This window comes from Dendropsophus ebraccatus, chromosome 4 (genome assembly GCF_027789765.1).
Source record: "Dendropsophus ebraccatus isolate aDenEbr1 chromosome 4, aDenEbr1.pat, whole genome shotgun sequence".
Lineage (NCBI taxonomy): Eukaryota > Metazoa > Chordata > Amphibia > Anura > Hylidae > Dendropsophus > Dendropsophus ebraccatus.
The window spans coordinates 33,798,982-33,915,373 of NC_091457.1; the positions used below are offsets into that span (position 1 = coordinate 33,798,982).

Here is a 116,392-nt window from a genome sequence, read left to right on the forward strand (position 1 = left end):
TTTCCCCAACCCCATTTGAGTATCTTGCGTCATTTTTTTTTTCATTGTTCTACTCTATTGATGGAGCAGAAAACAGGAAAGACCCCATCAACTCTCCTGTGGATAGGGGGTATGCTTCTAGTGGCTGGAGTACCCCTTTAAAGCCAAACCACCATAGCCACATTTTGTGGACAAATGTACATGTAATATACAATATTCAGCGCAGTTGTCATACCTATAGAGTGGGGTACCTACACTAGAGATGATGTGATATCACACAATCCATATTAAAGTGAACATCCTTGTCCAGTTATTTGCTACTATACGTCATTGTAAAGAATTGACTTAAAGAATACCCAAAAGGTTAAAAGAACGTTTAAAACGTCATAGCAGCATGTCAGCAGTTTTGATCAATGTGAGAGATCAATTGGGGGGGGGGCCTCAGCACCTGGACCCCCACTAAAGCTAACATCGCCCTTTAATTTGCCACTGCTTCAGTGTTCTAGAAGTGCTACATATATGTTGCATACATTATGCATGTGATGCTGTGATTATGTGCCGCACATCTAGAAAATGATTGATGGCCAGTGATTGACTGCGGCATTATGTGCACAATGTTTGTGACATTACACACTTTCTAAGGGGGTGACAATGAAGTGAGTGGTAAATGATTCTCTCACACTTTTTGATGAGTTCAATTTAAGTATCAGATAACACCTTTTTTTTTTTATTTCAAAAACGAAAGTGAGAATTACATCTCTAAATACCTTGGCAAGTATTTGGTGAAGGGGCTTACCTTTTAGGCTATGTTCAGAACATGACAGTCCTATTGAATCAAGGGCAGGGTTTTCCAAAGGGGTGGTTATGTAGCATATCAAAGACGACCAGGATTGTCTCTGAAATCAATTGCCACAATCAGTTCCTTATCTGTTCAAACGTTATTAACATCGAAAGATGCTTTATTTTCAGCTTCAGCTCTGTGTTCAGCACCATTGACAACACATTGAACATCACAGGGATTGTTACTGGTTGCAGTTTACTCTGTGTAGGATTAGGTTGGGTTCATGCTGTCTTAGCTTTAAATAGGCATTCCGACATCTAGTAAAAATGAATAGAAAGTAAATGCTGCATATAACATTGTTATCCGAGCTACCCCAGTTCTGAAACCACCAAAAATCCATTTGTTTTGTGGGTCTATAGTCCTTCCTACTACCATGTCTACAACACTACTCTAATATTCTCAGTTTTAAAGGTGTTTGACCTAATGAAAGATGCTCTGTAATATCCCAGTATAATGGATTAGTGCTCATGCAGTAGGTTCCACTTAGTAGTAAGAGTGTTTCTGGTGTGGACCTATCTATAGTACCTCTATGCTGCAATGCAGTCAGCTCATGCTTCCAGCCGGTGTGTTTTCCTTGAATCCCACTTCAGTTCACATCAACCAATAATATCTAAGCTAGTAGACTTTTTAATGTTTTTAACTTTTCAAACTTTTTAAATATTTCAAAATTAACACTAAAGTTATTTTTCTACCATGTTTTTCCCAATAACTCAAGCCCCTGCTGACTTTTTTTTTTATTAGGCATAATATCAATGTAGTTCTGTACTCCACTATGTATATTCTATGTAATAAGGAATAATACTCGGATAACAACCCTCTTACAAGCTTAGGCTACAGTCCTCAGGAAAGATCCAGACATCTGGGAATTACATATTCCACACGCACACTGCTGACCCGATGTAAGACGACAGCGACTTTCTCCACAATGCACAGCAAAGTAAATGATGTGAAAGGACAATGTTTTCTAAATGCCGAGATCTGTGGACCTTGACCTTTATTCATACAAATAGTAGAAGTCTTGGACTTTTACATCCTTGTACGGAGCAATAGGCCATGTTCACAAACAGAAAATCCATTACATGGATACCTGTCACTGGCAGAGAAAAAGCAGGGTGAACCTACACTATGCCCATTCCCCCCCCCCCCCCCCCCCTCTTCCCAAATCTCCATTGATGTCTGTTGGCCACTTAAAATAGCAATCCAACCTGTCAGCTGTTGTTTTCCCTGGTTACTTGCCATTGGAAGGCCTTGTGTGTGTGTGTGTGTGTGTGTGTGTGTGTGTATAAAAGTTTTGAACCCAGCACATTGAATGGGATTCACCAGGACTATCTATTAGGTACGTAAATTTGTACCTATGTTTGGGGCCACTTAACTACCAGTGCAGTAAATGTTATTCTCTCAAAGCAGCCCATTCTTGTTTATCTGGTATTTATTTTAGAGAATTTGTTTTGTTTTTTGTTTTTTTTTGCGCATTGTTCCAAAAGAGGACAGTACAGATTGCCTTATTACTTATGTGTGGTAAAGCAGTGCGTACCACCTGTGGTTTCATCAGCACCATGCACATACACCCAAAGCTGCTGGAAGTGGATCCTGGATTGAACTTTTTTTAATGTAAATTTTAAGAAGTGTAAATGCCCTATTAGACGGGATCAACCATGTAAATGAAAGTATTACATGGCTCAATTTTCATTTAGCAAGGGCTGCATGGTCATCGTTAGTGATATCTGTGCAGCCCTTGTCCTAAACTATTCATACATTCCCTCTCCATGCTCCCATTCTTCTCCTGTCCTCTGCTTCCCGACACCATGTGCTGCAGCTTCTCTGAGCTGACAGGTCGCTCAGCCAATCACTGGCCACAGCGGTCTCGGGCAGCGATTGGCTGAGCAGCCTGTTAGCTCAGAGAAGGTGCAGTATGCGGTGTCGGGAAGCAAGCTGGAGGTTTCATCACACAAAAACACAGAAAGTTTGCAACTTCAGCCATAGCAATGTGCTCCTGCCTAGTGTGAATGGTGTTTTAGGAGAGCTGACCAAATTTGTCGTTTTTTTTTTTCCCCCTGTGTTCTAGAGGTTTCATCGGCTGATCATTGTTTCTATTACACAGTGATAATGAGCCGATTCGGTGGTTTAATGCCCTGTGTAATAGGGCCCTGAGGACATTAAAACAGGCACAATTAAATTGACTCTGTACCACAATCTGACAACACCCCTAAACCGCTTGTACCTATGGATAGCTGCTTTTAATCCAAGATCTGTCCTGGGGTCCGTTGGGCAGGTGACGCATTTATTGTCCTAAACAACTTTTAAACTTGCAGCCCTGTGTCAAACGGATGGGTGTTGCAATCCTAGGGCATAGACACTCTAGGCCATGCCAGTGCTGCAAGTTTAAAAGTCACAGACACAGGGCTGCAAGTTTAAAAGTTCTTTTTTAGGACAATAACTGCATCACCTGCCGAACAGACCCCAGGACAGATCTTGCATTAAAAGCAGCTATCCAAAGCTACAAGCGGTTTGGGGGGGCAGATTGTGGGTACAGAGTCGCTTTAAAATGATTACCACCAATCCACAGGACACTGGATAACTGATTGTTTGGGGTTTGACTGCTGGGTTTATATCAGTCTCCCATAATTATTACTTTACTTTTACTTTGTACACAGAACGGATCTGCTGCAGGAAATCTGCAAGACAAGTACAAACTAAATTCTGCAGCTTGGGTTTGGATATTTCTGCAGATTAGACAAAAAAATAAATCTTCTCTGTCAGTTTTCTGCAGTGTGTGGATGGGATTATTTTTAAAGGTGTCATACACCCACTTATTTATATCTGTTGAAGAGGCCAGGCTGAGAATCAAAATGTTTCCTGCAATCCTTTGCCCCTGCCATTCTGATGGTGTCTATTCCCCACTGCTCACCACTTCCTGCTCTCCTCCAATGATTGCCTTAGCAGTTCTGTGTCGAGATAAAAGCAAGAAGTAGGAAGCAGTGGGGATGAGGCACAGGGACATCTCTGCAGGTGGGTACTGGTTTTGTTTTTTATTTATTTACTATAGCCAATAACTGTGTGGCACTGTCCCTTCTCAGTTAGGGATTGGCTGAGTGGGCTGTCATTGCCGAGACAAGCTAGTCTTGGAAGTGGAGGAGGGATCGCTTAACAGGGGGCCCAGAAATACCGTAGGAGAACACCAGGGGAGCGTAGAGAGGTAAGAATAGAATTTTTGTTACGTTCTCTGTCAGGGAAGCAACATATTAACAGTTTTACTAGGCCGGGGTACCCCTTTAAGGGGTTAAAGAACTAGTTTGTTGTATGTGGATAGATATATATATTTTATGTACATCATTTTCTGTCCCTAATACACTATATGACAGATGAAAAATGATGAGTTTCTTAATATAATGTCCTTTTTTTTTAAATATGCATTTATCTGTTATTGCAGGAGGATGATGATGCCTTTCAGTCCTAAAGAATCTTGAGACCCAACACCATCTGTAAGGACATGTCTCCAGATGCAGGTGAGCCACTGACTAACGCACATTGCGCTACTACATAAATGCCACTGTGCGTGTGACAGCGGCTAACCAGCCTCTTGGAAAGACTCCACCAGTCCTGGTCGTTGATGTGCAGCTCACACTTACAATGGCGAAGGAGGAAAACAGATCAGCTGGCCCGCAATATAGTTTGCTACAGAAAGTGTGCTTGGGGTTTAAAATGTACTGTATATGTTCGATGTGATGCTTTACCTTTTGTTATCATGTTAGAGAATACATTAGTGAATGGCTTAAGTACAATTTGCTTATGTAATGTTGCCGTCAGGACCACACCCTTTAGAGATGAGGCCATTTTAATAATACACATTCACAAGGAATATTGAATGCCACCCAGTCTTTTGACAGGTAAGGCTGAAAAGGGCAATCTGCAAGATAGTGATGGGAGCTGGAAATTCTGTCTCCACTGATTCTTGAGATTGTTCTTGAGGAGAAAAGGGGTATTGTGCATTTCACAGAGATTTATCTGACAGGTATTTTTTAAGCCAAAGCCAGGAACAGACTAAACAGGGAACAGGTCATAAAGGAAAGACTGAGATTTCTCCTCTTCTCAAATCCATTCCTGGCTTTGACTTCCAAAATCTGTGAGATAAATCTCTCTGTGTAAACGCACTCTAAAGGCCCTATTACACGGAACGATTATCGGCCGTTACGGCCAATAATCGTCCTGTGTAATAGAACACAACGATCATGAACGATGTCAGCTGATCATTGTAGTTGTTTGTCTTTCAACATGTTGAAGGACAAACTACTCTCATAGCAGCTATCTGCTGCCGTAACTCTGTGTAAGAGTAGCGGTGGCAGCAGACCGCTGCTGTATAGGGATGGTCCGAAACTGCAGAGGTTCGGGTTAGTATGAACCTGAACGCTCGGCATCAGATTCCCGCTGTCTGCCCGCTTTGTGTAGATGGATGTAGCGGGAAGACCGCTTGGAAAACTGGGATACAGCCTATGGTTATGGCTGTATCCCAGTTTTCCAGGCGGTCCTCCTGCTGTATCCACCCTCTCCACGGAGCGGGCAGACAGCGGGAATCATTGCCGAAAGATCGGGTTTGTACGAACCCGCACCGAACTCTGTTCGGACCATCCCTACTGCTGTATGCTATGGGCTGCCTGGATGATCTAGCGATCACCTAGGCAGCCACGCCCCTGTCCCCGGCTCTCACCCGCCCTATTACACGCGTTTATTACGGGAATGTGGAGCAAACAAGTGCTCGTTTGCTCCTCACAGTTGCCCTGTGTAATAGGGGCTTAAGAGGGAACAATCCTAGCTATGTCCTCCTCTTTCAGCAGTGCCACAAGTCCTCTGCATCCATCAGGATAACCTTTTTGATTCTGCTCTGTCCAATCCCTTACCAGCACCTCCTGCTGCCCCCACCACAAACTTTTTGGGGGATCTACTCAACAAAAAATACTTGTGCTTGTTCTAACCTTCTCATGGACTACTCCAAACTAACACTTTTGCATCCCCCCTAATCCATTATCAGCCCTGCTGCCTGGATAATCCATCTCTCATCTCCCTGTCCCATTGCCCAGTGAATTTATTTTAAAATATTAAAATAGTCACACAGTGATGTCTGCAACTTGTCCCCTCCATACTTGCCCTAATCTTACAAAACCTCCTCAATACCCTTATGCATTGGCCCCTCATCCACCACCCAGTAAAAGTAACCCCAAATGGCTGAACATAGCCTTATTGTACGATTTCCTTATATATATATATTTGTCTTGTGTTATGCACTTGCCATTTTTATATCAAATTTACTTTCTTAATACTTTCATTCTCTGGTGTGATAAGTTAAAATGAATAAATAATATATACTCACCTGCCCCGATTACCTGCAGCCACCACACAGGCACTCCCAGTCCTATTTCCTGGTAACATGTCTGTCCTCCAGGCAGTGTCCAGCCTCTTGCAGTTTTGGGATGAGAGTGGCAATTCCTGTTAGGATGGTCGGTCATCCGCAACCAGGAAGTAGCCAAAGGACTGGGCATATTGTGCGGGGGATCAGGGTAGGTGTCTTAGATTATATATATAATATATATATATATATATATATATACACACATACACTCTGGTAATTTATATATTTTTAATGTTTTTAGAGAAACAGAATTTTCTTTCCCTCATATAATGGCTATGTTCACACACAGTATTTCACTTTTCAGTATTTTTCGTTTTCAACCAAAGCCAGAAACTGTGCACATCTTTCCATTGTAATTTTTCTCTGTCGGTTCCATGCTTTATTTTGGCTGCAAATACTGGTAAAAACACTGACCAAAATGCTATGTGTGAACATAGCCAATAAATGTTATAAGAATATGAAATATGCCTATTGTTTGTATCTTGGAACAAAATAAATCATATTGAACACATATTTGTTTGACTTTTTATTATTTTTTGTAATAAACTAAGTTAAAAACACTAATTATATATATATATATATTATGTATATATATAACATATTGTGTGTTTTTAGACCCATAGAACAGCCACCTTAGCAACCTGTAAATTGTGGCTTACAAGCTCTTTTAAATGGACTTTCTTTTTTTCTAATTTTACCAGCAGATGGCGCAGTTCTATTAGAAACTACATATATACAATAAACAGCTGCACCATGAGGAGAATCTCATTGACATACTGAATGATGTATGTATATGTGTAGACTGGGTTGACACACTACAGTTTTCATGCACTTTATTACCTAGAGATACAAACTGCATTAAAATAAAATCAAAAATATTTTTACCACAAATCATAATTTTTAACAGGTGTGCATTTAAAAAATGGGATTAGTCTCCAGTGTATTTCACCTATTAAAACCACCATGTTAAAAATTGCATTGCAGGACCACAGATGTGCAGAATTTATTTAAGGCCAGCATTTTACATGCCAAAACTACAAGTATATTCTCACAGCATTATGCAGAAAATGTACTATTGGTTACATGGGGCAAAAAGAATAACCTGACACAAGAGACTAAGGATTATCGTTCGCACAATCGTTAATGATAAACGATCTAAATGACCGATATTGCGAGAGACCTGAAATCGTTCACCCATTTACATGAAACGACAATTGTTACTTATGATCGTTCTTGCGGTCATCTTGTCGTCGCTATTGCGTTCGTCACTACTGCGAACGACGTCTAATTCAATGCGAATGATTTGCGAACTAGGTCCAGGTCTTATTAAAAGATCAACAATTTCTTGTTTGGTCGTTAATTGTTAACTGCTGTTCAACCGTACAATTATCGTTTAGATTCGAACAACTTAACAATAATCTGAACGATAATTGTCCAGTGGAATAGGGCCCTAAGAATCATTTCTGTTTTTCTTAATTGTCAGCTATTGGGTTAGTACTAGAGATGAGCGAACCCGAACTTTTGGCAATTGATTAGCGGTGGCTGCTGAAGTTGGATAAAGCCCTAAGGCTATGTGGAAAACATGGATATAGTCATTGGCTGTATCCATGTTTTCCAGACAACCTTAGAGCTGTATCCAAGTTCAGCAGCCGCCACTAATCAATTGCCAAAAGTTCGGGTTCGGATGGATTCGAACCCGAACCCAGTTTGCTCATCTCTAGTTAGTACCTATACAAATCCGGCATTTCATCAGGCTGAAGATACTGCATTTTGATGAAACCTAAATGTGTGCAGCATACCTCTGGTTAGTTATTAGGTAACTGGTGTACTGTGTGGACAGGAAATGAACGCTCGGCATAGAAGGTTGGCCTTGGGTGTGTTGGGAATAATAATCCCCATTACCTTACACTAACTGGAGCACAGTTTCCTAAAAGGATTTGAGACCAAGCAGCTTCACCAGATGTGTCATTGTCCCCTCAGCACTTCTTCAATGCCAACAAGTATTGGTGACTGCTGAATACCAATCTATGGAGAGATGCCAGGACTCTATACCAATGTATCAAACTCTTAGGGTATGTGCACACTATGAAATGCCGATGGAACATTCACCGTGGATTCCGCAGCTTTAACCCGCTTGCGGAGGCTGGAGGCTGCGCACATCTCCGCTGCTCCCATAGACTTCATTGTATGGTTTGCAGAGCATTGTGGTATGGAAGCAGAGATGTGTGCAGCTGCCAGAGTCCGCGAGCGGGTGCGAGCTGCGGAATCCGCGACTGGTGTGCACATACCCTTATAACTGATTTCTTGTGTTTCTGTGGCAATGAGTGACACATGTCCATCAAGTTCATTCAAGTAGGAGATGGATGATGGGTAGGTTGTGTACACATTCATTTGTTATTTTGGTATAAGATCTTGGCTAGAGATGAGCGAACCTCGAGCATGCTCGAGTCGATCCGAACCCGAACTTTCGGCATTTGATTAGCGGTGGCTTCTGAACTTGGATAAAGCCCTAAGGCTATGTGGAAATCATGGATATAGTCATTGGCTGTATCCATGTTTTCCAGACTAGCTTAGAGCTTTATCCAAGTTCAGCAGCCCCAGCTAATCAAATGCCGAACGTTCGGGTTCGGATGGACTCGTACCCGAACCCGATTCGCTCATCTCTAATCTTAGCCTGTTGTGAAGCCTCTACTGTTTTTGCTGTGACCAGATCCTGGTGTAGACTGTTCCACAGATTCACAGTTCTCATGGTAAAGGCAGTTTGTCGCCTCTGGAGATTGGCAGTGTCCCCTTGTCCTTTTGCGGGGGTTTTACCTGGAACATCTTTTCCCTATATTTCTTGTAGGGGCCATTTATATATTTAAAGGGGTTGTCCGGCGATAAAAAATTATTCACAGAATAACACACATTACAAAGTTATACAACTTTGTAATGTATGTTATGTCTGTGAATGGCCCCCTTCCCCGTGTCCCACCACCCCCACCCGTGTACCCGGAAGTGTGGTGCGCTATACATTACCTGTCACGTGCCGACCACGCTCTCCGATCCTCAGCAGTGACGTCTTCTTCGGGAGGCCACGGATCTTCCCGAGTGCCAGCCGCCCTCTGCAGCGTCATCCGAAGCTCAGCCGCGATTGGCTGAGCATAACTGTGCTCAGCCAATCGCGGCTGAGCAGCTGATGACGTGGCCGCGTCATCAGCCGCTCAGCCGCGATTGGCTGAGCACAGTTATGCTCAGCCAATCGCGGCTGAGCTTCGGATGACGCTGCAGAGGGTTGCCGGCACTCGGGAAGATCCGCCGGCCTCCCGAAGAAGGCGTCACTGCTGACGATCGGAGACAGTGGACGACACGAGATGCGGTGAGTATAATGCACCACACTTCCGGGTCTAGCGTGGGTGGGGGGAAACACGGGGAAGGGGGCCATTCACAGACATAACATACATTACAAAGTTGTATAACTTTGTAATGTGTGTTATTCTGTGAATAATTTTTTATCGCCGGACAACCCCTTTAAGTAAATTAAGGCCCTATTACACTAAGCCATTATCATTGTAATAGGAGATAGCAGCCCGCCTGCGCTCAATGTCGGTGCGTGTAATAGCACCGGAAGCGAGTGGGGAACAAGGAGGGAGCGAGTGCTGACCTGATAGGTCAGCGCTGACCTTTCTCCCTCTGATCCCCCTGTGTAACAGGGGCTTTAATCATATCTCCCCTTAAACGTCTCTTCTGAAGACTAAACAAATGTAATTCTTATAATCTCTCCTCATAACTAAGATGCTCCATTCCCCTTATTAGTTTAGTAGTTGCCCGTCTTTGTACCCTCTCCAGCTCTAGAACATCCTTTTTATGTGGTGGGTTCCAAAACTGGACGGCATACTCCAGATGAGGCCGCACCAAAGCTTTATAAAGCGGTAATAGCATGTATGTAAATGTAACCTCTGTATTGTGTATTTTAAAAGTGCTGCGGAATCTGTTGGCACTATACAAATATATATTATTATAATTATTATATGTGGGACTGTATACAGCAGGGGTACACACAGCGCTTGATACGCCCCAGGATAGCGCCAGGAGCGCTCCCCACCAGACCATACCACAGCGACGTTGAAAAAGGTCCTGGATAGGATCGAAACGTCCACAGTCGCTATAAACCATAAACCATTAATTGTCTTGCTATAAAAGAGAGCATTGTTATTTTCCTGGCCTTACCCTTTGCACGCTATTAATAAACTTATGAACACTTTTTGCATATGAAAAATGAGTGCTTCGGATTTTTTCTATTGTATTATGTTTGGATAAAATATCCGTCCGAAAATAGCACCGAATATTCCTGCTGTGCACCCCTATCGCTTCTAAACTACAGCAGGGGTATAAGCACACTAAAAAAAGTAAAAGCCTGGTATTAGAGTTAACCACAATAGTCCCAAATAAATGGTTAACCAAATATACATGATGCACCCACCACAGGTATATACAGTTGGGCAATCGCCATGGACTAGATTATATAATACACACAGATACACTGTGCGTCTATTAAATGTACAAGTGCCAAAAATCAACGGTTCCTATACCTAGACATAACATCCAGGCCGGGTTTGACAGGTTAACAGATAATCTACATAACCCTGTCGGCCTAATAACTGTGTCCTGCTATTATATACATATGATATAGTCAGAGATATGTGCATGGTATGCACTCTGATCCCCATGCACCGATACACTAAGCAAAAAGCCATCTAACAGTAACTGTATACAACAATACAGGTACGATATCTACGCTGACTGTCAGCACAGTGGCTGTCCACGGTGCTGTGCTGGCAGCAGCGTTCCATCCCACGGTCCATACTGTACTTCCTGGTGCTAGGTGATGTGGAGGTAGCGTCATATACGCCGAATGGGTTGGATTTTCTAATTTTGGTGTCCTTTTTCTTTTTAACTAATATACCTTTATATGTTTGCCTGTTATTTATGTGCACTTAGGGTACAGTAGAGAATGTCAAAGTGGTTGGGGCCATTCTATTGTATCTACATCCCCTACCCACATCCAAGTACACTACCATATGTGCGGCTTTATATAGTCACACTTAGGTGTAATTTTGGTGGGTATTGTTCTACATATTCTGTTTATTACACATTATGCAGTTTTTATTGATAAAATAATATGTTATAGCTTATATAGAACTGAGAGAGTCCTCGAAGAAAAAACATACTATGACCAAAATTTGCTACTGATGAGGAAAAGAGTTTTTTCCGAAACACGTACAGCAGTATAAGACAGAAGCTACTACTACACCTATCATCAACTACATCCCAACAACTACAATCCATCACCTCCGCATACAGACCTCTTCTATCTCCGGACTCTGCTACCATCTGCTGCTGATCGCACGTGCTGTGGCCATAGTACTCTGCTAACAAACTTGCTATTCAGAAACTACATTGTGTCCACACCCAGGAGAGACACCTTGTAGCTGCCAGTATCTGACTGCAGTGAATAACCCTGGATTATAAACTGTTTGCTACTCTGCCTATGTATGAATTCACACCAGACTGGTAAGCCATCATCAAGTAGCTGTTGCGTGAGCATCTTTTTCAGTTGCATATGGATTTGTTATAGACTTTTATTATTCTCATGAACTTTTAACATGGACTCCGTGATGACCTTATTGACGTTTTACTTTTGCCAATTATACACATTATGTTCTACATTTGCAAGTTTTATATATAATTTATTATAAAATTTTGGTCATAGTATGTTATTTCCTTGAGGACTCTCTTAGCTCTATATATTTTTCACTTTGCACCCAGTGTGAACAGGGTCACACATTTGAGAGTTGCTCAGTTTTAACAATAGTAATAATAGTGGTGGGACGCACCAGTCTCTTTCAAGTTATATCTTATACCTTTTTAGGTGATTTTTGTTGAATTTCAGGTAACAAAAGCACTTTGCCCATTAGACTTTGAGAAACTTTATTACTAGAGATGAGCGAACCTTGAGCATGCTCGAGTCGATCCGAACCTGAATTTTCGGCATTTGATTAGCGGTGGCTGCTGAAGTTGGATAAAGCCCTAAGGCTATGTGGAAATCATGGATATAGTCATTGGCTCTATCCATGTTTTCCAGACAACGTTAGAGCTTTATCCAAGTTCAGCAGACACTGCTAATCAAATACCGAACGTTCGGGTTCGCTTATCTCTCTTTATTACTCTTCAAATCCAAGGTACAGAGGAAATTAGGGCAAACAATAGCTTGCTGATACAGCGTTTCGGTGGCGGATAGCAGACATACTTGTACACACATTTTCAGAGTCAGTAAGTGAGTGGTAGAGGTTTCCTCCTCAAGAATAAAAGTGACTTATGGTGCATTTACACAGAGAGATTTATCTGACAGATTTTGGAAGCCAAAGCCAGGAATGGATTTGAGAAGAGAAGCAATCTCAGTCTTTCTTTTATAATCTGTTCTCTGTTTATAGTCTGGTCGTGGTTTTGGCTTCAAAAATCTGTCAGATAAATCTCTCCATGTAAACGCACCATTAGTTGGATATATATTTAAAAGGAACATGACTAATACGCACCCCTGTCCATAATATGTAAGCAAGAGGTAAAAGGGTGCCATTAGCTAGGATGTGAGTAAGGGCCCTATTACACAAGATGATTATCGTGTGGAAAATTGTTACATCATTTTAATTGAAACTATAATCGTTCTGTGTGTATGCAGGCAATGATCAAAAAAAGTGTGTGTCGTTCATCTTTGATTTAAGGCCCTATTCCACGGAATAATTATTGGCTGATTTAATCCGTTACACCCGATAGTCGTCCCGTGGAATAGAAGGCAACGATCAGCCGACATCGTTTATGTCGGCTGATCGTTGCGTTGTTTGTCTTTCAAACATGTTGAAAGACAAACGACTCACCCACTCGCTGCTGCCACGTGGAATAGCGGAGAACGAGGTTCCTGTCAGTCGGCCCGTGGAATAGGGGCTTTAGAGCTGACCCTAAAATCATTGGTAATCGTTAGCTAAGTGTACTGTGTAAGGGTCCATTTACACAGAAAGATTATCCGACAGATTACCTGCCAAAGATTTGAAGCCAAAGCCAGGAATGGTTTAAAAAGAGGAGAAATCTCAGTCTTTCCTTTATGACCTGATCTTTCTTTATGGCTTTGGCTTCAAATCTTTGACAGATAATCTGTCAGATAATCTTTCTGTGTTAGTGGACCCTAATTCCACAGTGTTCATTCTTTTACCGGGATCAGATGGAGTAAGCGATCATAACTAACAGCTATGGTTCTGTGTTATGGTGAACAATCTTAGGTTAATGATAAACCTCATTTGCGATTGTTAATAATTGCTTCATCTAATTGGACCCTAAATCGGAGATGACATGTCTTACTATAGACAAGAGAAGAAGCTGATAAGCCCCCTGGCTCATAGGCAGGATGATCAGTGATGGGGAGTAAAACCAGTGGGCCACCTGACCTAGACATATGAAGACTAAAGTGTGACACGTGGAAAACCTAGAATAAGGCCACATTCACACGTCAGTATATTTTCCTGGATGAAAATCTGGATCCTCTATTTTTAATCCACAAAAAATCATCCATTTTGCATCCATATTGTGTTCCGTATTTTTATCCGTTTTTTGCAGATCCGCAAAAAAAGGTGTCATGAAGAAAAGGAGGGGATGGCAAAGATGATGTCATTAGCTGTCCCAAACCCCCAAAAAGGTCACATGGTCATCTAAGGGCAATTTTACAGTCCTTTCTATCAGGCAGGATATTTCTGACAGGAGGAGCTTGGTGAGGTCATAAAAACGGATCCGTGATACGGATGGTTATGCGGATTGCAATGCACTCGCCGCAAATTTTGGGGTGTCCATTCGGTAATTACGGACCGTATAACAATGGGTTGTAATGGATTCCGTATTTCTTGGTCCGGGAAAACGGATGAAAAATACTGATGTGTGAATGTAGCCTAAGAATTGTGAATAAATGGGGTCCAAGCAGGCCTGTATTTAGAGCTCATGCTGCCCTAGGCACCTTGCATGCTGAGGCGCCCCAGCACTCCCCCCCCCACGGGTCGGACTGGGGTACCTGGGGCCCGCCAATATAGAACCAGTAAGACACGACATGCTGACCTGCTCCTTTCCTGAATTCATCTGTATCTGTGACAAATCTCAGAACACCCTCCATTTATACAGTTCTCAGGGTATGCTGGGAGTTGTAGTCTCTGAGAGGACAACCCTGTAGTAAATCACTGTGTGCAGAGGCTCCTGGTGGCTGCAATCTGTGGGTGACAACCATCAGCCCTGAAGGTCCAGCAACACATCTGTATACAGCGGCAGCTATCAGAGGATTGTACTACTGTACTACAACTCCCAGCATATCCTGAGAGCTGCAGACTGCAGTAAATGCTGGAAGTTGTAGTGCCTGCAGCTGTTGAAGTTTGGTCCTATACACTGGATGCTTTGTGGCATATAGGAATACATAGATCTGTGGGGGCTCAGGGGTCAGGCGGAGCAGTAGGGGGGGGGGGGCAGGAGAGGTTGGGGAGAGGTTTAGTTGAAGCATCTTCTAATACTCCTCCATGCTCCTCTTATTCTGCCACGAATGTTGGAGAGGATCCGATGTCGGGGTCTCCTCTGGACTTCCTCCATGTGGGTCTCAATCATATTTTGTGGCTCTTCCTCCTCCTCTTCACTTGTGCTGACTATCTCCTCCTCCTCAAACTCCACATCAGCAAAGTCTTCTGGATGGGGAAACCTGGTGTTTCTTATGTTTTCCGCCATTCGAAACATCTGGGCGCTGCTTGCTAAGAGGACGTTCATAGTTTTCTCCAGAGTATTGTCCTCTGCACCCATGTATCTTGCCAGATTTTGCAGGCTAAGATACATATCCAGCAGCAGCTCACCGTTCTCCCGTGGGCCATGTTTAGAGATGAAAAGCAGCTTCTTTTTCATCCTGGCCACTTTGGCCTCATATGATGCTGCCATGTCTGGCAGAATCAAACAGCAAATAATACTGCACAAATGCAATCAAAGAGCACTGGTCTTTTCCTGATAGGGGGTGATCCAGCAATGACTGTGGAGTAGGCAACATCCACGGGTCTAGGGTCTACAGCTGGTATGTCACAGAGCGTCATTATGACATCATACCCGTGATACACATAGGGAATAACACAGTATATTCCTATTGTCACTTTAATTGTTAAACCTCTATTGTTATTGTTGGCATCTTGATATCCTATAGTTTATATATTTGCATATAATCAGTCGTATGGGGTATACAAGGACGTCTAATAGAGTGAGTTTTCTAGAATTTATAAGGTTTAACCCTTTGAGGATCAGGCCCAAAATGACCCAGTGGACCGCGCAAATTTTGATCTTTGCGCTTTCGTTTTTCCCTCCTCCCCTTCTAAGAGCTCTAGCACTCTCAGTTTTCTATCTACAGGGCCATGTAAGTGCTTGTTTGTTACAGGAATAGTTGTACTTTGTAATGGCGTCATTCATTTTACCATAACATGTATGACGGAATCCCAAATATATTATTTATGAAGATAAAAAAGAATGCAATATGGTAACCTTTGGGGGGTTCCTGTGTCTACGTAATGCACTATATGGTAACAGCGACATGATACAATTATTCTATAGGTCAATCCGAACACAACCATATGCAGGTTTACACAGATTCTCTAATGTTATATATATTTTTTTAATGAAATCCTCTTTTTTGGCAATTAAATATTAATAAAATGGGCCTATTGTGACGCTTATAACAGTTTTATTTTTTCACCTACGGGGCTGTATGGGGTGTCATTTTTTTCCCGTCATGATCTCTAGTTTGGACTGCGGGGGTCCAGATCGGTAAGTGACAGGGGAGTCCTCCTGTCACTTACACTTAAACGATGCGGAGCTTAAGGAGTTAATGTCACGCTGCAGCGCGATCGCTGTAGCGTGTCATTAACGATGAGGTGCTGGCTGCTGATTGCTCCGGAGCGCGCTTCATAGCTCAGGACGTACCGGTGCGTCCAGGGTCGTCTGGGGACAGACTTCCAGGACGTACCGGTACGTCCTAGGTCGCCTAGGGGTTAAAAGATCCTAAACAAATAAAGATTACTTTGTTTTTTGTTTGTTTGTTTATTTATTTAAATCTATACATTTTCCCTTCCTGCCCAGCATTTCCTTGGTTATGTGTCCCTGGGAAAGCTGGGTGACAACCAATATGGATTGTTTTACATGGTTGTTGTGTTTGGGGCAAAAGTTATATTGCTGCATTCTTGCAGCAACAAGCTACAACTACAACACTGCCATCTAGTGGCCATAAAGTACCTAACATGTAAAGATTAGATTATACTAGACACATTTTTCTCAACCTGGGGTTGAGGGAATTCATGTTCCAAACTGCAGACACTGTTCTATATCTGTCCCATAATAACTAAGGGCCCTATTCCACGGGACGATTATCGTTCAGATTATCGTTAAATCGTTCGAATCTGAACGATAATCGTTCGGTTGAAATGCAGTTAACGATTAACGACCGAACGAGAAATCGTTGATCTTTTAATAAGACCTGGACCTATTTTTATCGTTGCTCGTTCGCAAATCGTTCGCATTGAATAAGACATCGTTCGGTCGTTCTCAATAGATACGAACGCAATAGCGAATAAATAGCGAAGAGAAACGATCGCAATTACGATCATAAGTAACGATTATCGTTTCATGGAAATGAGTGAACGTTTTCAGGTCTTTCGCAATAGCGGTCGTTTGAGATCGTTAATCGTTAACGATTATCCAAACGATAATCGTCCCGTGGAATAGGGCCCTTAGATTGTCCCCACAGACTGAGCCCAGATTGTCCATATATTGACTGAGCATATAATGAAGTTCATACATGGATGTTGTTTATAATCTACAAGCTTATAACTCATATGCTCAGTCTATGGGATATGGTTTCTATAGTGTTCAGTACAGAATCTTTCAGGATTTGTGTCTATGGCATCCAGGCCCCTAAAATCTCATCTCCTTAAGATCACATTACATGTTGTATTAACCCTTTGAGGACCAGGCCCAAAATGACCCAGTGGACAGCGCAAATTTTGATCTTAGTGTTTCCGTTTTTCCCTCCTCCCCTTCTAAGAGCTCTAGCACTCTCAGTTTTCTATCTACAAGCCATGTAAGTGCTTGTTTGTTACAGGAATAGTTGTACTTTGTAATGGCGTCATTCATTTTACCATAACATGTATGATGGAATTCCAAATATATTATTTATGAAGATATAAATAGGTGAAATCGTAAAAAAGAATGCAATATGGTAACGTTTAGGGGGTTCCTGTGTCTACGTAATACACTATATGGTAACAGCGACATGATAATATTACTCTATAGGTCAGCCCGAACACAACCATATGCAGGTTACACAGATTCTCTAATGTTATACATGTATTTGTTTAATGAAATCCTTTTTTTTGGCAATTAAATATTAATAAAATGGGCCTATTGTGATGCTTATAACGGTTTTATTTTTTCACCTACGGGGCTGTATGGGGTGTAATTTTTTCCGCCATGATCTCTAGTTTTTATTAATACCATATTTGTGAAGATCGGACGTTTTGATCAGTTTTTATAGATTTTTTTTATATATAATGTAACATAAAATTGGTAATCCGCGCACTTTTTTCCCTCTTTTCGTGTACGCGGTTCACCGATCACAATGACGCTTGTTATATTTTAATAGATCGGACAATTATGCACGCTACGGTATATTATATGTTTATCTATTTATTTATTTTTATATGTTTTATTTATATAATGGGAAAGGGGGGTGATTTAGACTTTTATCGGGGGAGGGGTTTTGGGGTAGTGTAATAGTGTTTTGAACTTTGTTTTTTTTTTTTTTTTTTTTTTACACATTTGAAGTCCCTTTGGGGGACTTTTACATACACTAGTTTGATTTCTACACTGACCATTGCTATGCCATAGGCATAGCATTGATCAGTGTTATCGGCGATCTGCTCATCGGCGATCTGCTCATCACTAGCAGATCGCCGATCGGACCGCACAGAGGCAGGTGAGAGACCTCCGGCGGTCCGTTTTACCGATCGGTAAGTGATAGGGGACTCTCCCTGTCACTTACACTTAAACGCCGCGGTCGCGTTTAAGTGGTTAATGACACGCGGCAGTGCGATCGCTGCAGCGTGTCATTACTGGTGAGGTCCCGGCTGCTCACTGCAGCCGGCCCCCACCTCCTATGAAGCGCGCTCCGCTCCGGAGCGCGCTTCATAGCGGGAGAAACACCCAGGACGTACAGTTACGTCATGGGTTGTCTGGGGACAGACTTCCATGACGTAACCCTACGTCCAGGGTCGTCTAGGGGTTAATAAATGGGAGCCCGTGTGTAGGAAAATGCAGTAGAAACAATAACAGAAGGAATAAACCCACGGACAGTAGTTGCCACTGGATAGCACTCTAGAGCAGTGTTTCTCAACCTTTTTAAGCCAAGTACCCCCATGTGATGAGACGCTTCAGCCGAGTATCCCCAAGGATACGATCGATTGGAAACGTTGCCTTAAAGGGGTACTCTGGGCAAAATGTATTTTAAAATGTTATTACATAAAGAAAGTTATACAAATATCTAATATACACTAATTATGGGAAATGCACATATAGTGCTATTTCCCTCAATTCAGTAGATCAGGCAGGCTTTACTTCCTCAAAACAAATGTGACGTCACGTCTCAAGTGTAGCTTCCGGAAGGGGGCGCATGTAGAAGTATAGAAAGGGAATAGACATCTATTCTCCCTCCCTGTGCTGGTCCCCCCTCCCTCTGTCCCACCCCCCTGCCTGGTCCTATTACACTTGCTAAAGTGGGGTGAGCGCTCCTTATCTGACGCTCACCCCAACTAGCCGCCCGTCTCCCCCCATCCCGGTCCCGTGCAGGAGCGCTCACCCTCCGCCCAGTCCCGGCAGGGTGAGTGCTGCTGCACTGCCCCTGATGGAAGCCGGCCGCCCGGTCCTGTGCACAAGCGCTCACCTGCCGCCCCGTCCCGGCGGGGTGAGCGCTCAGGCACCTGCTCCAAATCTGCCCCCCCTTCATCAGAGCCCGCGGGTGAGCGCTCGAGCACAGGACCAGTGCTCATGAATCTTCTGACTTGCCGCTCTTGAAGTAAGCCGGCTGCTTCGTCCTGTGCATGAGCGCTCACCCGCTGCCCTGTCCCGGCGGGGTGAGCGCTCGTGCATCTTCTCCTGAGCAGCTGCACCTTCTGCCAAGCAGCTTGCTTCATCTGAGCCGCCGCCCGTTCCCGTGCACGATGTAGCAAGCTGCTTGACAGAAGGTGCAGCTGCTTAGGAGAAGGACCCCCCCCAGCGTCTCCCCTGACCTGCAGCCTTCCCCCCTGACCTGCAGCCTTTACCCCTGACCCCAGCCTTTCCCCCTGCCCCCCAGCGTCTCCTCTGCCCCCCAGCCTCTCCCCCTGCCCCCCAGCGTCTCCCCTGCCCCCAGCCTTTCCCCCTGCCGGTCACTACAGTACACTAGCGCAAACTTTTAAACTAGAACCCAACTACAAGAGCTGCAGGCACTACAACTCCCAGCATATCCTGAGGGCTGCAGACTGTCAGTACATGCTGGGAGTTGTAGTGCCTGCAGCTGTTGTAGTTGGGTCCTAGGTGCATTTTACACTGGATGCTTTGTGGCATATAAGAATACATAGATCTGTGGGGGCTCAGTGTAGGGAAGTGACCCCAGAACAGCACTAATAGGGGATAGAAAAAAACATCAACCCCTATTAGTGCTGTTCTGGGGTCACTTCCCTGCACTGAGCCCCCACAGATCTATGTATTCTGATATCCCACAACGACCTCCAGGACCCAACTACAACAGCTGCAGGCACTACAACTCCCAGAACAGTCTGCAGCCCTCAGGATATGTTGGGAGTTGTAGTGCCCGCAGCTGTTGTAGTTGGGTCCTAGCATGAACTCTAAAGACACGGCCTGAATACGGCCCTGAGTCCAGGGTAGGTGAGGTCTTTGACTTTACAGTATAGAAGTGTGCATGATTTAACAGTGGCTCAGGCTGTATGAAAATCTGGCACATCTAGTGCACACATTATATCCCTCATAGTATTTTTTTTGTATGACAAACTGTAAAAGTATGCAATGTTGTATCTCCTTCTGCGGGATACCATGTATTACTCATAACATGCAAGACTCAGGGTTTGTTGTTGAGAAGTGACTTCCCGTGCCTAGAAAGTCAAGCTAAAGTATTTTAGCAATCGCAGTCATCTGCCCCGTCTATGTGTAGCAGATAGGCCATTGTTATATAACGTAGTATGAGGTAATACCATAAGATAAGCTAATCTAAATATTAGTCAGCCATTTTCTGAATGTAACACGTGTATAGTTATCAGTACATAGTGATGTCCTCATTCCAGTATTACTGGAATTACTATCTTATGCATGTTCCTGGAACTTGATAAGTATTGCTGACTAGTTATTTATATTTGAGGTTACAGTACAGTACATAGTGTTCATCCTAACTGACCTATCCCATGGAGGTAATCATTCGCTCAAACATAACTTTTCATATGTTGCTGCCAATGGTGAGACAAGCATTCCATACTTGTTATCTATTCAGTTTCCTTACCCTAGTTCTGAGCTGCTGCTCAGTTAGGTTCTCTTTAAAAGGGGTATTTCACTCAAACATAAGTCTATTTATAAAGATACAGACTGTATCTAATACTTCACCTAATCATTGCGTTCCAGCGCTGGTACGCTGTGACCACACCTGACTGTACAGCCCAGGGACGGAGAATTAGGTGAAGTATCAGACAGTCTGTATCTTTATAAATAGACTTGGGGACACAGATAGGGACAGTTAGCAATACACAGCAATGTCAGACTGGATAGCGCAAGATTATTGAGCATGGTCAGAGTGGCAGGAAAAAGATCATGAGATCCCATCCCACTGCTCTGCATGCTGGGAAGTTCCAAGCTCACACCGACGAGAGCTGGTGCAAGCCCATGAAGAAACATGAAAATAAATAATAATCGCAGCCGCGAAAAAAATTATATTTGGACAATAACTAGGTAGCAATTACCTGGTTCTCTTTAAGGTTCCCATACACCTTATACTTTTCTTGATATAAGGTGTATTAGGCTCTCCCAACCGACAGGTGGGGTCAGGCATGATGTAAAATCTCTGCCCGACCCATTTGTTCTGGGAGAAATAAGAGGCAGACAGCGGTTTGGCTGCGGCTTAAAGGAGAAGGCAGCAATTTTTTTTCACATGGCAGAGCACAGGGGCAGGGGGAACATAAACTCACCTCCAGCAGAGCTGACATAAAGATCCGGCTGATGGAATGGCCGCTCAGCCAGTCAGCGACTGTGGCAGAGTGCTGCTGTGATCACTGATTGGCTGAGTACAGGGAGAGGCAAGCAATCCTTCATTGTTATTTGTCTGCTACCAGGTCTCAGAATTTTGCTATGGCTGGACTTCTTCTTTAACCCAGAGAAAACAGGACGCTGTGTATGAGCTGGACAGGAGAGATAACTGATAGTTTAATGGATTGTTCAGCCATTGGTTATTGAAGATGCATGGCCACCTTTACAAGGGCAATTCTGGCTGCAGTAATGCTGCTTGTACTTGTGGCTTAAAGGAGTTTTCCATGAAAAATCGATGGCCTAACCACAGGATAGGCTATCAATTGCTGATTGGCAGAGTGCACACAACTGGCACCACTAGCTGTTCTGCACATGGCATGGCACCCAGATATAAAATAGTGTATGGAGCCAGAAACTTTGACTATGTACATAGTATAGTGGTTGCATCAGGTTACTGCAGATTGATCAGTGGGTGTGCTGGCACCTCACCACTCAGCTATAGAGGGCTTATCCTGTAGAAAGGCCATCAAATTTTTTTTTTTTCTTTAGAAAACCCCATTCAAGCAGCTTGACCCAACACACTAAATAGCCTTATTCCCCAGCACACAACTTTTGGGAAGCGTGCCAGCACATTACACTTTTCTTCCGATTTGCAATAGGTTTGTTGGGGCATTGGAGCTGGTCTTATGTAACCAGTGAGTGAAAGCACACCCACATACAGTAGCACAATGTTGCCACAGTGTTGGCTCACTAACCAGAAGTTTAGCGCCAGGGAGTGAGGCTATTGTATGTTGGAAAGTTACAACCCCTTAAACCACATCAAGTCCAGCAGTTAGGGCTAAATTCCAAGTGTAATCTGCAGGGTGGGTCATGTAGGAGCTTCATTTTATCACATTTATTTTCCAGCTTCCCTCTTCATAGGCTTCCACAGGCAGAGGGGTATTTCACCCAAGAGCTTTACACTGTAAACAAAATATCTATTTACATAGATAGATGAGAAAGAGATGGACCAAGTGTGTTTCCTTTCCCCTATACTGCTCAGGAGGCTGTCACTGTTATGTTGTTTCCCCAGCCCTTGGCCAGCTTCTCACTGATTGGTGGGATGTCAGTGGTAGGCAGGGTTACAGATGAGGTTTCACAGCTTGCCTGGCAATAGAAGCGACAGAGATCGCGTGACTTCGGTCTCAGAATTCATTGGTCAAAATATTCCATATTTGTAAAATACAGTACTTTTATTTGACACAAGAACACAACAAGATTAAACTGTTCTTTTTATTACTGAAATAATTCACAGAAATGTGAAAAGTTACACAGTATTAATAAAACGTGGCAAACTTAGTTTTTTCCTTTTATTTTCACATTTTTAATATTCAAACTTTTTTCCCACCTTCTCTATTACATGTAATATATTTCATATCAAACAGTGAGGGATATCTCTTTATACACATCTGTATCAAAAGAAATGTGTAATACAAAATTATATAAACAATTAGATATATACATATAATATATAGATATATTTTTTTGACATAGGAATGTAAGCTCATATATAGATAAAATATTCAAAGTGGCGCAATCCTGATAGTTACTTGATGATATCCTTCAAGTCCATGAGGTATCCAATGATGGTAAAACTGTAAAAGATGTACAAGCAGAAAATTACTAGGGGAAAAACCACATGTGACTTGTTACCTGTCAAATACAAACAGATGTCTTTCGGGAATTTAGAACAGTCATGAATTCTTCTTGGAAATTCACAGAGATACATGCAAGTGTGTATACCCTTTGTTCTAATCCAACGTTAGAGTTATGCTGCCGTATGACGGTCCTCAACACCAATTTGCATTGTCAGCAATTGTATCCGCTGAGTTTGAAGATGCTGTCGAGCCTTAGAAAATGGACTATTCACAGGATAGTTGTAGCAGTGTATGATGCTGCAGCATTGTCCCATTCGCTGAAGTTCCTTGCACTGCCACTATAATTGTACTGTATATACGAGCCAATGTACATATTTAAGTTGCAGCCCTTTATACAACTTATCAGAGATTGGCAGAAGACACAGCCTCACCAATCTAATATTGATGGCCTATTCTGAGGATAGACCAACAATCATTTAAACATTGCATTAAATGTCCCACTCTGCGCTATGAGCCCCTAGGTCACCACTTATTTTTAGAGCCTTTTACTAGGTTTGATGACCAGGTCGGCATGAAGAATCGCTATTCCAACCTGTCAAAAAATAAATAAAATTGGCTGTCAGCCTCACTTCACCCCTTGTAATAGTGGATGTGCAGCTGACGGCCAATTACTTTTCGACAGGTCAAAATTAAGCAGTCAGCCAACGAAAAAGCGCTTGCTATCTTTCTGGCAGGTCACTGTCCCTATTGCACAGGGTGATATCGGCCTGATATGGCAATAATTGGCCCTTGTAATTTGGCCTTAAAATGTTATATTGGTCACACACTATCAGTCAGAAAAGCAGCACCAAATGGTTGGCTTTTTTTTTTTTTTTTTTTACAAAAGACAGACAATTATCTGTTTCGTTGCGGTAGATATTTTTTGCAGAAGTGACAAAAGGAAGTGCAGTCATACTGGTTACCTGTGAATTAGCTTTCCTAAAGCTCTTTGTTGACTAAGCAATAAAATTGGCCATACATGTTGGATAGTTTGATAGCCAGCCTAGCATTTGTTTGGCCAATATATACATACATGTATTCTAATTGAGGAAAGAGGAGAAAACTCCTGGCAGTGGCTTATGTTCCTGAGAACAAAAGAGGCAGGCATGTTAAAATACGACAGCCCATTTCTTCTGTTCCCCAACATTTGCCATCAGCGGAGAGTCGGGAGGCCCCAACATACATTAGACAGTTGACCAATCCTTCAAGGCCAACTTATCACCAGCTTCTTAGTAATTCATAAAAAATTGACTACCAGTATCATCTACTTCCTGTCACTTTTGCTGCACTAAAATGTAAAAAAAAAATATAATATATTTATTTATAACTAGCAATAGAGATGAGCGAACCGGGTTCGGGTTCGAGTCGATCCGAACCCGATCGTTCGGCATTTGATTAGCGGCGGCTGCTGAACTTGGATAAAGCTCTAAGGTTGTCTGGAAAACATGGATACAGCCAATGACTATATCCATGTTTTCCACATAGCTTAGGGCTTTATCCAACTTCAGCAGCCACCGCTAATCAAATGCCGAACGTTCGGGTTCGGATCGACTCAAACCCGAACCCAGTTCGCTCATCTCTAACTAGCAACTATTTGCTGCTGCTTTAACTGGCCTATATGAACTCTGAGCTATTCCCTATGTGCCTACTGATTTCTTTAGTTTTTTTTTTTTTTTTTTTAAGTATAAATAATGTAAAGCCACAAGGAAATGGAGGTGATTACAGTGACTGCAGCTGCTTATGGAGAAAAGTAATGATTCTGAAGTCAAATAAACAGAAATCACATTGATCACCAGGCGGCTTTGATATAAAAAGGGGTACTGAAGAGAATTTAGTTTTTTGCTAATACATTGCATTAATAAAAGGTATATTACTTTGTAATATAAATTTTAAAAAGTATAGTTTTTAATGTACATACGATATATGTCAGTTGACTGGCAGCAGTAAGGGGTGACTTGGCCCCCTCTGCTGCCACAGTCATGCACTTCCTGCTCCCAATTTGCTCAAGCGGTGCCGAACAGAGTTATATAGAAAAGGGTCCCGTTCCGTCCATGTACTGTATATGCGTCTAGTTTCTAGTATAGCGATCACTGCTCACTGTGCAGAGACTGCCAAACACCTTGATTGTGTTCTTGGTACTGTATGTGAGTATATACAGCACATTGGGGGAGGGGCTGCTCTGCATAGCGCTTCTCGAGTAGAGCTAGGATTCCTGCCTGCAGTTCCTGACACAAACGTTGGTGGCAGCAGAGGGAGCCTGTGACCCCCCCCCCCCCCTTACTGCTGCCAGTCAACAGAAGTATATATGTATATGAAAAACAATATATAGAGCAATGTAGCAAACATTAATCTTCAGTATCCGGAGCACCCCTTTAAGCAATACATGCAGATATGATCATAAGCTTTTTGTGAAGAAGTTGGTGAAAAAAAAACCCAAACAAAAACATTAAAAGGGAATCTGTCAGCTCTATATGATTCAAAGTGCTGCACACATAGCTGCTAGAGAGAAAACAAATTATATATGTCTCTTAGCTGATGGCTATATGTGAAGTTGTAAAATCATGATTTCCTTTCAATCTCAAGTGTCAAAGAGGCCATGCTGAGCTGCAGCATGCACACATCCTCCCTCACAGGATTGCTGTACAAGGCCCATTGCCAAATCTGGTACATCAATCATAGCAGGGAGAAGGCGTGCATGCTGCAGCTCAGCACGGCCTCTTCGACATTTGAGCTTGAAAGGAAAACATGATTTTACAACTTTGCATCCAGCCATCAGCTAACAGACAGGTATCATTTGTTTTATCTACTTATCAGATATTTGCAGCTTTGACCGATTTCCCTTAAAGGGTTTGTCCAGGATTAGAAAAACATGGCAGATTATCTTTCGATAAAGAGCACCACACCTGTCCATTTTTAGTATTACAGCTCAGATGGTGCTGAGGTGTAATTCACAAACCTTGAAATTACCAAACAAAAAACAAACAGATTGAAGAATTATCAGCACACACAGCCTCAGGATGATCGATTTATAACCATATTACAGATCTATTCTACCTGCACCGGTTACAGTCCAACAATAGGCCGTACTAAATAGATGCCACATGTGGCAAGTGACAGCTCTAGATGGTGGGTACTGTGAAGATGCTGCCATATTATATTACTTACACGAATAGTAAATGACTGGTATTACATCATCAACACCACCCTGCTGGATGCCATGAACTGATCAATATAAAGATTTTAATTTTTTTAATGAATTTTTTTTAGCTAATTAAAATAAAATTAAAATCATCCTGAAGCTGCGGGGGAAGAAAAAAAAATTAACATGCAGAAGCACCCACCACCAAGAGAGGAAGAATCAGTGTGCGGAAGGCGAGGGGGTCACACATACACACCCTCAGGGTTCCGGGTAGAGAGAAGAGGGTTCTGCAAGTTACGTGGATGGCCTGTTAGATGATTAGGAGCGGGTCGTGGGAGAGAATCTGCTGAACCTAGGGAAGAAGCAAGATGTGATTTTATTCTATGTATACTATAGATAAAACCTTCACTAAGAGACAGCAATACATGTGTGTTCAAACGGCCATTTAGAATGGGCTACATACAGGAAATCATATAATAGACTTATAATGTGAATATTCACATAAAGCACATTACTACCACCACAGAATTCTTAACAGATGGATATGCATTCATACCTGTACTTCTGTGCTGTCCTTCCCATTGTTGGCCATTTTGATCAGAAAACTCATCTTCTAGTCGTCCTTGGCCATTTGTGACAATGGAGCCAGTCTGTAGGATGAACTGCTGGAGGTTACACTGTCTGAGGTCTTTGTTGAGCTCCTCCAGATCCTGATTTCTTGACTGGAGAGAGGATTAACATGAAATACTATTTAAGTGTGATATAAATCATATATAAAGAATAAACTATATATTGCATGACTATGATAACATTTTTAAATGGGGCCGCTAAGCACAGGTGATCCCAGCAGCATCAGCACACTACTAAAAACCTGTGTTGTATAGCTTAGGCCTTACTAGAGAACCACCAACCATCCCTTTTGTAGCAAACTAGGTTAAGGCTCTATTATATGGGCCGATTTGGAGGAGCAAGTGAGCACCGATCTGTCATATCTGTCAGATCAGCGCTCGCTTGCTCATCGTTCCCCACTTGCTGCCAGTGCTATTACACCGTGCCGACACCGAGCTGGGAAGCCCATAGGAGATAGTGGCGGTCTGCTGACACCGCTCCCATTACTAGTTTTTTCAATATGTTGAAAGACAAGGATCAGCCAACATCGTGCATATCGGCTGATTGTTGCCTTTTATGGTGCGTTTACACAGACAGATTTATCTGACGGATCTTTGAAGCCAAAACCAGGAGCAGACTATAAACAGGGATCAGGTCATAAAGGAAAGACTGGGATCTATCCTCTTTTTAAATCCATTCCTGGCTTTGGCTTCCAAAATCTGTCAGATAAATCTTTCTGTGTAAACGCACCCTTAACAGGAGCTATTACACCAAGGCCTTCAGTCTTTCACAAGACAATGGAAAAGGTCACGTAAACATCCTAACAGTGTTATTTGAGACTTAAGCCCCTATTCCACGGGCCGTCTAGAGGAGCAAACAAGCACTCGTTTGCTCCTTATTCCCCGCTCGCTGCCCCCGCTATTCAACGTGGCTGCAGCGAGTGGGTGAGTGCGGGAGGGGCGGCGGGGAGCTGCCCGGGTGATCGCTGATCGTCCGGGCAGCCCATAGGATATAGTGGCGGTCTGCTGCCGATGCTCCTATTCAACGGAGCGACGGCAGCAGATCGCTGCTATATCAGTCGCTTGTTGTTCCCTGCTCATGAGCGGGTGAGTACAGGGGAGGTGCGGGGGAGGTCTGCTCGGGTGATCGCTAGATCATCTGGGCATCCCAAAGGGGATAGCAGTGGTTTGCTGCCGCCACTCCTATTCCACAGAGCGACGGCAGCAGATCGTTGCTGTACGAGTCGTTTGTCTTTCAACATGTTGTAAGACAAACGACTGCAACGATCAGCCGACATCATTCATGTTGGCTGATCGCTGCCTTCTATTACACGGAACGATTATCGGCCGATAATCGTTCCGTGTAATAGGGCCTTAAGTCTCAGATAGATAAGCCCTTTAAAAAGGTCTCTCAATGATTGGAACATTTTAAATTTTTCCAACAGCATTGTAAAATCAGACAATTATATTATGCTTGCATCATTAGATCCCAGTCTTTCTGGCGCAGGTTGGTGGTTTTCCAGCTGGGCAGTTCATCCAGTGTATCAGACATGCAAACAAATGGCACAGATACGTACAAAAAAAAAAATACTAAATAGCCAAAGAGTTTGTGGATATCCCTCCTATACTGGACTTTGGCCTTTACAGAAGCTTAAAACAAAACACACAACATGCAAATTCCGAAGACAGACCTCAGCATCTGCACACAAGTCAGAGGTTGTCCATAATGATGGCGTCTACATTTCCATTAGACTAGGAAAAAACTCTTTAAGTAAAGATTCACAAGTCACATTCTGGCAGCCCAATGACGAATGTACAGCAAGTTTAGCTGAATTTTTAGGCCCGCAAATGCTTACCACTCCATAACACAGCACCAACTTTAGAAATCGGTTTGTGACAGTGTGCCCTAATGACCAATCTCTAGGAATCTCCAGAGACAATTACAGACCATGAATTATACTTCTTACAAGTATATTCAGATTGTCTAATTTAGAATGTCCATTTTAAATACCCTTAAGCTGCGTTCCCACATGCAAAGCAATATCACATGACTATTGGTGAGGAAACAAGGGCATGGTTTGGCAACATGCGCTCCTCTGCGTGTGGGAACGCAGCCTAAGGACCTTTATCTTTTGGCCATCTAAAAAGGCCCAGATAAGACACAGGCCAGTTTCAGACAAGTGTAATATCTATAATGGTCACAAATTGCTGTGTATTGACCTTGAGACTGTCAAGTTTTTAGAGACAAATGAGGTTATATAAAAGGCGCTTTTAGACAGGATGACGGCTGCACAATAACTTCACAGCACAATAACTGCTCGACTTCACCTGCAGGTCGGGTCATGTGAACAATTGCTAGATTGTTCATCCAATGACATATGTACTCTTTAGGGCCATGCAATGCTCTTTAAAAAAAATAAAAAAAATAACAGCTCTCTTCTACAAAATGATTGCTCTCTAGTGACACTTTCTGTAGTTTCCCTGCAAGTCAATTCTTAACCCCTTTAAGGGACCCCCCCAAGCCAGCACCCTGTTCTGTACTGGTGAGGAGCAAGAATCCCAAAACAGATGGGTCCTCCTCCGTTTTAAAGAGGTTATCCTGAATTTGAAATCAAAATCAGCTATTTTCAGCAAAAAACAGCACCACCCCAGGTTGTGTGTGGTATTACAATTTAGCTTCATGCACTTCACTGGAACATAGCTGCAACACCACAACCAAACTGAGGACAAGGGTGGCACTGTTTCTGGAAGAAAGTACCCATGTTTTTCCAAGCCTGTATAACCCCTTTAAAGCAGGACTACTGGCTGTCAGAAAAAAGGAACTTCAAGAAAAAATAGCCCCTCCTATCAATGTAAATGGGCTGTTAAAGGGCATAATGTACAGCAGACTATCCATGCTTATCACAAAAGCAGACAGTGTTTTGTTCACCATATCAGAGGTGATGCTCCTTCAAAGAATCTAGCTGTTGTGTCCTATAACTGGGTTCAGACGTAGACTGTGCAGGTGTCTGAACACTTTTTAAAATATCCTCCAGAGGGAGCAATTGAGTTAATATTGCATGTGGTTTTTAAAACCATAAAGTGTCCTTCAATGTTTTCATATCTTGCCAGCCTCTATTACAAAGGGCAGATACTACTGAGTTTATTTACCTGTAAAAGGAAGGCTTTTTACTAAAAGGAAGGGGTACCCTGGAGACTAAAATATAATTTTCTAACACTAATACTTTCTAAAAATAAACGTATATTTTTTTTTTTTACATATGCATTACATATATCTTGTATATGACATTTTTTGTGCAGATTTCTGCTCTGCAAGCTAAGGCTATGTTCACACACTAAAAAAAAAAAAGCAAAATGCGACAGTAAAATTGGTATAAAACATAGCACAAATCTGCAGAAAAAATGCCATATACAAGATATATAATGGCCTGATATAGTGCTGCCCCTCATGTACACACATGGAAGGTTATCCTGAAGTGTCACCTGAAATGACAGCCTAGATAATTTCCAGTTCTCCCAGAGGTGGTCGGCAGAGCCTAATGTCTATGGTGTCTGCACACACAGAGGAGGAGATCCTTTGTGTACAGTTTAAAATTAGCAGCAGCATGGAAGACATAATAAAGCTGAAGTGAGCAGTCTAAACTGTGTAAAAAAGCCTGGGTTGGCATTTATTACTTACAGAACTGTCTCTGAGCCATCCATCTCTCTCTCTGCCTGTTAACCCAGGCTCTCCCCTTCCCATCCCCCCTCCACAGAGTTCCCTTGCTTGTAGCTAGATACAGGAGGTTACTGAGCTGATTTTCAGAGTGGATGACAGTTTAGCAGTGAGAGAGGGAGTATGAGAAAAGATGCTTAACAGAACAAGAATTTTTGTCTGATAAGATATATTACAAAGCATCATCTACTTGCTTGTACTATTGATTTATGTAAAGTTTGTTGAAATGACAGTGAATAGAACACAGAGACAGAACACAGTGAAAAAAGTATTGTGAAATCTGATAAACGTTAAGTATACTTTTATTTGAGGAACAAACACTCAATATTTAGTAATGTCAGGGAGACACTGGCAAAAATATCAGGTTGCACCCTATGATGCATATCTAATGTAAACCGTGCTGGGTCAGAGAGCGCATTATGTTGGAGAGAGGGGAAAAAAACAAACAAAACAAAAACTTTTTGCCCGTGATGTAAAAATATGAAATAAATGTCAGCCACCACGCATTGAAGTGACTTACGGAAAGTGATTTACAGAAGTGCTATCAACTATCTACAATGTTCTACAGACAGAATCACAATAGGGGGTTGATTAATCTCATACAATACAGAAATGGTTGGTGTTGCACGGCTCACTTTACATTCACCTAGAGGTGCCCAAGGTTTTCACCATTGAGGAAAATAAAATATTCTTTATTCTACAGTCTCATTCTATATCAATAAAAATGCCTTCAATCTTCCATCCTAAGCGATCTCAAAGCACATGCTCCGATGTGCATTGCTGTAGCATAGGTTGAGCAGTCATCCTCAGCCAAAATATGCAGATACAGAAGGTCCATATAAAAAGGAATAGCCTTGCAGCAAGCACATGTAGCCATTTTACATGCATAAGCCAAGCCTTGTTTTACTACAGGTGAGCAGTAAGCCTACCTCTAGGTTCCTTCTGGCCTCCTCACAGGCTCTTTCCACATTAGACAGATTACTTTCCAGTTCTTGGCTCTGTACAATCTTGGCCTCCAATTCCTTTCTCATTTTTTCCACCATTTCATCAATATCAGCCGGACTGGGTTCCCCTGAAAGTCTTTTTGAGGTCTCCTTCTGGATTTCGTTCTCTAAGGCCTCAGTCCTTTCAGTCAACTCTTTAATCTTGAGGGTGTAATCCTCCATTGTGGTTCTTAGTTGTCGCATTTTGTCTTGTCTTTTTTGCTCATCTACCCTTTCTCTTTCCAGCTCATCCAACCAAAACATCTCCTCTGCCAGCTCAGCATCATTTCGGCGGATAAGTCGTTCTAGGTAAGCAATCTCATCGTCCACCTCATGAGGTCCACCAGCCCTGCCCCTTTCCCACGTTTGTAAGTCCTTGCCTATAGAGTTGTTTTGCATCTCCAGTGCTTTGAGTTGCTCTTGTTGTTGGAGCACCAGCTTAAATATATCCTCTTTGGTAGGTTGTCGATGGGCAGTGTCCTTACCAACTGTGCCATTCTGATGCTTTTGTCTGTGCTTAAGCAACATATCGTTTGAACTCATAGGTCCCAGATTAAAAGTCAAAGATTTTTTAGGCTCTTTTGACCTTGTAACGTCTGTACCATGTGCCCGAGGATTAAGAGGCAAGCTCGACCTGGGAAAAGTTCTTTCTGGAGGAGGAGGGGGAGGAACACTGTCTGAAGAGGGGCGCTCAGCTAAGCTGGGTCCTGTACGTTTTAATAGAAAATGGACATCATTGGCATACTGTCCACTCTTGGCCAAGAACTCCAAAGGTCTCTCGTGAGGCAGAAGCTGCCTTTCTTTATCCCGCAGAGTCTGGATAAGCACGTACCGTCCTGTCTGACCTGTAAGTTAACATACATAAAGTTACAATATAATTGTGGACAAATTGGGAATCTCTCAATTTAAATTCTATACAAAGCTTATTTTCAGTATACATTATAGTGTAGAAAGCGGTCCTCTCCATCCACTGGGCAGCTTCTGTTGCCATAGAAGTCATTGGAGAGCTGCGCCTTCTCCATTCTAGTCTATTGGCGTTACTGTTGGAAACGTGCAACAATTATTAAAGGGTTTTTATCCAGCCTCATTAAAGTGATGGCCTATCCTCAGAGCAGGCCATCTATATTAGATCAACGGGGGCCAGGCACCCAACACCTCTGTCACTCAGCTGTTTAAAGGGGCTGCAGTGCTTGTATGGCTACAACAGCCTCTTTAGTATTTACCAGCACTTTCACTATACTATTCATAGCACTGATGCAAGGTAATGAAGCATTGTCTTATTCACTTGAATGGAACAAAGCTGCAGTACCTTGCACCATCACAACCACAAGTATGAAGGTACGAGAGCTAGCAAATACTATAGAGGCTGTGGTGCTCACCTGAGCCCCTTCAAAACAGGTAATCTAATATTAATGGTCTATTCTCCTACTATGCCATGAAAGGATTACCCTTTTAAATACTGAGAGAAAATAGGCTGTTGTCATGGTAGATCCTGTTCACATTATGTTTGGAGCCTACATTTAGTATACATCTCCTGTTGCGCATGCGAAATGTATCCACAGAGCTACAGTAAAAAAAAAAAAAAAAAAAAACTGCCTGTTTTTACACAACAATGATAGATCCGGGGCGAAATCTCATTCTTTCCTTGATGAACTGTTCTCTGTTTATAGTTTGTTCCTGGCTTTGGCTTTAAAAATCTGTCAGATAAATCTCGGTGTAAAAAGGTACCCCCTAGCCTACCACTTTTCTTTTTTGAAATACACAAAGATCATTCAATAATGGTAGACTAATGTCTGCCAAAAATTGGCCATCTGTGATTAGCTGAGAAAAAAAACCAAAAATTAAATTGAAAGGGCCGTACTTGGACAATTATTTGTCATTTTAAGCAACCTTACCATACCTGACTAAACTCCCATGTGGATGGCTAGCTTTGCAATAAAATTAAGTCTTTTGATCATAGACACCTATCTATGACCATAAACCAATAAAACTCTTGAATAGTAAAACCAACACTTACCTATGGCCTGGGCCAGGGCGATGACCACTTCCTGGCAAGACGTCTTCTCTGTTACCCCACAGACAACTCTCTGGACCCCATCTACCCAGACTTTTAATTCCATGGTGAAGACAAACGATATGAATGATATGGGGAAGAAGGCCGGGCTAACGATGGTCACTTTAGTTTCTCATCACAGGTCACAAGATGTAAACCTAAGGAAAAGATGATAAAAAGGTTACACAGAGCTTAATACACATTTACAGCATGGTATATACAAATTGTGAGATCACTAAGGATCATCCAAGGCTAGGACAAGAGGCAGCAGAGTAAGAATCGTGCATAGGGGGGCACCATTTCTCTTAATGCAAATCATTATGTAATGACTAAAGTTGATCAATTAGATTCTCATAGTGTAATAAGGAGGACAAAGTGACAGGAAGCAGTTATCCATTGGTTAATTTAATCAGGGAATTGCCAATTTAAGATATGTTCTGATACCGAGAGGGGTGGAAGCCGAATAGGAAATTTAGGACCCCTTAGAAGCATCTTGTCCCACTCTAGGGTCCTTCACATTCAATCTACCATAATGTGTATGTGGTCCCTAGCACGGATAACAGGAAGTTAACCAGTGCGACCCAGAAGACAAGAACATGTGAGTACGCCACTGGAGGAAGAAGCCTTGCTGATAATATGAGAGTAGGAATCAGTCAAGAGTCACTAGTCGGGCTGACAAAGGAATGTGTTTATAAGCACAGAAGTCTTGGAGAAGGTGGGAAAAAAGATGGGCGCAACTCCGCAAAACGGGAGGAGAGGCAGTGAGTCACCATAGAAAAATTCTGAGCCATGACATGCATATCAAATACAGGTATATTTATATCCATACATGTACACCGCACCATAGCATCGAGACAGTACAGAGAAGGAAGTCACTCTGTGACCACCAAAGGCTGCAGAACAAGTTCTGTCACGAGGCAGAACACAAAGGTGACACTACAGTCAGGTGTCCCACTAGGAAGATGGGAACAGTATTCTGTGTCAAAAACATGTGTGAACTGGACCTTAAGCACTACACCATGCACTAAAACCTATCCTGTATATCCCCAATGAAGAGTCCGCAACCCTGCTGGATTTCACAGTGGCATTCGGAAAAGACTTTCCAGGTACTGAATAGGTTAAAATGTTTAGCAACACAAACAATGTATTAATGGCATCATTAGCATTTAGAAATGCAAAAACAATCTGAAGAATGCAGACACAGCAAATTATAAGACTATGGATCGTATGAGGTCATCGCAGGCAAAAACTGCAATAGCAGGAACCAAACCCTTAGGAAACATAATTGATATGATGCAATTGACATGATAATCGGCTCCAAACACAAGTCATGATATATTTATTGCCTATATATATATATATATTATATATATATATATAAACATAATCTTCCTATAAAGTTGTGATACTACACTGCTTTATGTGCCGATCCTGAGGTACAGCTCTTATAGTAGTCCTTAACTGCAATAACTGTTTTCTAGGACACTAATAGAAACAATTGTGTCGACAGACATTTATAACGGCTTAGTTGAGCTACTATAATGTAGTGGAACAGTAGTCTATGTTCACACAGGTTGTTGTTTTAGTCGTAAAATGGCCATGTTCCAGGTTAAAAAACAAACAATGAATTTTACTACCGAAAAAAAAAAAACTGAGAGGACCTTTTTGCCATAATGTACGACTGAAAATACAGCCGTATTGGACAGTAAATGGGCCAAAATACTTTCTAAAGGCTAAAAGCTGTGAAGTGAAGACTGAGTGAGTATAGCCTAAAGCTGGACATACACATAAAAAGGACATATAAAAAGGAAACTGTCAGCTAGAAAAGACGTCCCAAACTTCTTACATGGCTATTTAACCATGAGACTACCATACCATTATTCTAGTTGTCGCAGGCTGCAGTCACCTAAAACATGCTTTAATGCCCCGACCTCACCTCTATGACACCTCTATGAAAAGCTTTTTTTTTTTTTTTTTTTTTTTTTTTTTTTTTTTAGGTTATGGCATCCTCAAATAACTACAATAAAGGTAAGGATAGCCTCACTGCTTATATAGCCATGTAACCATGTAAGCAGTTAAGGATATTTTTTTTCTAGTTGACAGTTTCCCTTTAATATTGGGCCAAACTAAAGGTAGCCTTTAGCTACCGTGTATAGTGGCCTCCCGACTATCCTCCCCTTATGGTAGATGCAAGGGGAGAATAGGGTCAGGCATGTTGGATTTATACACATCCAATCATACCTGGAATAAGGACAACAGCGACCAGAATGCAAATCATTAGCCAGCAGTGTGCAGGAAGTCTACGATCTTTCAGCTCTGACGTTTGCCGAATTCTGAAGTGGCTGTAACTTAGGATCAGTGAAGTAAGACTGGTTTCACCTGGCAGGACTTGGCTCAGTATTTAGTATCAGTATTTGTAAGCCAAAACCAGAAATGGGTCCAAAACACAGAAAAGGAACAAATCTTTCCATTATATTTTTTTCTCCGCAGGCTCCACTTCTGATTTTAGCCTACAAATACTAATGCAAAACACGGCCATGTCAAACCAGCCTTAAAAGGGTTACTAGGCTTTCAAAACTGATGGCTTATCCTCTGGATTGCATATTACATTTGTGGAGGCTCAACACTAGGGAACCCAACCCCCCAAGAAAAAAAACTAAACAAACACCATTGATACCTCCCATTGTCGCACATCATACTTTTTTTGTAGTGGCCGTGTGAGGTATGGAAGCTATGTACCCCTGGAGGAGTAAGAGTAGTATGCAGATTTAAAAAAAAAAAAAATGCATTATCAGTTTTGGATTGGGCATCTTTAAAAGGTATACTTTGCGATAACTAGGGTTCTAAGTGTACATCTGGCCACAAGTGAATACAACAATGTCCTTTCAATCTAGACTTTTACAAACCAAGTGCTTTCTTTATACTGTGGTAGCATTAGCGGCATGATTTCCATGGCTTGTGGACTACCAGAAGCTGTAACCCAAGTCATATACAACAGTTATAATGGTATAATCCTTAAACGTTACTGGAATTGGGTAACGCTAACTCATTTTGTCTTTTCAAGAACTGGATCCTTCAAACATACTTTTTTGATAAAAAAAAAAACAAAAAAAAAAAAACTTGCTGTCCAGGATTAGAGTAACATTGCTGTTTTCTTCTAAGAACGAGTGCCTCACCACTCCATCTTTAGTAATGCATGTCAGCTCCATTAAAGTCATTAAATGGGATTGAGCTGCAGTACTACACCCAGCCTGTTGACAGGTGTGGCGCCGTTTTGTAAGAAAAACACTTATGTTATACTAATACTAATCCTGGACAAGAGACAAATAACTATGAATAATAAGAACCTCATTTTGTCTAAAAGTGGCCAGAAAAACAGGCCTATTATAATACCGAGTAATCTACGCATCATCCACTGTAGAAATACTTTTGTTAAATGAGACTAAAGTTAATAATTATACAGGAAGCAATTACTTTACAATTGGTTACTGAAAACTCCCATTACAGCAGCATACTTAGACTATACATACCTCCATGAGTAGAGATTCCAAAGATATTTCTTATGGGTGCGTCACCTGCTTTACGAGACGTGTCCAGTGACAAGTAGCGCCGTAGATCTCCAGAAAATGTACGATTTTTAACATAGCTTTTCTATAAGCAAGCGCACATTATAGCTCTTTGTACCAAGGATTTATCTTGCTCCATCGCTATCCATAGAAGCTACTAGTTAGATAATAGCTGCTACTGTCTTGCCTGTAAATAGATCTCAATGTCCCCTTGAAAAGCCGGATTTTTATTAAGCCCCCTCCCCTTTGCTCTTCCCCCTCCCCAGTTTCACAGTAAACGGGAGTGGCTGCTGGACTTGAAGAACCAGCCTGCTTCTAAACAAAGAGGACATAGTAGCCAACATAGTAAAGCTATTAGTATCGTTGTGCTACTAGTGGACAGGTAAAATTGGCTTTATGTCAAGAGGGATTTGCAGTGATTGATAGGATCACCATTATATACCAACCATCTCTGGGAATTCAGGAGGAGGATTTTATTACAATGGTCAGATCAACGTCAGTGAGTGGGAATACTTTGGCAATTTTTTTTTTTACCATGACGGAGCAGTCACACAATTAAAACAAATATACATGCTAAACAAAAACATTGGAAAAAATTTTCAGTTGTTTCACCCATATAATGTCTACAAGCCCTGGTCTGACTTGACCATAATACAAATGCAAAAATGTATCTGTAATATTTTAGCGTGAAAACACCCTTACACACGTGAATCAGATGGGTGCTTCACCATACTGCCATGTAAAACACAACATAAAAGACCATAGACGCTTATCACTCCCTATTGGAAGTAACCATATGTAATTAATAGCCTCCTTAAGTACATTTTTTTTTTTATAGTTATGTACACAGGGTCGGTTCCCAAGCTTTGTTTTATTATGCAATTATAATAGCTACCTGGGATGGACTGTTTCAATGCTAATGGAGGTTGGATGACACATTGGAAAAGTGACAGACCAGGTCAAAGATGTCCGTCCTCCTTCCACAACGTTTGTTCACAATGGACACCTTGACTATGGGGATGCATCGCTATTGCCAACTTTAACAGATCAAGGAGAAGAAAGAAACTTGCTAGACTATGTATATGAATAAACAGGTGTCTAACCAAGGACAATGTAAACATCACTAAGCTAACCTCCTCCCCGGTATTCACTACCTCCTATACATAATAATAGAGAATGAAGCCTCTCAAGTATCATTCTGCAGGTGCATCTCCCAAGACAGTATCACTCTATAGAATGGTTTCACGTAGAACAATAGATGTATTATATCTTCACATAAATTAACTTATGTGTTCTTTAGCTTTCTTGGTCTGGGTGTGATTTGAGATATCATTAAGTAACATGAACAATGCAGATTTACAATGGGTGTTCATGTACTCCACTGGACCACTGCCTCAATACAACATTGGAAGCACAGCGAAGATACTGAACTCCTCATGTACCACATCAGGAATGTTTAAATACCGTAATATAACTGAATTTGGTTCCATCAGTTGATAATGAAAGAAGCCACATGTGCCCAGCCCTAAAGCTAGTTGGTATACAGTCAAATTTCTGTTATCTCTCCAAAAATAAGGCGGACACCATCTTCATTGCTGGAACCCCAAAGATAAGATCAGGGATAATGTAATGATATGAAGCCATCAATATGACCCCATTCTATGGGCATAAGTCAGATCTATCATGCTCTCAGTCTGGAGTATAGATGGGTATTACAGTTATAGTAGGGTTCCAAGTTAGGGGGCATTTACGTGTTATGCAAATAGAATCTGTGCGCACAAGATGTGCTACAGACCGGAATCACTGACCTCCTGGCATCATGTATTATGAAACAGTTTAAATGTTTACACTACTGTACCGATACAGCAGCATGGTTGTATCAGTACAGTAGCGTGAACATTTGAAGTGTTTCGGAGCACCTGGCATCCTAATGCCAGAAGGTCTGTGAATCCAGGCTGTAGCCCATCTTCCGTGAACGGACCATCTTCATGGAACGTGTAAATGCCCCCTTACACACAAAATCCTCATTTAGCCCAATAAACCATGGATGATTTCAGAGAGAGTAAACCAAGTAGAACACAATGACTCGTGGTCCTTAGCACAGAAACAAAATGCATTGAAATGGAGTTATTTACTAGATAAACTATTTACTGAGCAAATACGGACAAAGGCCTAAGTTTATCAAAGAAAGATAGTTAATGTGGAGCTGTTTGCTGAGCTTAGGGATGCATCCCATAAAGTAGCCACTTTCCTGAGAGATGGGATCTCGCACAACAATGCCATGTACTATATCATTGTCTTCATATCCAGCTTATCATCAGCTCCCTAAATGAAAGTAAATACCAAAGGCACAATCCCATTTCCTCTCTATTATGGGCCTTTAATTACTAGAATTAGGTCTCATTTGCCTCAATGTCACTTGCTCAGGACATGGCTTCTTTGTCTCTCCTATTAATAAAAATGAGGTCACATCTGTGAGTTATTCCTCACTCAGCAAATACCATGTGGGAAATTGTTTGTCCAAAAATGTGATGGGGGAATGGTGGGCCTCACACGGAAAATGTGGTGCAGATAAAGAGGAGGAACACTGACCATGACATCCACTGCATGCAACCTTATGTTATGTGTGTGCACGTTGTTATCCAGGATGAGAGAAGACACAGCTACGATCTTGCAAAAACAGCAGCACCCCTGTCCTCAGGTTGTTTGTGGTATTACAATTCCCTCAATGGAACCGAGCTGCAAAGCCACACAAACTGAGGACAGGAGAGATGCCGTTTTTGGAAGAAAGTTTGCATAACTATAACCCTTACCATGAACTGTCTGCAAGATATGATGGGGTTGTATCTGCAACCTGGAACAGAAGGCAAGTGCTTACCTACCTGCACTCCCTTGTCACGCTCCTGCTTCAGTCTCCTGGTCCCGGCACACTGACGGCCCGCTCAGCCAATCACTGTCTCTGGCGGGACAGCACACAGTTTGGCTGAGCGGACCGAGGCAGCAAGGGCAGGTAAGCATTTGCAGTTTGTTTTTTTTTTTTTACCAGCCCATCAGCTAATTCAATATGGCTGCCACTACATTCTCGCAGCGGAATGAAAATCCACAGTGAGAATGCAGGGCCATAGACAGTAATTGTAGAATATTGCAGTGGTTTTCACTGCAAAAATCACATCATGATATCTGCTGCGAATGCGGTACGCGAGAATGTGCCCTCAGACTATGTTTTCACTATGTATAAAAGAGCCGTTTTTTGGCACTTGATTGTTTTGAGTATCAAACAACGGACATTGTTTTAAATGAAAAACTGCACTGAAGTCTACGGACAACGGCTGGAAATAAATGACATGATTATTTAAACGGCTATAGTCAAACAACGGCCATTGTTCGCATTGACTTCAGTGCAAATCATTACAAGACTGTTTTAATTTTAAAAAAACGTCCGTTCTTTTGAAAAAAGTTCAGTGTGTGAACTTAGCCTTAAACTGTTTTTTAGCTCCCAGTATGATACTAAATCATGATGCCGGGAGTCCAGATCCGTAACATATCTTTGTGGACAGACTGTAATCACGGAATGTGTGAATGCCCCCTTACTCTGGACACTCCAAGAGTTTCCCACTGGCTTGGTGATCTACAAGGTTCAATATAGGGTCAGTGAAGGCCCTGGGCCAATGTACTGGACCTCGCCATACTTGTCTGACCACAGATAACCTGGGATTGACTGGACTAAAACACAATCTTGTGTCACCAAGACCACCAGACACATCAGGGCTTCCGGCAGTTAGACTACAATTTATCTAGGGAAAATGCTAACACTCGAGAGTTCACCCGAGGTAATCCTTATACTTATTTGTGACAGGCCTGGACATTCGCCATGATAAAAACACAGAATTTTGGCACTTACTGACTATAGCCAATCAAATGCATCTCAGCACACAGTCTGTATCCAGGAGAAAAACAATGCCATCACAGGTCGACTTAACTTGACTATGTTTGGTTGGCACAGATGCAAAGATTCCTTTTCAGGTTGGATTACAATGTTGAAAATCCATGTTTGGCATTACTCTTGGATATCTTACAGATAAATGGCCTAAATATAAAGGGACAAGAGGGAAATTTACATAAACTGCAAAAAAGCCTAAAGAAGATTCCGTCATATGGAATAGAAGGAGCACCACACCTGGTAATGGGCTATGTCTGGCATTGCAGCTCTCAGTCCATGGGTAGGCATGGCTCCGTTTATAGAACAAAAACAGATTTTTTTTTTTAATTCCGTAAAAGTCCTGTTCATTGATTTCCTCATAGAGCCAATACAGACCATGGTATTTGTTCACCGCTTAACATATAACAGCACTAGCAATTCAATGCAACCCAAGAGAATAGTTGCTTAGGTGGAACCATATATTAGCTATACAACTTTTATAATCTATCAAGCACAGTCATGGAGGAAAGGGAGGATACAGACACTAATACTGAAACAATATTTTCCATAATAGTAGTAATAATAGTATCACCACAAGTAGCATTACATAGTTACTTCAAGGTAAACTTCATGGATCACTGGCTGCATGTTGAAGTATACCTTTGTAGAGACCCCAACCAATCCTGGGTTGTGATTTTTAAGGGAACCTTAAATATACAGTCCAATGTGGAGGCATCATGATATAAAGAAGAGAGGTCTGTAGATAAAAATTTTTTTGTCTACAAAACTATGTCAGTACATAGTTCTCATTTATTCATGAAAATCTCAGTCAAGTGTGTGTGTGGGGGGGGGGTTTACTCAGTGATTGACAGCTCTGTATACTTCAATACTAAGACCACCAACTTGACCATTTAGCAACTAATCTGTAGAAATAGAGGGTATGTTCACACAGAGGAACAGGTGAGGAATTTCAAGTGGAATCTACGCTTAATTTTACGCGTATTCAGCTTGAAATTCCACCCGTAAAATATGCACAGAGCAATCTCCCATTGTGTTCAATGGGATTTCTACTCACACAGCGGAATTTACGCATGGAATGTCCCTTTGACATATCAATTATTTGGGCGGATTCTGCTAGAGAAATCCCATAGAAGTCATTGGGGCTTTGAATTTCCGCTTTCTGCTAGCTGCCACAGCTGAAGAGAGAATTTCAAGTAGAAAATTTTCCTCTTCAATTCCTCGCCTATTCCTCATTGTGAACATACCCCTAAATGAGTAAATGATAAGTTACCCTAAAACATTCCACAGAACTAGATATCTAGCTTAAGCATATACTAAAACATACAGAGTACATTACCTGATGGCATCACTGGTTACAATAACTAGTACAGGGTCTGGCAGAACTTTTACACATGGCATTGCTGGAGGTTACACTGCAGACATAGTAAACGTTTGAGTACACAGTGTTTTTTGGTTGCTAAGCCGTTCCCTGATAACATCTGTACTGCTGGAAAATCTCCAAGTTGTCAGTCAGGTAAAATAACTTCCTGTTACCTCATCTTCTGTCAACAACAACGGATGGTGCGTAGGTCATGTGATGAAGGTAACATTATACCACTATGATTATTTGTACAGCCAGAACACTAAGAGGAAAGCTATCCAGACACGCTGGTCACACGGAGTGTGCACTCACAGTGAGGTCACCTCTCCTGCACCTGATCACTAAGCATGTACTCTGGGTTCTGTATTTATTGTGCTCTATGTAATATGTTTAGGTGTATGCAATGGCATTCAATTTTTTTTTACTGTATAAACTCATTGTCAGAAAGTTGTATAGCATGAAGTGATTGGGTCATAGAGACCTATGTTGCTGCCAGTCTAATTTATTAGAATGCGTTCAGACCAGGATATATGTGCCTGTATTATACTTGTGTGAACTCCGCAATAATGGCTGCACCATCACAGGACAGAACTGGTGATGGAAGATCAGTTCAGTAGCGTTCTCCTGTCCGTGGAAGCCATAGGGAGCATCGTTGTGATTTAGCTCTTGAGGCATACTACTCCAGCAGCCATTTGATACTGGTGAGAAGCTAAAGATAGTGTACCCTAATAGGAATACAAACTATGACAGCTACTGTATAACCTAATAGCCATTAGCTCTCTCTCACAATTGCCCTATACACATGCCCACTACGCTGAGCTTACTTATGCTCTAAATGGCAAAAAGCCGCTGCCAAACTGCTCTGACCGTGAATTCTCTCGAAGAATGGGATCAGGTAGCCACAAGACAAAATCCTTCCTTCCCAGACATCAACTGTGAATGCAGAGTTGGGAGGTCCCCTGCACATAGCTATATCTACTATACTACTATATCTAGCTATATCTATATGTCCATAAATATGTGCATTTGTGTAAAGCCAAGAGCTTCTTATCTAATTTGCACTTCTAGGTATCCTGCTCCTTTAAGGTCTGACACATCTCTCCATACTTTATTATAGTGTGGTAGATGATATATTAGGGTGCTAAAAGAGATCAACCTTTGTCCCTCAGTCTGGGATCATACAAAAGTCTGTTGGTCAAAATAAATCTAATCTGATGGATTCCGCTACCTGTACAAACAATGGGGGTGGTGTAACCCTAGCAGGACTTATGAAACATTGTTGTTTGTATGCCAAGCTTGGGCGCAGCAACGTGTATGAAGGGGAAAGCCAGTACGGCCACCAACCTGAGTAAATATATGCAACACTTAGTGACAAACAAGTGCTCTTCCGTGGTTACTGAAGTGTCCCCTCTAAACTCAGCGCTAGGCGACAAAAGAACACAACATCTTTGTCTTCATCTTCCAGACTCAAGATGGTCTCACATTTAGAAAGACTTAAAGCAGTCAATGTGAGGTTAAATCAGGTGTAGCTTGTGGGTTCTTTCTGTAATCACAGCCCTCCAAGTGACTGCGGCTTAAGCCTGTCAAACAGGTTGTGCAGAGTGCTGTGCTGGACCACCGCTATCTCTACTGCTCGTCCTTTTACACATACTTTAAAGTCACCTCCACGTGAACATTCTTTCAAATTAGAAAAATCACATTTTTAAGAAAAACCTGATGCTTCCACGTATCAAAAAAATGGGAAAATCCACTTTTCTTGCATTACACTTTACATAGACTGCCAAGTGAGAAAAGCAAGAATGGCAGGTTAAATACATGCACACCTACATGGAAAGCTAAAGGGCACACTCACCTATGAACACCCTGTACAGTTTATATATAGAATGAATGCACTTAAATGTTGCGCAACTTGGGATCAGTGCAAGATAAGTAATCTCATACATATACAAAGTCTAGAGCTGCGTTCATAATTCTTCTGTACTTTGGGGAGTTACATGGCACTTATCAGACTAACTTTAAACTGGTCTGTATTTACATTAGTGACAGGATTAGCAATCTGGTGCAAGTGACAGGTTGTCTGGTGTGTTTCACTCTGAGGTGGTGTCCTATAATTGGTCTGAATATGTACCTGCCTGCAGTCATTCCTGTAGCAAATAAGGCTACCTTAGTTTAAAAAAAAAAAAAAAAAAAAAAAAAAAAAGACGTATTAGTCTTACCGGTAAGACGGTTTCTCCGAAACCTTCACGACGGCACCACAGGAGTTAACTCTTGCCCTAGGGACAGGAAAAGCACACAGCGAGAGGTTAAAAGCCCCTCCTCTTCCCCTAGACACCAGTGCATTATAACCCAATGTTAGCACCACGTGAGTACCGTACATTAATATAACATACAATACCGGGGGGGATGTTGGTGCCGTCGTGAAGGTTTCGGAGAAACCGTCTTACCGGTAAGACTAATACGTCTTTCTCTCCTCACCTTCACGACGGCACCACAGGAGTAATACCAACAATTACCTTAGGGAGGGACCACAGCTTGTAGAACTTTCCTACCAAACGCAAGGTCTTCGCTGCGTTGTAGCTGTAGTCGGTAGTGTCTTGTGAAGGTATGTGGAGTAGACCAGGTGGCTGCTCTGCAGATCTGTTCAATAGATACACATGCCTTCTCTGCCCATGTTGTTGCTATAGCCCTGGTGGAATGGGCTTTAATCAGCAATGGGGATGGTAAATTCTGAAGACTATAGGCTTCACTTATAGCGTTCTTTATCCAGCGGCCTAAAACGCTTTTTGACACTTTTTTGCCTTTGTTTTTTCCCTGGAACTGAATAAAGAGTGATTGATCTTTTCTCCAAGGTTCGCATACTTTGAGGTATTGTAAGACTGCTCTTCTTACATCAAGGGAATGGAACTTTTGTTCTAGGTCAGTTTTTGGAGAGGGACAAAAGGAGGGAAGAACAACGTCTTGAGATCTGTGAAAGGATGTTACTACCTTTGGTAAGAAATTTGGATCTGTTTTTAAGACAATTCTGTCTTCCTGGATCAGGCAGTAGGGCTCTCTTATAGTAAACGCCTGCATCTCTCCTACTCGTCTTGCTGACACAATTGCTACAAGAAAAGCGACCTTGTATGATAGAAATTTTAGATCACACTCTGATAGTGGCTCGAAGGGACGTAGAGTTAGACCTTCAAGTACAATATTTAAGTCCCAGGGGGGAAGTAAATTTTTTATGGGAGGATTCTGTCTGACTGCACTCCTCATAAACCTTTTCACCCATCTATTGTCAGCAATGTTGGAGTCGTAGACTGCCGAAAGGGCAGAAATCTGCACCCTGAGGGTGGCTGGTCTTAAGCCTTTGTTTAGGCCTGCCTGAAGAAAATCCAGAATAAGCGGAATGTTGGGATCAGCAGGAAAAGGTGGCTTAGTCGGGCACCAGGAATTAAAGACTTTCCAAACCTTCAAATAGATTTTTGAGGTCACTGGTTTCCTGCTATTCTGGATGGTAGAAATTACTGAATCTGAAAGCCCCTTGCTTCTAAGCATCTCCCGTTCAGGATCCATGCTGAAAGTTTTAGATTCGCAAGACCTGGGTGGAGAAGTGGACCCTGACGAAGGAGGTCCGGATCTGAAGGCAGAAGCAGAGGAGGTTCCAGGGCCATCTTCTTCAGCATCCCAAACCAGGCTCTTTTCGGCCAGAATGGGACTATTAACATTACTGTCACCTCTTCCTTTAAGATTTTCTGTAGTACCTTGGGTATCAAGGGAACAGGTGGGAACCCATAGGCCAGGTTGAATGTCCAGGGGTGAGCCAATGCATCTATTCCCAATGGTTCCCCTATTGGTTGAAGGGAGAAGAAGTTCTTTGTCTTCTTGTTCCTGTTGTTCGCAAAGAGGTCCACCTGTGGTGAGCCCCACTCCTCCGTAATCATTTTGAAGACTGAATCCTTCAGCGTCCATTCCCCTGGCAATAGGACATGCCTGCTCAAATAATCTGCTTGGGAATTTTCTATTCCCCGGAGATGAGTAGCTGTAATTGAGAGGAGGTTGTTTTCCGCCCATCGGAATATCTTGTCCGAGATATATCGGAGGGAGTTTTGTTTCGCGCTCCCTTGGTGTCTGAGGTGCGCAACTACTGTTATATTGTCCGAGAGGACATGAAGGTGAGATTTCTGCAAGGTATCTCTTGCCTGTTGCAAAGACATCCATACCGCCAGGAGTTCCCTGTAGTTGGATGATCTTTCGGCTGTTTCCTGAGACCAAGTGCCCTGGTATAGAAAGGAGTCCACCTTCGCACCCCACCCTGACATGCTTGCGTCTGTGGTGAGAATCTTCTTTGGAACAGGGTTCCAATGAACCCCCTTCCTCAGATTGACTGGGTCTAACCACCAGTTCAGAGACTGACGGACTGATAGCGGAATTCTCATTATCTTGTCTAATCCCCACTTCTGTTTGTTCCAAGATGAGAGAATCTGGAACTGCAGAGGTCTGGAGTGTGCCTGGGACCATGGTACTGCTGGAATGCATGCGGTCATTGACCCTAGGATTGACATGGCTTCCCTGATGCGACATGCTCCTTTCCTGCGGAATAATCTCATCTTTTCTCTGATGGCGACTTCTTTTTCTGATGGGAGAAAAGACATCTGTTTCTCTGAGTTTAGCAGGATTCCCAGGAAGATCTTTTCTGTACCTGGGTTGAGGTCTGATTTTTTGTCGTTCAGGAACCATCCCAGCGAGAGAAGGAGGTCCCTGGTAAGGGATAGGTCTTCTAGAAGTTTCCGTGAAGAGTTTGCCACTAGAAGAAGATCGTCTAGGTAGGCAATCACGTTGATACCCTGCAGATGTAGATAGGAAATTATCTCGCTCATGATGCAGGTGAATATCCGTGGAGCTGACGAGATCCCGAAAGGGAGGGCACAGAACTGAAAGTGTTGTACTCTCCCGTCCATCCTGATGGCAAACCTCAGATATTTTTGGGAGGATGGATGTATCGGGACATGGTAGTACGCGTCTTTTAAGTCGATTGACGCCATCATGGCGCCTGTTGGGATTAGTGGAGTTGTACTCTTTATTGACTCCATCTTGAACCTCCTGTATGTCACATATTTGTTTACAGGTTTTAGGTTGATGATGAGCCTGTAAGTCCCGTTGGGTTTGGTAACTAAAAATAGATTCGAGTAGTGTCCCCTCCCCAGTTGCTTCACTGGGACCGGGATCACTACATTGGAGCTTACCAAGTTCTTCACACTTTGCGTAAGTTCCAACTGAAGGAAAGGAGAGGACTGTTGGGAGATCTTGAACTTTTCGGGAGGAGAATGGCAAAATTCTATTCTGTATCCTTCTCGGATTACATTTATAATCCACTGATTTTTTGTGATCTTTGTCCAAGACTCCCAAAACTTGGACAATCTCCCCCCGACTGGAGCTATGTCATTGTTTGTCCTTTCCATCACGGGGCTTGAAAAAAATATTTGAATTTTTTCCCCCTTTGGAATAGCTCCAACGGCCTCTTTTTGGTTTCTCTTTATATTTGTCCTGATATCTAGGACGTTGTGTCTGCTCCTGTTTCTTTTGTGTTTTTTCCTCTGGGAGAGCCTTTTTCTTGTCAGAAGATTTTTCTAGAAGTTTATCTAAGGCTGACCCAAACACATATTTACCCTCAAAGGGTAATCCGCAAAGCTTGGATTTGGAGATATTATCTCCTTTCCAGTCTTTTAGCCATAAGGCCCTTCGGGCCGAGTTAATTAGGGCTCCATCTTTTGCAGCGACCCGGATAGCTTCAGCTGAGGAATCTGCTAAGAAGCCAATGGCATCCTTTAGGAGAGGGAGGGAGTCAATGATTTTATCTCTTGAGGTATTATCCCTCAGGTGTTCCTCTAACTGATTGACCCAAACATGCGAAGCTCTCGCCACACAAGTAGCGGCTATATTGTTCTTGATTGAAAAGGTCACCGTCTCCCATGACTTTTTCAATAAGCTCTCTGCTTTCCGATCCATAGGATCGCGAAGTTGTGTAGAGTCCTCAAAGGAAATAATAGTCTTCTTTGAGACCTTAGCCACCTGGGCGTCCACCAGGGGGACCTCCCATTCCTCAGTTTCCTCAGGATCAAAGGGAAGACGGCGCCTAATATCTGAGGGAACTGACATCCTTTTCTCAGGTTTTCTCCATTCCTCTGAAATTAGTTCTTTTATTGTCTTATGAATGGGGAAACCCAATTTCTTTTTTGCCTTTAGACCCGCAAATAATTTATCTGCGGCAGAGATCTCCTCCTCCTTTTCCTCGATACTCAACGCAGTTCTGCCTTTAGTAATGGGGAAATCCTTTCAGAGGGAAAAAAATATTTTTTCCCTGATACCTGGGTGTCCGAAGCCTCAGACCTAGCCCCAGAATCAGAAACCTGCCCTGATTCCACTTCGGATATTGAGGAGGAAGAGGGAGACCTGTGTCTTTTAGATACAATAGAAGACACTGAGGACCCTGAACATCCTGGAACCACCAATGCAGGAGAGCTTTCAGCCGGGGGAGCAGGAGGGTCAACCCGCGGAGGAGGGAGAGGATTTATATTTGGTTCTGGGGCAGGAGCTATAGCCACTGGCTGAGCGACTGGATTAGAACCTTTGATCTCATCTTTTATCATTTGCCTTATATCAGATAGAAAAGATGATCTATCCTCCTTTATAAATTCATTTATACAAGATGTGCAGATATTTCGTTTAAATGATGATGGTAATCTTGTGTTGCAATTAAGACATCTCCTTGCAGGTGGGGGAGGAGGTCTAGATTTCTCCTTCTCTTTCTGAGTGGCTTCCTTCTCCTAGGCATGAACAGAGTACATTTAGAATCATGGCAGGAGAAAGGGAGGAAGCCCCACACCTAGTGAATCAGCAGGTGGGCACCCAGAGAGAGAGAGGGTTGATATAGGTGGAAAATTGAATTGCACCACAACCCCCCAGTGTAGCATAAAATGGCACACTTACCGCCGCTGGCGAGTGCGAAGGCATGTCTGCAGATGAAGCCGCTGAATCCATCATGAACGCAGACCTCAGGACGGGCGACCCGCAGAGAGAAGCCTGTCTTTTAAATGCACCGCCCGGCGTTTCTCGGCGGCCGGAGCATCCGCTTCCGGCGTGTGACGTCAGCGCGCCACGTTACGTCACGTGGGGACGCACGTCGGGCTCCGTGCCTCACTTCCGGTGGAACTAGTCGTAACCGGAAGTAGGCCGCGGCGTACGCAGAGAAGTCCGCCCTCACCGGAGCCCGATCTGGACGAGTCGCCAACGGGGAGAGCTGAAGACCGCAGCCCCGCAATCCCCGCTCGTCCTGTCACCGGAGGATGGCGCGCGAGCGGGCCTTCCCCTACCCCCACCAGCCGCCTCCAGGGAAGGAAGGGGATAAACCCGATCGATCCCTCTGGTAAGGGGGAATTTTTCTTCCAGGGGATCTCCTCACCTTCGACGGATCCCCCACACCTCTCGTGCCTGCCCTTCAGGGACAGGAAAAGCACTGGTGTCTAGGGGAAGGGGAGGGGCTTTTAACCTCTCGCTGTGTGCTTTTCCTGTCCCTAGGGCAAGAGTTAACTCCTGTGGTGCCGTCGTGAAGGTGAGGAGAGAAAAATTGACCAACAGCACTACATTGCCAAGTGTGTCAAAAACTTGCATGAAACTTAGGACAAGACCAATTTTTTCCCCCCAGAATAATCCAAACGGGGTGCTATAACACCCTATTCATTTGCACTGTGCTCTGAAACTCCGCCACGTCAGAACATAGCCTCACAGTATAGCCTCTGGAATAAAGTCAATACTTCCCTAAATGCAAATCTATAGAGCAAGCTAAGACCGGCGCCGAGCCAATAGCTATGACCTTAGGAAAAATTATCAGCATTCCGAGGTCCATTTATCATCCTCCTTTATGTCCTATGTGCAGGTTCTACTATTTCAGTGCGTATATGGTGACCAGCACAGGAACCCCCTTCTGCTTAACTGACATGCTGCAATGGAGTGATATAGGATTTTTGTTACCTTTTACTATGACACCTGTTTGTGCACTGAGCTTCCTTAACCTGTTCACATCAAAAAAATGACACTCTACAAGATATATGAAATCTTGCTTACTTTCGCCAGCATACATGTTCCACCCTCTGGCACCATCATAAAAGAGCCATTGTCTTAAGGAGGAAGGGCTGGGTTATTCTGCCTGCAGCCTCACTAAGTCAGCTCAATCTACCTGCAGAATAAGCGAGATCTGGATTGTTAGTTTACACAGTCAGAATATTACTTCTTATCCACAGGAAATAAATAAATATATATTATATATATATATATTATATATATATATATATATATATATATATATATATATATACATATACATACATTATATAAATCAGAAGAATACCGCAGCACTCATGGGATAGAATTCAACACAGCGTGTATATTTCCCCAAACCATGACGTTTCGCTCTCCACACAGAGCTTTTTCAAGCAGTGTGGAGAGCGAAACGTCGCGGTTTGGGGAAATAAACACGATGTGTTGAATTCTATCCCATGAGTGCTGCGGTATTCTTCTGATTTATATTACCTATACCGGGTGGTTGCTGGTATATACCGCCTGGCACCACATCTATCGTTACACGAGTGCTGCATTCATTCTGAATTTCTTTATATATATATATATATATATATATATATATATATATATATATATATATATATATATATAGATATATAGATATATAGATATATAGATATATATATAATAAAAATTGCCCTGCCTTTTGGCCCATTTTGTTGGCCAAATGTTATATTTCTTTAGACTTTTTTTATCCATTCTTTTTACTGCTGCAAATACTATTATGTAATTTGTTTACCAGCCATTTTGGGGTACCAAATTCAATAACAATGAGTGTTATTGAGCTTTAAACAATCAAAAAAGCACCCTGCACTTTATTTTATGGTGTAAAACTACGGCTGTAAAACTTAAGTGATTGGAAATAGCCAGCCATTCTTCCATTGAGCGCAACAGAGCTAAAAAACAAAAACAAAAACAAGAAAACATTTTGCCACAGAAAAGGTTTAAAATACACATAACCTAATATTCTGTCACAAGAGTTTTAACATGTAGTCTCAACTTCACTGCTGTAACAAATAGTTGCTACTCATAAAGATAAAGTCTCTGAATCCTATAATATATATAATCAAAGCATATAAAGCTATCCCCCCCAAAAAAATACACTGCCTGGAACACATAGATAATAATTGTAAGTACTGAAGTTCATAGATTACAACACAGAAGGATGATCTGATCAAACTAGTTTCTCATGTCCGCCATCCTGTGCACTTCTGCATGTCTGTATAGAGCTGCCTTGTTTTGTGGCTCCATCCAGCACTGAGGTACAGTAACAATACACACATGATACCTCATGGTCTTGTAGAATTATTTGCATTTGCATTTCTGAGGTATTGAGTCATGTATGGAGTTACCAGCAGTAAGCGCTCATGTTTTCATGCTTCATCGTTTGACACATGCAAATGTGACTGCCTTACATCATGGCCTCCAGTGTCTAAGAGTGCAAGCTTCTGTGAGCACGGTCTTCACTCACTCATACAGTCTTACCATGTAATATAAGTGATACATAAGTAGTTCTTGTCCCACTATAAGGCTATGTTCCCACAACATTTTTTGGTCATTTTACAGATGCCTTATCAAATTTTTTTTAATGGGATAATCAGATGTTATAATTAATAAAAGGATTGTTTATTTTAATTCATGTGTATACACTTTTGTGGGAGTCATTTTGGGTTGTAGTTGGGTTATTGGACCCTTTTTGTTTTTTGTTATTGAATCCAAACTAATGTTCCTATATTGGATATATTTGTAATGATTCAAAGTGATGTTTTAACCTTGTTTACATACCTCCAGTGAACTGCAGTCAATACTTACATATGGGTACTATTAATGGTAGTTTACATTTCATTTGACTATAAATGCATTCATGAATAAAAATTAAATAAGCATTATAAAATTAATAGTGTAATAAAATAGAATTACATAATACTGTAATAAAATAATTGTTATAATCATTATTAAATGCATTAATTGTGGTACTGAAATATAGGTTCCTAATCATGGTTGAATATAAAAGACTTCACAAATAAGCAGTGTGCGTTTTCAGAACAGACTACATTTAATAGAGTAGTCAGTTACAGACTCCCTAAAATAAATTAATATTTTATCATTGAAGAAAAAGGCTTTTTAGCTGCTGATGTCATCGCCTCCTCTCAGGCACCGCTATCTCTTTATTGTAATGTCTCGTGTTGACATGAGCAGACTTTGGTGCCTGGATAAAATCAGTGCTTAGTGGATGTTATAGTGCAAATATAGTATAAGGCGGAATGAGTGGCTGGACCACCATGACCACTAATCTAATCTAATCACAGTGGATCCAGTCATTGCTATAAAGACTGTTTGAAGAGGCAGTTTGACTGTAAAAGTAGATAGTAGAAATGTGAAAAAAAGTGTTAGATTTTTCCAGTTATTGTTGGGGCAGCCACTGGCATACATGGACTGTTTTAGCCAAAAGGCACATGTACAAGTCTAGAACAAGACTCTTTTTCAATGGAATGTACAAAATTGTATAAAGAAACAAACCAAAACACCATCTAAGCCTTATATGTAAAACAGAAAATCTAATTTCTCCGTTCTATTGTGTGACAGTTCAAGGGATACTTAAAATGTGCAAGTAGGAGCAACAACCATGTCCCAATGCCGGGAATATATCACTCATACTTGTGTGACTTTTCACAGTCAGTCATTTCATTATGACCCCGGTTCTATAGTGGTGTTCACAATAAAGGACCCCCCCCCCCCTCCTCCCCAAAAGCTAGAATGCTTTCTCAGTATTCTCAGCGAAAGCAACTATGGGAATGTTATTGTTATTGTAATGAGGCCGATACTCAGGATTAAGATTTCACCCTTTTGTGATATATCTTGACATTTCTGATCTCAAATGACATGCTTCCTAGTTAAAGGGACGGTGGCAAAACACAGCGAAAGTACCAGAAAGGAATGTGGATTGGAGTAGTTGTCAGTCAGCATGACAGAGTATTGGAGAACAGTAAAGCAAGTGATTCATCTATTGTAATATATAGTAAAACAAACAACATTGGTGCCTGGTCTTCTTTCACCGGGTGGATGGTTTCACTCAAAACAAGACTCTTCTGAAAGCTTCCACCAGCAGATAAGATAGCGCCCATCTAGTCACAAAGTTTAGCTTTTTCTACTAAAAAAAAAAAATGTTCTGTTACGGCCACTTGGTCTCTTTTTTTTTTTAGTTTGGCACCATAATGTATCCCCAACCCCCTTTACCCAAATACCTAAACTCTACCTCCCTCTCTTATCTTGTATCAGACACTAAAAGGGTCTTTTGTGTGGGGGGACAATACTGTTCCAAGACACTGTCGAATTAAAGGTTTTCCCGACTAGAGATGAATAGTACCATTGTATTCATAATAGCCACGCCAGAAATCTCCAAATGGGAAAAAAAAAAATTTAAAAGAGGTTTTATAAAAATATTTTTTATAGTGTACCTAAACTTTAAACGAGCCTCACACCTATAAGTTTCAGCAAGTTCATACATTGTGCACTTAGCTTTTTGAGAAGAAAGGGGCACAGCACAGTCCCTTTGTTCTAGAGACTGGTGCATGTCTCCGCATCCGGACCCCCACCAATCCAATCTTTTGACACGTCTCAGATGTAGGAAGTTAAGTTTAATCACTGTATAAATGAAAAGCACTACAACTTTTGTATGTATCTTGTGTATTTCTCACCACTTTCAAGATATAGTTTTGCTGTCCATGAATAAGAACTTTTTTTTTATTTCCATGCATAGGCTGCAATCCCAGCCCCTTAATAAGGAGTGTATATAATTGTATCCAGTCCAGGTACCCTGGTTTACTGTAGATTATTGCAGCGGCTTAAAGGGGTATTCTCTTAACTAATATAGTTATACATGTAAGACAAGTAGGTCAACTTAAATAGTTTTGCAAATACATTCATTTGCCAAGCTTGTCTCCTTCTCCTGATATGCTGCTCTTTCCCTCCTATTGTTGACTGTTGGTTATGGTTAGGTTACTGATCGCAACTCTGCTCTAAAACCAATGGTTAGACTGATATATCTATAAAGCTGTATAGAGGTTATATACATACATACATACACATATACACACACACACACACACACACACACACACACACACAGTAATACCTCGGTTTTTGAACACTTTGGAACTCGAACTGCTTGGTATTCAAATGAAAATTTACCCAAAAGTAGTGTTTTGAATTCGAACTTTGCTCGGTTTTCGAACGTTTTTGCGAGCGTGGATGGTGGGTTGTACCTGGCGAGTTAAGCAGTGGTGAGGCTTCACATACAGTACAGTGCTGTATAAGACTGCTGGAGTGCATATACAGTGCAGTAGTAGTACAGGCAGTGCACCACCATCTCCCATACATTACAGTGCTTGGAAGGGGGGGGGGGGGGGGACGCTATACAGTAAAGGATGGTTGAGGAGTTGGTGACTACTGTACTATAATTGCTGGTTCTGATTAACATTTCTTATGTTTAATGTCCTGTACAGTATATACTGCTGTTCTGTACTGTAGTGATTATACTGAGCACTTAGTGTAATAAATGAGTATTGTAGGTAATTATTGGTGGCTGCTGGAACCAATTAATCACATTTACATTGTTTCCTATGGGAAGACACTGCTCGGTTTTCAAACTGCTTGGTTCTCAAACTGCCCTCCGGAACCAATTAAGTTCGAGAACCGAGGTACCACTGTATATGAGATAGATAGATAGAGACACACACATATACACACACACAAACACACCATCTAGATCACTGCTTTCATAGCAGAGTGGTGGTCTGTAATCTAGAGGGCTGTCAACAAGGAAATGGAAAGACCAGCATATCAGGAGCAGGAGACAAGTTTGTAAAATTAATATATTTGCAAAGATATAAAACTTGACGAGTCCTCATTCATTTTCCCCTATATAACTCACCATGTTTGAAAGGTGCAAAGTATAGGATAGTTTAGCACTTTACCATAAATGTGCTGAATAAGCATTCAGGGTTCAACTCGAGCATTGTTTGTGTAGTACACTCCCCCTAATAGTGACCTGAAAGGGTGGTGTAGAGAAATGCTTATCTGAGAACCTTTAACACACAAACACCAGCCTTGACATCCATCTTTCTGCTGCCCACATTTAACACTCCATCTCTATAAGCAGGGACCTCACCACAACGTTAAGGAGATTTTTAGGCAACACCACCTGGGAATTTTGTGCATTAGTAAGATTTCCTATTTCCAAAAGCATTTAAAAGGATGTTGGTTTTTGGCAAGTGTGTTACTAAAAAAACATCTTCCTGAAACCTACAGGATCAGGAGTTAAATCTAACATCTTCCTTTAAATAATCTGTCAAGGGAGAGTCAATGTCATCAAACACATTAGACCTCCAGTGGCTTTGGCTGATACAGGTATAGGCCATGTTCACACAGTGTAATCTAACAGCTGTTTGACACGACCATTGGTTTGAGTTTCAAACAACGGCCGCTGTATTAAATGTTTCTCTGATTATTGCATTATCAGCCGTAGGAACCTTATTTTCCACCCATAGAATCTGCTGGCACTATGGGTATGATTGAAAAATCAATTAACGGCCCTATTACACGGGACGATTATCGTGCGAAAAATCGTTAAATTGTTCAAATTTAAACGATAATTGTTCTGTGTAATTGCAGGCAACGATCGAAAAATCATTCGTATGTCGTTGATATAGATCTTAACCTAAAATTATCGTTATCCGTTGGCTAATTGTTCGCTGTAATTCCACGTTTGTTCGCTCAAGTTCCGCATTTTTTCACTAATCGTTCAGTGTAATAGCACATTGTTCATTGTTTTTCTGGGATCAGAAGGAATAAACGTTAATAGTAACGATCGCAGTAACGATCGTAACTAACGATTATTATTCTGTGTAATATGGTGAACGACTTCAGGTTAACGATAAACAATCTCGTTTGCGATTGTTCATCGTTAGTTGTTAAAAATGGCTCAGTGTAATAGGACCCTAACCATTGACCTTCATTCACATTATGGCAGGATGGCCACACAGTGTGTGAACAGTCTATTTTCTACAGCCATTGTTTGCAAACTGCAGCCATAGAAAATAGACATGTTCATTATTTTATACAGCCGCAGTAAACAATGGCCACAGTTAACGCACTGAACTCAATGCATTTGGAAACCTATGGCAGTTCTTTTCAATTACAACTATGCCAGTAGTTTCCAGAATTTGTGACTGCCCCCAGAAGTATATAGCCCCCCTGTTGCTCCCCCAGTAGTATATAGACACACGGTACCTTTCATATAGCCAGCTGTGCTTCCATAATGTAGAAAAAATGGTTTTATTCCATAGTACACAAAGCCAAAGAGGCTTTTGCAATCTGCTGAAAAGCTGTAAGCTGTAACACCACCCTGTTTGATTGACACCTGGAAGCAGCTCAGGAAACAGTTAATACATTACCTGTGTTCTCCTGTGCTCTGAATATGTCCCAGTCAGTGACTGGCTGAGTGGCCTGTCAGCTCTGAAGCTGCAGCCGCGGCACCTGGACGCATGCAGAGCGCAGGAGAACACAGGGAACGTGGACAGGTAATGTATTAACTGTTTGGACAAGGGATTCACGGACATCACTAACAATGTTCATGCAGCCCAACAATTATCGGGCCATGTAATAGGACCAGTAAACGAGCGCCAATCTAGCATATCGGCATTCGTTTACAATATTAATTGGGCCTTCATCGACCCGTGTAATAGTACCCTAAGAGTGTGAGCAGTCTACCCCCTTGAAGGCACAATGCTAATACTGGAAAAACAGTGGAAACCAAGGCTTACTGGAAACCTTCATCCCACATTATGGCTCAGCTACTGACCTCATCTTTACAGAGCACATACCAGGCTGATAAGAAAGGTATGACTGGTCACTCCTCCCCACCCCCCCACAACATAAAAAACACATATTAACCATTAAACCAGTGTGCCAGAATGAAGGACGCACACTTGACAATGAAGCAGCTCTCCTCTGAGAACAGAACACACAGGGAGATTTACTTTAGGGTGGCAATTCTAACAATAATTTTAATATTGTACTGTAAACCGCAGTCGTATCCTTGGACATAAAGTACGCTTATTATCCTCACAGTGCTGTATACACATTATGTAAAGTGCATAGAAACTATTGTATAGAGTAGAAACTGCAGCTGACCACTGTGAGAGCTTTATCTTGGGAACAAAGTGCAGAATATTCCTATTGCCCATGCAGAAAAGCAAATACTGGAAATTCACTGTTACAGAGCCATAATGACATACAATTCTGTCTGAAAGGGATGCATATGGTCAAATGTTTGGTACCTTGGCTACTACCACTGTACTGTATGGTTAGGAGGCCAATGGGCAACTCTGTATGGTTTATGCCAGCTGACACCATCCTCTATCAACATTTAGCTTATTGCTCAATGGGCACTCAAACAATGTATTACACATACATATACTCCATGGTTCTTTTGAGCTGGAAATATTTTCTCACCCAAGCCATTAGCCATCCATCCTTACAAACTTGATGACCAGTTCATGTCCTTTGGGTAGGACAGGCAGGGATGGCTTATAAGGAGGACAAAAGGGGCGATTATCTAGGGCCATTTATCTCTTATGTTAACGCACAGTAAAATCTGAACTGTAAAACAGCAGTGACATTGTTTATTCTCTAATATTAAAGGTCATGGAAAAACAGCAATTACTGTACATGTTCAGTAAAGGCAGACGTTCATGTGCATAAGGGGAACAGCAGGTATCTGTTGGTGAACAGCTATCGCAGGCGCATGAGCACCTTAAAGGGGAACTATCAGCAGGTTAGACTAATCTAACCTGCTGATAGCCCACTATTGAGCACAAGGCGCTGAGGAGAAAGGTATGTCTTAAAGGGGTAGTGCGGCGGTAAAAAATTATTCACAGAATAACACACATTACAAAGTTATACAACTTTGAAATGTATGTTATGTCTGTGAATGGCCCCCTTCCCCGTGTCCCACCCCACCCGTGTACCCGGAAGTGTAGTGCTTTATACATACCTGATCCGTGCCGACACGCGTCCGCCATCTTGTGCCAAACGTCATCTTCGGCCGGCCGGCCCGAACACCTCCGATCTTCCCGAGTGCCGGCCGCGTCATCAGCTGCTCAGCCGCGATTAGCTGAGCATAACTGTGCTGAAGATGACGTTTGGCACAAGATGGCGGACGCGTGTCGGCACGGATCAGGTATGTATAAAGCACTACACTTCCGGGTACACGGGTGGGGGTGGTGGGACACGGGGAAGGGGGCCATTAACAGACATAACATACATTACAAAGTTGTATAACTTTGTAATGTGTGTTATTCTGTGAATAATTTTTAACTGCCGAACTACCCCTTTAAGGCCCTATTACACATAGCGGTTATTGGCCGTATTTGGCCGATACCGACCGTTGAGGCTGATAATTGATTTGTGTAATAAAAGACAACGATCATCCGACATGCGTGATGTCGGCTGGTCGTTGTCTTTTAACACGTTGAAAAATCAACGACAATAGCAGCAATACGCGGCTGTTGCTCCATGCAATAGGAGCAGCGGCAGCAGACCACCGCTACCTTCTATGGGCTGGTTGGACGATCTAGTGATCACCCGGGCAGCCCCTGCCTCTTACCCGCTCGCTGCTAGCGCATGTAGTAGCGCCAGCAGCAAGCGGAGAACGAGGAGCAAGAGAACGCTAACCTAACAGGTCAGCGCTCGCTCCCTCTAGTCGCTTTACCTTCCTCTCCACTGTTCTCATGCAGTTAGTTGTTAAAACCAAGTCCAGGAGCACTGCCCGACCCCCATCCCCCTGAATCAGCGTGATGACGGCGGGGAAGGGCCCCTGGATTCAACTACTAACTGCATGGGAATGGTGTCGAGGAGTAAGGTAAGAGACATACCTTCCTGCTCAGCACCCCCTGCGCAATAGATTCGTCTAACCTGCTAATAGTTCCCCTTTAAAGGGAAAACTTTGGGGTTTAGCAGGGTTGGCACCCCATTCTCCAGCCTGCACTGCTAAGTAAAAAAATCTAGTGGTTGAGTGCGGATGTTTATTGCCATAGGGAAGAGAGAGTTCTGCTTGCCTATTGGCTGAATAAAGGGTCAGTTATGTGGAAATTCAACATACCGAACCTTGTTTCTCTCAACTGTAGACGTGAGAAAACTGCGGGGCTTCAGATTAAGATCTCTAGTGCTAGAGGGGAAAGAAGACTCTCACCAAATCTATTGCTAGGAGCCTCAACCAACCAAGACTCAGTTCTGAGCAGGTAACTTGTCTGTGGAAATAAAAGACTGCATGTATGGGGAAAACATATTCCATTAGGTTTTCATATGGAATCCAAAAAGCTGATCACATAAAAAACCTCAGTGTGAACTATCCCCAAGGCTGGATGTATAACTGCTTAGTGCCCAGATTAGAATCCATAGGAAGGAGCCTGCAAGTGCCTGTGTATGGCCTATCCAAGATCAGATGTTATGTGCTTACAAATGTTCCTATAAAACTGTACCACAGGCCCACTGAGAGCCTAATGTATGATGGGAACGTCTCCTATCTATACAGATGGAGGTAGATTTATTCCTCAGGCACTGCAGGAAAAGACTTTATTGTTTGCTATAAATCTTTGCCTTTCTTTGTGAATGGCACCTCATGTTATCTCACCAGACCAGGCTTCCAGCTGGATGTTCTGCCACTGACTCACATAGCGCTCCATTGTGCGGTGCAAATACCTTACTGAAAAGCAAGCCTTCCATTTGTGGCATCTTTTCCCAAAAAGTCTACCTTTGAAGTGAAAGGCGATGATATATGGCAACTTGCAAAAGGCCTTTGTTTGTGGTCCAGCTGGAACATACTTAGTATCCAAATGCATACTGTGAGGCACCAGCATGTCCATTCGGCATGGACTCTATAGCGCAATGCCACTTGCGCCAAACAGCAGCACCAGCGCTAGCACTATGCACTAATGAAAAAATACCTTATAAATTCTTATAAACTGTATAATAAAGCATCATACATCTATATATAGTAACAATATTTATAGCCCAATCCTATTAACCGCTACAAAAGTGAAGATTTCTATTAAAGTTCCATAGTCGGTAGTATTTTATACAACATACTCAATTTAGAAAAAAAAAAAAAAAAAAAAAAGGCGTTTTGTAGTTGTGTGGGATATAACTGTAGGTAGAGAGGCTCATTCAGTGCATCAGAGCAGATCATGATGAAAGGCAGGGAGGGGGGCAGAGGACCAGGCCTATAAAAAGGATTGGTGACTTTGATCTGCAGGTGTGACGATGGGAAGGACTCATCATAGATTACATGGGAGAGATGATAGTAGCCTTCTAGCTTCCAATATAGTCCAGATATATCAATCTGCTGTTATACAAAAATAGATTATACAATTTTTCAGTTTTAAACTTTTGGAATTAAAAAAAGAAAAAACATAACTACTTTTTTTTTTAGTCTTTTATGGCTCATAAAAATGACCTTGCAGTAAACTTTACAGCTATAAAATTTTACTGAATAGGAAGCACCAGACGTTTTCCCAGTGAAACCCAAAATATTGTGTGAACACAGCCTGAGACCTGTCTTTCAATGCATTCCTGGCCTCGGTTGTCAAGAGACCTGAATGTGGTAAGAGACCCATAAGAAACCTATTGTCATCGTGAATAGTGCTCAATCCCTACTATTAGTTAGTCACTAACATATAGGGTAAATACGATTATCGCATTGATTTTCACCTATAAACTCCAGGAAACTATATGTCATTTGTGGCCATCACATTGATGCTGTAGTACTACAAGTTCCAGAGTATAATGGCTATGATATTGATGTATGGATTATTTTTCTCCGCCCTTTGCTCAATTTAAATATTTACCTTTTGCCGACCCTTCAAGACTTTTGCCTCTTAGGGGTTATCTGCAAAAGGTCTCTAAATATACACTCCAGTATAGTGTAAACACTTGTCACCAATGCCGTCCCTGCCAGCTACTGGGGTCAGGGCAGCGGCATTCCAGCTCCATAGCCCTTCACCCAACAACAATTGTCACCGACTCTGAATAGAATGGTGCAAATAAAACTGGAGGGGGCCATATCTGTAAAATCCATCCTATAATACTGATGTAGTTGTCAAAAAAAACCTCTGGGAATGGTAAGAACATCCTTTGGCCTTTGCAAGGAGGAAAAAAAAAATCATATCAATATAAGTTTTTACTAAGTTGTGATATATTATCAATTTTGCATGAAGAGACAACAATGTTGCACATATGCATTGTCTCAGAGATGACCCAGTAGTGATCAGGTGATAGCCCCAAGGCCTGACTCCCCAGAAGACAGCTGACTTTGCTGGTGGGAAACCACAGACAGAAAGGCATATTTCCTGCAACAAGTGTCTATAAAATTCAAGGGTGGTTCAAGTCCACCACACTTGTCAGAAGTGGTTCACCGCTCCTGGATTGCCCATAATGTGGCATTCTAATAGGCGGGTTTGATGTCCATATGCTTTCATAAGCTTATGCTAGGTGAGGCTAATTCTGAGTACTACCATGCAGGTCCCAATACACTAGGTTTGTAGGAGGATACTTTTATATGAACAGTAGAGATGAGCGAACCGGGTTCGGGTCCATCCGAACCCAAACGATCGGCATTTGATTAGCGGGGGCTGCTGAACTTGGATAAAGCTCTAAGGTTGTCTGGAAAACATGGATACAGCCAATGACTATATCCATGTTTTCCACATAGCCTTAGGGCTTTATCCAAGTTCAGCAGCCACCGCTAATCAAATGCCGAAAGTTCGGGTTCGGATGGACTCGAGCATGCTCCAGGTTCGCTCATCTGTAATGAACAGTCATGGTTATCCAACAAATAGGGTTAACCACGGAATAGGACCATATTACTGGAACTAAAAAAAGATTCCCAGCACCATTAAAATATTTAAGTGAGAAATGGGTCTATTTAAAAAAAAATAAAATAAAAAATAAAAGTCTAGTTTCCTCTGTTTATGGCCATCAAAATAAAATATCATGGTCTATAAACAAGCAGTGCAAATCACCACATACACAGCATCTCAAGGGTCAGCTGCTACAGAGTAAATGTCTAAAGGCCCTATTACACGAAATGATTATAGGCCGTATTCAGACGATATCGGCCGATAATCGCTCGTGTAGTAGAAGGCAATGATCAGCTGACATGAACGATGTTGGCTGATCGTTGCAGACTCATACAGCAATGATCTGCTGCCGTCACCCTGTGGAACAGGAACGGTGACAGCAGACCGCTGCTATTTGCTATGGGCTGCCCAGACGATCTAGCAATCACTCGTGGGCAGCCCCCCCCCCCCGGGCAGCCCCCCCCCCCCCCCCCCGGCCTTCACCCGCTTGCTGCTGCCGCGAGTGATAGCGGCAGCGAATGGGGAACAAGGAGCAAATGAGCGCTGACAGCGAGTGTCTGTTCCTCATAGTCGCCCCGTGTAATAGGGGCTCTATTCACACGCTGTATTACTGTTTAACGCTACCTATGGCCGGAATAAATTCAGCCGGTAGCGTTAAATGGCCTTTGTTTGTACAGCATGTGAACATAGAATTGTGGAAAGTCACCATTATGCTAAGCTCCCAATTAGAGAGGAGTGCAACTCAAGTATGCTCGGGTCTGTCCAAACCAGAGTGTGCAGCATTTGACTAGCAGTGGCTGAAGAAGTTGGATGCAGCCCCAGGGAATCCTGGAAAACATGAATCCAGCCATGCAGCCTTAGGGTTGCATTCAACTCCAACCACTGGTATTCAAATGCTGCAAGCTCAGGTCGGACAGACCCAAGCATGCTCAAGTTGCGCTCAGGCATTTTTTTATTTTTATAGAAGAGAAGTACTTTACAAACCTGTGTAACTTAAAGTGTACCTGTCATTTGTAAAAGCTTTTGACATGTCATAAAGAAATGTCAAAAGTTTTGATCGCTCTGGGTCTGAGTGCTTAGACCTCTATGGGTGGGGGCACCAGGCTGCAGCGCGTCCTCTCCCCGAACGGTATAAGATCAAATCTGTCTAAAAAGGTCTATGACATGTCTTAAGTTTTTACAAACTACAGGTACACTTTAACTGACACTTAAAAACTCATTCTCCAGAGTACCCTGCTGGATTAGGGAAAAAAAAACAGCACCACACCTGTGCTCTGGTTGTGTGTGGCATTACAATTTAGCTCTATTCACTGCAAAACCACACCCAAACCGAGGACAAGAGTGGCGCTGGAAAAAGCAGCCATATTTTAATAACCCCTTTAATGATGGTCATCAGCTGAAGAAGCGACTCCCTGGCAGCTATGTAACATGTACAGCTGGAATCTAGGATACAATACACCTGCTGGTGGGACTGCCCCACATACCCTGGTATATGTTATGACTGCACACAGATCTGCCTACTACACTACAAGGAACGCCACAAAGAAGTATAGCAAGTTCACATCAATCTGAACAAACAACCTTGAAAACCCTTAGGTGCAAACTCGCCAGATTTAATTTTATTTCCAGAGCCACGGGGTGCATCAGCGATCAGAGATATGAGGAAAACCAGCTTCCTTGGCTTTGAAGTGAGGGAGTCTGCTCCTGAAGGAATGCTAGGAATTCACCCTGCGCCTAGCTCTGCCATCCTTACCTCCATGAGTCAGAAGAACGCGGCAGATGAAGGCGGCGGTGGCTACAGTATTCAGATTACAGCAAAAGAGATATATACCAGCTACAGTATATATTATAGCTGCTAACACTTCTCCACACTATGACAGAGGTTATGTAGAGGAGGGGAATGTGACTTGTTGCAAATTGTGGACAACCTTTGTTGCCAGTTTCTTTCCACAGATTACCAAGCATGTGCAACTTTTTGACTGAAGGCCCTATTATACGAAACAAGCATCGGCCATTCTTGACCAATTACAGGGCGGACCGGCTGATAATTGTTTGGTGTAATGCTGCGTTTTACACAGAGCGATTATCGTGCAAATTTGCACGATAAGGAATTGAATTCGAACAATAATCGTACGTGTAAACGCACCAAACGATCAAGCGACGGGCGAGAAATTCGTTCATTTTGATCTTTGAACATGTTCTCAAATCGTCATTGGTCGTTTGCAAAAAATTCGCAGATCGTTCCGTGTAAACAGACATTGACCGATTTAATCTATGTGCGAGTCAGGCCTAAGCGATCGCAAAATGATTTTCCGTACGATATATCGTTCTGTCTGAGCGCTGATCATTATAAAAAAAATCGTAACTTCGAAATTGTTAATTGTACGATCGGGCGAATTATCGCTCCATGTAAAAACGCAGCATAATAGGACATGTTAAATGAATGATCTTTCAACATGTTGATCATGTGAGTGACAACCTGCTGTGTGTCGCTCCATGTAATAGCACAGGCAGCGAGCAGGGAATGAGGGGGAAGCAAGAGCCGACCTGACAGGTAGGTGGGTGCTTGCTTCCCCTCCTTACTGTGCCTGTGGTACGGCATCAACTCACAGTCTTTGCATCTGACCAGGGTTGGATATTTTTCCCATCCATCACATTTATAAGGCAGGGGTCTTTGGCGCACATTACACTGTAAATCTATAAAATACCCAACAATTGATGAGCAACAATTGGTTATGCAGCCTGCAAAACAGAGAAAAATGTTGTTTTATGTCAGCAAGTGCCCAGAAGGTGGGCTTTTCTGGTTAGATGCCCGATGCCCTGTATTGAGCACTTGATACAGAGAGTTCAGGACACCTAAAGTGACAAGCCCGCCACCTGGTCAACAGTAGCCATCTCAGGCAAATGTGCATGTGTATATAATAGGAATATATGGGTGAAAACCACTGCCAGACACCTTTGACAGTGTTTTTCTTCCTAAAACAAAAGGATCGGGAAGCTGAAATCCAACATGCAAAATGCTTCTTCCTCCAAAAGAGAGTTGGGGAGGGCCCATTTTACTCAGACAGTTTGCCTATATTCCCCCTCCCACCTAAAGGAATCCGGAAGCCACCATGCACACTAGATTGTTATCCAAAAGGTGCTGAAATTGACACTTGCAGCCAACAAACTAAAGTAGCACCCCCCCCCCCCTGAAATCTCTTGATACACCCATCCATTCAAGAGATATGTGGGTTTATAGTTTGTCAGTTCAGTTAAAGGGGTTGTCTGCTGGGGCTGCACAGAACATGTCAGTAATGTATACTTACCTGTTCCACTGCACCACTGCCCCAGCCACCCGCTCCTTGTACATTAGGTGGTCGCCTGAGCCCACATTATTCACAATCCTTATGGACAGGCACTATTAGGCTAGCACTACACAAAAACCTTTTCATGCAATGTGAAGATCGCAATGTCATATCTAATGGCCGTCAAAGTGGTCGCGTTGGGACTGTGACGCGACTAACTAAAAATCCAAGCAATATTTTTTAATTGTGGCTAAAATAAAATTATAACAAAGCTATACAAAAAGTCAAAAACATATACACATATATATATATATATATATATATATATTTTTTTTATGTGAAAGATAACAGTTTAGGCTAATAGGAAACGTTAGCGCTATGTCACCTGGAGTTCCTAATTCTTATTTCACACTTGCCCTTCGATAGTAATTTACAGGCGTCAGTCATAGGCACGAGCAGAGGTGTTGTGACCTGAGCAGCTGGTAAACCGGTCACGTGACCACATGCTTCTATGGCAGGTAACCAGGCTGAAACATGTACAGGTGAGTCGAAGAAGCAGCCAAGAGCCTCTTCCTCACAGCCGGTAGGAATTTATCACGTAAAACACACCAGTATGTTATGAACGTGTGTTTTTATGGACCTTTATATGGCATATCCTATATAAAGAGCTTTGTGCATATAGGATTTTGGTGATTCCTATTGCTAGAGATACATTAGATATAACATCAATCATGGAGGCAGATCTGGGACTCACTCATGGTTAAACATAGTAACATAGTAAATAAGGTTGAAAGAAGACAAGAGTCTCCTATCTAGGAGGTCATGTGACACTTGTCACTGAAAAGCAGAGAGCACCAGCAGCTCATACAGATATCCACACAAAACCCACTGCAACCATTGTGCACATATTGAGTTTCACTATGCACAATGCAACTTTATGGGTTACATCCAAGCTTTGTCAACCTGCGGCTACCACCTGCTGCTAAAATCCAACCAGCAGGAGAAGTGGACAGACAGAAGTGATGTAAGCTAATCCGCAGGCGTGCGATACCATCTGCAATGCCCATGTCTGAGAATAAGGACAGCAGCATGTCACTCATGTTCATCTAGTATAGTACATATACACTGCACGGGTCAGTGCATGAGCCCTTTGTGCATACATCAATATGGCAGGTGGTCTAACCAAAGGGCTACTAGCAAAACACAGTAATCACTGAACTCAAGGAGAACAGCGAAAAAAACTCCAATGGAGTACTCAATCAAGAGTCTCCACTGATGCCCCCAAAAATTAAAATATGCAAAACAAGAGCCGGGGAGCCTCAGTTACGAGTCTCAAAACACGGGATAGCCAGATATCTCTAGCCTGTTGCCAACGGGGTGCCTCCACGATGGGGAGAGCACCACACCACCCTGATAAATAACCCCTTAAGTCCCACTCGGTTGCGAGTATTGGAACATAGACAGGGAAACAACAGGGTGGCCCCTTTTGTCAATGTCTAACTCAAGGTGCGAGTATTGCGATCATGACAAAGGGCTACTAGTATAACTACCCACTGAAAATAAGTAAACATGTAGTAGTAAGCACACACCAGTCCCGATCCAGTTATAAGCTGATCTAAGCAGCTATTGATCCAGAAGAACAGTCTACAGCTGTGATTAATGTGGCTGAGAACTGGGTTATATCCAGCAAGATCTAGCCAAGGTTAGAGCCAAGTAGCCCATGGTCACCCCACACATAATGTCAACCCACCAGGTGTAGAGACCAACATATGAGGAGAATTTTGAACAAGTTGATTTTTGATCAAGTCCAACTTCCTTACTGTGTATATAAGAAACCTTGTAATTTTCTGTCATGCTCCGACAAATGTGTTATGGAGGCAAAATGCTACATCACAACATTATGGACAAACTAGGAATTTAAGGGCTGGTTATATAACACTGGCAACCTCCACCTGGCATGCCAGGGCTTGGCGTTCTGCAACAGCTGCTGCAGCACTTGTTTTAAAGTAAAGATCCAGCTTTCCGGGTATATCTGAGCAAACAAAGTCATGTAGACTGCTTCTTACTTATTGTGCTGAGGTGTAAGCCCACCAACCCAATATAACAGAATGCTACTATGTAACTGTCACATACTGTACCAATGGGAACTATTCTAGCAAAAGAAGAGGGCAGCTGCGAGGAGTCTCAGTTCCATAATAATAATAATAATAATAATATTTATTTTTAGGTTGTGCATTTTTGTTTTATAAACTCAATAAGACACATGAGAGTCCACCAAAATGCTACTAACGGGTAGAGTGTGAACACGGCCTTACAGTGCCTGTATTCTGGGAATGGAGGCACACTAGGACAACAGCTTCAATGCTATTTTTTCTCCCAGGCAACAGGACAACAGCTGTGGGGAATATGAATTCCCTGCTGCAGTTTTCCTCTGTTACCTTGTGGCAAGGTCTTCTGGCAGTTTAGCAACAGGCTGCCATGGGAAGCATATGGCATTCCTAGTCCTGTGATAAAGTAATAGTGGAAAAGTCACAGCCCACCTTATATTGTCCAGAATACATCGCTACCTATGCAGCCTTCCCCAAAATGTTACATAACACATATGGACAACCTGAAGTCTGGACTATAGAGCAAGTGTATCCTGTACATAAACCACTCAGATGACAAGTAACACTTTAAGCCACACCCCATTTTATACCAAAACACACACAAAAAAGAAAACCACTGGGGCTTAGTAGGGGTGCTAGAAATGGTTCACAAATTGGCAGAGGCCAGTCTGACCAGTGCCAATCCAAGAGGCTGGCATCCTGCTCCTGATATCCTATAGTACAAGCCTAGCTATTACAGCACTATACAACAATGCACTAGAAGTAGCAGACAGTTCCTAAGTGAGTCCCGACTGACAGGAAGTAACTCACCTGCCCCCAGCCCAGTCTCCAGCTCCTCCAGAGCTCCGAGCAGCAGTGCTCACCTCCAGTGCTCCTGTCACTCCTGGACCTCCAGCGCTGATCAGCTGATCCTTCCCCCACCCTGCACTATCCTGGAATGAGAGTCAGGAAGCAACCTGCGGCACATCACACACGCCTGATTGGCCGGCCCCGGCCTCCTGGCCACGCCCACAGGTAATTAAACCTATCAGCCTGCCGCCCTTCACTCATCGCCCGTGTGTACAGGTGTGGGCGTGGCCAGGTGTCATCTGGAAGCTGATGTCATTTTGCAAAGGGCACAAGATGTGTTTAACTCTTTCATGCCCGGTTGACACTAATAGCACCTTTGCCAAATCCTATTACTACTACTATTATTATTGATTTAGCACTCACTGTATAAGGAATGTGTAGTTATTAATGTTCATGTATATTTATTTAAAGCATGTGACACCTAGTGCTGCCCCTTTAAGAATTTGAATAGAAACAAACACATTCCACTACATGTAAAGGTCAGAGTGATGATGATGGTGTAACACACCGCACACTGCTGCACCTCCCACACTGGTCACACTCACAATGACAGCAAGCCATCTCTTTTCAGATTCTTTGTTGTATCTGTTTCTGGGAAAGCTGAGTGATGACTAACCATTACAGGTGGCAATGGGGTGGTCACTGAGGTTTCCATCCCACCCCACCTCAAGTTGGAAAATTAGGAAAAGTTAGGAAAATTTGCCATTCGGGTGTTTAGGAAAGCTGGGTAACAGTTCCTTAAAGGGGTTGTTCACCAATAATGTTTTTCTTTCAAATCAACTGGTCCCAGCAAGTGGCAGAGATTTGTAATTTCCAGTACTTATCAGCTGCTGTATGTCCTGCAGGAAGTGGTGTATTCTTTTTAGTCTGGAGAGCAGGAGAGGTTTTCCATATGGATTTGCTACTGCTCTGGACAGTTCCGGACATGGACAGAGGTGCCAGGCTGGAAAGAAAACACCACTTCCTGCAGGAAATACAGCAGCTGATAAGTACAGGAAGACTTGTAAATCACAAATCTCTGCCACTAGCTCAGACAAGTTGATTTGAGGGAAAAAAATTGGAGTGAACTACCTCTTTAAAGTGCCCATACACATAACAATTGCCCCATTGTGGCAGAATCTGACAAGTATAATGTGTATAATTTTATCTCCCATAAGTAAAAGTAATGGAAGTTTACCTTGACAGTCCTTTATGTGACCCATGATAAGCAGCACCAGACAAGCCTAGCTGCTTTCCTCCCATCTTAGGAATTAGGGTAGGTTCACACTACGGAATCTGCGCAGAGAAGTTCCGGTGGATTCCGTGGCTCGTACCAGTTCACAGCGGCGCACATATCCGTCCGTGCCATAGACACCATGCCACAGCCGGGCCGATTCCACATTCCGCTGAAAGAATTGACATGTCAGTTCTTTCAGTGGAAAGCGGAATCGGCCTGGCCATAGAATGGTGTCTATGGCACGGGCGGATATGTGCGCCGCTGTGAACTGGTAAGAGCCACGGAATCCACTGGAACTTCTCTGCGCAGATTCCGTAGTGTGAACCTACCCTTAGCCTGTACATCTGAGCTGAATGGTAGGTTAATGGAGGAGTGTTTTCAGCCATCTTGTGTATGACAGGGGATAAGCAGCTATCATACATGCCTGGCGCTGCTTATCATGGGCCACACAAGGGATTTCCTGCTCCAGGAGATGGAGAGGACAGTGACGCCGCTGGGCCTATGGACATGGGAATGTTGGCTCATTGAGGAAGACTGGCTGCGTCAATCTTGTATCTATAGCCAACTGCAGAAATGATGGGGTTAGTCTGGGATCACGTGATTTATCTTGGTCTGGGTTTTTAGCCAGAAATTAGGAGGGGAACTGACAATAAACTGGTAACATGTTTGTTTAGGATTTGGCAAAAAAAAAAAAAATGCTGACAAAACACTAGGTGTGACCTTAGCCGAAATTGAATAGTCTAAAGAGGCAGAAGCACAGGTCAGTGATTTATGGTCCTGGGAAAGTCTACGTCTTAGATCAGATTGGCTTCTTGTTACCAGTACAGCTTCCTCCTCTTCCCATAGGGGAAGAAGGTTTCTGGTCTGCAAGAGAAAGTAGAAGAGCTCTCAGCAGGGCAGGTCTAACCAGTCTGCGGCCCAGTAACCCTACGCTCCGTACAGAAGGTTATTATTATATTCCGCAATTACTCTGACTCTGCAACAAAGATGTTAAAAACAGAAATATGGGGGGGGGGGGGGGGGGGACATCTAAGAGAGGCCTTGACCCAGTAATGTGTCATCATAGTCATGAACTAGGCCATTGTACAAATGTGACTGCTGTGAACGACACCTAAAGTTACTGGGTCAAGGCCTCTCTTAGATCTTTCCTGCACTAAAAATCACCTGTCATATATTGTGTAGGTTAGTCTCCTGGCTATTAACCAGTCTGATCCTTCCAGGTATGGGCTTGTGGGGTCCTTTAAAGCATTTAAAAGCATTAAAAGATTTTATTTCACACATTTTGATATATACTATAAAGCTGTCAAAAGCCTGATCTACTGTGTTACATGGTTGACCAATTAAAGGGGTTATCCAGCAAAAATATTTTTCTTTCAAATCAACTGGTGTCAGAAAGTTATATAGATTGGTAATTTACTTCTATTTAAAATTCTCAGGTCTTCCAGTACTTATCAGCTGCTGTATGTCCTGTAGGAAGTGGTGTATTCTTTCCAGTCTGACACAGTGCTCTCTGCTGCCACCTCTGTCCATGACAGGAACTGTCCAGAGCAGCAGCAAATCCCCATAGAAAACCTCTCCTGCTTTGGGCAGTTCCTGTCTGGGCCAGGGATGTCAGCAGAGAGCACTGTGTCTGACTGAAAAGAAAACAACATTTCCTGCAGGACGTACAGCAGCTGATAAGTATGGGATCTCAACTTGAGATTTTTAAATTAAAGTAAATTACAAATCTATATAACTTTCTGAAACCAGTTGATTGGAAAGAAATAACCCCATTAGGCCAATAGGCCCACTGGGAACATGTTAGGCTGTAGCTTTATGTTGGGATCAACTTTTGTTGGGATGTTTTCCAGGATGTGTGGCTTAAAACATGATGGAAATATAATTGAGGTGCGGCCTCCATGGCTTCCTTTTCTAGTGAACATGTGAATTACGATAATTTTGTAAAAACGTTTGACATGTCATGAAGACCTAAAAAGTTTTGACTGGGGGGGTCACCCCACTGATGTAGCTGGGTATAGTTCACAGCAGAGAACTTCACTCCCCAGCTCGGTGCTCAATCTGTCTTACTGCAGGAGACGTGGTCCATAGACTTATAATGGAGCCCATGTCCTGTAGTGGATTGGAGCAAGAGTATCAAACTGCCAGCCATTGTAAATCCTGGGTTCATCTAATCAGACCAGGCCATGTTTTTCCAATGCTCTATGGTCCAATTCTGATGCATGTGCCTATGGTTGGTACTTTCGGCAGTAGATGGCATCAGCATAGGCATTAGAAGTCGCAATACACAGCAATGCTCTACACTATGTGCGTTTAAGGGGTTGCCAATTTATCACGCTGCCGAGGCTACGGGGAACATTCACAGAGGTATACCCATCCCGCTTTGCCGCAGCTGCCGGTTCCCAGGCCGCCCTGATGACTGCCACAGCTGTATACAGTTTTCAGCAGCTTTGAAGCCAAAACCAAGTGTGGATCATAATTAATTTACTGTAAGGGTAGCTTCACACGTACCAACTCGCAGCGTTAATAACGCTGCGAGTCGGCTAGGTCCTGGCAGATCACTTTCACTACATACACACAGCGGTCTGAACGACCGCTGCGTGTATGTAATTCTGCCGGCCGCTTAACCCCTTCAGCTGCCGCCCGGCTCCTGCTCCGCTCCCGCTCTGTATACATGTCCTTGCTGCACGGGGTCCCAGTGGCTGCGGCAGGGCAACACACTGATTGGCCGGGCGGGAGAGCAGTACGCTGGGACCCCGTGCAGCGAGGACAGGCAATGTATACAGAGCGGGAGCCGGGCGGCAGCTGAAGGGGTTAAGCGGCCAGCAGAATTACATACACGCAGCGGTTGTTCAGACCGCTGTGTGTATGTAGTGAAAGTGATCTGCCAGGACCTAGCCGACTCGCAGCGTTATTAACGTTGCAAGACGGTACGTGTGAAGCTACCTTAAAGAGATTTACTGTATCTGACAAGAATGGATTTCAGAATAGGAGAAATCTCAGTCTTTCCTTTATGACCTGTTCTCTGATTAAAGTCTGTTCCTGGCACCCTGTTGTTTCCCTATTTATGTTCCAATACTCGCAACTGAGTGGGACTTAAGGGGCTACCTGTCAGGGTGGTGTGGTGCTCTCCCCATTATGTAGGCACCCAGTGGCAACAGGCTAGGGATATCTGGCTATTCCTGTGTTTTGAGACTCAGAACTGAGGCCCGACGAACTCTTGTTTTGCTGTGCCTGGCTTTGGCTTAAAAAAATCAGATAACTCTCTCTGTGTAAACGCACCATTACTTCTACTCATTTTTCCCCATCCATTCCACACCAGGAGTGTAAGTATAAGTAGCACCCATACTTTACATAGTCATCTATGCCTGGTTTTGGTTTCAAAGCTGCTGCATAAACACCAACAAAACCCAATCAAAACCTCCCTATGTAACAGTAGCCTCAATCATATTGCTATTCATATTATTGATAACTTTATATACCTATGGCAGAATGTTTTGTGAAGTGCTGGTGAAGCTCATAGTTTTATATGTACTTTGCCTGTTTTTTTACAGCTCTCTTATACTGCACTTTAATGCATGAAAAAATAAAACACGATCCAAGGATTAATAAAGAAATGTATGCATTGTCCAGTGCAATCTATCCTCTCACTTATATAGCTATGTATCTATATATCTACCTAACATAACATGTATGAGCCCAGTATACATTGGTGTATCTTGTGATTGATGGGTCCTAGGCCCTGGGTGCTAGGGCGCGCCATCCAGCCCCTCTGCCTTGATCAGTGTACAGTGTATATATAGGTGATGTCTTCTAATTGTCATTTAACATGATCACCTATTAGCTGCTTCTTATTCGCATTACAGTCATAATCTAAACACTGTGCGTGCGAACCATCAGATCATTGAGAATTATTAGGAAAAACTGTAAAAAACTAAATGCAACTTGGTTGCGGCAGCATGCAATCTTGTCTGTATATCAGACAATTTCTTCTTACCTTCTCAGATGTTAGCAGCCCAGGACCTGTTCCCATATGGAGAAGAAACTTCTCATGTGTGATTCTCTCCTTCTGCACTGACGCACTGACTCGCTGTGGTGGGTGGGCATCTCTTCATCCAAGGGGGCTTCTGGTTGCCACGGACACCCATGATTTAAAAAGAAGTTTGTAACCAATCAGGAGAGCTGTGAGTGAGTGCCTTGGCATTTGTGAGGGGGGACAACAATTACTGTGAAGACCATGGGTGAGAGTGGAGGAGGGTAGAGGGACATTGGGAGGGGGGTAAGGGTAGAGGTCCTGCAAACTGGAAGCATCAAAGCAACAAGAAGAAAGTACAGCGGGCACTTGCTGATGATAATGACATCATGCTGAAAATGGCTGCTGTAATGAGAGTTATCTCACAATGTAGTATATAACTACCTGGAATTAATAAAAGACATATCTAATCCCAGCCTCATGGGAGAAACATAGAGGTAGATGAAACTATAAGTGTAACTAGATTGTCCCTAAAAGCCTCATTCACATACTTCATGTCTGTGTCACTGATCTGGACGGCCATGTGGACGGCGCTAATGTTAGTCGTATAGTCTATATTCACAGAGCCATGTTTGTAAGTGACTTCGATACTTTTCTCTCTAGAAGTCAAAGAAGCCTGAAGAAGTACACAGCCTCTTATTAAAAGGGTATTCCTATTTAGTAATGATGGCCAAAGGTGGTCAGTAAGCTGAAAACAGCCAAAGCGCAGAGGTTATGAAACTAGCACAATTTCCATTCACTTTAATGGGAGCTGCCCAAACAATAGAGCTCAACAAGCTACACTGTTTATGTAGCCTTTAAAGCTAAGGAAATAGTGTAACCAGCGGGGCTATATAGTTTGCATGACTCCCACTAAATCCAATAATTCTGCTTTTTTTCTTTGGTTTCACGACCATAAACAAAGTATACTTACCCGTCTCTTCTGTGCCTATGGTGAGACTCGTTGGTAAAGGGTGTGGTTTATTGGAAAGGGGCGTGTCTTGATATGCACAAAATTTTGTAGAAAATGCTTGTGTAAATTAAGTATAGAGTTAGTACAGTGTATAAAGGTGCACTGAATTTAGCAAACAACATGGGCCATTGAGATAGATGTGGTGCATTCTAGGTTTACACAAACTATTCTGATCAGTATTTTTAGCCAAAATCAGGAATGAGTATGGTAATGTTATGTGTCAACCCAAGCTTAGACTTCCCAATAAACTTTTACACTGCCCGTTAGGCAGTTTTAGTAAATCTTGCACTGGTGTATATAGTTTAGCATTTAGCATATATTGACATCCCCTCCTTTATAGCTAGTCGAAGCACATGGCAGGGTGCTTCACTCCCCGTCTTGCTGCATATTCACATTGCATAAGATGGGCTCTATTTAGAGATGAGCGAACCGGACCCGAACTATCGCAATTTGATTAGCTGGGGCTGCTGAACTTGGATAAAGCTCTAAGGTTGTCTGGAAAACATAGATAAAGCCAATGACTATATCCATGTTTTCCACATAGCCTTAGGGCTTTATCTAAGTTCAGCAGCCACCGCTAATCAAATGCCGAAAGTTCTGGTTCAGATGGATTCGAGCATGCTCCAGGTTCGCTCATCTCTAGCTCTATTATAAGTCTAGCTGAGTAAAAATGGGTGCTGCTGTGCACATTACCGACTATAACTAATAATCGGATAGGGTGTCAGCACTGTCAGTGCAAGATGTCATAAGCAATGCTTTAGAATCCCTGCTTTCTGTGTAATGCATTGAAGCGTTTATGACGTCTTTTAAATAGAAAAAGAAATTATGTCATCTGTTTGTCGCCTTGTTTATACATGACAGTCATATGTAGTCATGTGCGTCTTCCTGATCTCAGAAACGTATTTACTATCGGCTGGATTAGCTCATAATGTTCCGACAGAAATGAGGCGGAGTCGTTCTAGAAAGACAAATATTGCAGTATCCGTATCTATGTTGACTCTATGCTGCATGTGAAATAGTCTGGTAAAAAAATAAACCATGCAAATTCAAAGGTGTAATAACGTGAGATTATTGAATATTATTCAATGGTATTTATATACCATATGTTCATGTTTCACTTACAATGTATCATATAGTTTAGCGTGCATGGAAATCAATAGAGGAAAAATTCTTAATTTTTTAAAAATTTTTAGCAGTTATTTTTTATTTTTTAAAATGTCAGTGTTTCTGACTGATAAATTATGATGTCTATATGGTATGGGTTGTTATGTAGGGACAATCTCTTTAATAGAACTCAAGTATATATTTAAATAGTAATATAGGCTTTACAGGATCCTATAACCAAATTCCATAGAGTAATACAAAAATAACATGTTACTTATATTTGATTGTAGACTTTATTAGACTTTGTCAGTGACCATAACGCATAAGACTGTAATGGGCGTCCCTAAACACGGTGATTGTTGACTATAAAGAATAATAAAACAGTTCATGATGCTGTTTACATGATGGCAGCTGCTGTTAGTGTTTTTTAAAGGCTTTGCCGCTATGCCTAAACAGACAACAAATTGTTATTAAAATGCCAAAAAAAAAAAAAATTTACAACATGTAACTAAACATTAACAACAGCCCATAAAACAGTGTCAAACTCGAGAGATTCATGGATTTTATGAAAAGTTGTAAAACATCAAAGTGAACCAGTGACAGACAGAATACTGTATATAACTAGAATAATTTAGTGGTTCCTCAACATACAATATGAATTGGTTCCAGAACGACCATTGTATGTTGAAACGATTGTATGTCGAGACCAAAACTCACACAGGGTCCCAGAAAAATAAAATGAAGCCGCCCTCACCTGGTGCCCAAAGGAGAAACTCACCTGGCACAGGTAAAGAGCAGCACAAAACATGTAGTATCACACTGTACTGTACAGAGCAGATACCAGACAGCCAACCACTGCATGCACTTCACTAGTACTGGGGTTTTACTAGTAAAATAGAACTTTAGTTGGTCGATCATCAAGTTACAGTTTTCCAGAATTGACCATTGTACGTTGAAAATATTGTAACCTGAGGCCATTGTAGGTTGAGGTACCACTGTATATAATATATGTGTGTGTGTGGTCTAAAAATTTGTGGGTGATACCAGGTGTTTTAATGACATGTACGGCACAGTGGTAGAGTTGGTAACGTACATGTACAGTGTGATATTATTTGGTCAATGGAGGCTGGCAGGGGAGGTGGGCTTACTCTGCCACCCTTTGGCATACCTCCCAAGTGTCCCTCTTTTGGAGGGACAGTCCCTACTTTTGATTCATGTCCCTCTGTCCCTCTTTACCCCTTACATGTCCCTCTTTTTGAACTAGGAATTAGATTTGCATTAATAAACTTTCTATGTTGCTCTAGAAAGTGTCTGGTTTCTTACTTTATAATAGGCCCAAACTTGCATATTATTCCATCATGTGGTGCAAGCTGGATCCTAAAAATTGTTATATTTAGATGAATCAAGAAACATTATGGCCCCTTTCACACGTCGTTTTACACATGCAGACTCATTGATTTCTATGTCCCCATACACACATCTGTAGGTGTTATGGATCTGTTTTGGGGACATGATCTGTGCCACAATAAAAAATGATTACGCCATTGTGCATCTGTGTCCCCTATCTGACACCCCCTCTTTGGGCGTCAAAAAAGTTGGGAGGTATGCTTTGGCTGCAATCTGATCAAGGGGCTGAGATGATGGCCACGGCAGCTGTAAGCTATGGAGGCCTATGAGTCCCAGCCACAGGTAGGCTCTCACAGGCCAACCATCAGTGAGAAACTGACAGGCATAGCAAACAGCAGCCTCATGGCTCCACTCTGCAATTGAAAGCTGAGGCATCTGATCAGCATTGTCCATATTTAATCTTGCATCATTTCTCTTTGTTCATGTACATAATCTAGCTATTTTAGGATTCAATACAGTCCATTAAGGTACACACATTAGAAGATCACTTTTACTTCTCCTCTCTCTTTTGGCTAGATGATTCTCCCTCTTGGATTAGAGATGGATACCCTCTCAGTATGGACTGAAGACAGTTCTTGACTAAAACCTCCAAAAACATCACACCTTGCTGTGATCACTGTGAACAACTAGATTACACTTTAGCAACTTGGAAATGGATCAAACATTCTCTGGCAGAGCTAGGGTTAAGCTAACTTGCTACCCACACAGCAGGCTTTACACTAAACTAGCGCTAAACTTCCTTCTCCTCACATGGCTTACCAGGAGACAGACTTGTGTGCTCACTGGCCTAAGCAAGACTGGACACAGGCTTAAAGGGGTACTCCGGCCTGGCCCAATTTTTCATATATGGCCAGGGAGGGGGGCTTATGGATGCCGAAGGTCACTTTCCTCCCTGGTGGGACTCCGCTACAGCCACCGAATGGCTGAGCTGTCTGGAGACATCACGTCTTGTGCGGCAGCTCAGACCAGGAAGTGGCTGCGGGACGGGGCATGGGGCGCCGTGATCTGGGACCCGGCGCTGGAACCGGCATCCATAAACACCCCCTCTGAAAAATACTGCCGGGCCAGAGTACCCCTTTAACTGGAGCAGAGTAGAGCAGAGCTCTAAAAGGAGAGGGGTGTAATTAAAAATAGCTGGGTACTATAGCAAACTTTTGATCGGCCACCCCATTATTATCACTATACATATGACCACCATATTGTTACTGATCAAATCCTGTATACCAAGACTGATATTACCAATAATATCAGTATACAAAGGAAAAATGTGACCACCATACTACAAACCAAATCCAGTATAATAAGACCAATATTACCAACAGTACCAGTTTACAAGGGACAAATTTGACCAAAACATACTGACTTATACCACCACTCTGCTACTGAATAAAATCCACTATACAAAAACCAATATCACCTCAAACAGTGACTTTATAGGGGTAAATACCTGATCTACTCAGGCAATCATGAGAACTTCACCCATCCATGGCTTATGCATCATCAACCATCACATCTGTAGTGCCCCATATAGTAGTTAGTCTGTGCCTGTATATTATAGTTATGCCTCCCTGTATAGGTAGGTAGTATCCATGCAGCAAATTCTCCCCTTCCCCACTGCTAGGTAGTCTCCCTGGTAGCTAGCCTGCAATGCATGTAGTATTTCAAATGTAGGCACCCCCTGATAGTTAGCAGTAGATAGCATTTGGTAGGAAACTCCCCTAGTATTCCCCCAGTAGATAGTGTCCCCCATGTTAAGCATCTCCTCCAATTTCCCCCCAGTGGTAGGCATCTCCACTAGTATCCCCCCAGTGGTAGGCATCTCCCCTAGTATCCCCCCCCAGTGGTAAGCATATCCCCTAGTATCCCCCCTCTCTTGTGGCTAGAGGCATAGTGCCTCCTGCAACCACAACAGTGATTGGCAGGGTGGGAAGCACATACCAGGAGCTGTGGATACAGTCCCACATGACAGCCTTTTATAACACAGCTGGTAGATGGGTACCATGACATGTATTGTCTGAATCTGCTGATCTTGGCAGGTTCAGCTGAACATCTGATAAGCATGATGCCCTTCAATCTTTTTCCTGACAGGTGATGTGGCGGGAAAGAAGGATCAGGCATGTTAGGTTTTAAGTGCTTGATCCTTTTGTTCTCCGATTAATAGGTCACCATAGAGGTGTCTGGCAGTGGCTTTCTTCCCTTCTTCATAAACAACATATTCATGTTCAGCCAAGCTAACTGAGAAGAGACAAGTGCACAACATCTGATCTTCTACCAACCAGGAATAAGTTGATATGACATGGTGCCATGTACGAATATAATGGAAAACCTCTTTGCAATTATAAAGCTCTTACCCCTTTGTCATAAGGGTTGCAAAAAGTCTTGACTCCCCCAGTCTGCAGTATGTGCCATCAGCCTACTTTATAGTCTATGGAAACCAGTAAAGCACATTAAGCTATTTCTGTTACGTGTTAGCAATAGGTAGATGACTGGGTATGTGCAGTCACATTTCTCTTACTATAAGGGTTAGGCTTCTGTTCTTGAAAGTTTTGCACCCACTGACCAAACACTTATGTCATAGCTGGAGAATGTAATAAATGTGCATAGTGGGGAAAGACATTCAGTAATGGTAATGATTCCCATAACAAACACAGCTCAGAGCTTTATCATCAGAATGGATCAGTCCCCTTTACGTAGCTGTAAATGTTTAATCCATGTAGATTAACCATTAGAGACACTAAAACATACTCATATCTTATGTTATTTCTTTCTGTTCATGTACATAGTTTGATTTACATAGTAATTATATGCAGATATTGGTACATTGTGTTGGTAATAATATAGTTAGTGATGTCATTGCATTTCTGTAGTGTGTACGATGTATGTTCACAGTTTGTTTTGAAGCATTAATGTAACGTTTCCTCTTTGCTATAAGCTAAAGTTCCTGAACTTTGAGAAGTTAATTAATAACTTAGCAGTGATTGGTACAAATTGCTGTCCCTAGTCTGACAAGGTCATGTGGTGGTCATGGCTCTGACTGTCCTGGCCAATAGGATTTCTGCCTTGGACATGGCGTTTTGGTTGGTCATCCTATGCCTAAGGGGAGGTGCTCATTTTTATACCTGGTTTGTAAGCAATGCTTTGCTTTGATGGTGTTGGGAGAGGACAGACTGCCGCTGAGTGGCCATACTTGAGGGGTAGTCCATGCGCCACATTTTGTCTTTGTATAGGATGGAATAAACATTTCTGATCCTTCTAACCCAACGCTTTTGTGCTGAGTATCGCTCTTCCATGTGAGGGATACACGTGAGGATGAGCCCAGACTGTGTTGGGTCAGAGGAACTGATGTTGTTGGTAATAGGCACTTCTTCTTCTTCGTCCTTGGGTTCGGGATTTAACATGAACTATTCTGCTCAGAGACAACGACCCTTTACAAGATCTTGTGAGTTGGGGAGAGTTAGCTGACTGGCCCATTGCTGTATGTAAACAAGCACCAATCTTTCAGAGCCTATTACATGGTACCAGCACTGGGTGCGGGGGGGGGGGGGGGGCTGCACAAATGATTGCTTGATTTCCCATTTATTTTTATTGTTTGGGGCCCTTTTGAAACTTAAAAAAAAAAAATAAATAATAATAATAAATAAAACAATTTGAGTTTGTTTGTATCTGTTCAAGCTTTGCTTTAAATTTATGGGGGAGATTTATCAAAGGGTGTAAAATTTAGACTGGTGCAAACTACCCACAGCAACCAATCACAGCTCAGCTTTAGGCAGCGTTGAAAGGAAAGCTGAGCTGTGATTGGTTGCTGTAGGCAGTTTGGACCAGTCTAAATTTTACACCCTTTGATAAATCTCCCCCTATGTGTTGTGTCTAGTTTTTATTTTGCCAGATTGATAAGTGAAAGTCTCAAGTTGCTGTGTATGGCTATGTTCAAACAACATCAAAAACAGAGAAAAGGCGGATGAGTTTGATATTTAAAATAATGTTTTGCCGCGATTTAACAGACTGCAATGGCAATGCATTGAAGTCAATGGCAAGATGGACGTCCAATGCACACAATGCATTAAATAACGGGCGTTTTTACCGCGGACGTCAAAATAATGAACATTATCATTATTTTCGGAAGTCTTTTATTAATTGTTCACACACAGTTTTTCTTTTTCCACAGTTCTTTCTCCGTTTTTACTATTAACTTCAATGGACTTTTCAATTAAGCCACACTCAAAGGCCAATTAGTAACCCAAACTAGAATAATGTACCAACACCAGTCATTGCACTAAGGGGAGGCCAGGCTGCTAAATGATGTCCGTTATTTTAGACTCACAATTACAGACGTCATTTTAAACGGAACTGAAAAAACGTTGTGTGAACATAGCCCATGTGTGTAATCTGCCTCACATAGATGCCTGGGGTACAATGTGCAAAGAAGAGGCAGTTTGAGTATTAGTGCAGGACTGAGTCCTTGCTATTTCTCTTTTTGCAGGAGCCACAGTCCTCCAAACCACTGCAAGAACCCTACTATACAAATGTGAGACTACTTGTAGTACAAGAAATTACACTCATTGTTTTCCATGCAAGTAAAACCTGTAGGTGGATCCCTGTGAGTGCTGTTTAACACTAGATTAATGGAAAGAACCTTTAAAAAAAACAAAGAAGCATACATGTTAGCACGCACAGAGGGTTTTTGTAGATGGAACATAGGGAAAGATTTTCCTCTTTCTTCTAGAGGACACCTGCTTTTTGTTGTTTGTAAATGAGGCGCCAGATGTCGCTCACACATGATTAGCAAACATAATTTAGGAGAGATCAGAAATCTCAGTATTTGACATTTTATAGGCCGATAACATGAATGAACAGGTCCTGTCAGGTTACATACTTCTAGTACTAAATTTGTCTCTAATACACTGTAAAAAGTAAGATACGCACCCATGGAGGTGCATGGGAACTTATTGTGCAATTCATTATTTGCACAATAAGTACAGTGAAATTCGCCAAATCTGAACAGAATGGGCCTTCAATTAATTTAGTCTTGAAAAAGTCTTTCTTCTTTTCAAGTGTTCTGATTCCCCAGAGAAGTCAGAGTCACATATAAGAACCAGAACACTTGAAAAGAAGAAAAACTGAGCAAAATAAGCGGAACTCTTCACCGCGGAATTCCGCCTGCCACAGTGTGTCATAGCATCTCTATGGGAAAGCGCGCCCTCCTCTGCTGACATGGCTCTCTGCTAAAAGAAGTGACCTTTAGGGTATGTTTACACTGAGTAAAATAGGCAGAATTCTGCGGCGGAACTCCGCCTATTTTACTCAGTGTGAACAGTGTAGTTCAGAAAAAAAAATCCTTCAAATCAACAGGAGGCAGAAAGTGCCAACGATTTGTAATTTACTTCTAATGAATTAATCTCAAGTATTCCAGTACTTATCAGCTGCTGTATGTCATGAAGAAAGTTGTATTATTTCCCGTCTGGAGCAGGAGAGGTTTTCCATATGGATTTGCTATTGCTCTAGACAGTTCCCGACATGGACAGAGGTGGCAGCAGAGGGGTTGTCTCACCTCCAATATTTTTGAATATCCCATGGAGGTGGGAGAAAAATGTTGCAATGAGACCTACAAACATCTTTAGATCAGAGGCCTCCCAACCCCTTTCAGTCCTGTTTGCGGCTCCCAGAGAAGACTTTATGGGAGTTGCATAGACAACAGAGCACTGTGTCAGACTGGAAAGAATACACCACTTCCTATAGGATATACAGCAGCTGATAAGTATTAGAAGACTATTTTTTAATAGAAGTAAATTACGTTAACTAGCCCTTGAAGACTATAGACCCTTTTTCTTGGGCAGATTACGAGGTGAATAAGCATTCCTAGAAATGACTGCTCATTACTGATAATTGGTCCATGTAAATGGGACAGAGATCAGCTGATCAGCTGAGTGCTCAGTGGATGTGAAGCAGATAACAATTAATTTAAATGGGCCCCACAGACAATACAGCAATGGTTTGTGCTGCCCGGCTGCACAATTTACTGAGCCTGATCGGCACTCATTTGCTGCTTCCTGTCGAGCCATGTAAAAGGATCCCAAGCAAATCTACAGCTGATTGGTAAGATTAGGCTAATCCTACTGTAGTGTGGCTCATCTATAGGTATTAGTAAAACAGCTATTTTAAAACCATCCTAAAAATTTAAAGGGGTGTCTCATCTCCAATTTTTGGAATATCCTGTGGAGGTGGGAGGAAGATGTGGTGAGATCAATAAACATCTATAGATCAGAGGCCTCCCAAGCCCTTCAGTCCTTTTTGTGGCACCCGCCTGTGATTTTATGGGAATTGCCTAAACGACATAGCACTGCCAGATGCAGCTGTGGTCTAGAGGTAGGTATGGGTCCCATCTTTTAGACAGCCATAGGTTTGAGATGTGACCTTTAGGCGGAGGGGTATCGTTACACAAAGATAAAAGGTATTGCATAGGTTATGACAGTTCTATACATAGAATATTACACATCTTAACTTCCTCTAAAGGATTATTGTATTGTGCGTGCTTGTATGACTGATAGTATTTATTATATTCATACATGCTTCTTGCTAACAATAATATGTTTATAAAGGGCTGGTCACTTGTTATTACAGTACATGATTTAGGCCCTAAGTACCCTTTAAAAGTGTGTATAGCTGTGAATAACTATTAATACTATATATATATATATATATATAGTTGTAAATTACTGTATGATAGTCAACAATAAGAATACAAATAAAGTAAGAAGATAGATAAAATGTATCACCCTTCCAACAAAAATGGATAAATAGAATAGTAAGTCAAAACTTGACACAAGAGAATAACCCAAAAGCTGTCCATATCTTTGAAACTGGATGACCATATGATATATGTAACAGAGCAATGGATGTGGACCTGCTATGCTTTCCAACTGGTCTAGTTTTGGGTCATGCTCAGGAGTGGAATCTAAGTACCCTGAAAAAACTGACACAGGTCAATAGCAGGAAAATTATGCACTTAATAAATACAAAGAATCACAATATTGCTCAGGCACATGTGCAGGGTGTGGAGCAGGCTTAAGGCTATATTCCACGGCCCTCTCACAGCGCTCGTTTGCTCCTCAATCCCCACTCGCTGCCGCCGCTATTCCACGTGGCAGCAGCTAGCGGGTGAGTCCGAGGGGGGCCGTGGGGAGCTGTGGGGGGGGGGGGGGGGGGGCTGCCCAGGTGATCGCTAGATCGTCCAGGCAGCCCATAGCATACAGCAGCGGTCTGCTGCCGCCACTCCTATTCCACGGAGCAACGGCAGCAGATCGTTGCTGTATTAGTCGTTTGTCTTTAAACATGTTTGAAGGACAAACAACGCAACAATCAGCTGGTATGACAATTATCGTCCGTAATGGGAGATGGGAGAGAGAGCACGACATGGACTGAAACTTAGTGCCAGGAAAGATACTGACCGTTCATGTTGCAATGTGGAAGCCTACTACCCTTTCACTGATAGCAGATGTTGAGGGAAAGCAGGATCGGGCATTTGCATGTCAACATTCCTGCACTAGAAGTGCCTGGCAGCAGCCTACTGGGAATAAGTGCTTAGCTGACAGCTATTTATTATTATTATTATTATTATTTATTTATTTATTTATTTATTTATTTATTTATTTATTTTTAAAGAGCCCTTCATTCCAGAGTGCTATACAAGATATAGGGGTTAACAAACACGAACCATACAAGATCAAAAACACATTACGTGAATAAGGTAAATAGCAGACTGGAATATAAGGTGAGAGGACCCTGCCCATGAGGGCTTACAATCTACAGATGTATTTATTTAACCTGTAGATGTATATATATATTAGTTTGGCATTTATTGTGCTGTGCTTTTCAAAAGAACATTAAATACTTAAAATATATAAAGAAAATAGGAACATTTCTAAAGATATCTGGTGGATATCTTCACATACAAATACAAGTAAATTACACCTCTATCTGAAACCCTTCCCATACTGGTACCTACCAGGTAGGAGAAAGCCAAAGTACAGGGTGGTATAAAAGTATGGAGACACCTGAATAAATGGAAAACAGTGATTGGGAACGCCATCCTGAGTGTGGTATATTGCTAAGGGGAAGGGGCAGTTCTGTGTCCGTTATAAAAGCCACCGTCCTGGAACCAAATCAGTATATTATGAATGTGATGTCTGTGAACTTTTGGATCAGCGGTTTCCAGGGAAGTGGACTTGACATCGTGAAGTGATTCCCGTGCTCTGTAGATCTCACCCCTTTGTACTGCTACCTGTGTTCCAATTGTTGATAACTTTGGCAGGAATGAAAGAATTACCATATCAAATTGTCACATATCACAGTATTACCATATCAAATTGTCACATTTACCCATTTTCATAAGAAAATATCAACTTGGATCCAAGATGTCAATTTTCAAAATGGCCTCATTATTCGTCAATGTCCCACACAGATTTGCTCCTACCCCTCAGGAACATGTCACACATAGAATGGCATCCCCGATCAGCATTTTTTATTTAATCAGATGTCTCCATAGTTTTGAACCACCTTTAACTTGCCAGATAGTATCCTCAATTGCAATTTTTTTGTAGGGTTCCAGACCCTACTTTCTTCTACAAATGTATAAATGTTAGAATGTTTCTTATTTGCACCATTTTTATGGCTGTCCTGGGCCTGTGCACATATCTGTTATGAAAACAGTGGATACAGAAGAAAACCTAGGGTGAGACCCATAAGTGCAGAAAAATGTTGAGAAGAACTGCTGTGATGGTTATTGATTGCATATTCTGCTACAAGACCCAATCAGATGGATTACTAAAGATAAAACACCGCAAAAAATGTTCCAGACTAATTGAAACATTCTGTCTGACCATATGGTCAAGGAAAAATGTGGATGACAAAGATAACGAAATATGCAATATTTTACAAAAGAATTTCCAGAATTTAAACACAAACTAAACTCCTTTTATCAGATGCTATATTTTAGTGGATTCCATTGAGTTTGATAAAGTGATCAATGAATAGTATAACCATATTTTAGGGTTTTTTGAATAGGAACAAATTTTGCATGCTAACACTGAAGATATTCACAATAGCCTCCAGGCATATTGAGGGCTATATTCCAAGTTATATGCCCATACCTCCCAACTTGCAAGAAGCAAGAAGGCACATACAAGGCAACATGTCACAACTCTATAGCTCTGCCATCATAAAGGCTTTTCTCGACTGGTCTCTGCAGAATCTGCCAAACTTGGCTTTTTGCTCCAGCACCATCCTTACCTCTATACAAAGTCCCCATCTGCATTTCTGCACACTGTAATAGTGCCTACTTTGACCCTCCATTTAGTATTTAGACCCAAGTTGGACACTCAAACAGTATTCAGGTCCCTTCTATGTCCTCACATATTAGTATAGAAGTTGGGCTCCTCTGTGCCTCCATAGTAGTTAGACCCCCCTCATCCATAAAGTAGTTACGCCTCCTTCTACAGGTGCCCCCCATGTAGGTAGTATGTGGTAGCATGTGGTATGCCCCAATGTAGGAGATATCCCACTGTAGGTAATGCCCCTGTTAATAAGTCTCTCCCCAGCAGATAGAATTCCCATGGTAAGCATCTCCTCTTGTAGTTAGCCTGCCCCTGTTAGGCATCTCCCCTGGCCATACTCCCCCCCATGTGGGCATTCTCACTACCACACTGTGAATTAGCCTCTCCATGTAGATATCTTCCCTGGTTGTTACCCCTCCCATAATGTAGGCACCTCTCTTGTTATTTAGACCCCCTCCCACCTATGTAGGCATCTTACCTGTTTTTCAGACCCCCTCCTGCCTGTGTAGGCATCTCCGCTGGGCCCATTTCACCTGGTAATTACCCCCCCCCCCCCCCCCTCCATGTAGCATTGTAGCACGCAGTTTACATCAGGTATGGTCACTGGGTCTTGTGGGGTTGGTTTTCAGGGCCACTTGGAAAGGCTCTCCATATATATTTATAGCACCTTATATTAGGCCTTATTAGGGGTTGGTGATCTCACTGTTTTATATAATTGTAGCAGTACTAGAGCAGTGGAGCCTGTGCTTAATTGTATTATATGTGCATTTCAGGTTGTAGTCCCCACATAAGACAGTTTAGGGCTATGTTCACACTATGTAAAAGTACGGCCATTGTTGCCGATGGCAACAACGGCCGTACTTTTGGCACGGTGGAACAATGCCTGTTTCTTTATGGGATCCCGGCCAGAGCGTATACACATCGTATACGCTCCGGCCGGGATCCCATACGGGGCCGCAGATAATTGACATGTCAGTTTTCTGTGGCCGGAATTCAGTGTAAGTACCGGCCGAGATGATCCGGTCAGAGACCGGCCATTCCGTGACCCGGCCTCTCGGGGTCTCGGAACGGCCGGTTTCATACGACGTGTGAACATAGCCTAGATGTGTATTTACATTGCTTTGTATTTAAGATTATTTATATAAATTGATTAAGTGCAATATATTGTACTAGGTTTACATTTAAGTGATTATAGCTCAGTGTGCATAATTTTACCTCACCTTGTGTCATTTTTTTATCTGTTGTGACTTTGTTTAATAAATAATATTTCATTTTCTAAGAGTTGCCTCTTTTTGATAGGAAGTATCTTCCCTGTTATTTAGAACCCTTCCCCCCATGGCATCTCCCCATGGTAGTTACTAGAGATGAGCGAACCCCAAGCATGCTCAAGTCGATCCGAACCTGAACTTTCGGCATTTGATTAGCGGTGGCTGCTGAACTTGGATAAAGCCCTAAGGCTATGTGGAAACCATGGATATAGTCATTGTCTGTATCCATATTTTCCAGACAACCTTAGAGCTTTATTAAGTTCAGCAGTCACCGCTAATCAAATGCTGGACGTTCGGGTTTGGATCGTCTCGAACCCGAACCCGGTTCGCTCATCTCTAGTAGTTACCTTTCCCCTCATTTAGGCTTCTTCCATTCCATGTTATGTAGACTACCATCTCCTTTGGTAGGCATGTAAAAAAAAAAAAAAAAAACTCAACATACATTGTTGCGTTTCCCCGTACAGCTCTGAGTGCACAAGAGTTGTCAGGGCCTTTTGTGGCAGAGGGCTGAAAGCGACTCTATACCCACAATCTGACCCCTCCAAACCGCTTGTACCATCAGATAGCTGCTTTTAATCCAAGATCTGTCCTGGGGTCCGCTCAGCAGGTGATGCAGTTATTGTCCTAAAAATCAACTTTTAAACTTGCAGCCCCGTGCCCAACAGGTGTGGCCTATATTGTGTATGCATTAGGCTGGCACAACCCCTCCGTCCCTCCTCCCCACCCTACTCATCATTAGGAATGCCCCAGGCAGATTGTCTCCTATTCCACACCTGTGTCAGCCCGGCACATGGGTTGGATCGTTAAGACACCTGTGCAATGTTCAGACAGGATAAAATGTTCCAGTGGCATTCCTAATGATGAAGAGGGTGGGGAGGAGGGATGGAGGGGTGGTGCAAAGTTAGGGTGCAGATACTCCCATTGGGCACGGGGCTGCAAGTTTAAAATTTGTTTTGTAGGACAATAACTGAATTACCTGCGGAATGAACCCCAGGACAAATCTTGGATTAAAAGCAGCTATCCGAAGGTACAAGTGGTTTGGGGGAGGGGGGTCAGATTGTGGGTACATAGTTGCTTGAATGATGTCTGTAGCCACAAGAGTATGTGTCAGAGCGATGAACCAATGGCTTCTCACACTGCCAGTGTTAGTTCTGCAAAAAAAGCTACTTGCAGCACCTGCTGTGGGACAGACGGCCTTGTGGGACAGATAAAGGCCGTTGCAGGATAGCAGGACATCACCCCAAAATTGTTAATGTCCTGCCGGATCTGGAACGGTTGGGAGGTATGTATGGCCCCTGGAGGTCTAACTCGATAAACCATTTGGAACCCAACATTTAATTAAATAGATCAGGAATGACTAGTAGTTGATATTAATTTCTGAGTTATATTATCCAATTTACGATAATAAATACACGGACGTAGGCCTACATGAGAGAAACAGATGGACTTATATTCCTTTTTTTTTAACTCTCTTGAAAAAATCTTTCATGGCCTTCCTCTCATGCTTAGACAGATTATAAATTCTCCCTTCGGATACTTAAGGGGTTATCCACCATGAGAAAACATTTGCTATATAGCTGCAGTTATATAGAAAATAATAAGGAGTCTATGCTTAGCTCTCTGCACTCCCCCAGTATTTTGCTTCTCCTTGCTTGCTTGTGTCTCCGGTGTCCCCCGCGGACTGCATTCCCTGACAGCGCACTCAGCCAATCACTGGCCACAGTGATGTCCTGTGTAAGAAATCTGCCGAATCCTGGCTGCTATCTGTTTGAATGGGTGGCCTTCAGCTCTCCGCGCCACCCCGCTCAAGGAATTGACTTGTCATTCTTTAAGCAGAGAGGTGCGGAGAGTCGAGGCACGCAAGCCTTCCCATTCAAAGAGATAGCAGGCAGATTCTGCACTGGGTCTGCACACGGGAGGGGGGGGGGGGGGGGGCTCTGCGCGGAATTTCGGCAACAGTTCCATAGTGTGAACGGGCCCTAAGTAAGTGGTTTTTTTGCCCAGGCTGCAGTAAGCAGGGGACACCAGAGATCCCAAAGCAGGTCACCAGAGGAACGCAGAGAGGTGTGTATAAGATAGATAAAATCAAGTGATCCCTCACCTTTAATAGTAAAGCCATGTAAAGTACACAGGATTTATTTGTATTGGAATAAATATTTGTATAGAAATTGTATTGAAATGTAGTTTTCAACACTGTTAAATCAAAGAAATACTAATGAATTCCAACCGCATATATACCAGCAGATAGCTGTTTTAGTGAATGTCATGACCTCAGTGCCAGGGCAATAAGAGAGCAGTTTGGCAGTGACAGAGTTAACACTATCCTCCGAGCACTTGTATCACATAACAGGGAGGAATGACTGAGGTGCTTTTGTGGAGCTTCCGGCCTCCCTGTTGTAGCAGGTTGGGTTTATGACCAGGCCGGACTGTATCCCTTGTTGTTATAGAAACATCAACACAGTTGTACTTCTTACTGCAGCAATGAATACGAGAGAAGACAATGGGTCAGCCCCCTTCAGACTTGCACACAAGAAACAGGTATATACACATATAAATCATATTCTGATATTCCAACTCACTTGGATATACATAACATTGTACCATTATAGGGCAGTCTTCACTCTCTGGGCATGCTTGGAGTTATAGTTGCAAAGCTTCAGATTAGAGATCACTGTTATAATCGAATACATCACTCAGGATCCGACTGATTCCCAGAAGTTGTTTGTCTTTTCAGTATTAGATCCAGATTCACAGGTATATATATATATATATATATATATATATATATATATATATATATATATATATATATATAATAGGGAATCCAATAGATCCCAGCCCTTCCTAATTATTCAGGGCAAAAAACAGCACTTATTTTTACATTGTGTGAACATAGATTTAAACTGGTTGCCTTCTAAAAAGATATTCAAGAACACATTGTATCTGCTCTGCTTGCATAGTCATTTAAATAGCCAGGGCCAATTGCATGTGTGTCACCATGGGGTTAGGATAGAAAAGTCTATTTAGGATTTATAGGGGCACTTACCATAGAGGCAGCCCACCCTATGCTGTGGGGCCCTTGGAAAAACAGGCCTAGTTCTTGCTGATCAGAGCCCAGGCCCTTCTGTCCTCAGTGGGAAAGCCCATTAACCATATTTCTGGAGAAGTTTGATTATTGTTATGGGGACCACTCTGTCCTATGTAAGTAACTGGTTGGGGGTGTCCATTCTGTACAGTGGAAGTTTCTAGCAACAAAGTAGTCAAAGCTTTGCAATGTTTTACCTAGAATCTGGAACAAAATGTGGTCAGTTTAGTAGTCACACATTGATTCCTTGCATTTGGCTGTGTAAGGCTGGGTTCACACTGCGTTTTCAGCATACGTTTAACGGGAAAAAAAAAAAATTAACGGACAAAAAAATAGTGTCAGCAACGTTTTTGTGTCAGTCAAAAAACATCCGTTTTGATCTTTTTTTTTTTTTATAATGGAAGTCAATGGAAAAACGGATCAAAACGGATGCACACAAATGCATCCGTTTTTTGCAATCTGTTTTTCATCCTTCTTTTGCAAAAAAACGGATTGCTAAAAAACGCAGTGTGAACCCAGCCTAAGCAGTAAGCCTGTTCTTTGTTATATCATACCATTATAATATTTATTTCTCTACATTTTTAAACTACAAATTTTCTATTTGTAGAAATCAAATTTGTGTAAATTTGTGATCCTGCATCTGCAATGTCACTTCTCTTTACAAAAAAAATGAAAATAATAAAATAAACACAATTTGTTTGTAATATATTTCAAAGATGCAGTCACTTGTCACTACTAGTTCCCTTAGAACAGTGGTCCTTAACCTTTTGCACCTCATGAGCCACATTACATTTTGTTAGTGTTAGTTGGAAGCCACATCAACGCGAAAATGGAGGAGATAAGTGGGGAGAAGCAAGAAGTCATGAATTTGCATACATTGGGGGTAATTTACTTAGATTGGCATTTCATGAGCCTGTTTTGAAGGAGAAGTCCGGCGTGGGGAAAAAAAATAATTTTAGGCAGGGTGTGGGGGAACATAATAAAGAAAGCATGCTTACCGCACCTCATGCCTGCACTGTGCTGCATCATTGGGCTCCTGTACCCTGTCATTTCCCCCGGCTTCTGGTTAGGTCACTTGGGTTAAGCATTTAGTTGAAATGTCACGAAAGGGTGGGATTTAGCCCCCTCAGCCAATCAGTGACTACAGCAGTGTCTCACCCCAATCACTGACTGGCTGAGCGGGGCATTCATCAACCGAGTCATGATGTAGCAGGTGGGGAGATATGAAGACAGTCGGTGCGGGTCCAGGAGCAGGAAGTGGTGCTGCGCAGGCATCGGGACAGGTAAATATACCTTCTTTATTGTGTTTCCCCAGCCCCTGCCCAAAATAATTAACCTCCCATGGACTTCTCCTTTAAGTAAACCCCCGCTAGTGTTCAATCATGCTGGCTATATGATAAGGCGCATGTATAGCAGCATTAGAAATCTTTGGCAGCTCTGAGCTAGCAGGTGTAAATTGTAGTCAATTGACCATACTCCCTTAACTAAACTATGCTTCCTCTATGCTTAACCCCACCCACTTAACAATAAATTACAAAATGGCAAAAGTCACAAGAACATTTTTGCAAAAATTTTTTTTTCTTCATATTTTGAGACCCTTTGCTTTAGGTTCAGACGATGATAATTTTCCCTATTGTTGATTAATAAATCATCCACATTGCCATTGTTCTGAGGTTAGGATATGTCAGCTATGTTGTCAGTTATCAGTGTCAGTTTGATAATTCAGGATGGCTATGGCGAGCCACACAGCAGTGGATCATAAGCTACATGTGGCTCCCAGGCCACTGGTTGGGGATCCCTGCCTTAGGTCATATTTGTGCCAACACCAGCAATGAGTCCAAAACACAAACAAAGGGTGCAGGTCTTCTCATAATACTGACCAAATACTTACCAAATTGAGAGCCTAAATACTGTGTGTTCACATAGCCTTAGATGTAGCTGTAGGGCTGTAAGTGGAGAACATGGCCTGCAGTGGTCTCTCATGATGCAGGCTGTATGGTAGTGAGGTGGGTTATGTCTTCCTTACATTTAAAGGATCTGTAGTAAGCTTTCAGGTATTTTTAATGAGACTGGGGCCTCTTTTTGTGTATAGGTTGTATGAATGGCCACATTCATCTGACTGTAAAGTATTCCGAGAAAAACCGATGCCTGGGGGTAAAAACATGGCACAGTATATCATGTTAGTATGCAGAGTAATTCTCCACACCACCAGCAATGGTATTAACACATAATCACACATTACTTTTTGAGAATCTAATCATGTATGGAATTTACTACACAAACAGATCCGATTACAAATACCACTTGCGTATTTGAGGATTTATGTGTAAAAAAAAAAAAGAATAAAATAAAAGTCAAACATTTCCCGAAACCAGTATTTTACGATCATGTAACAAATCAGAGTATTGCTACACAGCTTGTAATAATACTTGTCATTTATATAATGCACATACATCCTTTGCACATGATAAGAATATTGGCAGGAACACAGGTTCATACAGGTCCTGGGAATCTGAAATGATCAACCGCACACATTTTTTCCCCAATGGGAATTTGAAGTCAAACACACCCATAATAATTACAATTAAGAAGATCCCAGTTGTTTCTAGGTGTCTTTTACACAGGCCGGGCAGGCCCTGATAACAAGCACTAATCTTACTGATCGCCATTCATCTAATGACCCTTCACAGCACTCAATTATTGTGCTGGCTAGGCCGTACAAATGATTGCTGGATAGTCCATGTAACCCTTTAATTTTATCATTGTTGGCTGCATATTGTTTATCGTACATACGAACCTGCCGATAGGTAACTGTAACTAGATTGGTTGTAATTCTGGTGCTGTCTTCATTTTGCTCCTCGCGCCATTTTCCTGTAATTTAATACAATAGAAAATATACAAATAAAACCGCCGCCCCCTCAGTGATCCATCCCCCCCCCCCCGGCTCGTACATCTACCTACTTATGCATATTCATATATTAGTAGTGACATCTCTCTGTGCTCTCCAGATATCGCACAGCAGCCCGGCGCTGTACACTGGGCTGTTGCATGTGCATGTGCATGATCTGGAAAGCTCAGAGAGACGTCACTACTTATGCATGTATGAATATTCATAAGTAGGAGTACACAGGTAACAGATGCGGTACTCACCCATGGTAATTTAAAACAGATGTTTTACGCACCAGGCAGTGTGCGCAACTGTCCGTCGCCAGTCCACAAGTCTTCACTCTGTGACCCAAGCATGGAATAAAGATCTGTTTTAAATTATCATGGGTGAGTGCCGCATTTGTTACCTGTATATGTGGTGTCCTACCACGGGTGTTACAGTTGGATACACCCTTTGCAAAAGTCTGTACTTATTGTACTATTGTGGTGATAAATGTATTACTAAAGTTCGCCTAGATGTCGCTGTATTGTATGTATTTGGAAGCCGCACAGCTCAAGGATTTAAAGGGTTATTGTTTTCTATGTGTCACCTGAATCTGTAGCCCAGTAGGATTCTTGTTTTCTTCTCTCCTATCATCTCTCTTCTTATTTCTTTTGTTGAACTCTTCACCCACTCACAGTACATGTTAGTTACGTTGGGAGGAAGTAAGTCACATGGGTAGAGGAGCAGCAATGTCTTTTTGAGTTAGGCATTGTGGAGGAAGGATGCAAGCTAGATAGCTCTCCACAGTGGTCCTATTTGGGCCCTGGCCCTCTGTCAGGTTCCCGTACCTCAAGCTCGGTCTTAGTAAGTGTCACGGCCGCAGCGGCGTCCCGTGTTCCGGGCCGCCGCCGCAACCTCCTCCTGCCCCATGCAGCCGCCGGGGTCCTTGTGCTGGGACCCGGCGCTGCTGCTAGTTCGGCCCCTGGGGGCGCCTCACCTTCCTCCGCTCCTGTCTCTCACTGTGCCGGCCGGCGCGCGCGTCCCCGCCTCCTAGATGTCAAGGACTTTGTGGCGTCCTGTACCATCTGTGCCAAAAACAAGTCCTCCCGACTAAGGCCTGCCGGCCTATTACAGCCCTTGCCAGTTCCAGACCTTCCCTGGCACCACATAGGGATGGACTTCATCACTGATTTGCCTCCATCTGCAGGCAAGAAAGAGGGGGAGGCCAAAGGGGGTACTGTCACGGCCGCAACCTCCTCCTGCCCCATGCAGCCGCCGGGGTCCTTGTGCTGGGACCCGGCGCTGCTGCTAGTTCGGCCCCTGGGGGCGCCTCACCTTCCTCCGCTCCTGTCTCTCACTGTGCTGGCCGGCGCACGCGTCCCCGCCTCCTAGGGCGCGCGCGCCGGCTGTCTCAGATTTAAAGGGCCAGTTCCGCCCCTAATTGGTTGCTGCACATCACACTCTCCTATAAGTTCCAGCCCTGCCCCCTCCCAGGTGTTGGAGCCTCTACATGCTTCCCATAGCGTTTGGCCCAGCTCCCTGTTGTTCCTGATTCCTGTCCGCTACCTGGTCCCTAGCCCTTGTTCCTGATTCCTGTCCGCTACCTGGTCCCTAGTCCTTGTTCCTGGTTCCTGCTCCTCTGTTACACTATTGCTCCTGTGTTCAGCCTGTCACCTGCGGTTACGCCTACAGACCTCTGCTATCACCATCTCCTGCCTACTGCTCCTGCCACGCCTCGCCTGCCGTCACTAGCAACCAAGCCAGGGGTAGCGACCTGGGGGTCGCCTGCCGCAGCAAGTCCATCCCGCCTTGCGGCGGGCTCTGGTGAGAACCAGCGGCCCCTTAGACTCCGCTCCCTGGTGAGGTTAGTGCCATCGCTGGTGACGGTCCAGTGGATCCACTACTCCAGGCGTTACAGTAAGAACCTCGTATGGGAAGGACGCAAGACAGTACACCTCTAACAACTCTATTACTAGTAACGCTACAAAGTACTATGCAGTGTTAAAACCTCTTAGGAGAGGACATGCCAGAGACAACCTCAACCCACGTCGTGGACAAGGAGAAGTTATAGAGCAGGACAGTATCCACTAAAGCCAGAGAGCTAGGAAGTGATCTAGATAGAGCAAAGATGCAGTAAGCCTATGAGCTCTATCTCGCAGTGCAGGTGTCGGCAGGGAACCCTCAGCATTCCGCTCATCCCAGGTAACACGGTTTGGGGCCTGTGTCACCCTCTAGGAAGGTTCAGCCGAGTCTAGTGGGCATAAGGTGGTTTGAAGGCTAAGTCAAGGTCAATACACGGGCACAGGTGTTCTTTTTCTTCTTCTTCTAAGTATTCTACCTCATCCTCCAACATCCTGGCAGAGCACAGTACTACATGGGTTGACACTCTCACGGCATCCTCCTCTCTGCTACTTTGTTTTCTTCGCACTACTTAGCACTACCCAGTCAACATGACTATATCCAACTTTGCACTTTTGCTACAGATCAAGTTGTTGTATTGTTGAGTGTTTATTTGGAACTATTGTCAAGTGTGTTTTACAGGGCTTTATCAAAAAAAACATTATACTCTTCTGTATGACTTGCTGCTCAATTGCAACTATAAGTAAAACCGGCTTATCTACATTTAAGAGACTCTGTGATTTATCGCAATCCACCAACACAGCATATACACCGCAACCTTGGGACACTTTCCCTTTCTGTGGGTGGCAGTTCCTATAATACGGGAGGGTCATTACACCACTCTGGCCATCCGTGAACACTCTAGCCCAAGGGACCCAATAGTAGTCTGGCAGGACCACAGGGAAAAAGGGTACAACCGGCCTTCAAAGAATAAAGCAGGCGTGCCATCACACCTGTGTGCCTACCAGGCACTGGTGTCACAATACAGGTTTGGCTGTATCTCGGCCACCCACCATAGAAGTGGCATCAAACCTGAACACCTAGCAAGTGACTGGCTATTCCTCCAAAATAACACCACATCGGGGGCTCACCACATATACACTTTGATTAGATGAACTGTTTTAGGCTATGTTCACACAATGTCAAATATAAAAGGCGGCAGATTTTGATATTTAAAACACGTCCATTATTGTCGCGATGCAAACTAACTGCAATAGCAATGCATTAAAGCCAATGGAAAAATGGACGTCTAATGCACACAATGTATTGAATAACGGACGTTTTTACCTCAGACGTGAACATGATCATTATTTTCTGATTTTTTTTATTAGTTGTTCACAGTTTTTCTTTTGTCACCATTCTTTCTCCGTTTTTACTATTAAATCCAATGGACTTTTCAATTAAGCCACACCCAAAGGCCAATTAGTAACCCAAACTAGAATTATGTACCAACAGCCATCATTGCACTTGCACATTGCAAGGGGAGGCCAGGCTGCTAAATAACGTCTGTCATTTTAGCCTCAAAATTACAGGCGTCATTTTAAACGGAACTGAAAAAACGTTGTGTGAACATAGCCTTATGCTGAGCACAACACGAAGGTATGCAAGAGCCTGAGTATGGACAAGTAACAGGTCTTGTCACAGTGTCCTGACGAGTGTGACTGGAACGTGTACTATACCCTGTTTGTAGTGCTGGGAAAGTTCTTATATTACTGCATAAGTAGAAGTATGTATGAGCCAATGGGCAGGACGTCCAGGGAATGACCTTAGTGCATCAAACAGTTTCATTTGAATATTTTCTTTTGATTAAATTAAACGGCACTGAGGAGAAAAATAAGAAGAGCAGAAAGGGAATCATCACCTATCTAGCTACAGGTACCTATCAGCATGTTTGTATGTACGGCTGCACAAAAGATCTGATCAGCTGGCAATTTTTGCTGACCAATCCTTTGCTCTTTTACACAAGCCAGTTATGGGGAATAAACTTGAGGCCTTATAAAATCCCCCAGGTGTTGTAGACTGAGTGGATCTAAGTGCCCAAGGTACAATGCACCCAAGGAGTAAATCTGAAATTTATGATACATGTGATATATAGTGTTTGGTGCTGTTCCCAGGAGGGTTCCTAACCAATCTCTTGGGGGTATAGAGGAATAAGCCTATGCCTGGACCACATTTAACACACTAATGTATTTCTTTTAATATGAAACAATCTTCTAATATTTTATAAGAGAAGCCATGTCACTGTGGTAGTAGTGCATTGTGCATTACATACATATACAGCTGGTACCTAGTGTCCTGTACATGAGAACACACAGTACATGAGTAATCACAGTATATGCCAGTAATGTCAGATACACCAGGGCCTCCTCTAGAAATGCTGAGAATGTGAAAGGTAATCATAAAGGAACTGCCTGGCAAGTCTGATCCTATAGAGTCAATTGTCTGTGTGGAAGTGATGGAAGTGACGAGAAGAAAATACTGTTACATATATGTGTTCAGAGATTTAGCAAATTCCACCAACTAGTAAAACACTGGGCTATTATCCTAGTGCTTCATTCATTCTCTACAGGACGGAACTTAAAGTGATACTGTCACCCTTACTCTATGTGGGGATCTCCACATCATCCACAAGCTTAGATGCTGCATAATCCATATATACCTTTATAAAACCTGTTTTTATCTTTTTTATGCTCTAAAATCGTTTTAGTTCATCAGTGGACAGTGTCACTTAGGCGGGGCTTAGCATCCGTTGAGCCCCCTCTCCCTGCCTAGGTCCAGTGCTATTAGCCTGGCTTCCCTTGGGAGGAGCTCCCCCCTGAAGAGGCGGTTTAACAGATGCTAAGCCCCGCCTTAGTGACACTGTCCATCAATGATAAAAAGTAAACTGGAAAACTGTTGTGTTAGTATCACTTTAAATGCTGAATTATATTCAGATTTTCTATATATACTGAGCAAAAATACTGTGTGAACCTAGCCCTAAAATGATACAATATTGAGTAAAAATAAGAAAAGAATAAAGACCTATATTTCATTTCATTTCGGGATTTGACCCATGGAAAGAACTGTTGTTGGTCTCTAGACACTGGCTTTACCCCTAGACCACAGCTCCAACACATTTGGGCTCAGAGACTTAACTATTGAGTTAACTATTGACTTTCAGCTAATATCTGGCTGCAGTGCTTTGGAGCCAAAAAATGCCAGGCACCAATTCTGTTTTTAATTTGTTAATTTAATTTTTGACCTCAGCCTTACTGGGCATCAGTTTCTCTGTTGGAAAACTACAATTCCCAACATGTTCTGGCTGGGAATTGTGGATGCTGGAAAGTTACATGTTATAATTTATGCAGAAATGAAACACGATTTTTCTTCTCTCAGGGTAAAGTTTATATATAGTTTGCTGCTGTAGCCTCCATACCTGAATATCTCTGCAGAGTAGCCTAGCTTCGGGGCACCATTAGTTGTACGATTATCTTATTTAGTGATTACTATTCGTTTTCAGCAGCATCTTTTCAGAAAATTGTCATTTTATTCTGTCTACGTCTATTTGATTGAAAACTTTTTACAATTCTGGTATGTGCGGTAGGCTTCAGGGCTATAGTAACTAGCAAAACAAAATGACTCACTCCAGCAGTGACTCACCTGTCAAGCATTCGTTCTCAGAATCAGCAGATATATGTAAAGTGGGGAAAATAAGTATTTGATACACTAACGATTTTGCACGTTTTAAAGAGAGGTCTGTCATTTTTTTCGGAGGTTCACTTCACCCGTGAGAGAATCTATAAAAAAAATTCCAGAAAATCACATTGTATAATTTTGAAATAATTAATTTGCATTTCAATGCATGAAAAAAGTATTTGATCGCCTACCAACCATCAAGAACTCTTTTTACTGAAATACGGATGCCAAACAGGTTACAATCCGTAAAAAATAGCGAATCCAATTGATTTCTGTGAGAGAGTCTGTAAAAAAAAAAACTAGGCCTAGGACATGTCCTTTTTTCAGCATTGGCTTGCGTCCTTGTAATCTACTGATGATGTGAATAGCCCAATAGACAACAATGTGCACTAACTAGAATACGGAAATACAGATCCGTAGATTATGGGACATGTGAATAAGGCCTAAGAAGCTCCTTCTACTTTGCACTCATTACATTAAAAAACACCTGTCCATACTCAATCACACCTGCTTCAACCTCTCCACCATGGCCTAGAGCTGTCAAAGGGGTCATTCACATGTCCATAGACTTCCGTACAACTTTTTAACTGTTTAGTAGCTCTCAGGTCTGTGTACGGATGGAATTCCACGGAAGTGTAAATAACCCCTAAGGATACCAGGGATAAAACTGTAGACCGGGACAATAAATAAACAGTTTGGTGAGAAGGCAACAACTGTTGGCACAATTATTGGGAAATGGAAGAAACACAAGATAACTGTCAATCTTCATTGGTCGGGAGATCTATGCAAGATCTCACCTCGTGACCTCGTGGGGTAAGGAAGAATTTCGGGAACAATTCTGTTCTCCTTTGGTATGCTACATGACCACTGTGCCACTGAAAAAAACTTGTTAGTGATTCAACATGATGACTTTCAAGATGGCGGCCATGTTCTGGACATAGTCCTCTTCGTTTTTGAAGTAAAATGTAATCCTAAGACTTATGATTTGCTCTGTATAATGGAAAGACTTGCACCTCCCAGAAAAAGTTTGAGAAGTCCTGCTATACAACACAGAGCCAAATACAGCCATGTGTAAGCAGCCTAAAGCCAGGAAGCATAGTCTTCAGCTTGTGGAACTTGTACGCAGCCATGCACTTGTGTGTGTTAGGCCCCATTTACATTCTAGCAGTAGATGACCTTGTATTAATATAAAGGAAATACCTCCATATATAAAAGGACAGAGTGTAATGTATACTGACAAGTACATACAGATGTGTGGCTCATTTCTGGAGCTGTACCAGAAGCCCATAGATTGCATCTTCATGAGAAAACCCCAAGGCACATTATGTTTTATGTACCTGAAGTGTAAAATGTGCTCCATCATGTAACAATGCTTCATGTCGTCTGCACACCTACAGCACATGGAATTCAACTAGTGATGTTTGATGCCAGGAGCAGAGTGTAGGTGGTTCCCTCCTGTACAGTATGTCTCCTAGTAGGAAATATATATTCTAGCATAAATATAAGGAGTCATGGTGGTTATAGGTAATGAGATGAGCTGTAGTACCAAGCAAAGAGGCTCATATAGATGTAATAATGTGCTTATGCAAAATCCAAAGGAGATACTTACTGTTCTGATAGCTGGCATATGCTAAGTGTGAATTTAAAGGGGCTATCCACCTAAGAGCTAAAAAAATGAAATGCTAGCTGACTCACCAAGTCCTCCTGAGTATTTTGAGCCATCTCCTGTGTTTCTAGCTGTTGCCTTTTCTGAGTTACAAGTTTTTCTAAAAGCCGATTTATATCCAAGATGGCACAGGAAACTACATTTTCCATCATGCATCTCCCTGATTGGTTCGTTTGCGTACCCCTCAGCTTTCCCACTGCTGTCAGTTACTATTGCACAATAAATGCAGGACTGTTTTTTTCACTTATTTTGCATCACAAAATTCATACTAACTGAAGACGCATCAGAGCCGACGCATGCATGGTGTAGCTATGTGCTGCAGAACGAGCATCTACCCAGATAAGCCTTTTAAGCAACAAAATGTAAGTGGGTATGTCCCAGTAGATATATATATATATATATATATATATATATATATATATATATATATATATATATCTACTGGGACATACCCACTTACATGTTTTTGCTTAAAGGGGTTATCCGGGTAACAAAAACATTATTCTAAACATAGTATATATATATATATATATATATATATATATATATATATATATAGACACAGCTATTTACTATTTATTTGCCATGTACAGCATATGTGGTACTGTCCCTGTGAAGGATTTCTCTATGGTAATAATACTAATGACACTTGACTGTTGTTGAAGGTTGCATGCAACAAAAAGAAAGGACCAGAATCTCAGCCAAAGACAGCCATACAGCCAGCAATTCAGGAAATGTACAGGTACTGTATGACCATATGTTAGTCCTAATGGGAATCATGTACTTTTAAGTATAATAGTCCTTAATTTTACAGTAGCTTCACTTCACAAATATTTCAGTTATCGATGACTCTTTCTTCACCTTTGTGCAACAAACAGCGAATCACTGAGATATCAGAAATTCTCCTTAGTAGTGATAAAGTAGATTGATGGCAATTGGGGACTTAAAGCAAAGGTAGGGAACATTTTTGGCTGAGAGAGCCATGAACGCCAGTTTTTTAAAATGTAATGCCTTTTTAATAACATTGTTATGCTGTTGCTAATCAATGAAGAATAAAGCACTTCTTACCATTAACGTGACGACTGGTGCTGCATGGTTTTGCTGATGACTTTGTAGTCCCCCCCACACACACACTACCTCACCTAAAACCCCACTACATACTGCCCCACCTTACCCCCACCCTCACACACACTACCCCACCTGACCCCCCCTCACACACGCTACCCAACATGACCCCCCCTCACACACACTACCCAACATGACCCCCCTCACACACACTACCCCACCTGACTCCTCCTAATATACACTACCCCACCTGACCCCCCCTCACACACACTACCCAACATGACTCCCCCTCACACACACTATCCCACCTGACCCCCCTCACACACACACACTACCCAACATGACCCCCCTCACACACACTACCCCACCTGACCCCCCCTCACACACACTAACCCACATGACCCCCCACACACTTCCCCACCTGACCCCCCCTCACACACACTATTTCACCTGACCCCCCTCACACACACACTACCCCACATGACCCCCCCCACACACTAGCATACCTGACCCCCCAACAAACACACACACTACCGCACCTGACCCCCCTACACACTACCCCAACTGACCCCCTATACACACTACCCCACCTGACCCCCCAAACACATACATACTACCCCACCTGACCTCCTACACTACCCCACTTGACCTCCCCACACTACCCCACTTAACCCCCCCACTACCCCACCTGACCCCCCCCACAAACATACACACACACTACCCTACCTGACCCCCCCGCCTCCACCTGACCCCCCTTAACACACACACTACGCCACACAATTCCTAAGCCCAGATTGTCCTACACATGGCCCACCAGAGATGCCCCAGTATAGTGTCATCCACTGTTACTTGTATTAGTGGTTCTGGAACAAATTTGGAGTTAAAGTGTAGAAAAAATTGTGCAGAATTGCTTTGGTAGCTTATACCAAATGGGGATTTTTTTTTTTACTAAATAAAAGTAAGGTTATTGCCCAGATTACTTATTTGGAAACTAGTATCATATAAGCAATGTTGATGACAGAGGTGAAGGGTAATACTAATCTAAGTTTCTGTTGGCAGGAGAGCCGTAAGAACATGAATGGTGAAAAAGAAATAAGTATATCTGACCTTTGTATAGGGATTAGTCATTCCATTAGTCATTACTCTACAGAATACAGAGTGTGTGACTGTTAGATGTCCTAATATCAAGTGGCTATAATAGTATTCAGTGAATGACTTATGAAAAAGTAAATGAATAGATAAAAATAGGTAAAAGGATCACCAAACAGTCTAGAAACATGTGTGGTGTCCCCCCCACAGATGTTACTAGTTTATACACCCCTCACAAAAGCCTGTGCTCTAAGTATGTATATCTTGTGTCTAAGTATTGCACAGCTGTAGTACTCAAGGGGTTATTGTTGTTTGTGATTTGTGCACCAATCTATTCTCCTTCTTCTTTTGCACTCTCTTCTCCACCACTCACAGGAGGTATTACATACCCTGTAGGAGGTTGTCACATAGGGAGAGGAAGTAGAGACACACACTAGTTAGTCTTTCCCTGGTGTTCGTAGAGGCAAGATGCACAAACCAGAGTCTCCTGCAGAGTTTAGCCAGGAGCCTGGCTCTGCAAGGTTCCCCCTCCGGGACAAGTCCAGTGTACTCTAGTCTGGAGTGAGGTAGTGGACAGACACACATAGGAAGCATAGACACAAGTTTCTTGAAAGCAGCACTGCTACTCACTATGCAGTGCTAAACAGAGGGGACAAGTCAGAGAACATCCCAGCTCACGCCGTAAACCTATCTAAAGGTGCAGGACGGTATCCTGAACCAAGAAAAACTGATCCGGATAGAGCAAAGTTGCTACAAGACTACGTACTTTATCTAGCAGCGTGGGTGTAACCAGGAAAACCTGACCACTCTGCTCAACCCAGTTAACAGCTGGGGCTTGTGTCACCATAGGAAGACTGGTCACCCACACTGTAGGGCAATAGGTGGTATCAAGACAGAAGTCAAAACACGGGCACAGGCATTCTCTCTACTCTCAAGTATTCTACATCTTCTACTCCTAAAGTTCTGGCAGAGCACAGTACTACTTGGGTTGGAACTCTCACAACCTACTCCTCTCTGCTTCTCTTTACTTACTCTGCTTCTCAGCACACAACCAAGCTAGCACGGCTATACTGCCTTTCAAGCTCTCAGCACAGATCCTGTTAGTCAAGTCAGAAGTCTATTGTCCAGTCACAAGTCTATTGTCTACTATTGTATTAGGTATTCCAGAAGTAAAGAAGATTTTATTTATGGTAACAGGACTCTAACACCGACACAGTAATTGCATCTCCCCTTTCTGTGGCTGGTGGTACCAACAGTCCGGGTGGGTCACAACTCCACTCCGGACCACAGTGATAAGCGCCCAAGGTACCCCCTCACAGCCCGGCAGGTCAACGATCACAGGAGAAAGGGTATTGCTAGCCTACATAAACTAAAAGCAGGTGTGCCTTCATACCTGTGTGCCCAACCGGCACTGGCATTACGAAATCTACCATCTGGCTGAGCTATACTCCGACCAACCACCACTGTAGTGGTGTCACACAGTACCATCTGGCAAGTGACCAGTCGAACACCATAGTTGTGCACCACACATGCTTCCAATAAAAGGAGTCAGAGACAAGACAGGAGGACACCGGGGGAGTATGGAGAGCTGAGTATAGGTTCATTATTATATATATATATATCGACGCTGAGTACCCCTTTAATCCGTTAAAAGCTGCACATCACCTATTACACAAAGCGATGCACGGTTGGCACCCAATGATTTTAAAAGTTGTTGAAAGACAACAATTTGCCAACCAGTGAAATCATTGTCTTTATTACATGATCTGATATCTGATATTGATTTGGCCACATAATTGCTTCATGTAATAGAGCCTTAAAGAGGAAGTCCCACCAATGGTAAAAAATGGCAGGTGTGAGTGGGTGAGAGAAAAACAACAATCGAGCTCACCCGTCCCTGTGCCTCTGTTGTGCCACGGGGATGGGCACTTGTTATTTTCTCACTGACAGTACAAGTTGTATACCCATACGTTTAAAACCACATCTTATCTCCATATGTGCTGTGCAAAACTTCAAGTGAGAGCCACAAGCAACCAGTGCTACTCCTAGTGCTAAACTTTTATCATCTTGATCAGAATGGAACCTACTGTATATAAGTATTATTGTACGCTGGTCACCCCCTGATGACTGATGTACTATGGCAACATATGAGACATAAAAAATTACTATGCTCCAATCCTCCTGACATGTTTCAATGTGTTTTAACAACAACAACAACAAAATGCTGGTATGGTTCAATACGCTGACACCATGTTATTAATGATAAATAAATATTAAAATGAGCATGCAAAATAGCTCTCACACCACCTTGGTAGGTTGGCATTCCATCAAGTCAGTGTTTCCCTCCAACTAGGAGTCTTAGAAAGTTGACTAGGGATATATACTAAGCCCAAAAATCTCTCCAAAGAAAAACAAAATGAACAAAATGAAAAACTGAAGCTGTGGCAAAACCCTGTTATAGACTGACAGCTCTACTACGCCATCTACTGGCAACTACTATTAGTTATTAGAAAATGTTTAAAAAGTTTAAAAGAAAAAAATTGTGCAGTGAAAAGCTCAGAAATTTGTAAATGCAAACATTAATATGTGTGTATAAGTTTTGTGAACTAAAGAAACCAAAGTATTAAAATCTTGACCTCCCAAAAAACATAAAAATTGAATTTGAAAAAAAAAAATAAAAAAATATTAGGAGTAGACTGAGCCCTGGGATAAATCTGGTGTGACTGTAGACTGTAGACTAAGGGTGCCTTTACACCGAGACAGATTTTTGAAGCCAAAGTCAGGAATGGATTGGGAGAGGAGAAGGCTTTCCTTTATGACCTGTTCTCTGTTTATAGTCAGTTCCTGGCTTTGGCTTCAAAAATCTGTCAGATAAATCTCTCTGTGTAAAGGCACCCTAAATCACAGATGTCACTTGCAATTCCCCAGCTATTGCAATACTATAATTGCCATCATGCCTGGACAATTGAAGCCAAAGCTTTAGCTGTCCAGACATGATGGTAGTTGTAGTTTAGCAACAGCTGGAAGTCTGCAAGTTTGACACCTTTTAGTATTAGACAGTTGTACAACATCATTTTCTCCACTATGTTTTAACACCCAATAAAAAACTGTTAGTTTTTTTACATCATCCAAAAGATAAAATTAATTTTTTTGTCTCCAATTTAGTTCATCTGGTCCCTTGAAGATTGTTGAAGTCAACCCCTTAGGCCACTTCATCCGAATAATGAACACCTCTACAGAGCAGGATATTGATATAGGTGGCTACTTACTGCTGCAGCGTGATGGGGGACAGGTGGTCTCTATGTATCGCTTCCCACACAATCTACTTCTACCATCCCTGCAGCACATTACAGTAAGGAGGCATTTTGCCGCATGTGATATTAAAGAATAATTATTGGTGGCAGAATATTAATGGACACTAGTGGGAGAATTTATCATTTGCAACTTTTTGACACCTTTTCTCAAGCTGTTCAATTGTCCATCAATTGAATGAAGTAGACAAAATCGTAGACTAGACCAGAGAGCTGCAGGCCCTAGACAATGATGTTTGTGTAGGTTTTATTCTAGACCTGTGAGGCTGGAATCACATAGAAGTGGATTCAAATAGAATGGGACATATAAAGGGAGGAATTGTACTTCTCTTTTCTGTTGGATCCTCTTCTTGCTTTGGCACAAAACGTGCAGTGGCAGCTTTCAAAAAATAAACTACCATGTGTGATTCCAGCCTAAGAGCCTGTTCACTCTGCCGCAAAAAGGTGGAAATTCCAAGCGGAATCCCCACTGTGTCCGCCTGTCTCACTGCCTCACAAATTCTATCTTGTTTAGATTTGGGCATCTGGAGCAAAAGCTTCCCAAAATCTACCAACAGACTTAGTTTGGAAAGGACGGGTTTACTTCCGAAGCGACCCACAATGCATTACTGTCCTGACACGACCAAATGGGCAGGTATGATGAATATGAAAATATGAGTACCACTACTATATAGCATTGCATCTAGGGGGAAATATGATAATTTTATAATAATTTCTATTACTTGCGGCATCTTTTGTTGTGTACATCAACCTTTAGGTTGGGTTCACACTGTGAAATCCGCGCTGAGAAGTTCCTGCGGATTGCGTCGATCGTCCCTGCTCACGCCTGTGCGCCTTTTTGCCCGTCATTCCCCCCATTCCCCCCATTCTATGGTCGGGCGGATTCCACCGTCTGCCAAAAGAATTGACATGTCAATTCTTTCAGTGGACGGCGGAATCTGCCTGTGCATAAAGTGGAGTCTATGGCACAGGCAGAGATCTGTGTGGCCGCGAGCAGGGACAAGGGACGGAATCCGCGGGAACTTCTTAGCGTTGATTCCTCAATGTGAACCAACCCTTAAAGGGTTTTATCCAGACCATAGCTGCCTTCTACAAAAAACAGCACCACATTTGTCCTTGGTTTGTGCCTGGTATTGCAGTTCACTTCCATAGATAAACCCTTTAATGGGGTTTTCGAGCTAAAATAATTGATGACCTATCCTCAAGAAAGGACATCAATCACTGATCAGTGCCTTGCATTACACAGCGCCAAATAAAACCTGTGCTGTTCATTCCATAGTGGGGCCACCAAGTAACTGTATCTCAGTTCCTATTCACATTAATGGGGGGTGAGATCAACAAACACTGGAAGGGCAGCCAGAAGCCACCAAGTGCCCACCCTGATGACTTGTTTTTTCATTTTCTGTTTTTCTACCTACAATTGCATCTTTACACCAATATTACACCAACTTTTTGCTGCTTCTTTTCTGTTGTGACCACTATAACCTAACTCTACGTCTACCACTTCTCTTAGCCTTATTTGAAAAAATGAAATATGTTTACTGTGACTTTTTGTTACATCCCTCATTGAATATCTCTTTTTCTGTCTTCAGCCTGTTGCGTTTTTTAAGAATAAGGAATCCTCCTCCTGGCCAGAGATTGCTAGACCAAATCTATGTAAAATTCAGAGATCCATAAGAAGACCGGTGATGGAACAGAACAAGGTTTATTCCACCCCATTAACAGCTACCACACTCACCAGGTATCACTTCTGAAGGCAAAGTACGTTCTGTGAACCCAGTCTGATGCCATAATGCACATAATGTTTCCCAACCAGGGTACCACAGAATCCTTGGAAGTTCTACAGTAGACTATAAGGAAGAACTGGCACATTGCGTGTTTTACAGCGTCCATTGTAGGTTTATGTTGGGATAACCCCATGTATAACTCCAACATATGCCTATGATGGTGGCATCCATCATATGTATATTCCCATGTTATCAATTGTATAGTTCTCAGTATACGTTTTTTAACTGGATCCTGCTCTAATGAATAGCATAGACTCTATGGAATAGCACAGTAATTTAATTTGATTTATTTTAGGACCTGTGGTGCCACAGAAGTAAGGATGTCTCAGAATCTGTTGCCATACTCAACTTACATTAGACCAAAGGTCTACTCAGCTGTCAGGAATTTAGGTATGCTCTTCCATATATTCCTCTTCTATGTTCTATAAGGCTGAAAACACACACAGCAGTTTTTTTATATATATAGAACTGCCACAGAAGTTTTTTTTTTTTTTTTTTTTTTTTTTTTTATAGAACTACCATAGCAGTTTTTGTGCCAAAACCAGAAGTGGATTCATATGGCATGGAAAATAGAAAGGGAGGACTTGTATGTCTCTTTTCTGTTGTATCCACTTCTGGTTTTGGCATAAAAACTGCATTGGCAATTTTCAAAAAAACGTGTGTGATTCCAGCTTAAGCCTTATTTTAAATAACATATGAACTCTGGACCATGACTTCATAGCCCTTACAAGTCTATGAGTGGACACTGTACCACCATATTCACACAAAGTGAAAAAGGTCCATTGCTTACTGTATTATAAAAATATTTGCAATACCATTGCTTTTAGGGGGCAATACTTCCCCAGTAGTGCCCTATAGTGCACAGAAACCTTATGCATTTCACATACAGCCCTGCTATGTGGGAAGTACTGTATCTGTCATTGCTCTGAAAAGTTAGATTTCCTATATCAGTGAATGTTATTTTTGCAGGACTAGCACACAGCGAACCTCGTCCAGTATCTGTCACCTGGCAGCCAGTAAGTAGTAATAGTGTAATACAAATAGATGAACTCTAAAGTAGAATATTATGAGATATATTCACCCTAGACTATATGTACCTGCACTCTTTTCACTGTCTTTTTGTTGTTGTTTTACACACAGCAACGAGTGAATACAAATAGTCCACTCATCAGACTTCTGGTCCAGAAGACTGCCCGGTCCAAGCATGGATTTATCTTTCTCAGCCATATACCCTTTACATTTGACCTCGTGAAAGTCTAGTGACATTAGTGCATTGCATCATTGCAAATATTGTTCTGGTAAAACGTAACTGTTTCTCGTCATTTACGTACATTATACAGCTCCCAGAAATATCTGGTTGGGAATAACTATGCAAATTAGCTGTAGTGCCACCATTGATACATGACTAGAGATACCAGCCATACCAAAGATACCATCTGCAGACAGCTGTGTAGATGCTCTGGCTTTATGGCAGTATGAAGTAGGATACTGGTTGGGTGAGATGCCATCTGGTTGACATGACACCATGGAGAATTGGTTCTCAGTGGACATATATCTAGTGTAGGTAGTCTTTTAGGCCATGTTTCCGGGGGGGGGGGGGGGGGGGGGGGGGAGTCTGCAAAATTAGCTATACTCCAAAAGAAAGAAAACTGTATCTCCACAGTCATCACGACCACCTATAGGCAGCTGCCCTCCAAATGGCACTGGAGAGACCATTTTTGTCCTTTTGGAGGCAAGCCAATAGATTTACAATATACCATTATCATTAAAGAGGTTTTCATGTAAATAAAATAAAAGCTGTTTAACTTACTAATATGCTTTGTTTTCATTTTATGCTGTTTTTTAATATTTCAGCTTATATGCAAAATGCTGAAAACTTGTCAAGGCGGGATGGACAATTTGCTAAGCAACATGGAGCAATCAAGTTAAGGCCCTATTACACGGAACGATTATCATCCGTATTTGTTCGATATCGGCGGTATTCGGCCGATAATCGTTCCGTATAATAGAAGAAAACGATCGGCTGACATGAATGATGTTGGCTGATTGTTGCAGTCGTTTGTTTTCTGGGCAGCTGCTATCCTCTATGGGCTGCCCGGACGATCTAGTAATCACTCGGGCAGCCCCCCTGCACCTCCCCGCGGCCTGTGTGGGGGCAGCGGGCAGGGAATAAGGAGCAAACAAGCGCTGATAGCGCTCGTTTGCTCCTCACAGTCGCCCTGCGATCATTTAGATAAATCTCTCTGTGTAAACGCACCATTACATTCTGATCATTGGCATCTAATCTCTGGGTCACTCACTGGTCATGAAAAAGAAGGGATGGATACCTTAACCTCTTCCATTACCAATAAATAATGTTAAATCAGCAGGGGGAGGTGATATACTACATCTTTGCAATCTACTTCATTTATTTTATTCTGCTTGTTTATATGGAATACAGTTCTTTAAATTCATGCACTAGGTGTCTCACTTACTGGAAAACTGCAGTCATTAATGCTATTTGGTCTTTAGTAAGAGCAGAAAAGAGACCAAATGCAGGAAGGGATGTCAGGTGTCCCTCTGCTCTGCCCTTATTGGCCCGGTGAAGATGAACGCTGACTGGCCAGCAGCCGTACACACCCCTGTATACTGCTGCAGCTGGGTGAACTAAAGGATCTAAGACTAATGTCATTTATAAAGAAAAAAAGAAAAACTGCCTAATGGCTCAGAGTGAAAGGCAGAGGCATAAGCAGCACTATGGGCACTAAATGAACCACTGGAGCTGTGAATCAAATGGTCATCATATATAAGGCAAGCATTATCTATATACAGTGATACCTTGGATTACGAGCATAATTCGTTCCGGGACCATGCTTGTAATCCAAATCACTCTTAAACCAAAGCAAATTTTCCCATAAGAAATCACTGATATGCAGTCAATTGGTTCCACACCCCAAAACTAATGATTTTTTAAATTCTAAATAACATGTAGAACAGATGAAACAAAACAATGAGAAACAGCTGAACATATCATATTATAAGTTACTGTACAGTAAAGCAATCATCATGTGGAGTATAATGTATAGTAAGTGCATAAACCTGAAAACCAGCAGCAGATTGTATATACAGGATGGAACTGCAGATCCCTATAATGCAGTAGTGTAGTACAACAGGCTAGAATAGAGAAGCAAGGTGGCTTTCAGAGGTCTGTGTGGTCACATGACAGCAATGGGGAAGGGGGGAGTTCAGCATGGACCAATCAGGAAGTGAGAATCACAGAATTGTGCTGGAGGACAGAGACAGCAGCTTTTCTACACAGCAGTGTGAATGTGAGTGTCAGAGCAGGCACATTATAGCAGGAATGGAGCGAATGGGAAACACAAGGAATGACAGAGACTGCAGGGAGTAGGAAGAAATGAGCAGGACATATAGCAGCTTTCTCTGTCCAGGGAGAGAGGGGTTACAGCTATGAAGAGATTACCTCCACAGTCTGCTCCACTGATGGTATGTGGGGACGTCTTGATAGTATTTGCACACATTTGTTGATCATGGATTTATAGGTGTTCTTAACGCTGTATTCTCTACCTGTAACACCACACAGCACGCTGTATTCTCTACCTGTAACACCACACAGCACACTGTATTCTCTACCTGTAACGCCACACAGCACGCTGTATTCTCTACCTGTAACACCACACTGTATTCTCTACCTGTAACACCACACAGCACGCTGTATTCTCTACCTGTAACACCACACAGCACACTGTATTCTCTACCTGTAACAGCACACAGCACGCTGTATTCTCTACCTGTAACACCACACAGCACACTGTATTCTCTACCTGTAACGCCACACAGCACACTGTATTCTCTACCTGTAACACCACACAGCACACTGTATTCTCTACCTGTAACACTGATATTGGAATAAAGTAAAGAACTTTTTGAATTTTTTTTTTCTTTTTATTTCCACGCACATATTATGATCAAGCATCTGTTATCTTTGAAGTTGAGCCCCACAATAAGGCTCTGATCCTCTCTGCCGTTTAGCATCATTTACTTGTGTTACTGCATCATTTTTGTGAATACGCTGCAGTACTGCAATGACACTCCAACATGTGTGAACACAGCCCTAATTTCACTGCACACTTCTGCACAATTAGAGAAATCAGTGCAACACCTGCTTCTAGCTGGTCAAAGATGGTGAATCACTCAGAGGATTGGGGGATTCAGCCAAGCCTCCTGGGACATCATGCCCTGCCTCCTGTCTGCATCATCAGCCTGATCTCAGCCAGGGCCGCCATCAGGGCAGTATTGGCAGTACAGTTGTCAGGGGCCCGGGCTCAGACTAAGCTCAGGGGGGCCTGGTCTCCATCCAAAGAAACTCCTGACAACTCTACCGCTCAGTTCCCTTCTGCCTGTCCTGTGTCTGTACACACAGACAGGGCCCCCTCCTCGCTATCCCCAGGTCCCTCCCCCACCCTCCACTACCTTCACTGGCTGCTTCCTCCTCTCTTCTGATGTCCCGACATTAGAGGAAGAGGTGGGGGAGGGGCCCAGAGCCGGTCTGTAAGGAGGAGAGGACAAGAAGCTGAGGACTAGGGGATATGGCCCCCTGTGCTTCCCTGCATACAGAGTAAGTGTGTGTGTGTGTGTCTGTGTTAACATGGATGTTAGTATGTAACCTGCATAAGTGTGTATATCTGGGTAAAGGGGTACTCCCGGCTAGGGGTATTTTCCGTGTACGGCCAGGGAGGGGGTGAAAATAGAATGCGTCGGTCACTTACCCCCCCCCCCGGTTCAAGCACCTGGTCCTGGATCACGCCACCCCATTCTCCCGTCCCGCTGCCGATTCATGGTCTGAGCTGCAGCTTGAAACGTGACGTCTCAAGGCAGCTCAGTCATTCAGCGGCCAAGGCGGAACCCTGCTACAACTGCTAATTGGCTGAGCTGCCTTGAGACGTCACATCTCAAGCCGCAGCTCAGACCATCTGGCGCGATCTGGAAATCAGCGCTGGAACCGGGGAGGTAAGTGACCTGGCGGCTTCTATATCCACCCCTCCCTGGCCATACACGGAAAATACCCCTAGCCCAGAGTACCACTTTAACCCCCTTCCGCTGCTGCACTGTAAATTAACGTTGCTGTTGCCTATGCCTGATGATGCAGCTAAGTTAATTTACACTGCAGGATGACACAGGCGTAACTTGCGTAACCCGCTGCAACTCTCAGCAGAGGGAGAATTCTCTGTCCGGTGTCCATCGGGGCTCTGCGAAGTGATCGCAGAGCCCCAATAGTAGCCATGGAAACTGAAAGCCTTAGGCATCTGGTTTCCTGGCTACTGAGGCTGGCGGGAGGGAAGGCAGGACGCGTGCCAGGCACATGGCCGTGCGCTCTGCCCCCTCCCCTCTCTCCCCTGCCCCTATCGCAAGATTGTGACAGCGGCAGGGGACAGAGGAGAGGGGCAGACATAGGGACATCAGCTTATGGGATCATTATGATCCTATAAGCTGATGTCTAAAAACGACCTGGGCATTGATGCATCAATGACCCATGGTCGTGAAAAGGTTAATGTATAATATACAGGACTTCTTGTATGTCAGTATTAGTAAGCATTTCCAATATTTCCTATAAAGTAAAAATTCAGCAGCCTATTTCCTTATACTGGTGTTCTGCTATTCCTCCTGGACATGTATAACTAAATGTAAAGTGTGACTGTATGTAATGTATTCAGGTATGGCTGTTATGTGTATATGATTTATGGTATGTGCGTGTGTGTGTGTACAAGTATATAACCTGTATGTATGACTGTCAGTATATGTAGGATTCTGTAGATGAAGTTCAGCAGGTTCGTCCATATGGCCGTCCTGCTGATCTGTCACTGCAGCCGCTTCGCTCCTCATTCTGGCGCAGTCTTCTTATTTTTCTAGGTTCCACTGTTTTGAAGCAGTTCAATCAAAAATAAAAATGCTAACTAGTTTCTTTAATGTACTGGGGAAGCTCCTCAGTCCCACCTGCACACTGGTTGTGAAGTGCACACCTACTTATACATAAGCAGACACTTCTCGTTTCCGCGTAATCCGGAGTATACAGTTTGAAGCTGGGTTCACACTATGTATATTTGAGGCTGTATTTGGTCCTCATGTCAGGTCCTCATAGCAACCAAAACCAGGAGTGGATTGAAAACACAGAAAGGATCTGTTCACACAATGTTGAAATTGAGTGGATGGCCGCCATATAACAGTAAATAACGGCCATTATTTCAATACCACAGCCGTTGTTTTAAAATAACAGCAAATATTTGCCATTAAATGATGGCCATCCACTCAATTACAACATTATGTGAACAGAGCCTTTCTGTGTTTTCAATCCACTCCTGGTTTTGGTTGCTATACAGCCTCACAAATACAGCCTCAAATATACATAGTGTGAACCCAGCCTTAATCAGCGCATGCACGAGAATGAGACGTGCCTGCTTGTGCATAATTGCGTATGCATAAGTAAGTGTGCACTTCACAACCAGCGTGCAGGTGGGACGTGTACTGAGGGGCCAAGGAACTTCCCCAGTGCATTCAAGGAACTAATAAGCATTTTTATTTTGAATTTATTTTTGCTTCAAAACAGCAGAACCTAGAAAAAAAAGGAGACTGCGCCGGAATGAGGAGCGAGGCAGCTACAGTGACAGATCAGTAGGGTCTTGTGGACAAACCTGCTGATAGTTTTCCTTTAAAATTAGTTTTCCTGACACCTCTGTCCATGTCAGGAACTGTCCAGAGCAGCAGCAAATTCCCAAAGAAAACCTCTCCTGCTCAGGACAGTTCCTGACATGGACAGAGGTGGCAGCAGAGAGCACAGTTTCTGAATGTAAATAAAACAACCCTTCCTGCAGAACATACAGCAGATGATATGTGTGAGAAGACTTGAGATTTTTTTTTAAATAGAAGTACATTATAAATCTATATACCTTTGTGACACTAGTTAATTTGAAAATTTTTTTAGCTGGACAAACCCTTTAAGCCCCTATTACACGGCCTGATCTTCACAGCAAGTGAGCGCCAACCTGTCAAAGCAACTGTGTCTGCATGCCACTTTAAAGACATCAGTTAAAGATACATTGCAATTTTTGGGAATAATTGCTTTTGCTAATGGGGGGCCCAGACTTTTTGTCTGTATGGGGCCCCGAAATTTCTGATGGCTGCCCTGATCTCAGCAAACACACACAATGTGAGACAGAGGCATGGAATATTTGTCTCCTAAGGGGGGATAGCAGAAGGAGCAGGAGACAATGTGTATTTGCACAGATGCCATTTTTCTTCACTTCCTGGATTTCTATCAGCTACCAGTGTGGCAGAACTGTACAGATACGGTAATACATTATATAGACACATATATTTAACTTTTAATGTACTTTTAAAAGAAAACAAGTTTTTCTTATCCGGTGTTCCCCTTTAATCCAAGTTACAATTTTGAAAAGCTGTGAGTTCTTCTTGCAAAACGCTCTCAATCCAAGTTACTCTTAAACCAAGGTACCACTGTATTTACTTGGTTTCTATTTTTTATATGTCATGACAGGAACAATTTAATAGTTCCGCTAGTATAATATTACACAACATCATGTTTAGGGCCGTATTACATGGCCTGATCACCAATGTAAGCAAGTGCTCACTGAGCCTATTACGCAGCTTAATAATCGTACAGCAAGGGCTGCGCGGACATAGTGATGTCCGTTTAGCCCTTGCCCTAGTGT

At 42.6% G+C, this 116,392-nt stretch overlaps 2 protein-coding genes across 6 annotated transcripts; one reads left to right on the forward strand and one right to left on the reverse strand.

Moving 5' to 3' along the window:
- Positions 1–22,886: 22,886 nt before the first annotated feature.
- On the reverse strand, positions 22,887–69,005 carry RASSF7 (Ras association domain family member 7). 5 transcript variants are annotated; one of them, XM_069965478.1, is made up of 7 exons: positions 68,878–69,005; positions 41,238–41,423; positions 33,735–33,928; positions 31,664–32,562; positions 26,968–27,133; positions 26,668–26,763; positions 22,888–23,230 (listed from the first exon to the last, which is right to left on the reverse strand). In XM_069965478.1, the coding sequence occupies exons 3-7, from the start codon at positions 33,835–33,837 to the stop codon at positions 23,199–23,201; spliced, it is 1,296 nt and encodes a 431-aa protein (XP_069821579.1). In that variant the 5' UTR covers positions 33,838–33,928; positions 41,238–41,423; positions 68,878–69,005; the 3' UTR covers positions 22,888–23,198. The 5 variants fall into 5 exon arrangements, with proteins under 5 accessions (XP_069821582.1, XP_069821579.1, XP_069821578.1 ...); XM_069965481.1 differs by lacking the exon at positions 41,238–41,423 and having other exon boundaries at positions 22,887–23,230; positions 26,614–26,763; XM_069965477.1 differs by lacking the exon at positions 41,238–41,423.
- A 21,673-nt stretch (positions 69,006–90,678) lies between these two features.
- On the forward strand, positions 90,679–110,223 carry LMNTD2 (lamin tail domain containing 2). The gene is made up of 7 exons (XM_069968282.1): positions 90,679–90,760; positions 106,736–106,922; positions 107,396–107,515; positions 108,474–108,622; positions 108,964–109,058; positions 109,638–109,684; positions 109,809–110,223. Exons 1-7 carry the CDS (start codon positions 90,723–90,725, stop codon positions 109,926–109,928), a joined length of 756 nt encoding a protein of 251 aa, XP_069824383.1. The 5' UTR covers positions 90,679–90,722; the 3' UTR covers positions 109,929–110,223.
- Positions 110,224–116,392: the final 6,169 nt, after the last annotated feature.

Excerpts from the sequence above, each read along its gene's own strand:
- RASSF7 (XM_069965477.1), bottom strand. The coding sequence starts at position 33,837 with ATGGAATTAAAAGTCTGGGTAGATGGGGTCCAGAGAGTTGTCTGTGGG. Across the intron at positions 27,134-31,663 it reads AGGCCAGAAGGAACCTAGAG|TCAAGAAATCAGGATCTGGA; the intron begins GTAGGCTTACTG and ends TCCTCTCTCCAG. Across the intron at positions 26,764-26,967 it reads AGGACAGCACAGAAGTACAG|GTTCAGCAGATTCTCTCCCA; the intron begins GTATGAATGCAT and ends CTTCTTCCCTAG.
- LMNTD2 (XM_069968282.1), top strand. The coding sequence starts at position 90,723 with ATGGGTCAGCCCCCTTCAGACTTGCACACAAGAAACAG. Across the intron at positions 108,623-108,963 it reads ACAGCTACCACACTCACCAG|GACCTGTGGTGCCACAGAAG; the intron begins GTATCACTTCTG and ends GATTTATTTTAG. Across the intron at positions 109,685-109,808 it reads TATCTGTCACCTGGCAGCCA|CAACGAGTGAATACAAATAG; the intron begins GTAAGTAGTAAT and ends TTTTACACACAG.